The following is a 143,816-nucleotide window of genomic DNA, read 5'->3' on the forward strand; positions in this document are numbered from 1 at the left end:
GTAACTTACATGAAACGTGTCGTCTAATTTACCGTATATACGACCCCTGAGCTTCACAATCAATTCACTTTGCATTTTGAACTGACTGCACAGAAATGAACCTCCGGGCTGATGTATGTGGATCGGCTGTGTTTCCAAATAACTCGGGGCCTGATATTGAAATAAGATCTGCTGCATTTGACATGGGGAAAGCCTGGACGCTCCTGAGTCGACAAGATTACCAGAGCGCGGCCCCATCACACACACACACACACACACACACACATGCGTGCATGCACTGCATACAGGGATTTATGACAGAATAAAACCTTCATCACAGATGCAGGAATACGTAAATCCTGCTCACGTGTGCCTCATACGCTGTCATGTAGCAGCAGCAGCAGCGGCGGCAGCAGGGAGGGGCAGCGTCCACAAACAAGCAGAAGAAGAAACAAAAATAAGTGTATATGTAACTGCTGAGTCGTTATGTAAGTGTTCCTGTGGTCCAAGCAGCGTCCACCCTCCCCTCCTCCTCCCTCATGTTCGCCAGGCATTGTCTAACCCTGATGTGGAGTGGGAGACGCGGCGGCGGCTGCACTCAGAGCAGAGGGGATGAGGAGTCTGTCTACCAGCTCCACACAGCAAGCACACACCAAAACATGACCTCAGGAGAGGGCGCCCAACAATCTGGACTCGCTCCTTTTTTTTTTTATTCCTCTAAAAGACTGCATTTCCCTTTATAATCCCGACTCCACCGCTCCTCTCCGCTCTGCTCTGACCTGCTGAGGGGATTACTGATTGATTCTCAGGAAGTGGACACAGATAAACAAGGTGTTATATGAGAATACCCAAAAAATGAAACTCTCCGGGAGGATGTTAAATTTGACTCCTGTCATTCGAGCAGCGTTCTGTTATGAGGCACCAAATACTTTGTACTCTGCACCGCTGTGAGGTGAATACTAAAGAGAGGCACATCTGCAGCAGAGGATCTGATGGAGCGGCAGAATGTGCTCGATTGTTGCTGTAACAAAGCGTTTCTTCTTCCTAGAAGAGGAGGGCAGAGAGGACTTCCAGGTGTTTGGGACAATAACAACGACGCCTTTCTGTGTGACAGGTGTGTTTTATGAAAGCAGAGGCTGAAGAAGTCAGGACTGACAGGCTCCATCGTAGCGTTACGGCTCTACACGTCCTGTCACACCTCATACCGAGATCTGCCAACACATCAAAATATTGATTCATGTCACTTTCAGGGACGTTACAAAGGCTTACATTCATTTCCTGGAGACTTATCCTAACCTAACCCTCACCTTAAAGGTCCTACTTGTAAGAAAAGTAGATTTTTGAGTCTCTTTTCAGACACAGATTCTGCAATATCGCCTCTACACCGCCTCTGTTTGTTCACACTGAAGTAAGCAGCCAAAAGAGGCGGCGCTGTTCACATCATAACGTTGAGTTCCACCTGTAAATCTCTGTAAATGTCTCCGCCGGCTGTTTATTATCATACGGAGCTCGTTATAAAGTGTTGTGATTGAGATCCTGACCCATCATGCATCCTGGAAAGTGACAAAGAAGTTTTCTGCTCTAAATGTCATCACATAATCACCATCAGTGAATAGCGGACGCTGTCTGGCTCTCACTCACGGAGTGGGATGCTGTTTTCCAGGGGAGGTCTGACCATTAAGGTGATTTTTCCTCATTAAATTTGGTGATTTTTGTTCTATATAAGCTGCCAGAGACGGTAACTACAACAACATTATAGTGAAAGGTGACAAAGACATTGTGAGTTAAAGATTTTTGCTCAAAATCGGCGCCAGATTCCCGCCTTGAAAGGCAGTTTGGGGTGGCGACCGTCCCGACCGACCATCCAAAGCGTTTTTTCTGACACGACTCTTTGTACTCACGCGTGCACGACGTTTCCTCTGGTTCTCAATCAGATCCAATCAGGATATCCTCCCCTCCTCTAACCTCTCGTCCAAATGTGGTCCCATCTGGCTGGAAACAAAAAACAAAGATGGCGATTGGCTGTGATGCCAAACTGGACCACAAACGGGTCAAGATGTTGATGGGAGTCACAGGTCGCAGCTGCTGTGATCCCACTGATAAATGGGTTTCCTGTATGCGTTGAGAAAATTCTCGCCCTTCTTCAGGTAAGTTAATGCTTCAAAAATCCTCTCGGATCAGCTGGAAACTGCTTCGTCACAGAGCTGAAAGTGTGCCGCTCGTTTTTAGTCTCAACCCTTTTTGTTTGTACTGTGAGATGCTGTGACGTCAGTACAGGGATTCCTCCTCCTCCTCCTCCTCCTCCTCCTCCTCCTCCTCCTCACCTTCCCTTTTCTGGCTGTGTGTGTGTGTGTGTGTGTGTGTGTCAGTGTCAGCACAGGCACCCCTTTGTGCCCCCGTGGAGGTGACTGCTGCACTTTACAGCCTGACAGAACGGGCACCTTGGGGAGCTGGCACACACACAAACACACACACACACACACACACACACACACACACACTGGCACTGAGGTCTTACTGAGCCTCACTGACACATAAAGTTAAGAACAAAAACACACAACCAGCACAAAGAAGCATTAAAACACACTCTGACAGAATCTCTGACTCAGAAGATGAAAACACTTTCTTCTTCTTCTTCTTCTTCTTCTTCTTCTTCTTCTTCACCAGCTACGTCCTCCCTGAACACCAGCAGCATTAGGAAGGCGGGTGAAGGCTGAAGATCTCCACCTGACGACGACTCACTGCAGCGTCGTGAGTCATTCAGAGAGAACGGAGGCCACAGGGCTGCAGCCACGGCGTTCCCACTTCACCAGAAAGAGTGCAGCCGCGTCTCGCTCGGGGTATTTCTCCTAACACATCGCCCTGGGTGTACATGTCTGGGATGAGTCACTGCTCGGGAGGTATCCCCCAATGACGGGCCTCGCCGAGTCCAAAATGGCATTTACGCTGTAAGACTGATTGATATCGGCCTCTCTGAGTTTAGAGCGCTGACCTTTCTATAAACGGCAGTGCGGGCTGTGTATGGATTCATAAAAGGCATAAAAACTGTACACTGACACGAACTAAAGCGTACGGACGGACTCTTCTTTCTCCTCAGTCGTATCTGGAGCAGTGACTGAGCGGTCAGTCATTATAAATTTAGATTGTGCAGCGAGCACACGTCGTACAAACCCACACTCTGGTATATTAAGCTCAAGCGGAGACCGCAAAGTTTCCAAAAATAGCAAATGAAGATGAATTTGGGGGAAATGAAAATCAAATGATGGATTAAAACATCGACAGCTGCGCCTGAACTTTCTCCAAAGACTGAAACTTAACAGCGGGGGTCTGGGACTCTGCCCGCCGTTATTGGATAGTGAAAATAAAAAACTAATTAGGGATCCTACACGTTTTAAATAAAAAAAATGCATAAACTGAGATCTATATCATATTTATTTAAAGGTGTAATATGTAAGAATTTGCAACCTGTGTAATTAGAACAAATAGCGGGCAGCATCTCACCAGAGTTAGCACTAAACGCTGCTAACAGTAGCTACCATTAGCTAGTTAGCTCAGTGAAGATGCCACTAGCACGGGTTTGTTTTGGACCAGGACAAACCAGGGTTAGCTGGTTAGTATGCTAACATTAATTTTTTAATGTTTCGGACTTAAATTCTTTCATATTGCACCTTTAAATATATATTTTTTTATCTAGAAACAGCTCTCCTCTAGAATATTCACATTTGATGGGACGGTGCAGCCACAAAAACAAAATATTTCACTCATCATTAAAGGAACAGTTCACCCAATATCGAAAATTCAGTCACTGTCTCCTCACCCTCATGCTGATGCAAAGTCAGGTGAAGTTTCGTAGTCCACAAAACATTTCTGGAGCTTCGCAGCAAAACAGCGTCGCAGCGTTCTCCTAAACAACTGAAGTAGATGGAGACTTGTTTTAAAACGCTAACACACCTTTTCATCGCTACGTCTGCCGTGCGTGATGTGCACTGATGACGCCAAATTAAAATAATCCATAATTTCCCTCAAATGCATCAAACTAAAGTAACGAGCCCGTTTTGAAAGTGTGAGGAGGAGAAAGTTCAGATATTTGTGTTCAGATGTAGAGAGCTAAAGACGAAAGTTGTGTTTAGTTGAAAGTTTTTTTATCTGCTCCATCTCTGCTTTCCATAATGAGGATGAGTGGATAATGACTGAATTTTCATTTTTGGGGTGAACTGCTCCTGAAAGAATCATCGGTCATATCTGGAGCAACGACCGAGCGGTCAGTCATTATAAATTTAGATTGTGCAGCGAGCACACGTCGAACAAACCCACACTGAAGAGGAGACCACAAAGTTTCTAAAAATAGGCTGAAATTGGGGAAATGTAAATCAAATAAAGCCAGAAAATATCTAGAATGAAACACCCAGCTACACAGCAGACAGTCAGACAGTCAGTCAGTCAGTCAGACAGTCAGCAGTCAGTCAGTCAGTCAGTGTGGAATAAAACGATTCTACCAACCTTAAAACGACCTGAGGGGACGCCGGGGTGATAACGGGTTAATGATGGATTAATAATAATGACCTCTGCACGGAGCAGACGGTGACATCACTGCTCCCTCTGTCCCGTTTTAACTCCTGACTCATTGGCTGATTCAGTTTCTAATAAACGCTTCGCAGCCTGTAAAGTCGGAGGGACCTCTCAAAGTCACCTGAGTCAATCAGGCCTCTGAGCTGATAATTAGACTCTTTCTCACATCATTACAGTAAAATTACAGTCTAGTAACACACTCCACGACTCCCTTTAAAGCAGAGTGAGTGCTGATGAATGAAGGGTGAATTAAGTGACGTTTTATAATACTACAATGTGGATATCATTTCTTAATTTCAGTACTGATAGCAAATAATAATTTTGATATATTACTTTAAGGAATATAAATGTTTTCTTTAAAAATCTAACAAAAGAGGTTTTTAAAGGAGACATTCAGCTCTTTTTCAGGTTCATCATTTATATCTGGGTTATAATAAAACAGGTTTACATGATTTAATGCTCAAAAAATATTTTTTTTCTCGCTCTGTTTTAGCTCCTGTCTCTTTAAGGCCCCTCCCTCCTGAATACCCAGTCTTCTCTGATTGGTCAGCTCACACACGCCTGAGCCAGCACCGCTAACAACAACCGAGCAGCTGCGCTAAATCAACTCTTACCTGCCAGACTAGCTGTAGGCATAAATTATGCAAATGTGTGCCATGGTGACGCAGTGTGATGTCACAAAGTCACAGAATTAAAGCCCCACCTCCAGTCAGTTTGTCATCCAGTCTAACGGTTGTTTCTCTATCAGAACGGAGGTGTAGTTAACAGTCGTATGTAGTTATTACCATCGCAACCAGACTATCAACAACACGAGCGTGGATTAGCGATAGCATCGACATTAGCATGGAGCAGCAGCGTGAACGTTTACAGCTGTCACTCAAACAGAAGGTCTTCTTGTGTCCTGAGGAGCTGCAGAGTTTGTTCGGGGTCCAACTGTAACATGTGCCGTACATTTACAGCCAGTAGACGACTTCTCTGACGAACTCTCCTCTCTGCTCAGCTCATCTGGCGAACAGTCTGGTTCAGGAAAGGACTCAGAAAAATATGAAATATCATAAAAATACCAGAAGACACTGGAGGGGGGCTTTAAAGGCGGGACTACTGACGAGGTGTTCAGGAGCAGTGTTTTCTGTGGGAGAGAACACACTGAAGGAAAGGAAACAAATTAAAAGCATGATATGTCTCCTTTAAAGGTGCAAATAGAGAAAATATATGATATTTTTTTGGGCAGATCTTTCTGGGACTTGACTGTTAGTGTTATTAAACACACCTGCACTCATTATGACGAGTCAGACTGTCTGCTGTGGTCCAGGCTGTCACTCCTCACGTGTGTTTTCAAGTGAGTAAGTTATGATAAAGACCAGCTGCCGAGCTCTAAGAGGTGTAACTACTGTAGAGAGGGGCTGGAGAGAGTTCAGCGACGAGGTCTCATCAGGTAAACTACATGAGAACACCTGTGTGAGACGCAGGAGCTTCAGAAAGTCACAAAAGTTAATTCCTCAGCAGTCGAACACATCAAACACATCAAGTCACCGTCAGGTCGACTGGAGGACGTCTGCTCTTCATGTCAGGAGACACTGATGGATTCTCACAGTGACCCTCCACTCTGATCACTGTAGTCTGAGACGAGGTGAAGGCAGCAGTGCATATGATGGTGGAGTCAAAGAGGACTTCTTCCAACAGATTTCCTTTAAAGGTGCAATATGTAAGACTTTATTGCTGCACAGATAGCTCCTGAAGTTAGCACGCTAACCAGCTAGCCCAGGCTCTGATCCACTAGCTCCTGTGCTAGCAGTGTACACATACACACACCCAAGCACCCGGTCCAGACCGCTAGCTGCGTTTAAAACAAGTTCTGAGCTCCTCCAGAAATGTTTTGGAGACAACGAACCTCACTCGACTTTTCATCGGCATGAGGGTGAAGATAAAGTGTACATTTTTTTATTTTTGAGCAGACTGTGCCTTTAATTCAGGAGTCTAGCCAGTAGAGCTGCAACTGCGAGTCTTTAAATTGACGAGTCGATCGAACTTTCTTTATAATCGATTAATCGTCAAACTTTTTCGCAGGTTCCAGCTTCTTAAATGTGAAGATGTGTTGTTTTTCTTCGTCGTGTCTGACAGTAAATGAGGGGTTTTTCTGTTTTTGACTGTCGGCCGGACAAAAGCAGCAGCTTGCTTCGGACTCTGGGAGGATTTTTCCCAATTTTCTTGCATTTTGTATCGCGAAGATCAATCGTAAGCGAGACCGCTGAGCACAGGAGGAGAATATTTTGGATTCCCTGATTTCTCTCTCACCCTCCAAACCTACAAAAACTCTGACACCTCAATCATATTTGGGTGAACGTCTCCTTTAGTTGAGGGGTCTAGCAAGTAGAGCTGCAGCTACTAGTCTTTAAACTGATGAGCTGATCGAACAATCTTTATAATCGATTAATCGTTTCAGTCATTTTTCGACCAAAGTATCAATCTTTCTGCAGGTCCCAGCTTCTTAAATGTGAAGATCTGTGACAGTTAATAAAGATTATTTGGGTTTCTGACTGTTGGTTTGACAAAAGGAGCCACCTGAAGACGTCGCTTTGGGCTCTGGGAGCATTTTTCACAATTTTCTTGCATTTCATATCCTGAACATCACTCTCTGAGCCCAGGAGGAGGAGGATACTTTGGATTCCCTGATTTTCTCTCTCACCCTCCAATCCTTTTAAAAGCTCCTCCACCTGCACTCATCATCAGATATCCGGTCACAGCTGCAGAACCAGGCTGTCAGAACCAAACAGTCTCAGGTTGTGTCGAATTCTGTCAAGTGAGGAAATCTGTTTTATTTGTGATGATCTGCACGAACAAGAATCCAACTAAACTCTCTTTCTGCTGGTCCCAGTCGGGCTCGGGTGACACGTTTTCTGTTCATGGCTCATATTTTGGAGAAAGCTCTGCACGCTTGCACAAAAAAAAAAAAGCAAAGAAGTAGCAGATCTCAGAGACACTGCAGGATCTTCTGATTGCATTAGAGCAGCAGCCACATATGACTGATGAGCGCAGCAGGGTGACGCTGAGTGTAAACACAGAGGCCGTGCACGCTCCGCGCGGCGGGGACGTGAAGGTAACCCCCTGCTCATGGCTCAAATCACGTCAGCGAAATCACGTTACATAACAGTTTGTCTCCAACTTTAATCATTCCGAGTCGACCTGCCGAGGCCGCGCACGTGAGCGAGCAGGCCACAGGGACCCGCACAGGCGGATTGTGCAGGTGTCGTCGCGCGCTATTGGATTACTGTGGGAATTCCCTACGTCATTTTATTTCTATGCGTCCCTTTTTTTTTCTCTCTCTCCACAAGACGCGCGCATGAAAATCGATCAATCGCAACACGGTGCAGAAAACAGCACCAGAGGCTCAACACGACCCGCAGGACCCGCATGACACGCTGCTGCTGCCGCTGCCGCTGCTGCTGCGGTGCTTTAATGACAGATTCTTCCAGCAGCATCATCATCATCTTCATCATCATGAGCGCACCTACGCTGCGCTCCCCCGGCAGGTCCGGGCGCTGCGCTCGGCTTACCTTTGGCGCAGAGGTGGAGACGGTGACAGCGCTGCCTCCTGCTCCCGATCCCGCTCCTGATCCTGGTCCGGGGGTATATCACCGCTTTAGGTCGTTATCCCTGCAGTCCAAATGAGGAGAGACGGGCGGGGTGCCTCGCTGCTTCTCTCCCCCCTCCCCTCCCCTCTCAGATCCACAGCCAGGGCAGATTTGGGCTCGGAGTCACGTATCGAGACGGTATCCCTCTGCAGAGAGGCACCTCGGCCCTCTTTCGGCAGCAGCGTCCAGAGGTGTGTGCGCAGAGACTCCTCCACCAGCACCAGCAGCACCTCCTTCCTCTCTTCTTTCCTTCCTTCCCTCCTGTCTTCCTTCCTTCCCTGCACTGCTGCTGCTGCTGCTGCTGCTTCAGGCGTGCAGCTCACACAGACATCCTTATTTCTGCCTCTCCTGCATCGCAATGCGCTGCAGTCAGAGCCGACGTCCTCCCACCAGCAGCAGATGCACAAAATGTGAGTGAGTGTGCAGAGCGCTGCAAAAAAAGAGAAAAGAAACAGAAGAAGAGGAGGAGAGGAGAAGAGAAGAAGAAGAAGAAGAAGAAGAAGAAGAAGAAGAAGAAGCCCCGCCGGAGGATGGCGTAATGTTTGGTGATGTGCAGAGGAGAGACTCTCCTGTGCTGCTGGAGGGGTTTAATCAGCGGACTGAGGAGGCTGAGATGATCACATATAACACACACACACACACACACACACACACACACACACACACACACACACACACTGCTGCATATTAATGTGGGAAACAGAGTGGGCGGTGACACAAGAGAGACAGAGAGAGAGAGAGAGAGAGAGAGAGAGTCAACCTGTAGCACCACTGCACAGATACTCTATAATGTAATCTATTACATTTCAGGTGTAAATTCTGAACTCTGTACTCGAGCTGCAACGATGAGTCGACTAATCGATCAGTCGATTGGAAGAAAATGAATCGTTCAGGTGTTTCTCAAGCAAAAGTGTCAAGACTTCTTAAAGGAACAGTTCACACAAAAATATAAACTCATTATTCAGTCAGAAGTTGCAGCGTTCTGCGAAACAACCGACTTGTTTTAAAAACAACATAAAACTGTTGATTACTGACTAAATGAATTGATAATAAAAGTAATCATTAGTCGCAGCTCACCTTCATGCAAAGACTCTTCGTTTACTGTCAGTTGTTGAGCAGAACGCTGCGACGCTGTTTTAATGTGAAGCTCCAGAAATGTTTTGTGGAAACTTCACCTGACTTTCCGTCAACATGGAGGGAGGAGATAATGACGGGATTTTCAGTTTTGGGTGAACTGTTCCTTTAAATATGGGGATTTCCTGCTTTTCTATATAATTAATGACAATAAATGAAGAAATGAAGTCTTTGTGTTTTGTCACTTTAGGCTCTGTGAAGCAGAACATTTAACTAGTCTCCAAAAAAATGTAGTGGAAGTATAAAGTAGCAGAAAATGCAAATACTCAAGTAAAGTACCTCAAAACTGTACTTCAGTACAGTAACTGAGTAAATCTACTCAGTTACATTCCATCATTGATTACGGCCGATTAGTAAATATGTTTCTGGGGATGAACGATGAATCTGCATTAAAGCAAACATGAGGAAAGTGTAGAAACACGTTCATTCAGCTGTGTTGACTCCTCACTGTGTCTGTGTGTGTCACTGTGTGTGTCTTTGTGTGTCACTGTGTGTGTCTGTGTGTGTCACTGTGTGTCACTGTGTATGTGTGTGTGTCTGTGTGTGTCTGTGTGTGTCACTGTGTGTGCTGCAGCCTGAACACAGGCAGCTGTCAGCAGGGAAACACTGCCCTCTGCTGGACACTCGGGGGAGGTGCAGCTGCCTCAGAGTTAACAGACTGTTAATGTTTGACAAGTTAATAAGGAAAAAGTCAGTAGAGGCAACTTTAACCTGCAGTTTGTAATTATACTCAAACACATTTATAATGAAGAGAAGTACTTTGTAATAAACTGTTAGTTTGCTTTCTTAAAGTACGCGTGATTACGAGTAAAAGTATTTGCAATTTTGTGTAATTTTTAAAAGTATACTCGTCTACAATTTACAGTACACTTACAGAAAAGAAGTTCACTTTAAGACTTGCAGAATTAGTATATTTACTTTTAGTAGCGTACGCTGAAGTTGAACTTACTGACATCTATTGTGAAGTACATTTTAAATATACTTTAAATTAAGCACAATACGTACACACATACTTGTAATAACTTTTAAGAGCTTGTAAAATTATACAACATACCAACTATTTTTCTCATTAACTAACTTAAACCTGAGCTCATTAGTTTTATTTCCACAGCCTCGACTAACACCGGCCGTCCAAACGTCTAAACTGGCCTTTAGTGACGTCTTAAAGCTGCAGGGAGCGTTTTATGACCAGCAGGAGGCAGAAAGACGACAAACAAGAGAAAAACAGCACTGATGTCGTTCCTGTGGAGGTTTCTGTCTGCTCACCTGTTGAACATACGACCAGTCACCACCGAAACTCTGAGCCGTGGTTCGGTTTGATGAAAAGCTCTTCCTGCAAACTAAACATCAGACTTTCCCTCCAGTTATCGGTCACTTTTAGCTCTCGGAGTAGCTGTATTCGTTTAAATCGTTTGATCAGCACGAGACATTTGGTTTAGAGGGTTCGCCTGTTCTCTAGTCCTCCTTTATATTATTTCAAGATGGTGTTTCAACAGTTGTGTGCACAAAAACACTGGATACGGGACATTTTTCAGCTGAGTTAGTGGCAACAAAAACAAATACTAATGATTATACATCAGGATAATTTCCAGCCACGTCTTTGGCAACTAAACTGGACACTTCTGATGAGATGTCGGGACATTTTCAAGTTGTTTGTGGCAACAAAACTGGACACTTTTGACTTCAAGATGTTACCCAGACGTCCGAATGTTCCTGCTGAGATGTCAGGACATTTTCCAGCTGTGATAGCGGAAATGAATCTGATATTTTTAATTAGACATCAGGACACTTCCAGCTGTATTTGGGGCACAAAACCAGATATTATTGACGATATATTGAGACATTTTCCAGACGTGTTTGTGCAAATAAAACTGGATATTTTTGACATTCATTTCATACTCATAACAACTTTAAAATAATAAAAGAAAAACCAACAACGTTTATTTTTCTCGGTTTTATTGCAACAACAATGGTGCCAAAAAATTGCACAGTTTGCCCATTTACAATGACATCAGATAATAAAAATGTGAGAAATATAAAAACATCAAAGCAATCCATTTTGACACGAGAACGCTGAAAACCTGAGGAGAAAACACTCTTCCACACTCGAGCCTCACCACACAATAGAAATAAAAGAAAACTAGCGTCAGACGTGGTTCTTGTTTTCTTTCACCTGCCCGGTTCTGTTCATTAACAAGAGTTCTAACTAGTTCTGCACGACACGGACCAGCTAGCAGGAGGTTACAGGTTTTAAAGTCACTCTAGGCAGAAGCAGAATAAAGAAACTGATACGGTTACCAGACTTTGAAGCACTTATAGACAGTTGAGACATTTAATGTGATTTTTACTTCCCTACCACCAGATCGACACTGGAACAGATCACCGACCACCGACATTAAAAAAACACTCAGGTTGTGATAACTTTTCAACGATGACCGGCTTTGTTTATGAATTTTAATAATTTCACTGAGGTCAATGTTGGTTTTCATTTCTGTCGAGTCCCTCTGTGGTATTTTGTAGGACAGTTAATGCCAGACATCTGCGCTCCGAACATCAGAACCAGAGGTTGATCAATCAGAAAAGCAGCTGAAGTGTTTTGGCAGCTGCACCTCATTTAAAAACATGTTTTTCCATTTTAAAGTGATCAATTCAAGCAGCGCAGCAGATGATCAGTTTCTCTGAGTGTGCTTTCATTTGAATGTTAAACAGCTCGTAAAACAGGAAAAGTGATAAAAAGAAGAGAAATCTGTGATGAACTGTGGGTTTGATCATCATATATGCTGCACGTGCACATTTGATTGACAAGATAATTAAAAAACATGATGCCAGAAACAGTCAGAGACGTAATCAGCAGAGAGAAAATCCCTTTGATGACATGCAGGATGTTACAAAACGGTCATTTAAAGGGAAACTCCACCAATTTTACACATTAAAGTGTGTTTACAGATCAGACAGTAGTATCAGGTCTTCTGTGGCTCACATGTAATCTGATAAATCCCCTCCAGTGATGTCACTCATTGGTTAAATTGCATTGTGGGTAATGTAGGCGCCAGGTATTGAAAAGGAAGAAGAACGTGTGGAATAAAAAAGGTGACATCTCTTATTCTGCTGTATCCATTTTGATCTTTTGTTTTTGAACTCTACATAACGAATGAAGTGCAATGCGCCTACGTTACCCACAATGCAACTTAGCCGCTAAGTGACATCACCGGACGGATTTTTGATCAGATTACATGCAGCTTCCTCTGGAGCAACAAAAGACTTTACACGACTTTTACTACGCAGTCAAACTCCCCAAGACCTGTAAACACTTTACCGAGTTACCTTCAGCTGTCTGAATCATTTCTGACACATAATGTAAAGATGCCCTCGTCTGAATTCAAACTTTGTAGTCAGATATAAAATAAATGAATACTGTCGATGACATTTTTCACTGCTGCACATCAACAAGCGAGCAGCAGGACCACAGTCTGTTACACCGGTTTTAAAATGGCAGTGTTCAAAGATCAAGGTTTTATTAAATATAGAACTTAAACTGGACGTTTTCAAGGAACGTCTCAGACAAAGAAATAAGTTTAAGCTGATTTTATGTCTTCCTGTAAAATATTCCAATTTAGACGAAACACAAAACGTCGCCTCGTTCCAAAAAACGTCATCTCGTCTGAGAAAACGTCACATTTTTCCCCTCAAAGTGTGAAAGAAAAACCATCGTGTGCAACTACGACATGATCACAGTGAACACCGATATAAACCACGTTTACATTTATATAAAAAACAAAACTCTCCTTCTTCTAATTTGTTCTACAAAGTCGAGTGAACGCCACCACTTCACGACGAGGCAGACGATGTGCATCTCAAAGCGCTAGAAAACTGCACCAGACGGAAAGCTGATCACTTACAACACACACGCACACGCACACACACACGCACACACACACAAGGAACAACAGCGGGCGTCTTTGCAGAAGATGTTAACGTGTGTTTGTGGAGTGATTTGGTCCCTAATGATCTTTAGTATCTCGTTATTATAAAGTCACGCAAACTAAAAAACAAACTACGGTGTTGAATAAATATTCTCGTGAGTAAAGAACCAGTGAAGCACTCTCACATTCACCGCAGGCCCTTCGTCATTTAGCCGACACCCTGCTGCTGAGGACCGAATGGTTTCGAACTGACAGGCAGAGGAAGCAGAAAGGCACAGCAGCTGCTTCTCTGACGTGAGGATGTGACAGAGCGATAAGACACAGCTTTAAACACAAAGAGGCAGAAAATGTACAAAACATGTCAAATTTTAAATGGATCTCTGGTTCAGCTGGAGAAGATTTTAGCAACAGAAAATATAAATCTCTCGTCTCTAGTTGATTTTTTCATTATTACAGTGATTCATAAAAGACATTTGTGAAACTAACCAGCTTAAAAAAATTATAATAATAATAATTGGCAACAAAATCTGAGGTGAAAACAACTCAGCACACTCGAACACACACACACCACCACACAGGAAACAGGTTTCATCAGAAATAATCATCATCATGACGGTTTGAAGCAATCGTGGCAGAGTTTTCCATCCGGTTTCTCCCATTTATATCCAACAGCTTCATGATATCAAATATTACATTGTGTTTTATAAATAAAGTCTGATCGTATTTTATATTTCTCTTTCTGCCAACAGCGTACGAGTCTACAAAGTATTATGTGTTTATCAAAGTCTGATTTATTTACCTTACATTGGAAAATAATCTGTACAGTCGTCATCAGTGAGGGACAAATAATCTTTTGTCTTTCTGTCTGAGTTGTGTCATGAATCACACGTAGTAAAGTACCATCTAGTTTTGTGTGAAACTGCTCAGTGAACTACATCGTCTCGCCCAACACACGTCACCAACACACAACATGGCACAAAAAAGGTATCAACAAAAGTGAAAATCTCAATAATTGACAGCTGCAGTTGTGTGAAGAGTTGGTCAGTTCTGTGAGCTGCTGATATACAGGAGCAGCTCTACAGTGTTTAAGTTACAGGTTTTGGTGAGCGTTCAACAAGACGACGTCACTAACGAGACTGTTGGCTGCGAAGTCTTTATAATGACGTATTTTCACGGTCTGATATTTCATTAGTTTGATGACAAACTGAGACTTTATTGACTTTAAATGATCTTTTAAATAGATAAACATCACATGTGTGATTCATGACACAATTCAAACAGGATCAATACATTATTTGTCTCTCTCCATCAACGATCATACATATTTTTTCTGAAGTGAGGTCCCATGAGGTCCACCAGAAGGGATGTGACTTCACCTCTCGTACCAAATTTGGATTCATCTGCATCTGAAAATATTCCCAACAAATGTCCTGCTTTGTCAACTTTGAGTGACATCTGTTAAAAACTACAGTGCCCAGATGTTTCAGGAAATTGTTTCACCTCGATTCTTTCACATCGTTGGCTTTTGTTGACAGAAAGAAAAAATATAGAAGATGAACTCCAGTCTCGTCCTCAAGTCATTTTAAAAAGGTTCAAATGTGGAAACACAAGACGTGTTCTTATATATTAAGAAAAAATAAACAATCAAAAGGTCACAAGATTTTTTTGTTGTTCTAACTTCAATACTTGCTGCTCTGCTCCATGTGTGGCTGACTTTAATCAGATTAAGGACACGTGATCAGTTTTAAATTAAAATGTATTTAAAACAAACTAAGTTAAGACAAAAGGTGACGAGCTGCTCGGTCGTAAATATTTACCTGTACACCCGCCGTCAGCATAGCTAACCGTGCTTTCCCCCCCGAAACAGCAGCAGTGCAAAGAAAGAAAATTATAATCACAATACGGGGTTTAAAATATCCGTTAAGAGCTTAAAGCTTGAATCTTTAATCATACTGTAAATGTGTATCAGCTGTAATACTGAACAGACGTCCCGTAATCCTTCACTGAACATAAATCCGAGGCTTACAGAAAGTAAATAATCTGCTTTTAAACATCACCAAGAACAACGTACAGCGTCTGTGTCAAAGTACCAACAACAACAAGTGATTATAGTCGTTATGAGTCCAGAACATAAAGAACTGAGTGATTATTAATGATTCAGCTCATCATCGCATGCTAATTTTGTCAGTTTAGCATATTTATCCCAATCACCTCATTAACCTCTGCTGTAATCCTCTTTAACCAGTTTACACCTGAACATGAGTCTCATGGTAAATTCTGCATAATGTTCACTTAAACAGCATCAATTCTGTTAGTATGAACAAGTTTCTTCTTCTTTCCTTTTATAAATCATAAATCCGGTTTAAGTCACTAATAAATCTGCTTCTACTTTGCTGTTCTCGCAGTCAAACTCAAGCTACAGTCACTGAAACCAAATTTCAAATTAAAAGCCGAGAAGGAAAAGGGAGGATTACGCTCTCTAACCCACTGGGAGGCTTTTAATTTGAAACATCTGTGCAGGAAGTTTCATGAACAGTTTCACACAGAACAGCAAAGTAGGAAAAAAATCAGAAATGAGTGAGCGTAGTATTTCTGTAAAAAAGAGAAACTCAGCAGATCGTTGATGATAACATGACGTGTTAGTACTGATGGAAGTGGTAACATGTGGCGTGTTGAGTCAGACGAGTTTTGATTAGAGGAAAGTGTCGACATGTTTCCTTTGCCGCTTTTCTCTTTGACTTCTTGGCTCGTTTAATTCAAGTATGAGAATATTTAAACTGTTATTTCCGACCACGCGACTATTAGATGCTTATTTTAGACAAGCCCCTCGGCCTGCTGCTCATTTAACAGTCACTGTTGCCTTAGCGAGCGAGTGAGAGAGTGAGTATATGTCACGAGGCGATGCAGGAAAGAGAAAGACGAAAAGAGATTCATGTGTCACCTTTAAACGAACACTGCTCTCAGCCTGAACACACTTAAGGAAGTTGTTTGGCTACATGACTATGATGGACTGGATCAGAATTTTCTCATTCCTTCATTTGCCGGTCTTTCATCGTTCTGTATCGAACAACCCGTTTACACCTGGTGTTAAAATGTTATCTGTATCTGGAGACGTTATCCGGCTTGTGAATGAACCCCTGGTGTTTTTAGTGCGTTCTCATTATTCTCAATGAGATCTGATTTCTGTCCTCCAGAACAAAAACCTGTGCGTGAGTTATTTGAGCTGGTGGTAAATCAGCTCCAGACTCCCTTAAAAAAATCACAGTTTTGAGAGTTGAGAGAAAATGTATAAACTTTTTGAAATGCTCTCCAAACAAATTCTTATCTATTCGTCCCATTTTGTAAATTCGGCAAATGTAATGCATCAAGTTATTTCCTTTCTTTGTATAAAAATAGTGTCAGTTTGTGAGACTAAACTAAATAACATGTATGAAATGCTTTTAATCTAGATTTAGTAGTGTTTTCTTTCAGTGATTGACAATACAAAGGGTATTATCTGCCTACTGGGACTATATTTTGATAAAAATCTGTTTAACAGAACTGTTCACGTGTGAATTATATTATAATTTTAAACAAAACAATGAAGAATATAACCTTTGGTCTACAGGAATGAACAGGTGTAAAATGTGCAAGAGAAATCTGGTTAAAAGTCCGGTTATCTATTTTAGTTGGAAAATATATTTCAGTATTTAACAGTTGTTCCAGACTTTTTGCGTCTCCTCTTCTGTCTGCCATTTTGAATTTATGATGCCATGTCATACAAGATACAAGGATGATAATCAACTGGAGTTGTGGATAAGGCTTCGGTGGTGGGGACATAAAAATGGCTTCCAAGTATCTGACAACTGTAGAGGACACCGTGAATAAAAGAGCAAATCATGAACATGTGGTTTTCCTTAATTCCTTATCTGGATAACGTGTCCGATCGCATTTTAACACCAGGTGTAGACGGGTGTTTGAGTGATTAAGGGGAGGATGTAAACATGATTCCTTTGGGTTTCTCTGATGGAATGAAAGCCACTGGTTGTGTGGCTGCGACAGTCAACAGTAAAGACGACACACAGCTTTACGTCATCGCTAAGCAGTAGGCAGTGTAGGAGTTTACAGCGCAGTGACCGCAGTGAACAATGCCACTGAAGACACTGGAAAACAACAGAAATAAGAACAGTAACACCCTGTTGTGAACCTCTAGTATCAGTAGCTTCACTGGTTGCGGAGTTGTCGCTCCTTGAAGGCAGAGCTATAGATATACAGAGTAAGGCAAACTTGGTTTCAGGTCGATCCTTCGGAGCCATATTTGCACCAAATGTTCCAAGGCCGTTACATCCTCTCTCTTTTAAAACGTAGTGTAACTACCATGGAGCTTTTAGTGCTAACATCGAGCAGACAGTTCCCCAAAGCTATGTATGTCTATGGCTCTGCTCCATGGCAGCTGGACCCGAGGACGTCTCCTCGAGACGGATCAACCAGCTTCAGAGAGTAAAGCTTCGTCTAGAGAAAAGGCTTGTTATGGTGGAGATGTGGACTCAGGTACCGTCAGAGCAGACAACACAAGGCCAGGGGGACGAGCGCCGCCAACAGGAAGTAGGTGACTCTGTAGAGGTGGAGTGGAGAGAAGGTCACCATGGCGACGGCCAAGGGGAGAGGGAGGCAGGTAGTCAGATGCAGGAGTTTACTGGAGGAGATGAAGAGGAAGTTAAAGCAGAATTCCCAGAAAATATAGTTATTATATGAGTCGGTCTCTGTGTTGGTGACGATGTGTTCTCACCTGTTGCTGAGTATTAAAGTGTTGCAGTTAATAAGCAGCGTGTACACAACAATTACAGGCACAATGTGTGGCCAACAAGGGTCTGGATCCAACTGGGTGGAGTACCTGCAGACGACCAAAACACAAGTTAAACAGACGTGTTCAAAATGTTTACCACTGCACTAATGTATTTTAATAGGGGTGGGCAAAGCTTCGATCACGGTATATATAATTTCTTATCATGGTAACATTATATATTTGACCTCATAATGTCAAAACTACAATTTTTTCACATTCTGTTTATAATTTTAGTTAATTTTTTTTTACGTTTTCAGCTAAACTTCTTACATTTTGCCCCTTTAATCTTCCACACAAACAAAATCAACTGCCTCACATGACATAAAACCTGAATTGAAATCAGAAGACTCAAAAGTGAAACCAACATCTTTCAAAAATGTAAACTTCAGTCAGTGAAATATACAAAATCACACACAATGTTGGTGCTTTACAGCCACAAACTGTCATCACCTGAGGATGTGCTAAGCAGTCCTGCTGCCTGTATCACGTTGCCCGGCACTGAGGCAGCTGGACCATCGAGATCACGTGAGAATCCAGCTCAGATTTGCCACATTATAAATAGCAGAGACACGTTTCTACTGTCATGTCACCCAACCCTGTATTTCAGCATTTGACATTCTGGGATCAAACCATCCTGGAAACATAATCTTCTTGATATGATATTGATTTCAGACAGACATATTATGCAGATGACCATGAATTAAATTTAAAATTAAGGAATTAGTCTGTTTTCAGTTCTGTTTCATAAACAGATCAGAGGTCGAGATCAGACAGAGCAACACTGGAGCTGGTAAAGATTTAACAGCTGTATTCATGAACAGTTTAAGGATCCATTAATGGAGCTGTCTGTATTAAATGTGCCAACTTGTATCTGGAGGACTTTGAGAAGACTTTGGTACGTTATATTTGATATTTGACAACTTATATACACTTTAAAATTGAGGCTGTTGTAAGGATGTAAGGACGCCATAGATACCTGTAGGTTTATTCATAGCCACAGCTAGTTAGAGAAGGTGCTGCTCTGTTTTTATGATAGATGACATAAAAATAAATTATAGATTAAAAAGTCAGTCATTGTTCCTTCATCTCCACAGCCTCTGCGCTGCACCGTGGGGATCACAGCGTGCTCTCTTAGCTGATTAGAGCTGCAGCCTGTCGGGATGAAAACATCTCAGGTCTAACTGGAAAATTGACCCAGACTCCATTTGCATAATTGGTCTGAACAAATCAGGTACTTAACTGTCGCTGTGGCCGCTCTGTTTATGTACATGTAGACATTTTTCTTAACAGACGCATGGCACTAATTAGCATTCTTAATAAACACAGCCGTGCAGGTGCTTTCACTCTCACACGCTCTTTGCTTTAATACTGTACCTCAGGTTGCGCATCCAGTGGATGAGTGACGGTGCGATGAGCATGAGAGGAAGCGTGAGGAGCGCTGACAGGCAGAGGTGCAGCTGTAAGTCGTCCCTCACCTCTTGCAGAGCGCACTCAGACAGCAGGGGGGCGCCGTTACATTCTTTAGGCTTGCTTAAGGATTCAGCGTCGACTTTGCCGTTCTCAGTGTCTTTGTGCTTCCCCGGTGCCTGAAAGGATGACGGATAACTTGAAGTGATTTCAGCTTGAATTTGAGAAGAATTAAACTGTAATGTTGTAAAAGATGCTGATTGGAGAAGACTAAAACTGAAAATCTTACCAGATTCAGCATGTGACTCAAAGATCTTTCTGTCATTTGAAGCCTTAGTACCTGAACATGCAAACAAACACAGTGTGAAGGGATTCAACAGACTCAGTTACTTAATTAGTGATGCTACTCTGTAAAAAGACTGGAAAGGGCTTCATTCATTCATTCATTCATTCAAAAAAGTCACATTTTTTATGATACCAGCTCTTTAAACACAAATATTTTCTGGTTTCTTTCTTCCACTATGACAGTAAACTGAATATCTTTGGTCTCGTCTTCAAAACAAGACATTTGAAGACGTCATCTTGGCCTTTGCGCAACACTGATTGCCATTTTCTAGACCAAACATCTAATCAAATAATCGAGAAAATAATTGTTAAGCTCTATCTATCTGTATTAGTACGTCCTTAAACTCACCCTGTAAAGGTGAAGCAGGAAGGCTACAAACATTGACAGCGCTCCACACGACGTCCCGCCGATAACAGTCAGACACAGAGTGATGAGGAGCTGCGTCCGCGGTCGCAGAGTGCCACAGTCTCTAGAGACGGACGGTCTGAAGACAAAACAGAAAATAAGAGTCAGAAAATTATATTTAAAGGAAGCTTCACATCACATACCTCGATGTTTATCTGTTCAGCCTTACCTGTGCAGTGGAGCTAAAATGAGTGAGACCAGTCGCATCATGAGACGTAGGAGTGCGCTGCCCCAGTATGCAACAGCGGCCCCGAAGATGTAAAGCAGAGGGGACAGGAAGTGGGGCCACTCTTCAGCTGGGACCAAGTCCTCGTTAAATGTTGCATCAGGGGTGGTCGGAGGGAGGGAATCCATGAGGGGGAGGCAAAGAACCGACCAGACCTCCTGAAACCAGCTACAGCTGAGGGAGGGAGGAGGAAGTGGGGGAAGAAAATTTGAAAGAAAATCATGTGGTGTTTCAGGATATTCAGATTCTTTTATCAACTGTAAAAACAGGTGGAATATTTTTCATGCAATTGTCAATTTTGAGATTTTGGGCTGTTTTTTCTTCTTCTTTCAGACTAGTGGAAAGAAAACAGACAAAACACAGATTCAGGTGTAATAACTTGATGAAGGCTTTGAGATGCAACTAAAAGCTCTTAATAGTCAAAAAGAGTTGACATAGTTACAATTATTTCTTATCAAACTGCTGTTTCCAAGGTCAAGAATGAATTTCCACGTTTTTGAAGCGTACCTTAGTAAGATGTGCAGAATATAAACGGGCAGATTGACTTTATGCGGCTGCAGGCCTTTGCCCACCACCTGGCTCATGTCTGCAGCTCGCCTCGTCTTCAAGATGGTGGACAGCTGCCCCCCGCAGGCCAGGAGGAGGGTTACAGCTGTGTACACCGGCACCATGGGACCGCAGAACCTCAGGATCTGTCAGAGATGATAACATAAGATAAGACGGATCTTTATTTATCCTGAAGGAAAATCTTGTGCCAGAGTTTGCTCAAAATAAAGGTAACATAAGAATACATTTTAAAAATAAATACGACACAGTATTAATAAAGTGTAAAGGAGTTAATAAATGCTGACATCAGAACAGAACAGAATATTAATAGATACATTTAAGAAAGTAAACTGGAATAACATTTTTCTGTTAAGTTTCCTTTTGAGGGAATGTTGGGAGGAAAAAACAGGATAAGAAAGTCGTACCTGTCCGAGCACTCTGGGTAATGAAGTCCTTACTGACACCTGAAGTTAAAAATCAGAAGACATCAGAGCATATCATCTATTTAACGTCACATTTTAACCTCCTTATTGATGATTAAAAAAAACACATTTGTCATTATGAAGTTATACCTTATACTGGCAGTTGGGGGCAGTGTGGAGCTGAAGGAGGACACCTGAGCTGTTGTCTGGACGACTTGTGTGGAGCATCCCTGAGATCTCAGTCACTGACGGCACACTGTGGACGGAGGACAGAAACAGTGAGTGTGACACGTAAATGTGCCAGAATAAGAAACAACGGACCAGAACTCACCTGACTGTGGTTAAAGAATCCTCTCGAAACCACGGCACATTTATTCTGTACACGTTGGGAAGTCTATCTGCAGACAGAAAGAGATTATTATACTTTAAACATGTGCACACGAGCCTGACTGTGTATCACAAGACAAACTTACCTTTATGAACTTTACACTGGCTTGCAACAGTAATCCTGAAAGCCTGATAGACCTGAAGACACAGAGCAGCTCAGATGTTAGAGACAGAGCAGGAACAGAGATACTGAGTGAAACAAGCACCTGGTGAAGTCATGAGAGCTACCTGGTGAAAGTGCTGCAACTTGATGGTGTGAAGAAGCCCAGACGAGTTGACTGTAACATCGCTGACAGTAAAACCTGAAAAACAACAGTCACTGTGAAGGAATCTGTTTTTACTTCTTCTAGATTTTAAAGATAAAAGTGTCAACAGGAAGACAACTCACCGAAGGACAAGACATGCGGCACCGGGACAGACAGAGTCTGAGATTCTTGTCTCTGCCACTCGCACTCCACCGTGAACTGTTGACCAGATTAACATTTTAATGCCAACTATATAATTAACATGATTGATAAACTGAGATTAATCTTTTCCTCGGCTTCTTTGTCCGTCTGCTCCTTGCTGGGTTGTCTCAAAGACTTTTTTAAGCAGTTTCATTTCTGATAACACGAGCACTGGTCGGGCTTTAATTGCCATCAAATCTGGATAAGACGCTCATGTTCCTCTTTGAATTTGTTATTACATTAGTTTATAACCAAATACACACAAAACTAATGACATTCCCGTCATCCTCAGCTGTACTTTGCAAATTAAAAAGATACATAGTGAAGTTATAAAGTACATTTTTGACATAACCTCCTTCACATCAGCATATCAGCCAGAAAAATCAATATTGCAGCGTACACCAGGATGCCGGGATAGACACTACTTCATTAAAAAATACAATAAACAATGCATGTAGCTGCATCTGATTCACTCACTGACGCAACATGTGAAATGTGTGGTTTGCTCCTTGTTGTTGTTAATGTAATTTGTAAATCAAGTTATGTCAATCCAAGGATCCTGCTGTATGTTGGAATATTGATTGTTCTGGTCTACTGTGCACCCAGGAGAGCAGCACTGCTGTGCAGAGGTAAGACCAGCAAAACAGACAGAGACAGAAAACAGAAAGAGGAGGAAAGAAGAGTCTCATTATCAGAGAGTCTCAGCTACCTGTTTGCCGTTGAGGTTGGAGGCCAAAACAACCAGATGAGTCACTGAGGACAAATCACTGAGACTGAGAATCAGGACCTGAGGAGGAGAACAGACAGTTGTGATCAGCCTGCAGCAGCTCGGACTGGACCGGACCGCGTCTCTTTATAGGATAATTACCTTGTACGGAGGCAGAAGCTCGGTTCCCATGGACAGATCCACCGCATGCACACTGGGAAATTCAAGGAGCATGAATGAAGAGTAAAAAACAGTTTTATCATCTAAAATGATCACGGGAAAACCAGGAAAACTTAACTGAGTAAACAGGAGGTGGTCTTACCATGAAGAACCGTTCCTGTGCGTGCAGCCGTAGACCCAGCTGGTCATCTCCTGTTGGACATAACAATAAATCAGTATCACCTTTTTCTTCAAGTCAAGAATACTCTGGTTTCTGCTTTACTGAATATGTGGCTTTTCATACTTACGTGTTTCATTCTACTACATTCACAAATATAAATCTATATGAATCACTCATAAATTAGAGATATGGGTGGTGATTCAGAAGTCTGGAAACTCACCAGGTTGTTGCTCCGGCAGTAGAAATGGCTGTAAGCTTTCCTGCGACTCGACAGGGCAAACAGGAAGTATTTGACCTGTCCTTCCTGTGGACGGAGAGCAACACTGAGGATAACTGGTACATTTATATTTCTGTCTGTATCAGGGTTGTTTTTCTTCATAAATCATTGATGCATTTATTGACTGTATGTAAGGAGCTCCTTTATTATATCAGGACAAAGTTTGGTACCTTTGGTGTGCTGTAGGCCAGACGCAGCGTGTTCACTTCACTCCATGCTTCAGGAAAATCTGGAGAACAAAAGGAACAAGAGAAAAAACAAGAAGCATGTGAGTGATTTGAGAATATCAATTTGGGCTTCAGGTGAACAGTTTTCACCATTTTCTGACATTTTATAGACCAAAAAACTAATGAATTAATTAAGAAAACAACTGAGAATATCATTAACTGTTGCAGCCCTAAATCTCTCTGTATATTTCAGCCTCTCTGTGGTGAGCTGTTTCTCTCTCACCTAAGATGGAGATGGAGGTGTCTTGCGTGTCTCCCACCATCCTGACAGGGTGTCTGATGAAGTGATGGTTCAGTACTGACAGTTTCTTCTCTGGGTTTTCTGTGAACTAATAAAAACACACTGCTCAGCTTGAAAACAGATGACATGTGTTTGCAGATGTAATATTTCATGAGGTAGTCCCCCGAGGCTCTAGTGCAATAACATCTTTCTTCTACCTTCATATTTCTTCACAGAAAAGATTAATTTTAAAACACGTTTGTTGTTCTGACCTGTCTGGTTTCAGGATTAATGAGGTCGAAGAACGCCCTGACAGTCGCAAGAACAAGCTCTTTGCACCTGGAACACAAACACACTTCATCTTAGTAACCTGCATGATATTTATTCTGAATAAATTAATTGTCGACCGAAACATAAAGCCGTGTTCTTACCAAACGATGGACAGATGGTCAGTCGACACCCAGGTCCTGGGAACTGCAGTTGCCTTGAACATTGAAACATAATGTGAAGAGCAGTGCAGGATCAAACACACTTTACAGATTCCTTCAGCACTAAATATCTAAGAACTTAAAGTACCGTCTACCAAGAAACCAACAGAGCAAAAAATAAAATTTTAAGAAACTTTAGACTGAGTCCTGTGAGTAGAAATGAAGGTAAAGTTCCTCAGTTCTTAAAAAACCTTCCTGGAGAAGTTCCTGCAGTGGTGGAGGGGCTCAATAACTCGGTCAAGTGCCTCTTAACCAGTTCACAAACAACACTTACCACCAGTGACAACTTATTGGGGTCTCCTGGAGGACAAGACAGGGACGTCAGGCCGGAGCGGACCTGGTAGTCACGGTAACCACCTCCAACAGACAGCACTGTGACGTTCCTGAACTTGTTGGCCTGGTTCTGCCACTTCTGTCTCACTGCAGAGTAGAAATCTACACAGAGCAAAGATTTCACATCTATATTATATCTATATTTTACATTACAGATATGACATTATATGATATTATATGATATTACTTAAAAATGTGCAGAAAAATACCACACGGCTAATATTTCATGTCAATGTACCAATTAATACGAGTTCTCCTTACCCAGCAGGTACGGGTCCAGGGCCAGCACTGGAGCCAGGTGAGGGGAGGCCTGGGTGATGATGAGGCTGACCAGGTTGGTGTTGAAGCGGGGCAGAGTGTAGAGCGCCCGGGCCACCACTCCACCCATGGAGTGACCGACAACCACCACACTCTGAGGAGGCGTCTTCAGGTGCTGGAGGGAGGAGAGACAGAAGAAAAGAGAGTGTTAAACCTCTCAAAGCATTATACGTATATCCATGTCTCCATGTCTCTGTTTTTGAGTCTGTTGTGTTTGATCCTTCAATGAATTAGTCTGCAGGGTTTTTGTGACTGATGCAACAGCTCCTGCAAATTATTTGACAAAATTGGAGCTTTGTTAGTCGTCTCATGCTGCTTTTACTGCTAAAAAAAGCTGGCATTCATCCTAAACCACCTCTGTAGCTGTGTTTGCAACTGCATATTTAACAGGTTTAATCCATGTTGTGTATTGACAATTATCCCTGCAGGTTGACAGACATATAAATATTTAATAGACACTACAATATTTACTGTGTATTATCTGAGCATTATAGGAATTTTAGTTTATTCTGCTGTCGCTGTGTCAACTTCTTTTACGACAGCATACTGTACAAGCCAGAGGGATTACTTAAATGTAGAGGTGATGAAATGTGTTTGATGTGCATCCCCCCACACTGTAACACAACTCCACCAGCAACATCCGTCATCTGGTATAAGTAACCCTGTCTGGCGAGCGGATGATATTTGAGGCCTGACCTTGTAGAGCCTCAGGATGGCCTTAATGCTCTCGTGCAGGAAGTGCGTCTGCCGGAACAAACTGCCGCCGTACAGGGCCACCAGCTCCTCGTTGAAGTCCACGGTGAACACGTTGAAGTGGAGACCTCCCTCCATGTTTTCAGCCTTCCTCAAGGCCACGGAGCCCAGAGAGCGAGCTGCGAGAAGAGGGTGAAATCATACAGACGTGGAGTCAATGCTAGTCCTAATCTAATCACCAACATATGCTCAGTTTTAATATTTATTAATGCACAGCTCGTGTGTGCAAATCATGTTTTTATATTTTGAATTATTGATCAGAGCCATCTAATGAATCTGATCCTCGGGCAGCTCCTCACGACCCACAAAGAAAACTCTCACTTTGCTGCTAAAAAATCATTACATTTACATCGACTGTAACATTTTCCTGTATGAGAGAAACACGGCAGCAACAGCCTGATCTGATCCGACGCCAGCGCTTCATCAAGCTGATAAAAATGCATCGGCTCCAAGAGTCTAAATGTAGGACAAGAAATGTTGAGGAATAGTGAACACGGACCATCATCGCAAACATCACAGCGTTACTGTAAATGTGTTTGTATTCAGAAGAGTAAAAGTGTGGGTGTTTCCTCCTACACACAACTGATAACAAGAACAGACAGCTAGAAGGATCTGATGAAGGATCTGTGTCATTCAGAGCATCACTGAGTTAAAAGTGAGAGAGAATATCAGGTCAGCAGAAGGTTCCAGGTGTTAGGACATCTTTTTCTTAGTGTCAACAAAATATAGCTTACATTTTTTTTAAAAGAGGCGATGCCATTTCCTGAAACATTTGGGTATGAGGAATGTACGGCAATTAAGATGACAATCACAGACGGCAGTGGCCAATGTTTGTTTGTTGTGTCACTGGCTCGTGACATCCCTGCCTTTACTTTGTAATGTAGGAAAAGATGCTTTAATCCTTTATTAGTCCCACTGTGGGGAAATTTACAGCAAAGGTGATTAAAGTACTCAGAATATTTCATTTTCTGGCCAAAATAATCGTGATTTATGATATTATCATTATAATCATCAAAATATGCTTAAGACACTTACATTTTTTTTATTTAAATCTTAGGATTGTTCATTATCGAGCTGCACAGCTTTTTCAAGTCACTCGTGAGGATATTCACGATTATCCCGATAATGAAAATTCACCCTGATACACTTACACTAAGTGATTTTGTTGTAATTTGTCTTACATTGTCCCTAGTAAGTACTGAAACACAGTTATCATTGAGACAGGAGGTTTTATTAAGAGTTGTTTTATAAATTTGTATGATTGATCGATTTGTTTCTTTCAAAGATAGTGTAATGAAAAGATAAATCATTTATAAAGCAGTACTTTTTTAGAAAGATTTCTTTGTTTCCTGAGCACAAAAGAGGAAATAAATAACAACAAAAAGAAAATAAACAACAACAAAAAGAAAAACCAACAGTATTGGATAATCAGGGCATCCCTACTGGACAATGCAGCTCTTAGCTAATGTTACTTAATCAGGTGGAAATGGTGATTTGTTGGGGACTATTTTCAGCTGAGGATTAACACAAATGTGGTGCTTTAGTGAGTATTTATAGCAGCAGGATGGTGTACGTGGGATTGAGTCAAGATAAACAAGAGAGTGTGTTCATGATAATGAAGGAACATGTTCTTTAGCACAGAAGAAGATGATATATCAAGCTGTGGATACGCACACAGTTCTGGTTGTGGTTTTGGTCTTTTAATGGGATTTGTTGACAATAAGAGATAAAAGACTTTTCTCATAAATAGATAGTGGATAACTCTGGGTATACGTGTGAAGAACCTTATCACAACAAGCAAAAATACACAACAAAAAACAAACAAACTGTTAAAACATGGTTGCAAAAGCCAGTTTTCAAGATTAATAACTCTTCTACTGTTTACATGTGAATTATAGCAAAAACAAACTGTGGAAACTTGATTCTCCTCCAACATACTCTGTCTTAAAATAACCAAAGCTTGTCAGCAATACTGTGAAGGACGATCCAGTCTGCCTGCAGCTCAGGTAGAGACTAATCAACAAAAAGCATGAAGCCACACATTAACGTCCTCAAACAACCTCAGTACATCCACTTAATGGAAAAAGCCAGTTCCTCCTGCTCGTGCAGCTGAGTGACTTTAACGCTCACTTGCCTCGTTTTCTCTCGTTTGCTGGTTGCTGAGTTAAATGCCAACACTGAAACCCGTCTTTGAACAATCTCCGTTAATGTTGCGCTCTTACCTTGTTTATAACTGCCTGCATTCCCAGGCAGGAAGAGCACAGGGGCACCGGTGAGTTTGAGCGCTCTGGTCTCCTGAGCGTACAGACCTTCTCCGTACAGGTAGAGGCCGTACGCTGGGTAGAGTCTGGCCACGCGACGAGGAAGAGCCACACGCTGTCAACACAACGCAAACAACACAAGACATTAATCCACGTCAGAGGAGGTCAAGTCCCAAAATCGTGTAAACAGTCTCACTAGAAAGCAAAATAAAGAAACTGCAGCAGTGAGAAAGTTACTGTACAGCCGGCAGACAACACCTCCACCTCACCTGTATTATTATTTATATGCACGAAGTAATAAGAAGTTAAATGTCCGGTATAGCTGACGGTTAATGTATCTCCTAAAGTTTATAAAAGAAAAGGCAGCTGAACATGTTCTGTAAGTTTAAGATTACATAGTATTGGTTGAGTGGGAGAAATGTATCTGAAACAATTTTCTTAAATCGATCAATAATTTCTAGTAAAGAACGCCGCCGTTTCCTCAAATGTGAAGATTTTCTGCTTTTATCTGGACATTTTTTTATTCACATTAAACGATTAACAAAGAAAACACTTGGAAGATAAAAAATATTTATTAGTTATTCCATTATGTGTCATCAACATTTCACTGTTGGCCACTATAATTTATTTTTTTCTATTTCATTGTATTAACATTTGATTTTTTTTATTGTAATATTACCTATTATGAGTAGCATTTCATAATTGCCTTTGTCATGGAGGTTATGTGTTCTCCTGAGTCTGTTTGCTTGTTTTTTTTTTTGACTGTTGATTTGTTGATTTGTTTGTTTGTTTGTCAGCAGAATAACACAAAAAACTGACTACATTTCCATGAAACAGGAGGATGGAGGATGGGTCTCTGTCTCTTTGGCTTGGATTGGAATAAAGGGACGGATCCAGGACGTTTTTTTCCTCACTTCCACAGCTGTGATACGACTTTTTCCCTCGTGTCGTGCTCTGCTTGTAAAAAAACGTCCACACCAGAGACAACGTGTGTGGCTCACCTCTACATTGCGTGGCTCTACACAGGAGCAGCAGTTCGACGTCATGAGCGAGACAACAGTGTGTTTGTTGTTGTTGTTCTTCTCTGCTTTTATTGGCTGCTCATAAAACAACTTTAAAAGGTGCACCTACTGTGTGTAGCTGCTGCACGCGTGAAGTCAACAAAAGCGATTTGGCTTTCGTATCATCAGCTGTAATTTCTTTATCTGCCGATGACCGATAATGTAAATGTTAGATTATCGGGCCATTTTGCTAAAACCTTTTCTATTAAAAGGACAGAAAATTGAGCTGCATCACAGCATAATAACTATTGATTACCATGATTTCACATTATGATTTGACCTTTTCTCCCCTTGCTCTAACTATTTAACCCTTTAAAGACCATATGTTTTCTCTCATCCGCCCTGTATACATCACAAGCCCTCCAGCTGTGGCTCAATAGATGCTGTCCATTAACAACACAAACAAAGCAGATGTTTCCTTCAGATCCATGGGGCTCTTTCTATCCTTCCTCTTATATACCACAACATAAAAAGGCTGTCTGCTGTATGGTCGATGCCCATACATCATGTTGCCTCCAGCTGTGCTCCACTTCTGGACAGATGAGCACATTAAAGCAGAGGAGGACGACCTACATTACATTACATCACAATACTAACATTTTTTTTAAGTTTTCCCCTGACCTGTAGCCTCTGAACAACACATGAAGCTGATCTGCTGAGAGGATTCAAGGATTCATAAGCTGATTTATGGTTTTACAACCTGGCTAATCTGATCCCTCAACGTGTAGTAGGCACACCTGCCCCCAAACACACAGGTGAGTCTGTGTTAGCATGAATCTGACGTTAGCTGTCAGGAAATAGCTTTAAAAAAAGGAGGATAATTAATATTTCCTGGTCAGGTTTAAACAAAATGTGCTTCGCGGTGTTGGAAAATGATTTAGCAGGGTACAGTAACGTTAGCATGTGCTAACCAACACGGTATGCTACAAGCTAGTTTGCGGTGATAGTAAGCGGTGTTGGGTGAAATAATTAGCCGCGCTACTCACCCGATACTCCGGGTACTCGAACATGTAGGTCATACTGCATCGGTTCTCCTCGAAGCCAGTCAGCAACTCCCGCAGGCCGACCGCCAGCAGCCCCACAGCGAACACGTAAAAGGCCACAGCGGCGACTCTCATGGTTCGGTTCGGACTCTGTTGTTCGGACATCACGGCAGTCTCAGGTCCATGTTGTGTTGTTCATCTCCCGTGTGACCGACACACAGGTTGTGTCTCACTCTCACCGGCTGCCGGAGCCTCCTCACAACAGGAACCACTCGCTCTACAAACACCGCTGATTGGCAGAGCTCTCGGCCAATGGGAGCAGGGACCGTTAGGAAACGGACCAATAGGAGAGCAGGGATAGAGTGACGTAGCAATATATCAGGAAATGCTAATTTTAGCTGCTTTTGCTAACTTTGATTTGTTTATTTTATTTTCTCCTCTTTTTACTTTTATTATTATTATCAGTATTAAATCTTTTATTTTGTGTATTATATTATTATCATATATAAACAAGTCAGTGACAAAAAAAGATTTAAAAAAAAAAGAAAAGATAAAACATATATAGAAGATGTTATATATATATTTTATTATATATATATGGGTCAGTGACAAATAAGGGTTTGCATTATGAGCAATTCAAAAATGTTTTAAAAAGTTGTTTTGAAAGCTTGCATCAGGTTTGCTAAAATGTATATTTTGTATTTATGTTGGTTTCATGTAATTTGAAATAGCATTTGAACTATTTTTTACGAAAGGTAAGACTGATTGCCCCTGAAAATGTCAAGTGGTGTAACCACAACAAAAGGAGAAATATTAAATATTTCTTTCCACCTAGAGTGTATGCAAGTGTACTTATGAAAACAGTTACTTAATTTTAAAATATCACACGAAAATAGATTTTATTAGGATTATTTTAAATTAAAATTGTATGCGTTTTTGTAATATAGAGCATTATCTAAATAATATTTGACAAATTATGTATAAACTGTTTAAAAAAATATGTTAATACATTGCAATAGAGAATTACATCTTATTCAGATGAATTTTCCTGTATATTATAATATTTTTATGAAAAATACTGGTTACACCAATTGACACAAACCAGTTACACCACCTGACTATGTTGCTTCTACAGTCAAAGGCCACTGTTTGTTGAAGAAACTGGCACTAAAAATCAAGCATGACAGTGAACAAGGTCAATTGAACTTTTTTAAAATTATTTTCAATGAAGAAGAAACTGGTCTCAGGGCAGAAGATGTGTTTTTCTGTTTTAAGGCAACGTAGTTGGACAAAAGGGAGTCAACTGTCTCATCTGGTCTCAGGGCAGAGACCATTGTTTCCCACAATTTTGTCTGAGGGCAGGTGAATCCCTCCTGGTCTCAGGGCAGAAGTTGTCTGAGGGCAGGTGAATCCTTCCTGGTCTCAGGGCAGAAGTTGTCTGAGGGCAGGTGAATCCCTCCTGGTCTCAGGGCAGAAGTTGTCTGAGGGCAGGTGAATCTCTCCTGGTCTCAGGGCAGAAGTTGTCTGAGGGCAGGTGAATCTCTCCTGGTCTCAGGGCAGAAGTCGTATTTTTCTGTTTTAAGGCAACGTAGTTGGACAAAAGGGAGTCAAATGTCTCCTCTGGTCTCAGGGCAGAAGTTGTCTGAGGGCAGGTGAATCCTTCCTGGTCTCAGGGCAGAAGTTGTCTGAGGGCAGGTGAATCTCTCCTGGTCTCAGAGCAGAAGTTGTCTGAGGGCAGGTGAATCCTTTCTGGTCTCAGGGCAGAAGTTGTCTGAGGGCAGGTGAATCTCTCCTGGTCTCAGGGCAGAAGTTGTCTGAGGGCAGGTGAATCTCTCCTGGTCTCAGGGCAGAAGTTGTCCGAGGGCAGGTGAATCTCTCCTGGTCTCAGGGCAGAAGTTGTCTGAGGGCAGGTGAATCTCTCCTGGTCTCAGGGCAGAAGTCGTCTGAGGGCAGGTGAATCTCTCCTGGTCTCAGGGCAGAAGTTGTCCGAGGGCAGGTGAATCTCTCCTGGTCTCAGGACAGAAGTTGTCTGAGGGCAGGTGAATCTCTCCTGGTCTCAGGGCAGAAGTTGTCCGAGGGCAGGTGAATCCCTCCTGGTCTGAGGGCAGAAGTTGTCTGAGGGCAGGTGAATCTCTCCTGGTCTCAGGGCAGAAGTTGTCTGAGGGCAGGTGAATCTCTCCTGGTCTCAGGGCAGAAGTTGTCTGAGGGCAGGTGAATCTCTCCTGGTCTCAGGGCAGAAGTTGTCTGAGGGCAGGTGAATCCCTCCTGGTCTGAGGGCAGAAGTTGTCTGAGGGCAGAAGTTGTCTGAGGGCAGGTGAATCTCTCCTGGTCTCAGGGCAGAAGTTGTCCGAGGGCAGGTGAATCTCTCCTGGTCTCAGGGCAGAAGTTGTCTGAGGGCAGGTGAATCTCTCCTGGTCTCAGGGCAGAAGTCGTCTGAGGGCAGGTGAATCTCTCCTGGTCTCAGGGCAGAAGTTGTCCGAGGGCAGGTGAATCTCTCCTGGTCTCAGGGCAGAAGTTGTCTGAGGGCAGGTGAATCTCTCCTGGTCTCAGGGCAGAAGTCGTATTTTTCTGTTTTAAGGCAACGTAGTTGGACAAAAGGGAGTCAAATGTCTCCTCTGGTCTCAGGGCAGAAGTTGTCTGAGGGCAGGTGAATCCTTCCTGGTCTCAGGGCAGAAGTTGTCTGAGGGCAGGTGAATCTCTCCTGGTCTCAGAGCAGAAGTTGTCTGAGGGCAGGTGAATCCTTTCTGGTCTCAGGGCAGAAGTTGTCTGAGGGCAGGTGAATCTCTCCTGGTCTCAGGGCAGAAGTTGTCTGAGGGCAGGTGAATCTCTCCTGGTCTCAGGGCAGAAGTTGTCCGAGGGCAGGTGAATCTCTCCTGGTCTCAGGGCAGAAGTTGTCTGAGGGCAGGTGAATCTCTCCTGGTCTCAGGGCAGAAGTCGTCTGAGGGCAGGTGAATCTCTCCTGGTCTCAGGGCAGAAGTTGTCCGAGGGCAGGTGAATCTCTCCTGGTCTCAGGGCAGAAGTTGTCTGAGGGCAGGTGAATCTCTCCTGGTCTCAGGGCAGAAGTCGTATTTTTCTGTTTTAAGGCAACGTAGTTGGACAAAAGGGAGTCAAATGTCTCCTCTGGTCTCAGGGCAGAAGTTGTCTGAGGGCAGGTGAATCCTTCCTGGTCTCAGGGCAGAAGTTGTCTGAGGGCAGGTGAATCTCTCCTGGTCTCAGAGCAGAAGTTGTCTGAGGGCAGGTGAATCCTTTCTGGTCTCAGGGCAGAAGTTGTCTGAGGGCAGGTGAATCTCTCCTGGTCTCAGGGCAGAAGTTGTCTGAGGGCAGGTGAATCTCTCCTGGTCTCAGGGCAGAAGTTGTCCGAGGGCAGGTGAATCTCTCCTGGTCTCAGGGCAGAAGTTGTCTGAGGGCAGGTGAATCTCTCCTGGTCTCAGGGCAGAAGTCGTCTGAGGGCAGGTGAATCTCTCCTGGTCTCAGGGCAGAAGTTGTCCGAGGGCAGGTGAATCTCTCCTGGTCTCAGGACAGAAGTTGTCTGAGGGCAGGTGAATCTCTCCTGGTCTCAGGGCAGAAGTTGTCCGAGGGCAGGTGAATCCCTCCTGGTCTGAGGGCAGAAGTTGTCTGAGGGCAGGTGAATCTCTCCTGGTCTCAGGGCAGAAGTTGTCTGAGGGCAGGTGAATCTCTCCTGGTCTCAGGGCAGAAGTTGTCTGAGGGCAGGTGAATCTCTCCTGGTCTCAGGGCAGAAGTTGTCTGAGGGCAGGTGAATCCCTCCTGGTCTGAGGGCAGAAGTTGTCTGAGGGCAGAAGTTGTCTGAGGGCAGGTGAATCTCTCCTGGTCTCAGAGCAGAAGTTGTCTGAGGGCAGGTGAATCCTTTCTGGTCTCAGGGCAGAAGTTGTCTGAGGGCAGGTGAATCTCTCCTGGTCTCAGGGCAGAAGTTGTCTGAGGGCAGGTGAATCTCTCCTGGTCTCAGGGCAGAAGTTGTCCGAGGGCAGGTGAATCTCTCCTGGTCTCAGGGCAGAAGTTGTCTGAGGGCAGGTGAATCTCTCCTGGTCTCAGGGCAGAAGTTGTCTGAGGGCAGGTGAATCTCTCCTGGTCTCAGGGCAGAAGTTGTCTGAGGGCAGGTGAATCCCTCCTGGTCTGAGGGCAGAAGTTGTCTGAGGGCAGAAGTTGTCTGAGGGCAGGTGAATCTCTCCTGGTCTCAGAGCAGAAGTTGTCTGAGGGCAGGTGAATCCTTTCTGGTCTCAGGGCAGAAGTTGTCTGAGGGCAGGTGAATCTCTCCTGGTCTCAGGGCAGAAGTTGTCTGAGGGCAGGTGAATCTCTCCTGGTCTCAGGGCAGAAGTTGTCCGAGGGCAGGTGAATCTCTCCTGGTCTCAGGGCAGAAGTTGTCTGAGGGCAGGTGAATCTCTCCTGGTCTCAGGGCAGAAGTCGTCTGAGGGCAGGTGAATCTCTCCTGGTCTCAGGGCAGAAGTTGTCCGAGGGCAGGTGAATCTCTCCTGGTCTCAGGACAGAAGTTGTCTGAGGGCAGGTGAATCTCTCCTGGTCTCAGGGCAGAAGTTGTCCGAGGGCAGGTGAATCCCTCCTGGTCTGAGGGCAGAAGTTGTCTGAGGGCAGGTGAATCTCTCCTGGTCTCAGGGCAGAAGTTGTCTGAGGGCAGGTGAATCTCTCCTGGTCTCAGGGCAGAAGTTGTCTGAGGGCAGGTGAATCTCTCCTGGTCTCAGGGCAGAAGTTGTCTGAGGGCAGGTGAATCCCTCCTGGTCTGAGGGCAGAAGTTGTCTGAGGGCAGAAGTTGTCTGAGGGCAGGTGAATCCCTCCTGGTCTGAGGGCAGAAGTTGTCTGAGGGCAGGTGAATCCCTCCTGGTCTCAGGGCAGAAGTCGTATTTTTCTGTTTTAAGGCAACGTGGTTGGACAAAAGGGAGTCAAATGTCTCCTCTGGTCTCAGGGCAGAAGTTGTCTGAGGGCAGGTGAATCCTTCCTGGTCTCAGGGCAGAAGTTGTCTGAGGGCAGGTGAATCCTTCCTGGTCTCAGGGAAGAAGTTGTCTGAGGGCAGGTGAATCCTTCCTGGTCTCAGGGCAGAAGTTGTCTGAGGGCAGGTGAATCCCTCCTGGTCTCAGGGCAGAAGTTGTCTGAGGGCAGGTGAATCTCTCCTGGTCTCAGGGCAGAAGTTGTCTGAGGGCAGGTGAATCTCTCCTGGTCTCAGGGCAGAAGTTGTCTGAGGGCAGGTGAATCTCTCCTGGTCTCAGGGCAGAAGTCGTATTTTTCTGTTTTAAGGCAACGTAGTTGGACAAAAGGGAGTCAAATGTCTCCTCTGGTCTCAGGGCAGAAGTTGTCTGAGGGCAGGTGAATCTCTCCTGGTCTCAGGGCAGAAGTTGTCTGAGGGCAGGTGAATCCCTCCTGGTCTGAGGGCAGAAGTTGTCTGAGGGCAGGTGAATCCCTCCTGGTCTGAGGGCAGAAGTTGTCTGAGGGCAGGTGAATCTCTCCTGGTCTCAGGGCAGAAGTTGTCTGAGGGCAGGTGAATCCTTCCTGGTCTCAGGGCAGAAGTCGTATTTTTCTGTTTTAAGGCAACGTAGTTGGACAAAAGGGAGTCAAATGTCTCCTCTGGTCTCAGGGCAGAAGTTGTCTGAGGGCAGGTGAATCCTTCCTGGTCTCAGGGCAGAAGTTGTCTGAGGGCAGGTGAATCCTTCCTGGTCTCAGAGCAGAAGTTGTCTGAGGGCAGGTGAATCTCTCCTGGTCTCAGGGCAGGTGAATCTCTCCTGGTCTCAGGGCAGAAGTTGTCTGAGGGCAGGTGAATCTCTCCTGGTCTCAGAGCAGAAGTTGTCTGAGGGCAGGTGAATCCTTCCTGGTCTCAGGTCAGAAGTCATATTTTTCTGTTTTAAGGCAACGTAGTTGGACAAAAGGGAGTCAACTGTCTCCTCTGGTCTCAGGGCAGAAGTTGTCTGAGGGCAGGTGAATCTCTCCTGGTCTCAGGGCAGAAGTTGTCTGAGGGCAGGTGAATCTCTCCTGGTCTCAGGACAGAAGTTGTCTGAGGGCAGGTGAATCTCTCCTGGTCTCAGGGCAGGTGAATCTCTCCTGGTCTCAGGGCAGGTGAATCTCTCCTGGTCTCAGGGCAGAAGTTGTCTGAGGGCAGGTGAATCTCTCCTGGTCTCAGGGCAGAAGTTGTCTGAGGGCAGGTGAATCCCTCCTGGTCTGAGGGCAGAAGTTGTCTGAGGGCAGGTGAATCTCTCCTGGTCTCAGGGCAGAAGTTGTCTGAGGGCAGGTGAATCTCTCCTGGTCTCAGGGCAGAAGTTGTCTGAGGGCAGGTGAATCCCTCCTGGTCTGAGGGCAGAAGTTGTCTGAGGGCAGGTGAATCCCTCCTGGTCTGAGGGCAGAAGTTGTCTGAGGGCAGGTGAATCCTTCCTGGTCTCAGGGCAGAAGTCGTATTTTTCTGTTTTAAGGCAACGTAGTTGGACAAAAGGGAGTCAAATGTCTCCTCTGATCTCAGGGCAGAAGTTGTCTGAGGGCAGGTGAATCCTTCCTGGTCTCAGGGCAGAAGTCGTATTTTTCTGTTTTAAGGCAACGTAGTTGGACAAAAGGGAGTCAAATGTCTCCTCTGGTCTCAGGGCAGAAGTTGTCTGAGGGCAGGTGAATCCTTCCTGGTCTCAGGGCAGAAGTTGTCTGAGGGCAGGTGAATCTCTCCTGGTCTCAGAGCAGAAGTTGTCTGAGGGCAGGTGAATCCCTCCTGGTCTGAGGGCAGAAGTTGTCTGAGGGCAGGTGAATCTCTCCTGGTCTCAGAGCAGAAGTTGTCTGAGGGCAGGTGAATCCTTCCTGGTCTCAGGGCAGAAGTCGTATTTTTCTGTTTTAAGGCAACGTAGTTGGACAAAAGGGAGTCAACTGTCTCCTCTGGTCTCAGGGCAGAAGTTGTCTGAGGGCAGGTGAATCTCTCCTGGTCTCAGGGCAGAAGTTGTCCGAGGGCAGGTGAATCTCTCCTGGTCTCAAGGCAGAAGTTGTCCGAGGGCAGGTGAATCTCTCCTGGTCTCAGGGCAGAAGTTGTCCGAGGGCAGGTGAATCTCTCCTGGTCTCAGGGCAGAAGTTGTCCGAGGGCAGGTGAATCTCTCCTGGTCTCAGGGCAGAAGTTGTCTGAGGGCAGGTGAATCTCTCCTGGTCTCAGGACAGAAGTTGTCTGAGGGCAGGTGAATCTCTCCTGGTCTCAGGGCAGGTGAATCTCTCCTGGTCTCAGGGCAGGTGAATCTCTCCTGGTCTCAGGGCAGAAGTTGTCTGAGGGCAGGTGAATCTCTCCTGGTCTCAGGGCAGAAGTTGTCTGAGGGCAGGTGAATCCCTCCTGGTCTGAGGGCAGAAGTTGTCTGAGGGCAGGTGAATCTCTCCTGGTCTCAGGGCAGAAGTTGTCTGAGGGCAGGTGAATCTCTCCTGGTCTCAGGGCAGAAGTTGTCCGAGGGCAGGTGAATCTCTCGTGGTCTCAGGGCAGAAGTTGTCTGAGGGCAGGTGAATCTCTCCTGGTCTCAGGGCAGAAGTCGTATTTTTCTGTTTTAAGGCAACGTAGTTGGACAAAAGGGAGTCAACTGTCTCCTCTGGTCTCAGGGCAGAAGTTGTCTGAGGGCAGGTGAATCCCTCCTGGTCTCAGGGCAGTTTTTATGGTTACACCTCATTGACATTTTTGCCATTATCCTCTGAATATTCTCTGAGAATTGATTAAATCCAGAAATTTTCGATGAGGTCTTCAAAAAGAGAATGTATGCAAGTAATTTGTATGTTTATTTTCAAATTTTAACCTTTTTAAATTCAACTGAACCATAAGAACACAAAAAAATTGCGTCACGTCATTGACCCATATATACTGTATATTACAACTATATATAATTTACATATAAGATATATGTATATATTATATCTTAGGAAATGCTAATTATAGCTGCTTCTGCTATTGTTATGTTTTTAAATGGCCCGAGCCTAATCTGAATTAATGTTTCTATGTTTTTAGTACGCCTTTGTAAAATAGGGCTGCTTGATATGAAAACAAAAACCACTAATGGGAATGATAAATTTAGCATCACAAATTTTATTTTGTGTATTATATTATTTACCTTTTACCAAAAATCGCAGCATTTGCGATTCGCACTTGGCCATATTGCATATATATTTAGAATAATTGTGCTGCCAAAGAGTAAAATAAAGTCCCATTGTCTGTGCAATCCTCCTGTCTAGGTGTACATGAAAAAAAATATACCCATGTCACCAGGGGTTGAAGCCAATCCAGTGGTCTGTCTACTAGAAAATATTCCAGGAAATCAATGGCACATGATTTTTCAGTTCTTTAATAAACATTCACAGGTCTGCTGCAGCTGCATCAAGCTGCCTAGCCTTTGCAAACACATGTTCACACAAACAGTACATATACAACATGTACTTCCCGGTCAGATACCTGCAACAGATTTTGTGTTAAAAACGTTTGTCTGGAAACAAATCTGTCACATTGAATTGCAGCATCGTCTTACCACACAGTCAGTGTCAGACAATAATCAGTCCTTTCAAACGTAGAAAACAAGATGGGAGAATTTGAAAGAACAGGTGGCAAATAAAATCACATGTAGGAAACCATATGATGTTACTATCATTGAAATAAGGCTATAAATTAATATAAATGTTTTGATTGTTGAGGCCCCATTCCTGAATGTACAAAACTGCAAGAGTTCACAAACCTGGTCAACTTTGATCACTGAATTATGGGGGAATATCAGCAATGATTAGCAAAATAAAAGCAAACAAAGACATACTGCAGACAGTTCTGTGAGAATGTGTGTTTCGGCTCATGTGTCTTTTCTACAGTGACTAGTAGATGAATCCAAGTGTGTCTTGGTATTTTTCTCTGACTTCCCAGTGAGGAGATGCATCTTGGTTTCCCTCTGTGGATCATCTTGAGACAATTTTCTTCATTTTAATCAAAGAAAATACGGAGGAGAATTTTGAGTCTTGACTAGTTTCCACGGGAACAACTGCCTCAAATCAACGGCACCTTAATCCAAAAGCCTGGAGTGCTCTATCCTCGTAATGGTCCAGTCTGGAGCCACTCCCTGAGTAAACTCCCTTTGGAATCTGGAAGAAAAGCCAAAAAGAAAGATCAGAAAAAAAGATGTGAAATATTTTATACGCACAAGTTATTACACTTTAAGAATTATGTACTCACTCATAGTTTGCAGCTAGCAGCGTCTTAGTTTCTGGTTTTTGCTCTGAACCGAAGGACACCTGGAAGACGCGGGTTCCCTTCAAGCCACCTTCAGGAAGACGTGCGCTCGTCAGATACCAGAAACGCATCAGAATACTGACAAACTTTCTCCCTGGAAAAATGATACACAATGAGACACTTATTAAAGCTGCAGATACACACGCTCGCTCTATTCTGTAACATATTACATGTCTGTCTTGGAAAAGGGTTCTTTAACAAACTGCTCAATAATATGTGCTTTCACTTTTATCCAGACACCCAAAACAGCAAGGCATTGTAACACTCAGCAAATGCTTATAAAAAAGGAGTAAATACAGTATTTGTTGGGGACTATTTTCAGCAGCGGATCAATCCACGTTTGGTGCTCTAGTGTGTATTTACAGCAGTTGGACAGTGTACAGCATGTGGGATTAACTCAAATAGACTAGAGTGTGTGTTCATGGACAACAATAGAGCTCGACACAGAGGACGAAGATTTATCAGGCTTAAAATAGACATAATACTTAGTAGGATCAACCCATTGTTGATAAAAATAGAACAATAAGGACAAACAGGATGAAATCAGCAGGCTTAATCTTAAATATCTTGGGAGGTGAACAGGTGATGCTGACCGTTATCGTCATAGTAGATTCCCACGTCTCCTGTTGTTGTGTACATGATCTCGTCTACGTCTGCAGAGAGAGCTTCCTTGTGGCTCGACGGCATCAGGTTGCACTTTTCCTCCAGCTTTGCAATCAACTGCAAGGAGGTGAACATTAGATAAATGTTGAGGTTACACCTGTTAAACACACATTTTTTTTAAAATACCACAAGTTTATCCTTTGATTCAAAAACGTCCCGGTGATGCTATTTTAAGTTTACTATCAATATGGTTAATCGATTTCTTAATTAGTTGATGTACAAATGTATTAGATTCTGATGTGTATGATCAATTAATCTTTTCAGTTATTGGTTTGTTCCACAAAAAGACTTTTGGGACAACCTAGAAATGGATATTGTATAGAATCAGTATGTTGTGTGGAGTAATGGACATTCTGGGTTCCCGTACTCACGTCTTCAGCCACGAGTCCTTCCAAAGCTTCAAACTTACACTGTGACAACAGTCCGGACACATGAGAGAAGGCCTGCAAGAGGGAACAAAGCATCCTCAGCAACCAGTGGTGGGATGTAACTAAGTACATTTACTCAAGTACAAATCTGAGTTTCTTGGACTTTATTTGAGTTTTAGTTTTAGTCTTTTTTATTTCAATTTTAAGAGGGAAAATATTGTACTTTCTACTCCACTACAAATATTTTGACACATGGAGTTACTTGTTGCTTTCAAATTAAGATTTTTACATATAAAACATCTGAAGTGTTTATAAAATATGATGTTAAATTATATATAAACTACGCAGCAGTTTATACAAGTACAGTTGAAATGATTAGTCAATCAATAAAAATTAAAAAAAACTAATTAGCAACTGTTTCATCAATAATTTCAGTCATTCTTATCTAAAACATTTCATGGTTCCAGCTTCACAGATGTGAGGATTTTCTGCTTTTGCTTATAATCATTTGATTGATTTATTTCTTTAAAGTATTTTTTCTTCTTTTTGTCTTGTTTGGTTTGTTGGTTGGACACAACAAGTGTTATGAAGGTTCTGAGTAACTGTGACAGCATTCATCTCTATTTTTAGAACTTTTATTACAGTAAAGAAATTTAGCAGATTAATCTGTAATAAGTGTAGACTGATTATCGGGGCTGATATTCAGCTTATTCTGCGATTTTTCTGTCAGATTGCAGATAGAATAAACTAATATAAAAATGTGCTCCTTTGGCTCTGATGCAACATCCTCACACACAACGTCCGTCCACAACAATATCTGATTGGTAACACGTCACCATTAATAGCCTATAAACGCTGAATAATCTGAGTCTGCCAAGTAACTAGTAACTAAATGTATGAAAGTTTAAAGTAGCAGAAAATGGAAATACTCAAGTAAAGTACTTCAAAATCGTACTTAGGTTTATTTCATCACTGGTTGTTTGAAATTTTGACACAAAGATTTTTATTTTTTACTGCAAATGAATATTTTTAGGCCAAATATCGTTATCATCGTCATCATCTCCTCGATTTCTAATAATCGGTATCGGCCCTGAAAAAGCCACATCGGTCCACCCCTAATCCATAATGAAAACAATCATTAGTCATCATACATGAGCTCCACCCACACAAACTACAACAGTAAAATCCTACTTTTACATTAAAGCATATGTAATAATAATGACACACACACAGTGTAAAGTAGTGCCACATTTTTTTCTGATTATAATTACTTACTTGTGTAACATTTTAAAGGCTGGGCGTTTACTGGTAACGGAGTACAACATATATACATATATACATATACATAAGTACTCTTCCATCACTGTCAACAACCAAACAGAAACAACACAGTATAAATAAATAAATGACGTCTGCATTTGTAGCTGAAGTCATAGCTAGCTAACAACACCCCCTACGTGTTTCTCAGGTATGTACACACCTGCTTCGCTCCCTCCGTGAACTCTTCAATGCTGAACTCCTTGTCGAAGTAGGCTCTGATCAGAAAGAAGTATATTTTGGTGCGGAACACCATGAACGGGTTCGGGATGCCGAGTACCCTCGTTTTGATGTGCTGCTTCTGCCCGCCCGGGTCGGAGCTGTACGGGCGGACCGCTGCTGCCACAGCGGCACGACATGAAGACGGTAGCCGCGCTTTATTGGACCGGTTCAGGACGATACCGTCACTTAAAAACAAGCGAGTGAAGCTAAATGTTGATGGCACTCGACAACAACCTCTTAACATGGGCAGCGCCATCTTTGCTCCCTCGGAAGTCCTCTTGTCCGTGTGCTTGTATCGTCCGGTGAGGAACAAATAGCGAATATTAAAAATACAGGTAATAATTCAACAAAAATAGTAAATATATGATATTTCTTTTAGTATTAAACTTTATGATAGTTTTAATGAATTTATCATCCGCATTGTTTTTTTTTTTACAGTCGACTTTCACTTCGTGATTTTTCGTTTCTACACGGAGCACTTACAATGTGACACCCGGAACAGTCCGAGCTGTTTACTTCTGTTGCAGGTGAATATCTGAAGTAAATCATGTTAAATGGAGCTTCAGGAAAAAGCAGCTGTGCCGATATTCACAGGAGTGGACAAGGAAGTGTTTCTGCGCGACATTTATCCACAGGTAAGATTACCTGGTTACCTGGCAACACGTGTTGGTCTCCATGTTTGCAGGTACAGGTCACCACAGCACCAACAGCACCAGACTGCTGCCTGTAATTTGACATTTTAAGCAGCTGATGTTAATGTGAGGATTTCCTGCTTCTCTCTGTTTAAGATCTCTGTAAACTTAATATCTTAAAGCGTTAACCTGTTAGTTTGATTAAACTGTCCGTTTTAAGGACTAAACTGAACATTAAATACAATTTGCTGCTTAATGCTGACTGCTGCTCTCCTCTGTGTTGCATTAACTGTTAGGCAGAACAACCATTCAATTTGATGTGCTGTTAAATTGATTTCCATGCTGAATTCACCAACTTAGTTTAGTGTCTTGAAGGTGTACTCCACTATTTTAGTATTTCAGGTTGAAGTTTGGGGACCTGGAGGATCAAAGTCAAAGCAACTAACTGTTTTTATCTGGTTTGTGGAAGGCTTAGATGCACAAATCTGGAAATTTTTATGTTTTTCAGTTAAAAAATGTGCACATTTCACATCACTTTAGACCATTATTATTACTACTATATCTGTGAAGTAAAGGTTGGAAAAGCTAGAGCAGATTATACACAATCAACACCCAAAAATCTTGCTAAAGAAGTCCGCTGGGGACGAACCACAACCATCAGATCTGTCATCCATGCTCTCAGTGCTCTCCACATTGATTTTACACTAATTTGGCTTTGGTGATGCCCGAAACAGTTTGGGTGCTGCGTCTAAACCTTAAAATGGTAAAGAAAACCCTCGAGATACGCTGACTTCAAGTCTCCATGAGTCATTAGACTATCCCCACTAAATTGCCACATCTTTTAAACTGTATGTCCTCAGTTTGCAGCTGACATTGTACAGCTGTTCTGACAGTCTGAGCACTGCTCTTCAGATGTGTAAACTGAATCTAATGATCTTCCTTTAAGTGATGTAAATGTGAATTATGATATAGTATCATGGTTTCCTTTATTAAAAAGTCTCTCCAACTGAATCCTGCTGATTATTTTGCAGCGCAGACCGGCCGTGCTCAGAGGCGTCTCTCTCGGTCCCTGCCTGCAGAAGTGGACGGTTGAATATCTTGGACAGAAAGGTGGCGACAAGGAGGTGAAGATCCACGTATCCACTGTGCCGCAGATGGACTTTCTACATAAAAACTTTGTGTACAAGTGAGCTCTCTCTTTCACAAACACACAAACACACACACTAAACAATACTCTGTCTCTGCAGAGTTGTCAGCCTCACCTCTTTATCCACAGGACTCTGCCTTTCAATGAATTTGTGAAAAGGGCATCTGAAAAGAAACACTCTGACTTCTTCCTCTGTGAGGTAAAGATCTTAAAACAAGGACATGGTATGTACTTTTTTACCAGTGTTTATCTCTTAATGACACATAGTCCTTGTCTTATTTTAGGATGAGAGTTATTATCTTCGATCACTTGGCGAGGACGTGAGAAAGGTAAAAAGATAAAAATGTGAAGGAAAAGGTCTCCAGTCTGACTCTGCAGAGGCTCTTCACCAGCCTATTTGTCTCTCTGACAGGAACCTGCTGATCTGAGCAAACAGTTCCCAGACCTGGCCGAGGAGTTTCACATCCCACAGTTCTTCACAGCGGATCAGTTTTTCTCCAGTGTGTTTCGCATCAGCTCCTGTGGTCTGCAGCTGTGGACGCACTATGACGTCAGTGTTCTGCATTTAGTTTCTCTGTTTACTGCTTAAGATTTTCTTTGTATTTGTCACCTGTCCCAGGTCCCCACACTGACCTCACACCTGCACCAGCACTGCTGTAGTTTCTCCTTCATTATGAACTAACATGAGTCTCAAGTAGATTTTGTTTGGAGGATAATTTGCTAAAGTTTTTAATCTTTTAATTTGAAATCTTTACAGTTTGTGTGAGGAGCAGCTTTAGAGTCATGAAGATAAAAGATAGTGTCATTTTCTTTTTCAGAAGTGATAAATAAATGTTTTATAGATTCTCTTGTAGAAACAATTTCTATTGAATTTGTTGTATCGGTTTACTGTTTTATTTCATTTTCACTTTGACTTGATTTATTTGTTTTGTTTGTTTTTACATCATCAAAATAAAATACATTAAAGTTAAATTAATCAATTAAAATTAAAGGAACGGTTCACCAAAATATGAAAAATCAGTCATTATCTACTCTCATGCTGATGGAAAGTCAGGTGAAGTTTCGTTGTCCACAAAACGTTTCTGGAACTTCACAGCAAAACAGAGTTGCAGAATTCTGCTAAACAACTGAAGTAGATGGGGACTGAATTTTCATTTTTGGGTGAACTGTTCCTTTAAGTTTTTGTTCCTGTTCCTTTAAGTTGTTTGCAGTTGGATTTATAAGCTCTCCCTCGTCTTCATTCCTTCAGGTGATGGATAACCTGCTGGCTCAGGTGACGGGGACGAAGAGAGTTGTTCTCTACAGCCCCCAGGATGCATTGCACCTCTACCTGTCAGGTGAGTGGCTGCTTGTTTGTTTGAATCCTCAAAAAAGTACTCGATCAGCCACGTTCACTTTCATATCAAACTCTGTTATTGACTGATTTGTTTTTTATTTGCATGCAATAATATTCTCTGTGAATGTAAATTCAACCCATCAGGTGATAAATCAGAGGTCGTGGACATCGACTCCCCGGACCTGAAACGGTTTCCTGACTTTGTGAAGGCAAAGAGATACGAGTGTGTGCTGGAGCCTGGAGATCTGCTTTTTATCCCCGGTGAGACGAAAACATGTAGATTAACCACATCTTCCTGTGATCCACCTACAGATATTTCATCATACTGTCATGTTGTTTCTTCTCAAACCACCTCTGGACACTGTAGCACACAAATCCTAATGGAAGCTTAATATGATCACTGATGAAACACAATAATCTTAACTGAGTCTTTCCATACTTGTGTGTCCGTGTCCTCCTCAGCTCTGTGGTTCCACAACACCGTGGCTCTGCAGTTTGGTGTGGGTGTGAATGTGTTCTGGAGGCATCTACCTGCAGACAGCTACGACAAAAAAGACCCGTACGGTAACAAAGACCCTGTGGCTGCGACTCGAGCTCTTCAGGCGCTGGAGAGAGCGCTACACACTCTGGACGAACTCCCAGCAGACTATCGGGACTTTTATGGACGACGTATGATACAGCGCATCCAGAAGAGGACAAGCTCAAATACACAGGAGGACTCTGACAGTACGTTACCCACAAGTCAGTTCACCAAACCTGGATGAGTGTCCAGAGAAGTGACTGATTAAACACCTGTATGCCCTTCTGCTTTGTTTTGTTCATCTGAATCTCAGCTTGGAAGTTGAATGTGATACTAACAGAGTGTCTTTGGATAAACTCGTCTTAAACTTAAAAAAATAATAATAAAACACCAACATTGGGTTGATTTCCAGATGAGAGATGAACCTTAATGTCTCAGAAAATGGCAAATACACAGTAGTTTGCAGTTTTCCTTTAAAACACTTGACTACAGTCGTGTAAATATTTTTGTCATGTGGCAGCTTTATACTGCAGACTGACTGAAAGATTAAAGAAATGTGAAAAACACTTCAGATATTGACACAACAATCTAACCAACCTATCCAACTGTTTTAAAAGTCCATTATAATCTGCCTCCATCACAGCCCTGATGATTGAAACAGACAAACATCTAGAGACTAAATAAATAAAGCATGTTATGTGGAGAAACAATTAAAACATCTGGAGGCCACAGACTGATGAGTCCAGGACTAAACTGCACGTGTGCAGATACCAATATGGTTTGAACTTTTATTGCACAAAGATGACAGTTCTTTATGTTTCCTTACAAACATGTTAAAGCTTTGTAAACAGTGAAGCAGCAGCATCTCCCCAGTGTGTTCAGTATCTCCTGCTAACACCGCTTTGAGTCCCCGTCGTCACATTTCTTCAGTTAAGTCTCAGCAAATAAAAGTGTGTGTGTGCACCAGAGCCGACCAGTGAAGCAGAGAGAAGCTCGGAGTGGTGACGGGGTCTTAGTAGAAGGACGGTTACAGGCTGCGGATCGAGCTGAAGGAACTACGACTGAAAGCTGACGACTTCTTTTTTGACTGTGATGATGATGTTTTGTTGGGGGCGCTCCGTAAAAACTTCAGGTTTACCACAAGTGACAAACACACCCAAACATTTACATTTCTAAAAATAGTTTGGCTTTGGATGCAAATGAGGAAAAAAGGTCAGAAAATACACTTCATTTTGCTCTTTCATTCACGACACACACACAAAGCACTCCTGTCATCTCAGCGATGAGGGTTAACAGTCTTGGGCCGTGGACACTGGGACCGTTTCTTTAGTTTCTCTGTCCTCCGTGTGAGCAAGGCGGGTGAATATCTGGAGTCTGGATGAGAGGCAGCAGTGCAACATTTACTTCAGTCCCCTCCATGTGGCCCATTCCCTCCTTCAGCAGTGCAGAGGTTCAACCAAAGTTACGAGGTGCACGAACATCCCCTCACTTCATGAACTGTCTGGGTGTGTGCACGACGCTACGAAGATTTCTCATCATACAGAAAATAAACAGAAATGGCACGTTGCTTCAGTGGATATCATAACTAAGCTTCTTCTTTTTTTGTTCTTTTTCTTACGGTTGCTATCAGGCAGATGGAAGAGAAACCCATAAATGCAGGAAGACTCTTTTCCAAGTGATCAGCCAGTTCTGGATAAAGAGGGTGGGAGTTGATATGTGGTGGAGTTCCTATGGAGTCTGTGCCATGCCACGACTTGACTTCATCTTCTCCAGTCTCTTAGAAAGGTGGCTGTTGTTTGACTCGAGTTCGTCGACCTTGTCCAGTGCTGATCGCAACTATCGAATCAAAAGAAGAGAGAATATGTTGCTGTAAAAAACCTGTTAAAATGTTGAAATTGTTATTTTTGCTGTGTGAGAAACTTTACCTCTCTCTGCATTTTCCGTTTCTCCGCCTTCAGCTCGTCCTCCACCTTCTCTGCGTTCTCTGATGCAGACTTGTATCGCGCCACCTGACCTTCAAGTCTGGTCACCTGGAAACCAAAAATAAAAGAAATAGACCTCTTAAGTGAGGATATTGTCATATTTTTAGCTACTTTATGAAATAATTACTCTTGTCAGCTTACGTTTTGTTCCAGAGCAGTGACTTCTTGTTCCGCCTTCACAAGTTTGAACTTCAAGTCACTTATTTGTCTGTTCGAGTCTCCTGGAAAGATTTAGAAAAGGCAAACATTAGTTGAAAAAAGTAGAAAAAAGCAGCTTCTTGTCTGTTTTCATGCACATGGAAACCCACTCTGCAGTTCTATGATGTTTGGATCGGTGCCGTTTTCAAGGATTTCACCATCTGGGCTCAAGTTGTTCTCAGTGCCATTCTTCTGAGTCTTCTGTTCCAGCTGAGCCTTTAGCTTCTTCACCTGTAGATGGAGCCAAAACACACCACATGATAAAAGTCAACACTCAATATGACGGCTGACATTTACAAGGTCTCCACTAAGGATTTGGCCACTTAAATTCTATAATAAACTTTCAAGTCAGAACATTTTGTAATTGTCTTTAAAGGAAAATACATTACGTTATATTTCTCTTATTGCCAACAAATCCAACGATGTGTTTTTCCATCTCTTGACACTGTCTGAGACACACTGGTCCCTACTGAAGACTTAAGTCATTTTCTCAAACAGCTGCTTTGTTTAATAGTTTTTATTTAGTCTGGCTGACAATAATTTCACTGTTTTGATTGAGAAGAATACTCTTTATAAAGACCGGACACTATAAGTAAAAATCCAGTATCTTAGGGGGGATAAGTGACATGACGTGGGACTTGACTTGCCCAAACTAAGGACTCAACTTGGCCAGGAAAAACGACTTGGGAGTTGCTTGAGACTTGGACCAAATGACCCGAGTCACACATCTGCTGTTAAAAGGATCAATAAATTGTTGGTTTTGGTCTTTTTATGGGATTTGCTGACAGTAATTAAAATATAGGATATCGTTTTTTCCCTTTACTGCTTTTAAAGACAATTACAGCAGTCAGACTAAACATTTAGACCACATAAAGTTAATAATTACTCTGTAGGTACAAACGTTTTCTGAAATGGGACAAATAAATGTCCACAAATGGAAAAGTGCCTTGCGACAGTCTGCCTTTGCTGTAATATGCTGTAGTCTGTCTGTGAGAAGTAAAATTTATACTCTCTCTTAACTTGCCACTTTGCTTCTTATTTACCTTTAAATATTCACTGTGAGACTACCAACAACAACATCACTGACTCACCTGCTCGATCATCTTCTCACGCTCATCCACCAGTTTCCTCAGGCGGATCTCTGAGAAGATAAAGCACACGATTGAGAAGACAACAATAACGTCTCCAATGACTAATTCAAATGGAACGTCATGCACCACGAGGCCACAGTTCATCAACATTTCCCACAACAATAATCGAAAACTCCATCTTTTAAAGAGAAAAATGAAGTTGACATACCAGGGGTGGGAGGAGCCAAGGAGATGGTGGGAGGGGGGCTGGGTCAGGGTGGGAGGTTGGTGCATGCAACAGAGCAGGCATCCGTGGGAGAGTGATGGAGCGTGAGGGGGGAGGTTAGCATGCAAAACTGTGGAGGAGAGGGTCAACGCAGGAGCACACAGCTGGTAGGAACACACTCGCACTGACCACACATTACTCTAGTATAAGATATGATAATAAGGATGAAGATGATATGTTGCTTTTCATTATATCAATAAAAATGCATTTAGATCAACATTTCAAACTGGTAACAGCAGGGTATTTATTTGCATTTCAGTGTGGACGCTCCACATTCATCTTTTCCATCAAGTGCCACAAAATGCAAACATACATTTATCATTCGTTTCATTCAAATCTTTGTTTTAAGTCCATCAAAAGTCTTAATTAATCCCAGAGAACCGAACAGGGTCTTCACACATTTTTCATTTTTAACCGTCAGCTTTACAGCTGGAACATATCAAAGCTAGTTCGCTGGATTCTTAATGAGAATTAGCAAATGACATTTTTCTTTTTTTATTCTACAAACATGAACTTAATACATGAATGAGTTCCTTTAACTGTCACAAGAAAAAAATCTTGTATGATACCAGAGCGATATCACCCATGAGTCATCACAAGCAGCGTAATTAATGTGCATCAATAACAAAATATAGCAAGTGCAGTATTGTCCAATAGTAAAAAAATCCACTGTTACCAAACAGTTTACATTCTCATCTCTCCACAAATTACTTTTTCACACACATAACCTCAGTGACAACTGGACTTGGACTGTTCATATGGATTAATTAGAGGAATATACATACATACAATATTAATTGGACTCAAAGTGCTGTAAAGGTCTGCACATACTTGTTTTACCACTTTGTAAACATGAGGGGTGTCACGACTACGATTCTACATAAAAAATCGAAATGAGCAATTTCACTTGTCAGAATCAAAAGAACGATCTGTGATTCTCCGTTTCTTTTTTCTTCTTCCTCTATGTGGCTACTTGCGCGCAAACAAACGAACAACGGCAAAGCTAGCTTACCAATAGCTTGCAGCTGCACTTTCACGAAGACAGTGAACCAACTTTTACCACTGCTAAGTCTGACAGCGCTGGAGATGTTGGGTTCATTTTCTTTTTCGGAGATTCCATATTGATTTTCTTGGGAAGAAGGTTTACTTAGGAGTCATTTGAGAAACCGAACTTTGTTTTGTTGCTTCTTGTTGAATCACTGAAGGGTGTTATTTTCGGTGAAGTCTGGAATCTTAATTATTTGAACTTGTCCGACCCTAAACTAATAGCCAACAGGATAAAGTCACGCTGTTGTAAAATACCCCTAGCTTTAGAAGATTGTCAAAATGTAAATGACAGTTCTCAGTGCATAAAACCATTGATCAGTTGATCTTTACAAATCCACATGTGATAGTGTAACACAGCCGTCAGTGCTTCAACAAATGTTTAGCCATTGAGTCGGATCGTGGCCTTAGGATTGAAAATCAAATCCAGTCTGTGATTGGAGAATTGTGACACCCCTCGTAAACAGCTAAGCAAATGCTAGTAAAGGGCAGATCACATGATATGTATCTATACTATCTACCTTCTATAAGCTAAGACATTTTACACTCCTCTTTGCCCTTGGCTTTGCCTTTCTTGCCGTTCTTCTTCGCATCTTTCTTCGTCTGTGGTGTCTCTTTATCGTTGGCCACTGCACTCTTTGGTAAAGCCACATCTTCACCCTGTAACTCCTGATTAATGGCATCTAATCCTTCCTCTACAGGCAAAGACGATGCCTGGTTAATGTTCTCTGCACCATCACCCAACTCTACAACCTTTCCTACCTCTATTACAGGCTCATCTGCTACAACTACTTCTTCCTCAGGCGTGCTTTTCTGCTTTTCACATACATTTTCCCCCTTCTCAGACATGGCTTCCTCATCAGGCACAGCATCTGTCTTTTTATCTAGTGTATCACCCTGGTTACCCCCATCGACCGTACACTTCTCTTCATTGTTTGCAACTGGCTCATCTTGTGTATTTTCATTTGACTCAGTTTTACTCTGGCACAGTCCTGAACTATCTGACATGACTTCAACTCCCTCCTCAATATCTTCCTGTTTTGGACTTTTAGGGGGATTGGTTGCTGTAGGCGCATCAATATCCATGTCATCAAAATCAAAAGACTGCCCCTCCTCGTCTTCACCATCCTCTTCATCACTGTCCTGCAGGATGGGTTGAGAAGAACCATTATCCTCAGACTTGTCTTTGCTGGGTTCATGCAGCTCAACAAGTGTCTCACTCTGATCATTTTGACTGTTTTGATGTTCTGGATCTTCTGCCACAGCTGATTCTTCAGCGCAGTGGTCCTGCTCGATAGCAGACTCTTCTTTTGGAGAGTTTGGTGTATTCAACATATCAACGGTTTTGATCTCTTCCGTCTCTGAAGACACTTCAGCTTGTGGTTCATCAATCTGATCGTCACACTGTAATGTCTGGCTTTCTGCATCATCCAGTTGTTCGGCCTGAGCTACAGTCTCCAGACTCTTTTCAGTCTCAAATGCATCAGTGTTTTCCGTTGGTGGTTCACTGTCACAACTTTTTTCTTGACGTGAGGAGATGTCAGGCTCCTCTCCATCACTGTCCTGCAGGATGGGTTGAGAAGAACCATTATCCTCAGACTTGTCTTTGCTGGGTCCGTGCAGCTCAATCAGCGTCTCACTCGGATCATTTTGACTGTTTTGATGTTCTGGATCTTCTGCCACAGCTGATTCTTCAGCGCAGTGGTCCTGCTCGATAGCAGACTCTTCATCAGTGTTTTCTGTTGGTGATTCACTGTCACAACTTTTTTCTTTACGTGAGGAGCTGTCGGGCTCAGCTAAGCCTTCAGAATCCATCAAGTCTCTGTTAAGTTCCTCTTTTTGTATTTGATTTAGTTTTGGCTCTGAATTATCCTCGTCATGACTGAGAGGAACTGATTCTTGTTCAGTCTCTGCTTCTGCCTCCTCATCATTCTTGGCTGTGTCAGTTGCCTCCTCGGGATCGTCATCATTGATTGGAACATGTGATTCAGCTTCAGTGTTTACCTTACCGCTTATTGTGCATTCAGATTTCATCTCATCAATAGACCCAACTTCATCCTCTGCCCTATCAACGATTTCTGACTCAGTATGGACGACGTCGCCATTAGTTGAGATGTCGGTTTCCATTTGAGAGTTATCTACACTGGACGCACACACTTTGTAAAGACCATCAGAGCTCTCTGCACCTTTGGAGTCGCCATTAAGATCAGGACTACTGAGGTTGGCCTCTGAAACCAAACTTGTTTTAGATTCCACTTCTTCTACTTCCTCCGTTTCCAAATTTTGCGCCTCATCTTGCTCATCCTTTTGAGGATCTGTTCTGGGTTCCTTAATAGTGTCAAGGTTAGAAAAGACTTCATTGGCTGCTACTGCCTCTGTTGGTTCTACTGTTTCCGTTTCCAAAGTTTGTTCCTGGTCTTGCTCATCCTTTTGGGGATCTGTTCTGGATTCATTGAGAGTTTTAAGGTCAGAAAAGTTTTCATCGTGCGTCACTGCCTGTACTGCTTCTGCTGTTTCAGTTTCTGAACTTTGTTCTTTTTCTTGCACGTCTGTTTTGAGATCCGTTTTGGATTCCTCAACACAAGAAAAGGTTTCAGTGGGTGCCACCGCCTCTACTGCTTCTGTTTCCAAACTTTGTTCCTCGTCTTGCTCATCTGTAACATGATCCACTCTTATTTCAATGTGAGAAAAGCTTTCAGGAGTTGTCACAGGTTCGACTTCTACATTGCCCAAAGTTTGTTCCTTGTCGTGGTCATCTGTGACATGATCCGATCTTGATTCTTTGAGAGTTTCACTGTGGGAAAAGGTTTCGGTGGGTTTCACTGCTTCTACTCCATCTAGCTCCTGAATTTCTTGCCTGTCCTGCTCATTTTTAACTTGATTCACCTTTGATTCCTCAAGGGTTTCATTTACAGCACCATCAATGTCAGGTTTTGCAGGTTCTGTTGTTTGCCCATTGTCTCTTGTAGCCACTTCAATGTCTTTTTCTGTTTTGACTTTTCCTTTATCCGTTTCATCTTTGTGTTGGTTCTTGTCCTCTTGTGCTCCTCCTTTCTTTTTGCCTCTCCTCTTCTTTCTTTTCTTTTTCCCTGAAGCAGCAGCACCCTGAGGCTGAGATTTACTTGATATCTCCTCCGCCTCATCGTTCTCTGCCTCTTCTGTGTTCTCAGGCTCTTGCTCAGGTTCTGTGTTTGACACCGCTGGGACGGACTCAATAGGTTCTTTCTTAACATCTTGTGCGACATTTTGCTGATGACATGATTCTGCATCCCTCAAATTACTTTCCTCAACAGCTTCCTTTTTGTTTTCTTGCTCTTCTAAAATGTTGTTACATGACTCTTTAAAGTCATCACTGTGAGTGTCAACACTACTGCTTCTGGTTCCTGTCTCCTTTAACTCTGGGTTACTTGTCTCTTCTAAATCTCGCCCCTCAGGCGTTTCTGTTTCTGGAGCATTTTCCTCAGAACTCGTTATTGCTTCAAGCCCAGCGCTACAAACAATTACATCTTTGGCTTCTGTGATTGAACTGTCCTTAATGTCCACGTTTAAGTCCTTGCTGAGGCCACTTCCATCAACATTGTCTTCTTCTGTGTTTAAGCATGTCTGTTGTTCTTCTGTTGGCTGTTCTTCGTTAGGGGTTTCCAGTGTGGGCACACCAGCAACATCACAGACTGTATCAGAGCTCAAGAGATTCTCTTTGGCTTCCTCAAACATTTCTTGATGTTGCTCTGGATCCACCTCTTCCTCTCCGCTACTTCTCAACTGAGTTTCCTCTGTGTTGCCTGAGAGATCATGAAGAGCAGACGGTGATAGAGGGCCAAATAATGTCGACTTAAGATATGATTTTCAAAAACTGTAATCTTGATAAGGAGATGCATCAGCAGAAGTCAAGGTAAGGCAGAACACCTGATTGATTCAGTAGCCAGAAAGGGAAGCACAGAGCCAAGATGACCAAGAGAAGCACAAGAAGAGTGAAGATGAAGATGAAGAAAGGCAGGAGGAACATCGAAGTGAAGATCTTGATCCCCAGAACATCAATGTGACAAGAGAAGAAGCCTGAAGCCGGCCGACCAAAGGTATTACAGAACATAATAATCCGAACTGTTCCTTGCAAAATAACTAGGTGCTTTATACCATCGACCCTGTAGAGACCTGACAGCATTTACACAACAGCATCATCTGCACTAACACAGCTAGCAGAGATTCAGAACTAACAGCCAGTAGCTGAAATGATGAAAAAGGTGCAAGGGAAACATAATACAAGCCATAACATGAGTAGTGAAGACAAAGCGAGGTGTGTGCCGAGTTTGTAAGTAGAATCACAGTTTTTACAGGTAAGCAAGATGTTTAAAGGATAAGGCTGGTGTTTCTCTACATTTTTCTTCAGAGAAATCAGAGAATATTTGTGCAGCATACATTTTCATTTAGATTTTTTTAGTTAAAGGAGAAATCTACTAAGCCTACCTGCATGGCTCTAATGTAATCATAATGTAGTTATTTCCTTCTCAGCCATGACTGCTTTTTGTTGCAAGTTTCCAGCAGCGCAGACGCATGACTTTGACGTTCACTGATTTGCAATGTGCAACTGTCAGAAAAACATGCTAGCATTGATGACAGTATTTGATAAGCTCAGAGGCAAATGATTGAAACATACAATGTCGAACCAGTTCTCTACAGACAGCTACAGGAACAGCTACCAAATTGACGTTGCTGTGACATTTTTGTGCCACTGTTTGTTTCAAGGTTAAAGGATGAACTCTCAGTCTCATAAAAAATGTAGAATATCACCAGACTTATCCTTTCAGGTCAGTGCAAATCAGTTATGGGAGCACAACCCAGGGAACTGAACACTTCACTCCAAAATTAGACATTAAAAATCTAAATATTCAGATGTCAGTGCATTCTTGTAATCTCAAAGCTCAGCATTAATTTTCCTATTTTTATTGATTAATTTTGTGTCCCATCACGACCCTGAAGCATTTTGGAGTGAAGGTCTTCAGACAGTTCTTAGCCATGCAGTAAGCAGTTTTTATTGTATAATGTGTTTTACCGAGCATGCCGTTCCCCTCCGTTGGGGTTGTTTGTGACTCCGGAGCCGGTTGGGAAGCAGGGTCTGCGCTGGGGGACCCGTCAACTTCCGCCACACCAATGTCTCCATTGATGTTTAGATCAGGTCCCAGTACTATTCCATGTTTCTAGACAAAGGAAAAGTCAAACATTTACAAATTGAAGACATTTCTACCTTCAATAAACCAGGATCCAGAGTTTCAATTTTGCTTCCCAAAACTTCCCACAACAGGTTAAAATAAGAATCCACACCCTGACTGAGTACCTTCAGAATGTCTTTGAGGGTCACCACCTCTTCTCTGAGCTCATCTCGCTCAATTCGGATTGCATCTGTGTATTCTTTCTGTCGCTCTAAGGCCTGAGCGGAGCCCCGAAGTGGCAGAGTGTGAAAGAAACGTGTACAAGAGGTAAAATGAAGTGAAAGTTGGCATTCAATTGCATGCAAAGAAGATACTGAATTCATGTCAGTAAAAGCTGAATGTGATAATGAAACACAGAAGTGCTGGGGCTCATCGGCCGTACCGCGATTTTTTTATCCTTCCACTCCACCGTCTCCTGCAGGTCAGATATTTCTCTAATAAAACCGTCCTGTTTCAAACGCAGCTGACGGATGTCCTGAACAGCAGGAAAAGAAAATAAAGTTTGAGATGAAGAGAGAGAAAGAACAAAGAGAAACATGATGCATGCATGTCTACAGTGTGTGAACAGAATAGAAAGCTGTGAAATGAAACATGCAACCGTTCTTACTGGCAAACTGAGTCTCTTTTCTTAATATCTGTCTTTGTAATCCATCAGAGGCTCCATTTAGACACCTTGTTCCACACAGTCCACACAGATACTCACATTTAGCAGCTCTTCACTTTGTTTTAGCGTCTCTTTCATTTCGTTGAACTGGAACTGAAGCACACTGTGGGCATGTTTCTCTCTTTCGAATTCCTGTGAGGAACAAGAGACAGTTAGATAACATACAACTTGACTTTAAGGTCACACAAATAACATGTAGCTTAGCTTATAATATTCTCAGTTTTAAAGACTATCACTCTGTCTGCCTGCCGTACCTTGACCTTCTCCTCGTATCCCCGCTGAGACTCAGACAGCAGCTCCTCCAGCTCCATGAGGGAGTCCTTGAGTGTGTCCACCTGGTACATCAGGTTGTTCTTCTCATTGTCCAGCTGGGCGTTGGACACCATGGCCTTACGATACTTCTCCTCCACTTCTGCTAATGCATCCTGATGTCATCACATATACAGAATGTAAGAATATAACAGGTGCTGGGGCTCAGCAGCTGAGGCTGCAGAGTCATACTTTCATCTCAAATAGTTTAGATAAACTTTATGTTTGGAGTGACAGGTGAACAGCTGGCAGAGAATTCAGACAATGCAAGAACACAACCGTAAACCCTGCCGAGTTGACATTCAAGTAAAGAAGTACAGGCTAAGGAAGAACACGCACACATTGAAATGAAGAACAGCAACATGCAGATGCAACTTTGACAGTTAGATCGCTAGTTTGCAAGTTTACAAACAAGTGAGAAAACATCTGCCCAGCTGAAAATGAAAGAAAAACAATCCCTTAAACAGACACAAAATTATATTTGTGTTGAGTCTAGAGTGTCATTACTGTCAGTTGTCAGATTATCAGTTGGTTTATTGATCTGTCAAGCAAAAGGAATCCCAACTATTTGGATAATATAATAGTGAACAGGTTGCACCTATTATTGCACACTTCACCCACTTTGAGTAGCAAGTGGAAAATAACCAGTAAGTAAGAAACGCCAAACATATTAGTAAATAGTGAGTCTGGAGTCGGGGGTTCTGTCTGTGAGGGTCTCAGGCTGATACCTTGGCTTCTTTTAGGTTCTGCGTGTACTTGAGCTCCACATCTTGAATCTGATCCTTCAGTTCGTGAATCTCCTGGTGAAGAGTGAAGCAGCAGCAGCAGTGAGCAGAGTAGCGCAGCGTGACATCAGCATCAGAAAAGCAGAAAGTTTGGTGAGCGAGCAACGAGAAGTGTTTGCAGAAAGAATGAAAATGGCATGACAGCACGGAACTTCACAGAAACATTTGTGCTGTCCGTTGCATTTTCTCTTTTTCCTTATAAAACGGTACGATCTAGTTTTTTCTAGACACCGAGACTTGTGCCCCCTGATGTCTTGTGGTTTAATGAAGCATGTCTGGGTACATAAATGACTGAGTAATGAATACTGCCTGAAGACAAAAGTTTCTGCTGTCATATAAAACAGCAGAAAACTTTTCTGTGATCCAAACGTGTCAAACATTAATAATGTTGTGAATTCTCAAGGGGCCACATGATGATTTGGTGATTTCTGAGTAATGTGCAACATAAATTCTTGTTTTCATGATGATTTTATCAAAATGACCGCTCAACCTTGTATGATACCTCAAAACGACAAGGAAAATGTCCTCTCTTTCAGCATTACCTTGATTTCTCGTATAGACGTCTCTGCATCTACAGTTATAGCCGTCTCGCCACTTCCTCTCCGCGAGGACGACCCGCCTAAAGACGTGAGGGTTCCTGCTGTTAAGGCCGAAGCTGCTCGAGACCCCTGAGGAAGAAATGTTTATTAGTACTCTTTGGCATCAACTGGTACTTAATGCAAAGTAGATATAAGCATGTGTTGATCTGACTAACTCACCTTCTCAAGATAATCTCTGTCCTCCACCTGTTGAGACAAATAAAAGACAGTCAGAACAAACGGAGGACGATGTAGCGGCCAAGAGGACCAACTGACGGAGGAAGGAAGGAAGTCAGCTCAGCACTTATAAGAAGATTTATCCTGACATAACCCCGTGACAAAGCAAAAGACCAAACAATACTTCCAAGCACTTCAACCAGCTTTCAACTCATGAACAAACTCACAAAATGCAGAAGTTTATTTTGATATGAAACACCATGCAGATAATAAGTATGGGAGGAATCGAAACTCCTTCAGAAAATAAAATCTCCAACCAAAATTTAGTCTGACACAGCCGTCCATTCAACCACAGATCATGTATCAATAAAACAGCACACACATGAAAAACAATCTCGTCACAAGACAAACTGGTTGTCTCCATAGTCAACACACAAATTAACCTCTGACACAAACACAGTGTAATCAGTGATCCTTGTGGGATGACGTGCACGAAAAGGAAGGCACCAAACAAAACCGAGCAGGAACTCAGCTCACATCACAGCCTCGGCCTCCTGTATGTGCAGAGCGACTCACATCAGAAAAGTCAGGAATAGTAACATCGTCCAGGTCCCGCGGGAGGCCACTGCTGCTGGCCGCACTCCTCAAAAAACTGGCAACAGAGCCGCAGTTGTCCTACATCGACCACCAGGGGGCGAAACAGAACAGCAAAAAGGCCAAACACTCAAGATCAGGTTAAAACTAAGAAACACCAGCCAGTTAGAAACTCAGTCAAGTTGAGACAGCGGAGAATTATTAACAGGTATCAAAGATCAGTCAAGTTTACTCTTAAATCTAATTATGTAACCTTAAATCAGTGCTAAAAACAATACAGTTTTACGACAGATAAATTAATGGATGTCTAAATCCAAAAGAGAATATCTTACAACAGCTTTTTGTATACATGACGAGCTAAACCTCACTTTGGTGCTTCAGGCTTGTAACAGATGGCTCCAATCAGTGACTGTACTGTGGCTCAATGAACTGGACTGATGACCGCACACTCAGAGGACTTTCATCGTTACATTTCAAGCGTAAATGTGACTTTCATAACCTGAGTGACTTTCAGGGAGTGGGCTCCAATTCATGGCTCACTTATAACAAAACAGTACAGTGACATCCTGTAACGACTGTGTTGTACAGGTCCACCAGGAAATACCTGCTTATATTAACAATGTTTGCTCACTTCCAAATTCCTCTAATGTCAAACAGTGATTCATAAACCAAACACTGTAGTGTAAGTGCATGATGGCGGTTAAGTTAGAGAGCACCATATACAAGAGGTCGAATGTGATTTAAACCCTGGGATTAGTAGCAGGAAGTCTGGGGAGTGAAGGCTCACCACTGGGCTGGCGCGGGCTGAACTGGCCCTGGAGGAGGCTCTGGAACCGGAGCTGCGATAACTAGTGTACTCTAAAGGCTGCGGAGAAAACACACCGTCATGTTTCTGTCTGCACGTGGAGGCAAACACTGACTAACGTGCACATACTCACACTTAGAGTAGCAAACACATGCTGGAGATAACAAAATCACAATCCAGGCTTGGGCCGATATCCGATATTATCGACGAATATCACGATATCTTCCATCATACGCAGTATTTTTCACAATATCGACTATCAAACAGCTGTGTGATTCTTCTCCTGAGGAGAGTCTGACTATATTCTTTATTTTTATATACATTTAAATTTTAAATGATTACAGTGCTATTTAAAGATAATTTTATCCAAATTCGGGACTGATTCTGAGACAAATCATCTTTTTTTTATTCAAGCACTGAAGTATAATAAAAGTATATGACATAATTATATATAATATATGTGGTGTCAGGATGGTATACATGTATTTTTGTTCAGCTGATGCTTATAATCAATAATTACCTGCTTCTAATGGCTGGTACTGAAGAGATAACCGATAATTTCAGATTCTCCTCTAAATAAAGACATTTTAAGATTTTTTTAAGTACTTGCAGACACCCTGCTGAATCCAAAACTTACACTTTGTTTTGAATTAGACTTAAATTGAATTAAATCAAGTTAAAATCCAAATACATCCCATGCAGCAGCATCGTTTATGTACGAAGAAAACAAAAACAAACTTCACACAGTCCACTCAGTCTTCTCAGTCACTGTTAGTGTGATCAGTCCACAGTTAACAATCCAGGAGCAGAAAACACTTTCCACACATGACCAGGTCACATCTCAGGTGAGTCAAACCAACAAAACCACAGGTCACAGAAAATCTTACTTGAGAAGCCGAACTAACGACTCGCCGTGACGCACTGTGGAGACTGTCTTCATATAAGGAGCTCTGCACACACACAGACACACACACACAGTGTAAATAGTAGCAGTATGCTCACACTTCAGAAGTAGGAACAGATAATGTTTTTACTCCATGCTTTTCTACTGAAAGGTGAAAGGTGTTCAGAACTGTACAGTGACTTTAAACGGTGAGAAAGCATTTAACTGGAAGCCCTTGATGTAATAATCACATATTTTTGCTCTTAAAAGGAACAGTTCACCCAAAAATAAGAATTCAGCCATTATCTGCTCGGCCCAGCAGCTCGAGGGTAAGTCGTTAATGACAGAAGTTTTATTTTTGATCAAACTTTGCCTCTAAGACAAACAAGGTCAGTATCAGGTGCTCTTTAGAAAGCTGTTGTGACAGAATAATAGGTGTCATTTATCACTGCGTGGAGATTAGAGTGGATAAAAGATAAGCTGGAAATGACTGGAACCAACCCTACGATACATCTGCTTGGTGATCTGACTGAGTGACCCGTAGAACTGCAACACAGGATGAAGTCGGGGGTAAGAATGAGGTTTACAAGGCTGCAGATGGAACAGGTTGTGAAAGCATGAGCAATTCTCTTTTCAATTGTCTCTCTCCACAGAGAGCTGTAGGGTCAGGTAACATTTGTCTGTATACAGACCTGGTAACCATTGAAAGCTGAACCAGTGTTTCTGGAAGAGGACAGACCGTTGAGGTTGTACAGGTCAGAGGAAGCATAAGAGGCCTGAAATGAGGAAAGGGAAGAAGGAAGCGAGAGTATCGAGAAGGAGTGTGGGAATGAGGGAAAGGGACAGGAAGTTCAGAAACATAACTTTTAATCTGTGTGTAACTTGCACCTGTTAGCAATGTATTCATACTACACAAGTAAACAGCAGCGAGTGAGGATCACACACACATGCACAAACCAATTCATCTGGTACTTGGTGACAGTGTTTTGTCTCTTTTGTACCTTGTATTTGAAACTAAAGCCAAGCCTTCATAATTCTGGTTTTGGACCCATGCTGTCCAACAGCTGCTTCGCAGGAAAACCCCAATCATGCACATCCATCTCTTGACTGCAACTTGTTTTGAATACACATAACAACAAGGCAAAATAGCCAAAATGCCATGTCACATGTCACACACTGGCTCCACTGTGACTCGTCCATGCACCTTGTTGTGTTCTTTCAGCTTGATTAGATAAACATTTTCATGCCTCAGTAAAAAAGGTTATTTCAATAAAAACATCCCAGACTTTCACAGGTCCCAAGCAGCTGGAGTTACAACTCATTTTGTTAATTAACACAGCTTTAGACAGAAGTGACACCACAGGCTGTTAGCGGTATGAGAAATCAAACAAGTGTGCAGAGCAGAGCCACCCACCGGCTGCAGGTCTGATCTGGAGGCACGAGACAGCCGGCTGTCATCACTTAATCTGGAGCTCTGAGAGTCAAACACCAACACCACAGAAACTACATGTCATCCTCAACACATCTGTCTGACAGCACACAGCTTTGATACAACATCACAGAGAACTTGTTGACATGTCACACACACATCACTGTTTCAGATACATAACTACTGGTTTGGAAATGTTGTGTCTGGATATGTAGTTAAACAAATATGTCAGAAGTAGAAGTAATTACAGTATGACCGGTACTTGATTTGGGGCTGATGCTGTGGCAACATTAGGGAGTAAAAAGGTCAAGAAAGAATTTAGATTGTACTTTTAGATTATCAAACTGATGGGAACATTTTCCTCCTTTCACATGAGCAGTCCGTGATATCCTGTTTCAACCTGACCACAATCACGCAGCCAATCAAAGTTGCCTGGTAACCAAATTTTATTCCAAAACACTGAAGTTTGCCTCAAAACAATCCAGATAAGATTATTTCTGCCGCCAAAATATGTTTGCATAGATTTGTTTGTTAACAGAACAATTCCCCTCAACACAATGCAGATGTATCTTGCTCATCAAACTGCATGTTAATCTATATAATGCTTTGGACAATCAGTGTACAGCTTTACAGCGATAAGGATGAGACGCAGTTAAACGCACCGTCAGGTCTAGTCTGGAGGAGCGAGACGCTCGGCTTTCATCACTGATTCTGGAGCTCTGACAGCAGGAGAAAGAGGAAGGTCATGAGTGAAAGGTTGCAGATCGTCTAGAAATGTGCAAGCATTCCCTCACTCTTATACAAATCAGTTCAGCACACAGCTACTGACCCTGCTGGATATCACACTGTAATCATCATCGTAGCCGTTCCTCTGTGAGTAAAGAACGTGTAGAGTGAGAAACACCAACTCTATTTCTGCACAGGCTTTTTGTGTGTTTACAGTTCGAGCTTTTACATACGTCTTTGTCTTTGTGCTTATGCTTCTTCTTTTTCTTTGACTTCTTAAGTGACAGAGAAGAGGAGGAGCCCTTAGAGAGGAAGAGTGGAAGAACAGTGAAGGGTGAAAACACGCAAAACCTCATCCAAAAATCAGATCGCACAGCACACATAAGTGAGAATAAACACCTCGTGTAAACATCCCAATTTGGCCTGATTTGAATTAACTTTCTATCAGATAAGGGGTGGTGGTGTAAACCTTTGATAATCCGTTAAACAGGAAAATATAAGCGCCTAATTACAATGTAAATGCTAAATCCCATCATTTCTCATGGTTGGAATAAATGGGGCAACGTTACTTCCGGCAGGGTCTGTGGCCGACGGACATCTTAATAGACTTAAGGATTTGTTGAACTCCTCCTCGAACATCAAGGCACTCAAAAATTTAATTACAATGAATAGTTTAGACTATAAAATATAAGGATATGGTGAAAGATGTCCACCCCAGTCTTTAAATGTTCTTCTTATCTGCCCAAAACCCAAAGTTATTCAGTTTAATATGACATAAAACAAGGTAAAGCTGGAAATCTCCATGTTTGACAGGCTGAAAACAAAATTGTCTGCCATTTTGCATGAAAAATTATTTTTTAGTTGTTCAATCAAGTTTTGAAAAGATGAACGAAGCAGAAATCCACCGAACCAGAGTGCAGATATTCCTCCCAAGACACGATGTGCGTCAATCTTGTAAATTGTATGAAAGGGCAGTTTTCAAGGGAAATTGATTAATTGAATGTTCTTAATAAAGTTGGAGATAAACTTCTTCCTCTTCTGTTATGTTTCTGGCAGTTGAGATGCTTCACAGCGGGTGGAACGCTGCTTTAGGGCATGTGAACGCACATCTTATTTATTTAGCGTTCATGTCAACAGTTAAGTTGGAATCTCTAATTACAAGTATTTCAGTCAGATATAAGAAATACAGCCCATGTAACCACAGCCACTGTTACTAATAATAGGAAAACCAAACCAACACACAGCACATGCACCATGGTCTCTTAATACATGGGTGAAATGCATACTAAAGACCACAATCTTTAAACATGAAATTATATGCCAAAACTAACTGATTTATCTAAAAAACAAAAACAAAAAATAACTGAGTGAAGCCAGATTTCCAGGATCTCGTGTGCCCACGAGAATGATTAGTATGAAGAGTTTTTCCACATTACACAGCACAGAAGAAACAGCACTCAACATTTTGAGACATAACACAGCCTAAAATAGTGTCGAGTGTGTTTTGGTTGGAGCCTGATAGCTCCATAACACACCCAGTTCTTTCAGTCAAAATCAAAGTCCAGGGTAGTCGATGTTCCTTCACAACAGCAAAAACAAGCACACGACCGAATACGATCACACATAAAAATGTTCCTCTGCAATCACAAACTATAAAATCATTGACTCACTTTCATCCTGTGCGAAATAAAAAGAATATAAACTCAAACTAAATCCATTTAAATCACAGCACACAAACATGCTTTGTATTATAAATAATGATGTTCTTATTTCTTCTGTGTAAACCCCACGAGGATAAAACAGATTAACTCCATGCTTTGAGTTCTTTAAACTAACTGTTAGTCAAACAACGACTCATTCACACTACAAATCTTCAGGTAGCGGGGTTAAAAATTCATAATATCAAACCCTTACCCCTCCACCGTAAGCCCCGACTGCGTCAAGATCCGACTGCACAAAGACACAACATCATCACCAACAACCCACACTGACTGCACTTTATTGAGTTACCAAGGACAGACACACCGCCTCCACATAGCCAGAGGTTCAAGGGAATAAGGTCCGTCTTTGTGGATCCAAAATGTATTTGAGACTCGTAAAAAGGAAAATAAAGTGTTATAAAGAAAGTCTCTGGAGATTTAATGCGTGTGCTGTTTGAGTGATACTGACCCTGACACTGCCCCGGCTTCCCACTGACATCCGTTCATCGTCGTCTGAGAGCTGTGTGAGAGGGCGAGAGAGTGAAATGGATGGTTAGGGTTGTGGAAAATGGTCAAAATGTGTGATTTACGTCAACAATGACCGCGGACGGCAGATAATGATAGGAGGCACCCTGCTGCAGTGACACATGGTTCAGTTCAGTGTTTCTCTCCTCAGATCTGATGATGATTTATGTGACCTTGAGAAAACATCACATTTCTAGATATTCTCTTGTGCAAAGCAAAAGCAAATACAAAGAATCAAATCTTATCTCGAAATGACTTCAGGGCTTTGTCACGCCACCTTCTCAAACAGAAGTTGGTATTTAAAGAATGTTCAAGACTGTTAAGCTAAGGCTAGTAGCTAACAGTGTAATGTACCTGTGCATACAGTAGTAAATCCAACATAGTGATCACTTTTACTTTAATCCAGCATTGCTTCACTATTTTAACAAACATAGTATTTTCACTCACTTTTTTTTAAATCACTGTTAAGCTCAATGAAATTCAACACACTGTCAACAATTTTACATTATTTATTTTTGCTGTATTGATGGAATAAGTATTATGAAAATGTACATCATTTTCAATTTATCGAGGCAATAGGGCTGCAACTAACGATTATTTTTATTATAGAGTAATCTGTCAATTAATCTTTAGATTCATCGATTAATTGTTTGTTCTTTAAAATGTCTGAAAATAGTGAAAAATGTCTTTAAAAGTCTTAGTCTCAGTCCAAAACCCCATAATATTCAGTTTAATACAATATATAGCAGAGAAAAGCAGGAAATCTTCACATTTAATAGGATGTAAACCATTTTTGCATGAAAAATTAGTTTAACAAATCATCGATTATCAAAATAGTTACCTATGTATTTACTTATTTATTTATATCGACTAGTCAATAAGTTGTCTAATTACTGCAGTTCTCTAAGACAAAGGGTAAATCAGGAGTGTTGAGTTAGTACTGACAGCTAATGTCATCAAGAGCAAATTAAAACAGGAACAGATCAGAAAACAGAGAGACATCTTATAATAAAGAGATTATTAACAATAAGTGATCTGTGATCTGATCTTTTCTGCACACGGTCTGCTAAATCTAGTCCTGAAGCCAAGGTCAAACACTGAGTTGCTCCCTGTGGTTCTCCAAGATGGAGGACAAGATTACAGAGGAAAGGCATGAAGAGATGGAAACAGATGGAGGGCTACAAACCGTCTGTATCCGTGAAGAACGTGAGTACCTCTCACTGTCCTCCTGGATGAGGAAGGAGGGAGGGGAGGGGTGAGGATGGAGAAGAGAGGAGATAAAGGAGAAGGAGGAGGAGAGAGATGTCAAAGATCAATGAGACAGATGGAGGGGGAAGGTAAAAAATGACATTTAGTGGTCAGTCTTTCCACCGATCCAATAATGTCCAGTTCAAGAAGAAGTTGCATGTTTTCATTACAGCCTAAACATTGTTTGAAACAGGGTTTGTACAGTTTTTTAAGTGTAAAATTCAATCCCTAGACTCCAACATCTAAATTGTTACTGGAAATGTAATTCTCAATGTACATTTGTCACTTTGTTTATTTTACATGCTGTTCATATTAACCTGGGTGGATGTTTTGATTATTTAATTCTTGCTAATTTCAATGCCAGAAGGCAAACAAATATGACAATGGGATTGTTTCATTTCTCATTCTTTATGAGCGGATGAAACACCAACTTAACTAACTAACTATTATTTTCATCACGATTAATCTGTCAATTATTTCCTTGATTGATTGATTAGTTGTTTGGTCTATAAAATAAAAGTAAATGGTGAAAAATGAAGTCCAAGATGACGTCCTCAAATGTTTTGTTTTGTCCACAACCCAAACATACTCAGTTTACTGTGACAGATGAGTAAATAAACCGAAAATATTCACATTTAAGAAGATGGAATCAGAGAATTTTGACTTTTCTCCCTTAAAAATTACTCAAGCTGATTAATTAATAATCAAAATAATTGATAACTGTTGCAGCTCTACCCCAGATTATGCTGAAAATCTATTTTTTTTATGAGTATATTCAAAGTCGAGCATTTTTCTAACCATGATAATGTAGCCAATGTTGAGACTTTGTACAAACCCTGTTTAAAATCCCTAAATAACTTAATTTTGATTTCACTTTAGGATTATGATGTTGTGATATACTTCAATTAATCAAACATATTTGATATTTGGTAGCAATGAAAACATGTAAATAAATCTGGACACCACATAAACTGAATGGCATGAAAGCAAAGACCAGGATACATCACGTGCTTTTGTCTCAATGCCTCCATTAAACAAATCTACAAGTTTATTCGACAGTGAAGTCGAACTCGTTCACAGAATCAGTCATGCAAGTTCCTAAAACCATCACACTGAAACAGTAAATCCATCCAACAAAACCAGTGAGACACCCATGTTGCACAAACACTGTCACCTCAAATTGCAACACACAGTAAGTGAAATACTTTAGTACAAAAACACACTGTGGTTAGTGAAACTACGAGTCACACACACTGTTTCTTCATCGCTGTGTTTGAAACTTTCTGATGGTCTGAAGCAAATCAAAGTAACTGAAGTGGTAAATTCAACAGTAAATCCCATGCAGTCTCACACCAACGGGGCAGATGGCCATGCTGATTCAAATCCAAACGGGCACCCGGCTCCTTTGAATAAGTGGATTATCATTAATGGCCAAGCTTTGATTCTTCATAATCCGTTATTTTCTAAAAAGGCTTAACAGGAATTATCTAGAACTCAAAAGCAGACTCGGTCTGCACAGCACACTGCAAAAGCTTCCAAACAGACACAAATAAAAGCCCCCAAACATGTACAGAGGCAAGTAAACACATGCGTTAGTGTTTTAGTGTCACCACAGCACAGAAACTGTACCATCCATTGTTCAATATCTCCCCATTTGCTGTCCGATCGGTCGTCTACTTTGGTGTCCAAGCCATAATATTTCTAAGACGAGACAGGAAATGAAGGCAAGAAAAAAGTTCAGGTAACAGAGCACAGGTAAAAGATTTCACAGTTTGAAACACACACCGATGATAATTTAAATGCAAGGTAGAAATGAGGAAGAGGAGGCCTACCTTCTGCACCTGAAAGATCTACACACCAACACCGAGGAGAAGAGAAAGATTGGAGGATATCAAACATGAAAAGGGGAAAATAAAATTAAAAAAAAGGTTTGATGAAGACAGACATGAAGTTGAAACTTTCAAAAACATAAAGTGAGCTGCAGTAAGTGACAGATGAGGACAGACAGCATGCAGAGGGGAAGGTTTCTGCTAATGAGAGCAGCTCAGGAATGTGCAGTCCCCCGCTGCACTGCAGGACCAACAGTAACTGACCCAAGAACACAAGTTCACTGGAGATTTGCAGAAGACCTGGGTTACCAGGTATTTTCCCATGGTTCCTTTAGGTTGGTATCAGTGGCAGAAAATGTGCAAGTGCTACAGAGTCACTTTAAAGTCTGTGTTCCCATGACTACACAGCTGAGTCTTGTGACAAACTGGCCTCTCACACATCCTGGTACAGAGCCTGCGAGCTGAGATCATGTTCAAATAAAGTGAATCCAAATACTCCTGTTAAATTGCCTGTTAACACATAAATCCACATTTTGCATATTCTTTTTCTGTTAGTTAGATGAGATGATTGTTACTATTGTCAAGTTTGTCCATTATGAAATTACAATCTGTAGCTAGTTAGCTTATTCTGAGGTGACACTACAGCACTTTAGCAGGGATTGTCATAGATTGCCGACAAAAGCCTCAGATCAGAGGCAAATCAGCGCTCGCTCCAGTGAGCGACAAATGCTATCTGTGAACTGTTCAAAGATGCAATCCAAGATCTCTTCGTATCCCCAAGAGCAGACACTCCTCAGCTGCAGTAGCTCTCTGAACCCAATCGTATCATGTATATACACCAATCAGCCACAACTTTAAAACCAGTGACAGCTGATGACCTCTGGTGCCCTGGCACAACACAAAAACTGCTCAGGAACAGCAGGAGGGACGTGACAAAGAGCCCAAGGCGTTGACCAGGCCTTCAAATTTCCCAGGTCCCAATCTGACTGAGCATCTGTGGGACGTGCTGGAACAAGTCCGATCCATGGAGGCCCCAGCCCCCAACATACAGGACCCAAAGGATCCACTACAAACTTCCCGGTGCCAGACACCACGGGACTCTCCCAGAGGTCCTATGACCATGGCTTAATAGGTCAGAGCTTTTTTAGCTGCACAAGGGGAACCTGCACAATATTAACACACTTCACTATGATTCAACAAATTTAAAGAAACATCTGGATCTTCATAGTTTTCTTCATCAGTAATGGGAGTAATCTTGAGCAGGGATACTTCACATCAATGAACTCTGACTGCTGCTTAATATGTCAACTCATTTCCATTAACCTTCCCAGTTCAGTCTGAAGTTGTGGGAACAAGGACTGAAGCCAGGCAGGCCTGTTCTCTTGCTGTCTAAAATGTGGAATGTTTGCGGAAGTACATCCATTATAGCCCATTACAAGTGTTTTCTTTTTTGATAAACAGTGAAACCAATTACCCGAGTGTATATCTATTTCATATGGAATAATATTTTCTTTGGTCTTTTCATTCATTTGCCCTTCAACTGTAATATCACAACTAATGACAAGTTTTTCCTCACTCGAATTGAGGGTCTAAGGACAGAGGATGTCGTTTTGGCTATATAAATAAAATTGATTTGATTTGACAACTACTTGAACTTAAATTAAATCACAGTATTGTCCGACTGAGCTGTTCTCATACACACTTTGCTGCTTTTACCAACAAGACAAACACATTTGCTGTTAACTTTAATATAAGAGCACTGCGGCTTTGAGCTCACCACCTCTGATCCAAGCCAACACACTGAAAACACACCCCACCCTGTCTGCTGCACTTTCCATCCCAACGGTCCAGCACTTTAATCCAGATTTACTACCACTGTCTCCCTTGTGTGCTTGCCCAATATACGGATTGGCTGCTTTGTAATTCTGGCTTTCAGAAAATGGATTCGCAGCTGACCTCTGCATCCCTTTAGGAACGACAACACTCCTGAAAAATCAATGGAGCACAGCCTTTTGGCCTCACTAGTCCAATGCTCTTAATCTATAGGTTCAGTCACGATGAGAGGTCACGTCCTCACGCTGGATGACCTCTTACTGCAGCAGACTGGACCTCATCTAGTCATGAAGTCATCCTCTACTCCAGTTGTAGAGGCCGCATTAACTTCTAAAATAGCCTACAATGAACAGCACAACATTTTTTTTTATAAATGATAGAGTAATATAACATAACAGGAAATTAAAATAATCCTTCATGGAGACATCTACAGTCAAAATAACCCCAAAAGTGTGTTATTTAAGTTCTGAAACTACATTAATTCTACACAGAACCAAAATTTGGTTGCAAGAAAGTGAAATCTAGTGGAAATATACATTTTTGAAAATTACAGATTTTGTTCTGGTAAAAAAAAAGTAGTGTCTCTTGGATGTTCAGGACAAATGTCAACTCAATCTAGTGAAAAATAAGCAACTGCTGAGGTTCAAATGCACATACGAATAATACAAAAAATGCTGAAATTTAGCTCAAAGGGCTAAACTTCAGAAAATTATAACTTAAAAAGTTTTTAGGGTATAGCTTCAGGATTTTTCAAGGTCCGATGAATTAAATAGAAGTTTCAAAATGATTTTTTCCAAAGAAAATCCATGACATGAACCGGGACAACTTCTAGATTCTGAAAGACTTTCGTGGAATGACCCATAAATAAATCTTCATGTACCTGTGCTACACGAGCTCTGACCTTTCATCTCTCTCTGTTTTCACTTCCACCATCTCCTACAGGATGATTCTAAAGTACAATATGTCTTTTACACTCATACCGACAATTAGTACTGATTTGTTATGACATAATCTTACAGAAACTCATAATTAAAAAACACAAACTGACCAGAGGGATCCTGTCTGCGTACTTATCTCATATTATGTGTCTGGACACCCAATTAGCAAGTGAGCCAAACGCCGTCATAAGCCCATTCATGAAATGAGTTGCACAATCAGCTTACGTATGTTTGAACCAGTTCTGTTCAACTCACCAAGCTCCCCTTCTTGATCGGAGGGGTTTGTGGGCGCCCGGTGAGGGCAGCCCTCAGCCCCCTCCCTGCCAGCCGACGCCCGGCCGTCCTGCTGCCCTCAGGGTGCCAGGACAGGTTGCATCTTTCGCCAGTCAGCAGGTAAGACCACGGGCGGTCATGTAGGCAGGATCACGGCAGAACGGAGCGCAGAGATATGAGCTCAGAACAACAGAGGCAACCGCACGGTTCTCGTTCACTGGTACACAGCTAATAATCCAGCTTTAAGTCCTGTCTTCAGTGTGTGAGGAAACATCCAAAAGTCCCGGAGGTGGCTGTGAGCGCAGAGACCCATCGCTCATGTCAACAACACCGCAACAACGAGAACTGCTCCACTGTAGGCTGGACCAAGGAGCGCAACCTGCTAAGCTACTTTAGATCTCGGCTAAAGGGTTTAAGGGACACACACACACACACACACATGCAGAAACACAGACACACAGACACACGCAGACACACACACACCGACCAGACTCGGCTTAACAATGACCATTAATCCGGTGAGTGGTGACTGGTGTATGTGTGTGTTCACGTGCAGACTGTTGTTGTTTGGGATCAGCACCTGTGTTTTGATTGCAGAATAATTGAGCTGAAATGCTGATTATCCCACTATAACTTAATGGGAGAAGGGTTGGCTATAATGACAAGCACCAGTTCTCTCCTGTAAATTGGATCAGACGGATGCCAAGTGGTTATTTTTAAATGTGTGACCAAATATGTTGTCAGATTAAATGCAGTCAGAGATTTATGGTCAGTACCTGAGGCATAGTAGCTAATACTTTTATTATCCCTCGTTGTAATAGTGTGATTAATGTTGTAGATACAGTTGATTATCCATGAGAAGGATTTCTTTATGTCAGTATTTAATGTTATTTTTGCAAAAACATACTGAAGTACTTTGAATTTTCCTGATATTTAATTCACATGATTAGCCCAAAAAAGTCAGAATTTTACCTGCAAACTGTTTCTCAATTTTATTTCAAGCAATATATATATATCAATATTAGGGGTGCCACGATTTCAATACTAAATTTAAAAATCGATCGAAATGTGCTTTCAATTTGGATAATTACAATTCAGTGGCCTATCCTCTGTGCACAAAGATGATCAACTGACTGGTATTGGAGGTAACTCTGACAGCGTCTGAGACATGTTTATTTTCTTTATTGATTTGTTTGGTAAAAGGGTTTACTCAAAACATATTAAAGAAACCAAACTTTATAACAAACTGAATTTCTATCTTTAGTTAATTATTGGTACTCTTTGTTTGCATTTTTTTTCTCCCAACCACACAACAAGAAACATCTTTAGGTTACAAAGAGGGGTCAACATGAGAAAGTTGAGAAAGAGAATTAGGTCGAAGGTCCCCAGGGTTTAATTTCAAATCCTCTCTGGACTCAGAAATTAGTCAACCTTTACAAGTTCAGTTTCGACAGGTGAGAGGCAGAAATCTGTTTGTGTGTATGGGATTACTCCAGGCTAAGAATAGTGATCATGGGAAAGTGTGACCCCCCATGGTTCAGATTAGAGGTGCTAAACTAGAGAAAGAAAAACACCAGTAACACACAGACTGTTGAGCTGTGCACCTGCTTCAACACAAATCAGAGTGAAGTGCTGGAGCCAACACTGACACTGGATGTACCAGCCAGAGTTTCAGGGTCTCTGTGGTCTCTATATCTAACTTTTGAGAGGTACACAATCTTTTATTAATGTTAAATAAAAAATACCACACATTTAATACCTCTAGTTCAGGTCTGGACATTTCTGGAGGGTTCCAGGTATCAGCCACAGTGGCCAAGCAGATGAGTAAGCAAGTACTGTTGTACTACATACTGAATGTAGTTATCCAAAGAGGCAGGACTACACAAAGAGAACCATGATGCACCCAAATCATTGACGTCTTAAAACACGTGTATTTCACAGGTCACAGAATGTAAATAACTGTTGTATTTTGGTTTGGAAGAACTGAGAAACCGAGTGCCTTGGGTTTTCATCTTCAGAGTCTCTTGTCTCTTTCAGAGAAGGGTTTTAATCAAATGTGTGAATTGAAAAGTTTCCATTCAGTCTCAAAAGTCTTGGAACATTTTTTCAGTTTGGCCTGAGATTAACTGGAAAAGGTTCAAACCCTCTTTGAGGACTTTCATCTCATTGCTTTGGCAAACTATGTGCTAAACAGTGGGAGGCTACACTGTCAAACAAAATATCTGTGTTCTCTCATCTTTTTACCTCATGTACTCATCACGTACCTTGTACTTGCTAAATGTTTCCTAAACAATGGAAGGCTATGTCTAAAATATAAGAATACTTCACTTACTCTAATATACTGTTGTGTAGTTGGAACAATAACTAACACAAATCCACTTCGGACCAGACAAACAAGATGAGCTGCACATGTGATATTTCATCACCTTTAATCCAGATATTTTCACATTATTTTAAAGATATAATATGTAACATATCTGCATTAAAATGTCTAAATAAGACTCGACCTTTGATATATATTTTAAGTTGTGACAAACATTATTCCAAATGTTTCCAATAATGTTCAAACTAGAGAAATCTATACTGTTATTCAAAGGGACATTGTGTTTTATTTGGTTGCCTTTCATTGGATAATGGATAATGAATTATGTTAAAAGTAAACAGTCCTGTAGACAACAACTCCCATGATCCCACAGTAATTAACTACATCTTTTGTTTTTATTGTTTTGATTGTGAGACCCCTAGTGGCAGATAGTCCATGTTCAGATGCCTCTTAGACTAAACCAGTCATTCAAAATGAAATGCCTCTGTAGATATTAGGTTTTTCAAATGAAGTTCTGCAGTTGTAGTTATTTAAATGAAATCCACATGGTCCAGGGTTGGTTGGTAATGATATTTTACTGCAGAACTGGTTGATAAGGAGGAGTGTGTTTTATCCCCTCATCCTGAATCAACTTGTGTATGTTTTTCAAGCTTTTTTCTGAACTTTCTGTGAACAACAGACTCTGAGGAAATCAACAGCAGTGCTCCTCAGTGCTACACCCTGTTTACACCTCTGACCTATGACCTACAGGATTTAAGAGTCACAGCTTAGGAGCGTAAAGCAATGTTGACAGGAAATGCTTTAGGTCCAAAGTGCCAACAGAGGACCAACAAGACTGCGGAAATCCTCTTCTTACGTAGGGTCATACATAAACAAGCCATGTGTCATACAATAGCACCTGGTGTTACAAACATTAATGCAATAAATCCCAATATCAAGATGTTTGGGTTTCGGCTTATTTAAAGTACCGAAGAAATCTTAAACACTATGTGATACCTGAATAAAACAATGTGTCACAAGGCCATACAACAAGTGTTGATGTCCTTAACAGTTATCCATACGGTGTATTTTGTATTCATAGTTTTAAATGTACGAGTGCATCCTGACTTGTACCTCTTTCTGTTGTCTCTCCAGCTCCTTCATGCGGATCTCTCTGGCCTCTGCCCTGGCTGCCCTCTTGGCTGCCAGCCTGGCCTCGGCCTGAGAAACAGATAAAGAAAGAAACGGAAAAAGAGAAGTGAGAACAGCAGACAATGTAGCTGGGATACAGTGACACACATCTACACATCTATAAATGAACAGGCGTGTGAACTGAGGTCCAGTTCCTCGACAGAGACATGTGAAATCTGCCAGACATGTTTGGGAAGTGAATGCACCAAAGGTTTCAGCAACATGAACTTTTATTCTAAAGACCTAGGGATTTATTGTTACAGACAAAAAATAATTGATTTAGCAGTTTGAGTAATGTTTTTTAAGAATAAAATCAAAATTCTTTGATTCCAGCTTCTTTAAAGAGCAACTTTTAATCAATTAATAAATTGCCTCTAGTGATACTGTTTGTTCCAGCCTTACGTTATATCAATATATGCTTTTGACTCTTCAGTCGAAGTACCTAAAACATTTTCAGTCCTCACAGATCATGTTCCTTGTCACAGTAGACTGGATTAGCAGTGTTGTAGCAGTGTCTATAAACACAGGATATCAGGTGTCCTTTAAACTCTGAATAGCTGTAGTGGACCGTATTAATAAATATACAATCTTGTGAGAAATCTTTAGACCCGTGCAGACATGCAATCACAACAGTGTGTAAATGTGTGTATGTATTTATATTTCTGTATTTGAAGGCATTGCCTTTGCTCCACTCAGCACTCAGAGGAGAGCAGGGCCTTTTCCTTAAAAGGACCTCTCTGTGAGCGTGTACTGTATGAGTGTGTGTAAGCATTTCCTTCCTCTAACTTTGTGGTAGGCACTGTGTGGTTGCAGTCTGTGCGCCTCTAGGCGGGGTAACTGCAAGCCCTCCCATCATCGCGCTAATGCATTTCCCCACTGTCAGTCACCATGACCAAGTAACAGGAAAACAGACAAAGAAAAGAGTCGGCTTCAAAGAAAACATGTTCACACACTGAAACTTTCAGCCATGACTCAGTTAAACGTTTTCACATACTTTTAAAATCTTTATCACCGTGTCTGGCAAGTGGAATATAATGAATAAGTAGAACATGTTCCTGTAACTTAAGGAATTTCCTCCGTATAAAGGACAAAAACCAGATGAATGAAAAGGCTGACCTCTGTATACATCTCTCTCTCTCTCTGCCATTTGTACTTCCCCAAACTTAAAACATGAACTTTCGGGGAATTTGGTAGCGTGTCCTCTACTCGAGTTCACTCAGACAAACAGATCTGGTTTTACATTTTCATCTTGCACTTAATAAGTAACTAAACCCGGGCTAAAAATCCCTAGGAACTATTAATATGGTTACGATGCTTGTGTGTTTTCACACTAAAGACATGTTTGTATCAAGGACCCCACTGTGCCTGTTAGTGTCACGATTTCGATTCAAAATCAAAAATCGATCGAAATGAGCCTTCAATTTTGATCATCAAATTGAAAGGCAGTATCACCGATGGCCCTGGATGAGCCGACTTGAGCACATCCAGCATGCATACAAAAGAGAAAAAAAACTTCTGAACAACACTTCAGACGAGGCAGCTATCTTACTGGTAGCCTGCAGCCACAGTTGCAGACACAAAGGATATGTATCCTTTGTGAACGAAGACAAAAACTGACCAGTACAATCCTTCTCTGAGCTCTTTAAGAAAGAGGGTTTACTCGTGGGAGATGAACTGAACTGAACTGGTAACACTGCCAGCGATCCTTTATTGATTTGCTTGGAAAGACTGGTTTACCCAGGACAGATTTGAGAGACCAAACTTTATAACAAACTGAATTTCTATCCTTTTTTGGTTATTGCTGAATCACTGAAGGGCTGGTATTTTTTGTTGAACTCTTTTCAGTCAATATTATTTGCAATATGCCTAACCTTAACCTGCCAAAAAAGCCACCAGAAAAAAAGTCAACCTTTAGGTTTAAAATACTCCTATCTTTTTAAAGAATAATTTATAAATGTAAATGATGATCTTTACAAATCCAGATGGGAGTCTAACAATAGCACAGCCTTCAGCGCTGGAAAATGTTTTTAAATCGAAAGTCAAATTGATTTGTGGACTTGGAGAATTGTGACCCCCCTTGTGCCCGTTCAAACATCTGAAGTCCACAAGCCAGGACAACATCCCCCACCGGCTTCCCACCCATTAACATTACCAGCTGTGTTGGTTACATGATATTACCAGACTGGAGACCCTGCTGTCAGGAACTGAACCAGAGCCCCTGCAGGTCTCAGATGTTTGATCTTCCTGCACACACAGTTCTTATCAAACTCAATTTATCCATGAAACTCTTTAAATGTACTTAATAAGTTCAGTATAATACAACAGGTGAAGTTACTGCACTTTTCATTGCAAATTCCCACTAATATCATAAAGTTACAAACACATAATATATATGAAATTATATCATCCACATGTTCCATGTTATGTGATCAATATTATATTAAATATTTATGTGTGTTATGTTGGGCTGGCAGCCCTCTTTGCTCTCCTGTGTGGTGAGTTTGTCCTCACAACCTGATTGTGGCTGACTGGCACACTTTGTCCCGTTCACATCCTGTGCAGTTCAGCCCTTCACATCACAATAACGTGCTAGGGCCGCAACTAAGGATAATTTCAATATCGATTCATCTACAGATTATTTTCATGATTAATCGATTAGTTGTCTGTGACTGTATCATGTCTTCAAAATGTCAAGAAATCGTGAAAAAATGCTCATCACAATTTCCCAGAGCCCAAAGTGACGTCTTCACATTGCTTTGTTTGGTCAACTAACAGTCCAAAAGCAAAACGTTCATGAATGACAAAAAGGAGCAGCATATCCTCGTTCTTTTAAGAGGCCTGAACAAGCAAATGATTCATATTTTTCTAAAAAGTGAGTGAAAAGATTAATTGCTTATCAAAATAGTTGGCAGTAACTTTCTTTCGATCAACTAATCGATTATTCGACAAATCATTGCAGCTCTATATTGTGCAAAGCTGTACCAAAGTGGGCTGTGATCACAATTACACAGCACGTGACTACACACAAGAGTGATGATGGTTGTGGTCGACAACCTACGTGAACACGTGTAGATGCTCTTTAAGTTACAAAGGCACGATTCAAGTTGCGAGCTCCGAAGTCTGCAGGATGATTTACGTAACGGCCATCTGCCTCGATCTGCTTTTAAAGTGTTTCAGTGTTAGACAAATGGCCGACAGAGGCCTGAAATGTTAGAACAGCAGGTTTGTTGCTGCATCAGTAGAGATGCTTTTTACCCTGCAGTGAGATGTGTGTGTACTAAGTACATCCTGCGTGTGGATTTGTGTGAATGAGAACCAGGACGTTCATAAAAAGAGAACGCTCTCCTCAGTAAACACTCAAAAAACTAATCAAGCAAGTCACAAAAAGCTCTTCATAACAGTCGTCTGAGCGATGAAGGAGACGTTCCAGAAATAGTCCTCACTGATTGCTGTTCTCCCTGCGGCTCACTCACTGACTGCTTCAATGGCATTTCCTCTCAGTCAGTGATTGGTCATTGTCCTTGGGATTCTTCAAATTTGTGCCTGTGGCTTTCAAACACACATAAAATAAGCTCTTAAAATCTAATGCTGTACCTGTGTTGAAGCCAATGTGTACAGAATCCCTCTTATAAAACTAACATTATCTTCCATGAACTTTGGATGAGGTGACAAAGTTGCAGCATCAGAGGAGTAATATGACATCAGTATATTCAAGATGTTTTATTGACTTAATTTAAAAGGAAGGCGAGAGAAAAGACAGACATTTCAATCAGCCAGGGGTGGAAACAACTGGCAAATATTTTTTTTACAGCCGTTTATAAATTGTAGTGTCAGATGGGTGGGTACCACAGTGCCACATACAATGCAACACAACACAATACAATAAGTGCCAGGACATGCACACAATGATATCGTACTGAATTAGACCTTCCTTGAATGACAACTTACTTGACACCTTCTGAATTGTCCGGATGCAGTTAACCACACCTAACAACAGCAAGCTGATTCAAACAAATCCAACAGTTATTTTCAAGTCCGCTGTTAGAACAAACTTTGACATGACTTATATTATGGCCAAGAAAGTTTGTCCAAACACACAGAGAATTGTTTTAGAGGCACTATGTGTAGAAATGTAGGCTGTACAACTATACAGCACAATATTTGGTCTTAACTGCAGTCAACTTATTTGGACCAGGTCAAGTTATATTAAATATCTTTATGCACTGACACCGAGGGTGGAAATGTCTCGATTATAAGATTTCTGGCCTTGGTTGAACAATTAAGTCAAAAACTTATGTTGCTCCTTTGCAAAAATATCACTCTCTTGCACTGAATTATGGACAAAAATTAGGCTAACATTACTTATATGTTGGGAGATGTGTTGGAGGGAGGCAGTGAGTGATAAAATAAACACACCCAGTATTTTACTGGACAGCAAAAACTGGACAAGTTGCATTGTGTGTTAAATCTACCCCACAAGAAATTAAATAGGTGTTACAAAAATAATTTGAGGAACCGAAATTGTCTTTTTAATCCAGAGCTGCTGTCTGCAAAAATAAAGAATACAGTGAGCATGTCTAATCAGCCAAGAATTGAGGAAGCACTGTCAAGTTTGTTGTCCAACTCTGAGAGAGGTGTGTGCAGCTGAGTCATGACTGTGATGTTTGCCACATTTATGAAGTGTTTTTTCTTAGAGCTGCTATGTGAAAAATGTTTTTTTTTATATATATTACAGCACATGTACAAAACTCTGCAGACAGATTAATGTTTTGTGTTTCTAATGTTTATGGACCGAGGTGGGTCACACCGATACTGGTGTTGAAAAGATGCAATTCCTGTATTGTAGACTGTTGTGGTATGATATTTAAAGGACTTTCTAAATAAAAAGAAAGTTCAGATTTACATGACTGCTTTTATTAATTAATGAAAAAGTAGCTATGTGCGGTAATATAGAAAATTAAGGAATGCCTGATACATGGAGATGCATGGAGAGCAAGTCAATTCAAGAGAGGTATTAAATGAGATTGAGTTATCAATCCTTCATAAGTCTAAACAAATGCCAACACATATAGTATGATTTGGAACAACACATTAGAAGTATATTACATACAGTATATTATATTTGAAGTATTTGCCAGGCACATGTAACAGGAAGCAGTCATGGTCACTGGTGCATGACTGCAGCCAAGCATGAAAATATGATATACAGCCAGCTGAGACTGAATCAGTTTACTTTAATTTGAAAAGACGTTTCTGCCTCTTAAACATTTTATACAACTCTTGCCATTTTGTAAACTGTCAGCATCCTTACTGGTAATTTCAGTACTAAATGTCTGAGCGTAGCAGCTCCTCAAAACCTCCTGACACAGAGAGGTGTGAATTATTTCATCATTTACACATTACTGCCTTCCTTTTTATGGGGTGGGAGTGCTGTGCTGGCTAAAAAACACACTTTAGGGTAATTAAAAACAGGCTGACTTGTACAAACAGTCAGGAAACTGTATTCAAAGCAGACAAAAACAGTAATCTGCACACCTGACAACCAATGCTAATATTCAATCATCTAAAAAAGTATATTTAACAGTAATATTGAGTTGTTTATCTTGTATATTTTTTTCTTTCTTACTCAAACTGATTCATCAATTATCGAAATAGTTAGTGATTAATTTAATAGTTGAAAACTGATTGATTAATTGTTGCAGCTCTGGTCTACATTCTTGTCTTAATTATCTGACATCACCGAGTTGCATCAATGTGTCAAACTTCCCCCACATTATGTAACTTTAAAAACTTTTAGCTTCGGGTTTATGATGCAATTCTTTAACAAAAGTCCCTTCTTACGGTTATCAAAATACACCCTTATGTCCATGCATGTTTTACCTGTAAGTGTATACTGTAGCCTGTAGTCAGAAAGATGCATCTAAATAGGCCAAAAGACAAAATCACACATCTTTCTTTCCTCCTCCTTTACAGCTATTTATAACGACCTACATGGTCCCGGGTTCTATCAAAAACTGCTCTAATTCAGCACAATTTCAATGAGGTGACTGTCCTCCTGAGAGAGAATGAGCTAGATCATTACAAAAACGGATCCTGTAACATGATGTGTCACTTAGACATAACTTCTGAAATGGTTTAAATGCTGAGAAAAAGGGGAAAAAAAGAGTTTAACGTATTGTGTAAAGCTTGATTATGTAACATAGTTAATGTTCTCCTTCCTCCGAGTCCTGACTTTGCAGTTTTATCATCAAGAGCTATGAGGCAAAAACGTAAAGACAATGCTTTAGCTTCCTTAAATTAACTGCAAACAAAATTTTATCTTGTCACAATTATTTAAAACACATACAAAAATCTACACATAGTTGTTTTAAATTGAACTTTTCAGGCCTAAATATTGTGTGCAACACACTGAGGTGACCACAAAGGACAGAGCTGGCTTCTGTCACTCTGATCCCTTGAGTCTGACAATCTCTAAGGGCAGTGTGGCTTCAAAAAGACACCAGAACTAAATGCCAGCCTGGTCTGACTCTGTTACCAGCGAGCTGAATTCCCACGCCCTGAATGCCAGTCGTCAGCAACCAAAATGAACGGGTATTTTAATGACGCCGAGTGCTGACAGGCTGGACAAAGAGAGCATACAGAAATAGCTCTGATTTCTGTGTTTAAAATGAGGTGGGACCACAGTATTCAGTATTAAGTTAAGGGTTATGATGACTAGCTGTAAAGGAAAAAAAAAAAAGTTTCCTTCCTCTTTTCAAAACCTTATAAACCTCCCAGATGTTGCCTAAAAGGGAGTGGCTGCTAAAACACTCTGCTAACACTGTAGCCACAGACATGAGTCAACTGAACGGAAGTCTTACTCGCACAAGGAGCAGAAACGATAAATTGAGCCTTTGTTTCCAATTCCTTATAAAATGTCGCAAAAAATGATTCAATGTATGCTCACAAAGAAAGCTACAGACCATAGAAACTACTGTGTAGGAGCTTAAATGCAAAATGTCTATTTGATGTTTCAGTTATTTACATTTAATAATTTAAGTTCATTTGTGTAACAGAAATTTACAGGCATTAAGAAGCAAGTGGAAATAATATATATATAATTTTGCACGTTGATATTCTATAGATAGTTCATAAAAATGTGTAAAATCTCACTTATATTGCATTTGTAATATTTTGGAAGTAGGTATCTATGATTATCAGTTCCTAGTAACTGCGCTGTTTTATTTTGAAAGTCTGGTGAGAGTAGTTTCGTTTCCCAGGTGGTTCCCCCCCGTGCAGTCAGGCAAAGAGTGGAGCCAGACAGTTTTTGACCTCTAGCGGTGGAACGATTCTTGCTTTAGTCATTAATAACTTTTGGATTTGACAATTTTCTGTACCACGTTTTCTTTTGTTGAAGTAAACTGCTGAACTTTATCGAGTGGTCCTGTGGATTGATTTTGAATTAATGAAGACAAAGGGAACTGTGGAGGGAATGACTTAAAAAATATTAGTAGTACAGCTTTAGGATTTTGCCAGGTCCCATGAATTTAATAAAAGTGTGAGCATGATTTTCTTTTGAGAAAATCCATGACATGAACTGTGAAAAGTTCTGGATTTTGTGTAAGGACAGTGTGGTATATACATATATCTTTTTATATAATAGTTTGAAAATGTAAATGACAGTTTTAAGGGCATAAAATGAATGATCTGCTGATCTTTACAAATACAGATGATGCAAAAAGTTGAACAATGGCATAGACGTCAGTACTACAAAACCTAATATTTGAACACCCACCACATTTTCCTGACGTATTATATGAAGTTTAAGATATACTGTACAAGTACTGAGGCCGCAGTGATCATAGAGATCCACACAGATCAACACAGACTCATCCTCCTCCTCACATTTATGAAACACCTTCAACTGCCGGTTACTCAAAGAAACACTCCTTCCTGCCTCCTTCACTCAGCCATGCAACTAAACCTCAGGCTGCACCACAAACACACCGAACAGCTGTAGAGCTCTCAGCACTGCAAACAAACTGGTTAGCAGCTCAGCTAAGTATGTGAGTCTACGTCAGGCCAGGAGTATAAACAAACATTTCTACATTTCTAAAAATAAAACAATGGAGGCAGCTGGGTTTGAACAGTGAAGAAATGTAATGTAACCAGCAAAACTAGATTACGGTCGGTTGATTACAGTCAACAAACATGATACTGGACTGTTCTTCTCAAGAAGCTGTGGGTCCCACCACAACAACACTGTCTGGTACTGTATACGACCATCACTTGAGATATTTTGGTTGAGGTTACCCACATGTTTCCAATTGGTTGTCCAGTGTGGGGCCCTGCTTGTTTTTCCTCATGGAAGTAATAGAAAGCTTCTTGTGGCTTGAACATCATGCTTCAGGCACCAAGAGTTTATGTTGCAACTCTCACTGTGACTGAAGCATGATGGGAGTAAGCAATACCTCACGGGAAGTTACACAATGTAGCTCTGTGAGCACGGCAGTGAATAACAGGAGATCAGTTGCAGAGAGGAATTTCTTTGACATGTTTATTTCCAAAAGATTTATTTCTTCATGAATTACATTCAAACAAATGCTGTTTACTTCTTGCCTCTGGGTGCTGACACCCGAGTAAGGGAGGGGTTGCATGCCTTGCTCACGGGCACACTAAACAGGTTTAGTAAAGGAGACGGTGACAGGTTGTGACTTCAGGGGGAATGCCACAGATTTTTATTATTTACTTGTCACGGCAGTGCTCCAGTCATCTTTCCCCACAGGTTCACTACGCTGGCTCCATGTAGTAGCTCACATCCAGTTCAGGACTACAGGGCAGTGCCAAGAATTGCTCCCTCCTACCTCAGAGTTGTAGTCAAACCCTAACCCCACCTTCTGCCCAACACCGTCACTCTGAAGACCTTGTGGATGCTCATCTTGGTCATGGCTCTATTTTTTCCTGGCCTCACAGTGATGGAATAAACTCCCAACTTTTCAGACGACTCCTCAACACCCCATGCTCACACTTCTAGCTCATTTCTTATTAAATGAAAGCTTGCACTGCAGCTCACGCTGTGAACATGCTTTCAGCTGTTAATTGGGAAGGTCTCACTTCCAACTTTAGATCGCATATAGCTCTTCTAATTATTGGGAGCACTTTGGATGAAAGTAACCAGACTAATGTTGTGTAATGTTACGGACCTTGGTATGATAGGGAGAATTGTTATATTCACTAACAGAGGACCGTCGGCCTGGTGCGTCAGTGCCCTAAGAGACCTGAATATCATCCTCTAACATGTCCATATTGTTGGTATATAGCCTGTTGTGTGGTATCACTGTGCCTGAACTGCATTTTAATTGTTGCTTCGCAAATGGGCTGCATCTCTCAGGCTGAGAGAACAGAGACCTAAGTGTAAGTGAAATGAAGGGTCACTATTGTAACATTAGCCCACAGAAAAGAAAAAATTCAACTAGCTATGAAGCATTAAAGGACGTTTACACCAGCATTTTATTTGAGGGTGTCCAGTCCTAAGAATATTGTAGAGAGAAAGGCTGTTCAAAAACTCAGCAGCGTTGGTTCATCGCTGCTTTGATCACACGGGAACATATTTCTGTCAGGAAGCGGTTAAAAGTGTTTGACCATCTGTCTTATTTTGGTCCTATCTGCTTGTAGCATCATCGCTGCTTGGTTTATCAGCGCAGCACCGCTCTCAGCGTACCTGATCTGATCGACTGTAACACCTGCAGTCAGTTCCAGCCGTGCCCCACCCCCCACTGTTCCCTAAGCTTTGGAAGAAACTCGGCCATGGTGAATAAACAGGAAGGAGTTTGTGATAACAATCTGCATGGGCTGTGCGTGTGATGATGTCATCAAGAGGAAGCCAACACACACAGAGCCACTTCCTTTTAAGGAGACACGAGTCGGGCAAGCCAAGCTGAACTGAAGCCAGTCGCTTGTGTATATACACATATCAGGAAATGCACGAGTGATTGTTTGGGCCATTAATGTTTGTTTAAGTGCTTCATGGCATAATGGGTGTTCACTGGAAAATGTCAATCTGTTCCGGACACATGCTGGGTGGCACAGCGGGTTGACTCACCTAAATGTCGTGTTTAGAAGTGAGAACATTCAAACATCTTAATGAATATGAGTTACAAAACGTCACTGTTTATTCAGTTGGAATTTTTGGCTGTCATTCTGTAAATGTGTGCTGCGTGTCCCCATCATTAAAGATTAACTCAGCTATGTCTTCACGAGGGGCTGTGGCTTTCTGGCTCCTTCCCTAGATGACTTTTAGAATGAAAAGGGGATTGTGTGGTGGGCTTCCCCTTCCTCGCCGTCAAGCTCCAGACTAATCCACTCTAAATACTCAATTCTCTTCAACGCCTCACTGAGCTTCTGACAGTCACCCAGTGCAAACCCGGCGACTTAATCCCCAGTTTAGATCGTCTCCTCAAACTAGCGTGACAAAACAGACTATCAGCAGAACCCGGAGGAGCTGTTGCTGACTGAGCAACACCAACGGAGGATTAATGCAAAAAAACTGGGGCTACACACACCAGCAATCTTATAATTTAGCTGATTTTGCAGGGGCAATATTTCAGCAAACAATTTTTCTTCTGGTATATAATAAATGTTACCCTCTTACAAGCTTCTACTGTCTGTGGAGCAAATTCTGAGAAATTCAGATACCATATGTGTGAAAGGCCAGTTCTGGCTCATAATATCAACACTGTCTAACAGGTTTCAACGTAGACACCGCAGCCCTATTAAAAAGAAACCATTTGCAGAGGTGTGAATGCACTGCAACCTAAAAAATACTCAAGCCTCAATTAGTATTATGAAACCCTGCTAACAGTGGGGCCTATCAGGATGGTGATATCGGCTGGTCTGTCAGTCGATTTTAATGCTTTGGTCCTGGACAAAATCTCAACAACTGGCAGAGCTGCACACATCGAGATCTAAACTTGAGTCAGATTTAAGTCACACCAGGACTAAGTGTCGACTCGCAGCTCTGGGAGGCTGTACTATGCTAACATCAGCATGCTAACATGCTCCCAATGACAATACTAATGTGCTGATCTTTAGCAGACATGTCCACCATGTTCACCATTTTAGTTTGGCATGCTAACATTTGTTAAATAAACATGCACTAAACACAAAGGGGGGGAAAGGGGAGGTACTTTCTTTGGCAGGTGTATTTGGTCATAAACCAAAATTTCTAGATTAACTGAGATTTTGATCATATTTAATCCCATTACATTTTAATATTTCAGGTGATCAACACAAATTTCTACTTGTACCAAAAAACATGTAAATATAACTGCTGAGCACATTCATGCTCCAAAGGCCCCTCTGGCCTCATGGCCTTTCCTCTAGAGCCACGATAGAACAAACACAACATTTTTAACTACACTACTGGCAAGGATCCAGGAATGGCATAACATCAGTATGTATATATTGTGAAAGTCAGCAGCCAGCACACAAAATGTCTAGTACAAACAAAGTCAGAGCTTCTACTACCTTTTTTTCCCACATTAAACCAAGTACAATGATTATTAAATTGTATTTAAGAGCAAATAACGGCAGGGTTATACATAGACCAGTTTAAATATCTACCTTCAATGTTGTTCACCTCAACAAAACACCTTAATGATGACATTGGCTGCTCCAGAATAACCCCGTACACCTCTGTACACATCAGACTGATCAGTTATAACTTGTTATTCTGTTGTTTATGCAGGAGATGCCAAATAAGGCAGTTCAACACTCCTGTGTGCCACTGCCTCCTTTCAAAATGTATTTTTCTCAAAAGTGGAGTTGCATGTTTTACTCTTGAAATGTATGACGATGCTAACCCTGCTGCATTTCTTAAAATCATTTTTTAGGATTCATTATCATTGCAAATATGGATTAAAAACCCACACCACATCCATCCTGTGTGTTCACATCAAGCCCCATCTGCACCATCCAGACAACTACATGATTTCCTGGAGATTCATCTTTCCGTTTGTGTCGCTGTTGTCGCCATGTGTCACTCTGACTGGCTCAGCTGTTTCATAGCGATGACACTAGTGCACTGGAGCACACAAAAACTGTTTATAGACAATAAAATCAATCAAAAATGACTGGATCAGATCTATAATCTAATCCAAGACTATGTGTCTGTGTAATGACCATAATGTGATGTTACTATAAACAGTCTGACGCTGCTCCATATCTACTTTTGTGCAGTGTGACTGGCTGTACTCTACGTGAAGAGGAGTGTGTGTGAGTGGTAAATAACCTCGACTGTAATCTTGTGCTTTTGAGAATATTATCACTTGTTATGACTTTCCGACACATGGGAGGCATTTAGGAACATAACTCCTCAGCTACACGTCAATATTTATCAAGGGTGCTGTCAAGTTAAATTCAACAACATTCACAAGCCGAGCATCTGCTCGTGAACAAACTGTGCTAGATTTACACTTTGACTCATTACTCAGGATGTGATCGTTGGGTGTGATTCAAACTGGGACACAATCATTACCAGAAGCTTCAAGAAATTGAGAGTTTGCCTCAGGCCAGATTCCAGGACTGTTATCGTTACTGTGACTTTGTTGAGTCAATGTCAGCTGGCTCCAAGCAACAATCACTTCAACTGATATGACTGTTTGGTTGTAAATATACCTTGCACACTAGACATAAGCTGGCAGATATGCTAAAGGTGGTTTAAGGTTGCAAGCAGTGTTAGTTTTAAACTGCGAGATTATTTGCTGGTTGGTGGGCTTACCATCAAATCCCAGTTGTTTGTTTAGGTTTAATGCGCTCTCTCATTACTTGCAGCTACATAATTGTGGTTTACAGAAGCCGTCACACCCAGAAATGTAGACATGAAGACATCTACTGAGCATTTAGTAAAGAAATGTGATGTGTTTCCACTATTTCATTTTACTTTTATACTATATAAATCATCTCCACTCAAACAGAAACAATCTTTTTCATTATTTCACACCGCCTGAAGATTTCATTCATTATAAAAACACATGCAGCCATATGAGTGTAAAACCAAAGATGTAGAAAATAGGAAATACTTGTGGGTCTATGAAATAAACTGTATTATAGACACTTCTAATAAAAAGGCACAAATGCACACATGTATCTGTGATGGACTGATGTACAGAGGAACAAAATCATAATGAAATAAATCCCCCAAAAATTGAGATCTAGCATGTGGGGATTTGATGAATCCTTTTTACCAAATTGTCCTCTTGTCCTCTGAGATTTATGATTAACTGGTTGGTAAATAACCAAACCAAAAGCTGAAGTTGGCCTCCTGCTCATCGGGGTAATTGCCTCAGCTGACTGGTTCAACAAACATGAACAGACAAAAAGAGAAGCAAACAAGCAATGAAAGTGACTGGCTGTTAGAAAAGCATGCAGAGTATGCACTTGAACAATGTAAACAGCCCACAGGAGCTTTACTTACTTTATGTTAAATATTCAAGCTGTCAAAAGCACCTGACCATTTATTTAGAAGTACTGGCAAACGCTACTTGTTGAGGCTTTTTTCCAGTTTTTGGACGATACGGCTAGCTTTAACCTGCTGCTGGTTCCCTGCAGATGCATCCTGTTGATATTGGTAACATGACTCAAAGACTAAAGCCACATAACTGTACTGTGTTTAAGCACAGACTGAGAGACTGTACCTACGCACTCTCATGCTCACAATGCGAGTGCTAATATATTTATATACAAATTATTACAAATTACAAATTATTTAGTCATTTATCACGTAATTACAGTTCAACCTGAGGGGAAAATGAATTTCTGTACCAAAATCCAAGGAAATCTGTCCAATAGTTGAGGCATTACACTAAAAACCACAAATGTCAACCTCATGGTGGCACTAAAGGAAGAGTCGGGGCCTCACCAGGCAAGTATTATATATCCTCTGGTTACCATGGGCACATTTCACTAAAATCCATCCATTAATTGTTGAGATATTTCAGTATGGATCAAAGTGGTGGAATGAACCAACCAACCACAGATGGGCATTGCCATCCTTTTAGTGACACTGCTAAGATGGCTAACAGCTACAATAAGCTACAAGTCTCTAATGTATTTCACTGAATCACTGAATTAATTTGCATTTCAGAACAGTGTAACAGAGGCAGCCATTCACTGAAAATCACAACTGATGGTGGTTTTGTTTTATCAGTGGTGTAGGCTGAGGCTGCTGCTGATAGGCAGTTACTACACAAGTTTAAAGACCCTGCACACCCATGCAGTTTAGACATTTGTCATACAGGCCTGTTGACATTTTGTCATGTTATAGTAGGAAGCAGCTAGATGGAACTTAGCTATCATTTAATTTATCATTCAAATCTGTGATGTTTCTACTGTGACATGTCAAAACATCTTATTTGAAAAAGATCCTATCATACTTTTGGTATTCGTATTAGCTTAGTTCATGAAGTGTGGTGACCTCATGTGTTTCCTAGCTTAGTTTACTCAGACAGGATAACTCAAACACTCATGAGGATGTGCAGGGGCCTTAAATAATATTCAAATCACACACCATACGACGCTGCTACTACTTTATCTCTGAATTACATCATTCGGCTAAAAGCTCTTAAGAGCTCATGTCCTTGCTTGATATATTACTCCTCTACTCATTGTTTTGTTCTGCAGTGTAACTTAATATGTACAGTATGATTCATTCTTTCTAAGATCAGACTGTAAATGATATCCCTAACTACCTAAAGCCTGCCTTCATTAAAAGAAAAGTTAAAAAATGTTTGTGTAAATTATTTCTGAGACATATATTCATAAATATTTTCCAGCCTAAAGATACCTGCCCAGGTCAGCTATAGTGAGCTGAAAGCATGCTACAAATTCACGTTTACAACTGGATTTAAATTGTTTGACATCAGCAGGGAAGAAACTCCATAAAGTACAGAATTACGAACACTCTGGTAGTCCATGCTGACATTTCTTCCTGATAACTCTGGCTGTGTGGTCTTCTCCCATTTGGTCCAAGATAAGTCAGGTTTATTGGCAGTTTATCTGAGACCTGTGATACTAAGAGGAGAGGAGAAATGTACAGCGGCTAAAAACAGCAGCTTAAACTCCCTGACTCCCCAGACAAACTCTGTGCCAAAGTAAATTACTGTTTCCATGTTTCCATGCTGGTGGGATGGCCATTTGGTCCGCCACACCCCTCCTCCCTTCCCCATCCCCCACCCCCAGACTCAATCTAAAACTGGGGTGCAGCAACAGCTGATCTTTCAGGAGCGTCTATTTTTAAAACTCTTTTGCAGAACAGGCCAACTCATCAGGGCTGACATACCGTCCTGTCAGAGGACTGCCAGTGAGGTACGTGACCCCCTCCTCTACTTAAAGGCCCAGACTCTCTCATCGCTGCACAGATGTGACAGAAAACAGGCCACAATTACTGCGTTACTGCTGGAGTTGTTGCTCACTACCACAAGTGACAGATCAGTCAGTCATCAGAGAACCTCCGGCTTAGATACGGTGTATCTGCTGCTGCGAACTTAAGCTCTGACAAACTGCAGGAACATTGCTGCCACCGCAAATAGACTACAACAAGACTTCCAGCTACAGGAATGTGCAACCTCAGATACATTACTGCAGAGTCAATAGTCAGCTAAGCAGTTAAGAGAAGATAACATTCAAACAGTCAAACCTCTGCAGGCCTGACATTGGTACCAAGGCTATTCACAGCTAGAGAGTGATGACAATGGGGTGTGTGTTTGTCAGTTAACGGTGACATGCAAATTTGCTGAAACATCCGGGTTGGGTTAGCACAGACCCGACTTCCTCCCGACTGCAAGGGTGTCAGAGCTGCCTCAAATCACCATCATACTATGGGGACGACGTTCAGGTTTTGATGCTCAACGCCTCACTGAGGGAAAGACTCAGACTAAGATCCACATTGATTAACTTGGAAATGTATTTCAGGCAACACTTAACGTTCATTGTTGAGTATTTCCACAAATAACACAGATAACATCCTCGAAGAAACATCCCAAACGCTGCTTCAGAACAATAAATATCTGGCTTTTCTTTGTTTTTCCTCCACTGTTGGCATTTTCCTTTGATGTTACACTCAAATATTGATTTTCAGCCTGTTTCACACCTCAAAGGCACCAGTTCAGACCCGGAGCATGCAGGGAATCACACTTCAAACAGGGAGACTTAAGTCCTGAAGACACACTGGGCATTATTCCTGCCATAAAACATTCATTTATCCCACACTAGACTCATCATCATAAAGAGATTAGGAGCCTTTAAACAGTGTAAACCTGTCACAACACGACTTCAGCACCTGTAAGAAACAACTGCTGCCAGCTCCACTCTTGCATTATTGAGGGGGAGCCCAACAATCCCTGCAGGTCAGTACATGAAGGCTTATTCTTTGGTACTGTGAGCCATTTTAATAAGCTGGCGGTTACAGAAAGCAGAGCTGCCACAGGACTGTATTAGATACAGTTAGGCCTGTTACAATGACTACTTTGGTTGGACAATATATTGTACCATAAATAATTTAGGTTATGAAATTGTAGTCATTTCAAGACCATTTTATGCCACTAATAAAATTATAATGTAACAGCCCAATAATACAATTACACTCTTCCAAGGAGCAAATTTTTAATTCTTAATAATATTTGCACAATGGATTCGGACTGTGAAAGAAATGTTTCTATTAAATCAAAATTAAATTAAATCCCACAACCAAAACAATATATTAAATGGATTCTTGAGCTTTGTTAACAAAAATGTCACTTAAATAAATATTAAACACTGTTACAGAGGAATAGTTTCACTCCTCAACATGTAATATACTGCCAACCTATTTTTTGCCACTGTTCGTTGGGTCATGTCCACATATCGATAATTATACAGTGGATACAGTACCGCTAAACATATACTTCGATAACGTAATTATCGCAACAGGCCTACATGCAGATTATAATTACAAGACTTTAAAAAGTGCAAACGTTACAACTTTGTCATACTGTTTGGTTAGACTGACCAGTTTAACAAGAGGAGCACATGGTGGCCCTGTCTTGGACGCCTTGGATACAGGATATTGTCCAGCTGAGTCATCACACCGAGATGACAAACATCCCTGCAGCTATCAAACCTGCAGTTCAAGTTATTGTCTTTGCACCTTGTGAATTTAATGCTTTCCTACATGCCACCTCTCAGGTCTTGGACTGAATGGACCAACCTTAGACACAGCCTACCTGCAACTATGTCACCAGGAAGTAATTACTCATTTTACCAACGGTTTATTAGGGCTGGGCGATATATCAGTAATCTATTGTTATCATGATATGAGACTATACATCGTGATATCGTTATATGTGACGTCTTTTTCTGGTTTTAAAGGCTGCATCACATTAAAGTGATGCTCATACCAGCGTGTTACATCCACGCTACTAAAGATTACTGATCAAGAATTAGCACTGTGTTAATATTTTGTTACAATCACATCACAGACAAATCGGTATCGGCGTTTATGTTATCGATAGCGGCCGATATGAAATCTTTTTGGTTTTGAAGAACACAGTGCAGAAAACGATGCTCAGGGTGATTCATAAATATTGAATTTCGAGGTGAAGTTTACCGTTTCAGCGTCATTTTAGACGATAAAGTTTATTGTTAAACTGTTAAATATTCTGCCTCCGTAACATATTTTGGTGTTTTTGGTCACATTTGAGGGATCACTGCAAAAGATTTGAGTATATCGGCCCATATATCGACATCAGATAAATAATATCTGTACTGACCCCAAATCTGTATATCAGTCGTAACATTTCAACATGTATAACATCATTTTCATACTGAATTGACATAAAAGGAAGGTATAAATCAATTTAAAAGTGTTGGGTATACTCTGGAAAAAGGACAGCAATGCCCATAATGTGATTTCTTGCCTTGGAGAGTCTCAAAAAGTGTGTATATTTAAAAAGGAAGTGATAAAATGTAGTTTATTAGGGTACAGTGTCTTATTTTTCCATTAGAAAAGTGAAATTCTGGATGAATTATAAATTTTGGACGTGAATTTTGACTCATCTGGTGAACGTGTTAGCTTCTTTAGCAACACATCTGTCAGTATGTAGGTTTTTTTTGGGGGGGGGTCACAGCGGCTTAAAAAAAAAGAAGTTTTCGGGGGGTAAATAAATGATTTTATTCAACATTTAACAGACTCTCCACTCACCTCTCTCGCTATGAGGTTGAGGGCATCGTCCTCCGCCGTCGACTTCTCCTTCTTGGTGGATCTTTTCCGCCCGGTGCCCTGAGTCCCCATGTTCCCTCGGATAAAGTCACTAATAATAATCCAGACGTGTCGGTGGGAAAAAGGTTGTTTTTAAAGTGAAAGACGAGGGGACGACACGAAGCGGCGGCTCATTGTTTCCTCTGTCCCCGCGGCTCCGGCTCCTTCCTGGCGGTTGGTGGCTGTCGGCTCCTGCCCCCCCCACGTGCTGCGCTTCTGATGCGTTTACTGTCCAACTCCCGACTACAGCTCCACTCCACAGTCCGTCCGCTTAAAATGACACAAACGCACGACAATTAAAGAGTTAACGTGAGTTAAACCGAGAGGGTCGTTGTTAAAGTGTGTTTTGTGTTTAGCTAGCGGCGGTGAAACTACTCGCAGCAGCAGCAGCAGCAGACCCGCTGTCACTGACGCTCGGCAACTTCAAAGGCTGTGCTCGTTCAGGACGCGTTCACGGGGTGTCGGACATGTGGGTTACGCCAGAAACTCTGGGCATTAAAGGTGCATTATGTAGTTTTGGGGAGGAAAACTCACTTTGTTTTCACGACTGAATAAACTGAATACACAAACTGGCCTTAAAGGACGACGCAGTTTTATTTTGTTTTACTGCTGATTATATGTGGCGGACCCTGCCACCTTTCTAGCTTCAAACAGTGTTCTCGGGATTTTCCTCTGAAAAACAGTTTGTTTATTCACTTATGGAATTTTTTTTTCTTTCGTATGAGTTTGTATTATTACCTCATTAATATTGTAAATATAAAAATTCTGAGTTTGAATTTCTTCTCCAAAACTACATAGTGCACCTTAAAGGTTGGTTCTCAACCTATTTCACATCAAGGACCTCTAAACTGACATATATTAGACCACAGGCCTGCTTTTAATAAGATTAAACTAGAAGTCAACCAAAATAAAACATGACAAATAACTCTGAGGTTAAAATAAAGTGTAAGTTTACCTATATTTCTGTCTGTTGGACGCTTGGACCCCCTGACACCCCTGGGTGTCACCTGACCGCATTTTGAGAACTCAGATCAGTAGAGGAAGTATTTAGAGCCATTAAAAAAAGTACAAATACAACAATGTGGAAATACTACTACTACTACTACTACTACTACTACTACTACTACTATAAGCACTTCTATATTTTTGTTTGAAAAAATCTTAATGTGTAAGTAGCTGGTAACTCAAGCTGTCAAATAACTGTAGAGAAGTAAAAAGCGGTATAGTACAGTAGAGTATTTTTCTGAAATGAAGTGGAGTAGAGGTGTAAAGTTGCACGAGAAGAAAATATTCAAGTGAAGTAGCCTGCAAGTATTTCAAATTTAGTGCAGCACTTGAGTAAATGAATCAAAATGAATTAAAGTATGCCAATTTCTTAAACTTCACTACGTCTACCTTCTAAGAAAGTCAAAGTTTTCCTATGACACTATTTGAGAGTCTGGAGTTTCCGCAGAGCCCCTGAACGCAGCACCAACCTCTGGCTGAGGACTCCATACATGTTCAGTGTTCAGTGTCAGTCGGAAAGCACAGCTCCTGCTCAGGCTATCGCACTCTCTCACACCCCTCTGCTATTTTTAATGATGACCAGCCAGCTCCAAAAACAGTCTGGACTTTCTTAAAGAGAAAGACAAGAGCTCAGTCTGAATGAGCACGATGTAGATCACAGACTCTCGGTGTAATGGTCCAGTATAATGTGTCTGGATAATTGACGGTGACCTCACTTGATCCTTTTTATAACTTGTGGCATCACCGATGAATCATTTGTAACGACAATACTGTATGCAACCTTTCCCTGTGCTAACTGTAGATCCTCCATCTGAAATCTAATGTCAGGAACCTTACTGACATATTTAACGTGTTTGCTTATTAGCTGTTTGTTGAAAAAAGGGGAGGAAATGTGCATTTATTTATATTTGAAGTATGTTTTGAGTTTGAATTAGACAGGTGGACAATTCTTACATATAGTACCTTTAAAGTTTATTGTGTTTTATTGTCTTATTTAGGCTATTAATTATTTTTAGTCCCTTAATCCTTACTTTGCAGGAGTAAAGGGCTGATGGTGCAGTGGTGTTACACTCGCAAACTGAGGCATAAGATGAATCAAGAAAAATAAATAAGCCTTAAACTGTGACTTTAAGTATTTTTTAAATTACATGTAATTTCCATATAACTCTTCTACATGAATTCAATGTAAAGTGTCACTTTCAATGCAAAGTTTTTCTACCATGTCGAGTCAAAGTGTATAAATGAGATAACTGGACAGAATAATTTGAAATGCATTACTTTTATGTAAAACACATGTATAATAAACACCTGAAAAACACATTATGTTCATGTTTCCCCTTTTCTTTACACGTAATAACTGAATATATTCATGAGGTTTTTGTAATTAAGTCTGCGTTGATATAGTTTTATCAGACATGATGCCACAAAAGTATCCCACAATGCATTTCTAACACATTTTTTCTCTTTTTTATATATCTATTAATTTCAATGTGGTTTGTGATTAAAATGGTTTGGATTATATTTGGTGAACAAACACAGTTATATTCTGATTATGTGTATAAAATGATATAGTTTTTATTATTTAATGATGATTTCATTTTGTGTTTGTGGTGCTTATGGGGCTGGATGTAGTTTTATAGCTATTAAACATTCAAATGTGGCGAAAGTTCACAGAAAACTCACGACCACATGTGAGACTTTATTATTACCACGAGGTGTTAATAAATGCAATGCTGCCCTCCTGTGTTGATGCAGCGTCATGTAAGGAGACACACAGGAAGTAAACATCATGCAGAATCACTGTGTGGCTTCTGATATAAAGAAAGAGGATGTCTCTGTTTCTCATTTCTAACGACGTACACGACTTTTCTTATCAGACAGCATATGTGTTGATACAGGAAATTCGTATTAAAAGTCTGAAGTAACTGTGGTTTAAAAATAGCTTGCTTTTTTTTTTTTTTTTTAACTGACTGTATGAGTAGAAAAGTGCCAGTAAAAGAAACTGAACACACGTTCTGTTTGTTTCTGACATGTAGCTGTTGGATTTAAACAGCTGAGCAGACGGGAAATAGAAAAACCCCACAACACTTTTGGTTTCTGTTTTCACACTTTAAAAACTTCCCAAATGTAATTTACTATTAATGTGACCATCAGTTTACCGCTCATCCTGTCTGAGGTGTGATGAGCGCAGAGTTGAGAGTGCATCTGTTGCTCTCTTTCAATTGGCTGAAGAGCTTTATGGCTCATTTATAGCTGTTAATACAAGGAAGTGAAATTCAGTCGTTGGCCTTTTACAAGTCTAGACTGGACTTTGCTTTTACTTTTATTTTTCTTTAACGCGAGGTGAAGCTGCACATTCACAGACTCTGACAACAAAGAGACGTGTTCACTCTTCTGCACAGTTTGGACTAGCTGCTGCTTCTTCACAGGACAAAGATTCAGAACTTCAGGACCTTCTTGGGCTTTTTTTTCTGTCCAGTCCATCTGTATTCTCTCACTCTTTTTGGAGTTAAGTGAACTGTTGATGGGGGAAAATCACCAACAGGTGCCAGGAGGAGCCAAGCTCCACAGAGACACTTTGAGCAGACCAGTTCGGACCTTCAGGGCTAAGATGGTGCTCCTGGGAAGCTCTGGAGTGGGAAAGTCCAGTCTGGCACTGCGATTTGTCAAGGATGAGTTCAGGAACACATCACCGACTGTAGGCTGTGAGTTCATGACACGCTGGGCGTTGGATAGCAGGAGTTAGCCTACATTATAATGTTTATTTTGCAGAATAGTTTGACATGTTGAAACTAGCTGATTTGCTTTCTTGCTGAGAGTTAAATTAGAAGATCTGCACCACTCTCATGTCTGTCTAGTTTATATAAAGATTCAGTCAAGAGATGCTTAGCTTTCTGTAGCTTAGCATAAAGATTAGAAGCATAACACAACTACTGTGGCTCCATCCAAAGGAGGAAAACTGCCTACGAGTACTGACAACTTGTTAACAACATCTTTCTCTTTAAACCACACAAAAATCAAAGCGTAAGCCGAATAACAACAAGCTGTGGTTTTACAGCGAGTTACGTGCAGGACCATTTCTTAGCCGGGAGCAGTGACCTCCTGGAGAAACCATAACTTGTCTTATCTTTATGTAAAATGAAAATACAATAAACAAGATAAAACATGTTAATACGCTTTGTTTTGTGCTGGTAGGCATATGTTTTAACCTTTGGAAAGAGCCAGGCAAGCTGTTTCCCTCGTTTCCCTCGTCTCTTATGCTAAACTATGTCTCCTGGCTGAAGCTTCATAGGATTAAATAACGCACAATCATGAAACTGTACTGAATAAACCCAAATATGTCAAACTTTAAAGGTCCCATGTTGTAGAAAGTGTGATTTCCATGTCTTTTTGATTGTAAATATCATCTTGGTGCATAATAATACTGTGAACGTTTCAAAACAGTTACTTCACAGAGAAATGCACAGCCTGTGATCAGAACCTGTGCCTTCAAATGAGCTGTCAGGACTTCTGTGACGTTGTGATGTCACAACTATACAGTCAACATCATCAGTACAGCTGTGGCTGCAAAAAACACCTGCAGAGCTGATACAGAAACACTGTGGGTGGTACCTGCTCAGGCCTGTGAGAGCTGACCAATCAGAGCAGGTTGTGCTTTTCAGGATTGGGCCTTAAAGAGCCAATATACAACATTCAGCCTAGATGTCAGGAAACAACTATCTGCTATGTAAAGATATGGTGGCGTAGAGACGTCCTGGGCAGAGAGGGACGTCACTTGGGCTGTGTTGGTATTGAACTTCTTGTTTTTGTACTTTGGACCGCCCCGTTTATAGACAGGCCGGCCAGGGTTTCCCAAGTGGGCTACTCGTGAATCATTGAAGGTTATGTGGACCTATTTTTTAAACATTTTCCAGTAGACAACCAAAATAAAATAGCGAACATAATATGGGACATTTAATATATTTTGTCATTTATCATAGATTGATAAAAGTATAATTTATTAGTTTAACATCAGCAACTTAATTTACATGTTCTGACCTATTGATTCTCAAATTTAGTAAAGTTTAGTAAAATCCCTCTCTGGTGTCTCTGTACCGTCTGCTCCCTCAGGTGCCTACCTGGCCCGGACGGTGCACCTGAACCACGTCACCCTTCGCTTTGAGATCTGGGACACGGCCGGGCAGGAGAAATACCACAGTGTGACCCCACTTTACTACAGAGGAGCTCACGCTGCACTGCTGGTCTACGATATCAGCAAAAGGGTAAAAGAAACAGACACCTGAACGTGGAAGCTACTTCTCTTATCTTGTATCATTATACTTATCTTGTGTGTATCTTTGTGTATGCTCGTAGGCAACATTTATCAGAGCTCAGGTGTGGCTTAAAGAGCTCGAGAAACATTACGTCCCAGGATCTACTGTCATATGGCTGGTGGGCAACAAGGGAGATCTGGCGGAGGATCGACAAGTCCCACTACAGGTACAACAGACAAAATCAGCCTCCATAACTTCAGTAAATATAGTGTATGTTTTAATCTATGATATGCAATCTCTGGTTTCTTTCTGTCATCATACAGGAAGGACAGAATCTGGCTGATGAGAAGGGCTTATTCTTTACAGAGACATCAGCACTGTCAGGGGAACAAATCAGTGAGCTGCTTCTGGCTGTAGGTAAGTGAAGGTGTTGGAGCTGTTTTGTTGCCTGAGTTGAGTCTCCCAGGTTTTCTCAAAGACTGTGTTTGTCCCACCAACAGAGGATTTGAGATATAGACCATGAAGTTGCTGTTAGGATCTCATGAGGGGAAGTTGGATTCATATAGTCTGAAAAAAAGGCGTGGGAAATGCACCACTAGAGAGCAGTAGATAGTCAATTTAAACACAGCTGGCAGCCTGTCAGAGTGTAAACTCATATCAGTGTGATGTGTTTGGTAACTGAGCTCTGATTCAGCCCACAGAGTGTACGAGTGTGTCGGAGGGCAGCAGGGAGGTCTGTCAGAGTGGCAGGAGACACCGTTTGTGCATCTGCATCATCGAAACACATCCAATCGTCTCGCATCCTGCTGCAAAGTTGGACCCTGACCTCAGTGACTGTCAAAAAGCATTTCTGACCGTCTTTATCGCTGTAGAGCTGCACGAGGTAACACGTGGGATCAAAACATCAAATCAAAGGTTTGTATATCCTGAATCTGGGCGTAGACGTCATGTGACGAGGTGAAACAAGGATCTGATCTTTCCTCTGTGGGTTTACGATGAACTCCCTCAGTCTCTGTGTGTGCCAGATGTTGAACTGATACCAATTACTTCCATGCACTGTCTCCTGCCTTGCTTTTATATATCAGTGATCAAACTGAGCGTGGATCCCCCAGGCAGAGTCCCGCTGAGTTTACACAACACACAGAGCCCGTGTCAATGTTAATAAAGACGATGAGCCTAATGAGAAAAGCATTTTGACGGTCTAACTGTTGAGAGTATTTTCTACTTTGCACACTGTGGAGAAATGATTTCATTTGGGTGAGCAGAGTCACAGAAGTGCTGGAGTGAAACAAAAATGTGTTAAACAGAGAAGAAAGAAATGCTAACATTACATTAATGTCTGTGCATTAAGTATGGAGCTGGAATGAGGATACGTTAAGCTGTCAAACAGAATGAATGAATCAAAGGAGACACATTCTGCTCATTATCAGGTTGATTATTTTATTCTGGTTTACTACAAGAACAGGTTTACATGCTCTAATGCTCAAAAAACACATCAGTTTTCTCATTCTGTCCAGTTTTACAGTTTCCGTCTGAAATGCTCTGTTTTAGCTCCTGTCTCTTTAAGACGCCTCCTCCTGAATACCCAGTCTCCTCTGATTGGTCCGCTCACACATGCCTGAGCCAGCACCCCTAACAACACCAGAGCAGCTGTATTAAATCAATTCTTACGAGCAAAACTAGTTACTAGGCATAAATTACGCAGATGTGTGACATGGTGATGTAGTGTGACGTCACAAAGTCACAGAATTAAAGGCGGGACTACTGAAGAGGCGTTTCAGGAGCAGTGTTTTCTGTGGGAGAAAGTAGCTTCTGTTGGTGCAGACTTGGAGCTTTATAACTTACAAGACCTTTTACGTGCACAAGAACATATAACACACACAGAGGGACAGGGAAAACAACAATTCAGGCTAATGTGTAGCCTAGCTTCCTGGTTTTTGAACAGTGAGAACTTTTTTTTTACTACAACTGTAAATGTTCAGTCTTTATGCTAAGCTAGGCTAACATATCCCCATCACAGCTCTGTATTGTAACCCAAAATATGAAACTATTTTTTTTATTGTTGATGAAGGTTCTCAGTCATCCAGGTCCTGGTAAATCTAAAGGCAGAAGACGTTTCACCCCCGAGGCTTCTTCAGTTTTAACTAACTGGAGGGGAGTTGCAGGCATTTAAGCCCTCTGTGGGAGCGTCCTTACAGAGTCGTTAAGGAGCTCATGGTTTCAGAGCTGTTAGGGCCACTTCTGGGTCGTTGACCCAACCAGCCTTCACCTAGCCCTAGCAACCCTAGCAAAGTGGACGACCCAGACTCCCCTCCAGTTAGTTAGAAGTGAAGAAGCCTCTTGGATGAGAGATGAAACGTCTTCAACAAACTGAAACAAGTCCAGTTGCCTACGATATAGCACTTAGTATTTTTTCATTCAGTAAAAGACTCCATGAACATCGTTTACAGCTGCATGAATCCTTCTGTATTTGCTCCACAGGACTGTTGCCGTTGCCTTTTTCTTTTGTGGTATAATTATTTGTAAATATGTGATGCAAAGGAATGTGCTGTACTTTGGATTACACTCACAACACGACCATAAATTACCCGAATATTGTCCCAATGCTGCAGTATTGAAACGGTTCCACTCGTAACATACTATTGTTTTTTTTGCATTTGGCCGGTTGAAGCCTCCATATTAAACTGACTTCTCTCCCCTGCAGTCAATCACTCGCTCTTTGCACAACAGCCTCTCATGTGTTCTCCATGCACACACACAGTTTTTCTCTGCAGGACGGCTCCAAGCGTGGACTCTTTAGTGCTCACTGATTTAAAACATTGCAGAGATCTTGGATGATAATCGTCAGTGAAACAAGGCTTTTTCTTGCGCTGATTGAAACCAAGCTTCTGTGGGGCCTGAGGGCCTGCTGGGCCTCGTTGGACTTGGAGCGCCTCGCAGAAACAAAAGAGTCACCTCACGCTGAGTGGATGAAATGGAGTCAGACTATAACAGAGAATCATTCTGTTGTCATTTGAGTTTATAAATCTTACAACCAGCCATCAGTGTGGCTTTTTCAGATTTTGCAGATGTTGTGCAAACCCGCTGAGTGATTCCATTTATACTGCATTTATTCAAGTTTTTCTTTCTTGGAGTTATCCAAAGCATCATTCTTGATTTAATTAAATGATAAGAAGTAAGTCATGTATTGAAGGGCTCCTTTAAAGGGTAACCCCACCAATTTTTCCACATTAAAGTGTGTTTACAGGTCTTGTGGATTTCTACTGTGCATGTGAAGTATAAAGCCTTTTGTCGTCCAGAGGAAGCTAAATGTAATCTGATAACCTGCCTTCACTGATGTCAGCGGCTGAGTTGCATTGTGGCTTTTCTGCCTAAATCAAACAAGAGCATGAGCCCAGCTCTGTGACAATTCAACCTAAACAAACATAATGTTGCAACATAAAGAAACGTTCAGTTTAAGATTATCTGAGGTTTTGCAGAAATGTACTGAGCTAACATTTATTCTGGCGATTGGGTTGTTTATGCCTTTTTTTTAACCTCCTTATCAACTTGGCAATGCTACGTCACAGCCACAAAGGTTGCTGCAGCAATGCTTTTCCTCCCATTACATCTAAAGTTTCTTTTCAAACTAGCGGATTCAGGTAGATCCAGGCTGCCCAACGTGGGATCTGTGGACCAAAGTCGGCCCGCAATAAGGTTTAATTTAGCGTGCCAGATGTGTCGAGTGAAATAAAAACTACATTAATAAAAAATGAAAAAAATGTTTGGTAGATCAGCAGTGCCGGCATGCATACGTGGCATCTTGACAAGTGTAGCAACTATTTTAAGCTGAAATTGTGCCCATTAATTTCAATGCATCAATATGCACATCAAACTTACTCATTTTTTATATATACTTTATTATCCTACACCATTCAATCACCCAACAATGTGGTTATTTCTTTTCCCCATGACAGCGAGAGGTCGTAGCTCACTGGGCTCATGTAGATCTTTTGCATATGAAGCCTTTTCCTTTTCTCAATTTGTTATGAGCAATAATATTAGCATTTAAAACAAACCATGATTTCATATTTGAGAAAACAACCAAATCATTTACATAATATTTACAGAAGATAAGTCGTGCAATAAGTCAGACAACTCAGAGTCTAAACTCCCCCGAACCAATATGAACATTGTGAAATGAGAATACAGCAGATCTTCAGTCATCCACAGCGTTTTTCTACTGTGTGATCCAAACAGCGCTTTTACTGTCAGCTGTTGGTCTGTAAACTCTGGCTGTGATGAAAGCCAGATGTTCGTTTCTCCTCGCAACCCTTCGGCCAAATCTCCCCACCGGTCTGATCCCCCTGCCCGTGTACCAGGAGGCATCGATCCCTGGATCTGGACGACGCAGATGATGAATGGATGAGAGAAGAAGACAAGACAAATCCCACATGTGAGTCTCATAAATAAACTTCAGCGTGACGACAAACTGGGGGAGTCTGAGTGAGGACCAAAACGATTACATAACACCTAGAACAGGACATAACAATACTTCTTCTACTTCTTTGTGATGGATGCTGATATTAATGAGATTAAAGGGGCATTTCATCCAATTTAGAAATGACAAACATTTTCTTACTTAAAGGGACAGTTCACCCCTCTAGCTGTAGCACTATTTATCCATCTAGATGGTTTTGGTAGAACATAGTTCCTACATGAAGCTTCTCACACGAGCTCTGTGGACTATCTTGATTAACCGGGTCATGATTTTCTGGAAAGAGACAAGTTTTTCCAATGTTTTTTTTGGAGCTTTGAGCACCACAAGCCATGCAGTTCCAGTATACTGGAGAGAAGGCAGACGTCTCTGTGACCGCTATCTCCAAAAATACTGCAACTCACAACAAAACAACCTCGATGGATAAAAAGAAAGCTGAAGGAACAAAGTCCAAGGTATACCGGAGCACACAGATCCAGAGACGGACTCTGACGAAGATGCACATGTTGTCGAACGTGAGTCTTTTAATAAAAGTTTGAGGTCTCATTAAAAACATGTTGGTATAAATGTTCCTGTTAGAGAAGAAAAGGTTTCACAATACATTCACAATCATTTGTTTATTGCAGCTCATGTTTATGTAACTCCAGCTACTTTAATCATTAAAAATGCACTTTTCTTCATAAATAAGACTAATTATAAATCAACCCTCAATCACATAAGTTGCTCAGACCAGATGAAAAGTGGCTTTTTAAAGTAAACACAAATTAAAAAATGTTGGAAAAAGTACAGTTTAAAATATAAAACCGCTGGAAATAAATAAAATGACGGCCAATAAACTTAAGCAGCGTATACATAATCTCAGGTGATCGCTGACCTCTGAGGATGACGGAGCCGTCTCGATGAGATCCACTGAGAGCTTGACTCAGTACCAACAGTAACCAGACACCACAGAGGACCGAACACACCCTCATGACAGCTCGACCTGCAGCGACAACACAAACAACAAGTTACATTTAACACAGAATCAGTGGAGGAGGAAGTACTTTTACTCTTTAATTAATTAAAAGTAGCAGTACCACAATACTTAAAGTAAAATATTTTATATTATTTGACTATAATTATTGATATATTAATATGTTCATTACTTAAATGTTGCAGCTGATAAACGTGGAGCCAGTTGTTTTTATTTTACAGACGGTTAGCGGGTGAATTTCAAGTAAAACACACATCATATTTCATTTTGTTGATTAGATTTGGTATCATTAAGTAACTAAACTCATCAAATAAATATAGTGAAGTCAAAAGTCAACAATATTTACTGCAGTTGTAGTGGAGTTCAGTACAGTACTTGAATAAATGTACTTAGTTACTTTCCACCACTGCCAATAATATAGTGTCACATGTCAGTTTGAAGCTGATATGATGGACCACCAGAGGAAACACATAACCACTGATGGAGTGTAACTAAGTACATTTACCCAAGTACTTAATACAAATTTTGAGTACTTCCATTTTTAGCTACTTTATACTTCCACCTCACTGCATTTTGAAGGTAAATTTTGTACTTTTTACTCCACTACATTTATTTGATACTTTTAGTTACTAGTTACTTTGCAGATTACACGCTGCATCAGAGCCAAAGTAGGACATTTAAAAAATAATAATTAAGACCAACAATCAGATTAAAAAAAATGATTTCAAAAATCAGAAAAATGCTATAAAATATCTTTATTTTTTCTCAAGTATGACTTTTGGGTACTTTTTAAACCCTGTACACAACACAGAGAGTAGTAATACAGTAATAAGTTTCCTTCACAGACATCATTGTTTCCAACAAACTGGTAGAGTTTCCTGTTTTGAAGTCAGCTTATTAAAGTGTAATCTTATTCATCACATCACAGCCTCAAAATTAATTCTGTCACACATTTGCCAAATGGCAGCAAATAAAGGTAAAGTGTGCCAGAGCAGGTGTTGGTTGAAAGACAGAAGAAGGATCAGGGTCATGTAATCTGCACTTTGGATCACTCTTTGTTTTTTTTTTCTCTTAACTTTCTGGCTCGACTTTTGCTTTAATTCTGATCCAGAAATCATTAGACGTGAGTTTGCAGCTCATTTAAAAGCATCGCAGACGTACTGAACAAATGACGACTTACTGTTTGGAAGATTTCTCGTCGGATGATTGAACTGCAGAATAATCAAACTTCACAGGCTGCTTCGCCGTCTTCCAGTAAGAATCACAGGAGCTGAACAGGTGCAGGAATTTTTCCTTTTCTTTCTCTTTCTCTCTAAAACGACAGCCGGCTGTAAATCCCAGTGACTGGACACAATCAAGTAAACTAGTGGAAGGTGTTGTCAGTGAGGGATTCTCACCTGCTCCATCACCACTTTATATCCCAGCAGGAGGGGCAGCGATGTGTTGGTCTGCTGATGTCACAGCCAAGAACAATGTTAACAATGTTTTCTTACTGAGCTGCAGTGTGTGTGTGACCTGGTGAACACTGGAACAGGACAGTCGTGCACAAATACGACCTCCAAATCCAAAAAGTTCACAATAAACTGGAGCAGCATGGAGGAGTTGTTCTTGTTGTTGTTGGATGCTGTAAGAAAGTCAAACTTCGGACACACAGAGGTCATTTGTGAGACTTTTTTATAACCATGGCAACGTCTATCTGTATTAAGATCTGTGTTTTTCTTCTGTCTGTAACAGCGGACGTCTGTTTTTGTGCCAACAACTCAGTTCTTCTTCTGTGTCGTCCAAACGACCAGCTGCTGCTGCTGAACATTAAAATGCTTCACATCCTGCCTGTATTCTAATTAATAATTAGCAAATAGAAAAATATAAGATGCAGATCTTGTGTTAAAGACCTTGAAAGCGTCTGTCGAGTGCACACTGATGCATTCTGTGTGTCTGAGGTAAAAACAACTTAAATAATATAATATATACAGTGTAAGAAGAGGACATTGAGGTGATTCCACACAAAATGACCATAACAGTCACGTATGAAAGCTATCAGCGGCTGCCAACACTGTGTCAATGTGACAATAAATGGATGATTTGTTCAGGTTATGGTGAATCAAATGTACAAACGTTCAAGGAAGCTGCTGATAAAATGACAATAAATTCTTTGGCTCTTACTTTGGTTTCTTCCATGTTTTTTCTCCTCGCTTCAAGGTTTTTTTATTGTGTCTGGGAGGTTTTTCCTCACAGGAATCGAGGATCTACAGACGGAGGATGTCGTTAACGCTACAGATTGTAAAACCAACTGAGGCGATGTGATCGTGATTTTGGCTGCATAAATGAAATAGACTAGAAAATGTGAGTCACAGTTTAGTTTGAAGACCAATGAAACAAATGTTACCGAATAATTAATGAATAATGAAATACATTTGTAATTTTAAGGATTTAAGTAATTTAAGTAATTTTGTAATTTGTAATCAAAGGAAAATCTGTGACCACAGATCAGATTTAAGTAATTTTCATACTCATCAAACTGTTCAGTGTCTTTGTGCCCAACATCTGAATGTTTCTCCACTCTTCAATGTTGTTTGTTCCTTTAGTTTGTCACCTGTCTGTATTTGCATTTAACAATTAAAATCATTAAACCATCTTCAAATAAAAAGTCAGACAATTGTGTGAAAAACTACATTCAATATGAAGTTATATTACACTCACATCACATGAGCTCACATCTGCACCTGTTTCCTTTTCAGCTTTTTATTGGCAGGAATATTTGAGACGTATAAAATTCACAAGTTTAATATAAATATCGTTTATATGTTGTGCCACGGATACAAACACACATAAGGAAAGTGCATAGATGTCTGTATTTATTTGATTTACATTCATTGTTGTACCTTTAACTAACCACAACAGACTTGCTATGATATCATTCAAATATTACAGCTGGATTTAGTTAAAGTATTAAAAAAGTTTGGACTGATTGACTAATAGTGAAGAAATATAACAATATTTAACATTTTCATGTCATGTTTTCATTTGTACCACAGAACTTTAAAGTTTATTCATGAAGTAAGAAAGAAAAAATACAAATAAAGATTTGTGATCATCATAATTAAAGCAACATTATGCAACTTTATGACCATAAAATCACAGCGTTGATGGTTCAGTGTCCTGTAACAGGCTGACAAGACATGTTTACTAAGTTTTCAACACATAACATCGTGATGACGTCATGAGTTTTGTTTGTAGTTAGCACCTACATTACATCTGACAAACTGTTACAGACCCTGGATTTGTATTTACAACAGTGGTGTTGCACAAAATGCAAATTTCCACATAATGTTGCTTTAAATAAGAATGTATATGAGACTTGTGGGTTTGAAAAATGAACCAAAAGTCCCAATTTAAGATGTATTTCCAAATGAAATTCGAGTACACGTCTGTACAGCCTTATAAATATGATTTAGACAACTGATTATGTAGAAGAAAGGACAAAAATTGAATTTCATTAAAGCTGTTGTTGGTGTCAATATATAAAGAAAATAAAAAGTTAACTACATATATCAGATATATTGTGCCACAATGCATGAACACAGGGAATGTGAATAAATGTCTGTATTTGATTTGATTTATATACATCAAGATTTCTCTAACTAAACATAATATACTATACATTTAATCTTTCTTCTAGTGAGAGGAGCTAAGCTAATTGTTAACGAAGACATAAAAAGTAAGAAAAAGTATTTTTGGATTGGCAGAATAATTCAAAATGTTTCACGTTTTCATTTGTACCATGTGAACATCAGAATAAATAACTGCAGATGTTAGATTAGCACATGTGAATGCTTCTGCACGTTAAGGTGAAGGGATTAACTTGCAGGTTAATGTACATTAGTCATGAGTATACTGTAGGATACAGGTCTAGCAAAGTTAGTGCATATCATGATGTGTAACATACAACAGCTACTGTATATATAAATATAGTTTGGATCTAGCCCAGTAAAATAACACAATAATAATCACAATAACAAGGAAACAGTTTAAAAAATAAAGGTAAGCGCTCCCGTCCTTCTAACAGCGTCTTGAATTATAAATATGAACCTCGGTCGGGTCAGTCACACGATGCTCAGCCGCCTCCTCACGAGCCCTGAGTCATTACTGGTTTCTACAGAGAGAGAGAGAGAAACGGAAACAATGATCGGCTGTTTGATCGATGATTAATCAATCACTACATGCTCTGATCGGGTTAATGAATTCATTAGTTAGTTGTGAAATCATTAATAGCAACTGAGACAAAACAGGAACTACAGCAGGTCTGTAATCTATCTGATTTGGAAACACGTGGATGATTTATGAATGGTTGTTTTTGTATTGTGAGACGTGACGGTTGTGAACGATAAAAGACACTAACAGGAAACTAAGAACAGATTTAAAGAACAGAAATAATCATTTTTTCAAACGATATGTGTTCATTGTTTTAAATAAAATAACCTCACACTGTGTGAAGAGGGTTAGGAAGCAAAAAGTGATAATCAAAGACAAAAGCACTTCTGGACCTGATCACAGCTCGGCTCCAACACAAGAATCCTGCATTTGGCTCCCACATGAATAAAAAAAGGGTCTCATTCAGTTTGAAACCGTTTCTTTTTAAACAACAAACACTTAGTATATTTCATGGCTATTTCTCAAATCTTTATCAATAACTTTAACGACTTCAATCTGAGAAATCTTGGCTGTTGAGACAAAGACGCTCCTTCAGTCCAATCTGTGTGATGCAACAGCGCATGTGTTTTAAATCCTTAAAGTTCAAAACACAGAAGGTTATTTAAGATCGCAGTAAACAGGCATATACTTTCCATTTTCATTGTTATATCCCCCTCAGATAATTCAGCCTCTAATGGGCCTTTTGGCAGCATCCATGCACTTCTTTACTTAAACAATGAAGCATGTGCACATCTTTTTAGTTTCAGTGCAGAAAAGTAATAAAAGCCCCAAAATATTTGGTCCTTATTGTTTAAAAGAGTTTAAATTAACTTCAAACACTGAATTCAGCTGGCGAACATCTTCAATAATGCAACAAGTGCACAGAATATGTTAGTTGATTGTAAAAAGAAGAAGCAAGAATCAAATAAAACGCAAATTATTTCAAACCACCACAAAGTCTGATTGGACACCTTTATGCCAGAAGAAGACAAAGCCCAGTGTAACCAGTTAATGAAGAGTTCATTTCCAACGACAGGCTCACTCAATAGTGCGACACTCTTATTTGCTTTTTTTTCAACACCACTCTTATGTCCGTCTGTTAGATATGAAGCTCAAGCCAGCAGCTAATTAGCTTAGCTTAGCATAAAGAATGTAAACAGAGGGAAACAGTTAGCCTGGCTCGGTCCAATCCACCTGCACTGTAAAGCCTGACGAAGTGACTTAGAAATCAAAGTCTAAAAACAAAGACAAAGATTTTTTTCTTTAGATGGAGCAAAGTTAGCTGTTTCCTCCTGTTTGCTAATGTCAAGCTAAGCTCATGGCCTCCTGTCTCTACTGTAGCTCTCGAGTTAGTGCACAGACTTAAGAGTGGCGTCAATCTTCATCGTTATTATTGTATTTTTATGTCAGACTATTCCTTTAAATTGAATATCCTTCAGGTGTAATTTGTAGAATATGGCCAGTATTTGAAGAGAGTTCCTGGAAAATATGGGACAGCATATCACCAGAATATCTGACAACTGCTACTCTTAGCTATCTTTGGCTATAGCTACCGTTAGCTAATTAGCTCATGGCTCAGTTAACCTAGAGTTTCCCTGGGCTGGGACTTCAAATCACTGGGGAGTCACCATGTGAGAGAGAACAAGGCGGGACACTGGACTGGGCCTGAACACAGCCTCCAAGACCAACTGAGGCAATATGGAGGCGATTTACAGCAGCTCTGACAAAGTCTATGACTGACAGAAAGCCATGGATGCCATGCTAACTTGCTACGTAGATGTATTTGACAATTTTTCAACACTGTTGTGTCTTCTTTTTTTAAAAAATAATCATTTTTGGTCCTTTTTAAACCAAAATTCTGGCCATATCTCACAAATTGCTCCGAGCAAGAACAATCTGAGATCGTACATTTGAATTTTTTCCCCCTATCATTACTTTTGATTAAGCTTTTTCAAATTTTTCTTTTTCAATTGAAGTGGATCTGAACTCTTCTTTGCACCCAGCGCCGTAGAGGGGGTCATACCGCAGAGGTAGCCCTGGGGGTGGGCTTGGCCACTGGGTTCCTCTGAGTCAGGGAGCCCCTGTAGAGGGAGTTCCTCACAAACCTGTCCACCTGATCTGGAAACATACAGCAGCTATTGTACATGCACATCATACACTCTCTTTTGTGGTTTCATATTTCATTTCGTTGTCAGGTACAGTACTACTTGAGTTAAATTTTCCACAGTAGAGCTTCTCAGTGGCACGACAAAAATAATACTCTGAAAATGTTTTGTTTAACTACTTGTCTCCTCAGATTATTCCACCATTTATAGCTCAGTATGCCTGTGGGAATACTCCGTGTTGAGAATCCAAGTATCTGATATACAGATGGGAAAAGTGAAGCTGCAGTACAATAGGACACAGTGTTTTCTAGCTCTCAAAACGGATCATCATGTTCTCTGAGTTTAACAAGGTTAAGATGTTTTTGAGTCATTGACAAGGCCCCGGGGATCACGCTCAAGGGCAGCAGTGTCGGCTCTTACTTGTGGGAAAGTTGTGGGAAAGTCTTCTTGCTTGGACCGGGATCGCAGACTGGAAGAAGACAACAAGTCATTGAGTCAACCAGTAAGATTAAATCTGCCCTCTGAGTATCTCTGCTTCCTGTGCACTCTGACTCTGAAACTCTGGCTCTAAAATTAAATGAAGTGTAATTAAATGTCTTTACCCTTCGTCTTCTGTCCACGGGCATCCCGGCAGCGTTCAGGGCAGCGATCCTGTTCTCTATGTAAGAAACCTTCAGGATAAAAAGGGAGAAAGTGACTCTGCACACTTCAAAATAAATCAAATATGTCAGCTGAGCTCGGATCAGCTGATGTCTTACCTCACTCTGGGCGCTCTGGACGTTGGCTGCAGCCTGTGCCACCTGGCCCTCCAGCTCCACCAGCAAAGCTGTCGAGCCCCTGAAGCTCTCCTTCGATGACTCCTCCAGAGGGCGCCACTTCCTCTCAGGGCTCTCCGTCGAGACGTTCGTCTACAAGACAAATGTGGACAAATTAAAAACATTTTCATTTGTTTTTCCACATGAAAAATTGATCAAGTAGTTTCTTTTTTGTGGGCCTTTTTATGGTTTTAATAGAGCATCAACAGACGAGAGAAGACAGGAAGTCTGATCAAACTCTTCATAAACAATTCAAAGTTCCCTGTTGTTTAACAAATGCGCCATTTTAAGGATTTCAACGTGGCGTTTATTCGATTTTTCTGCATAAACCACATCGATGTGCTTTAGAGGATTTTTACGTATGCCTTAAAACATGTGTGGAGGGGATCTATAAGTAAGTCTTTTTAAAGTGTAAGTTACAGAAAAAGGTGTTAATGCCCTACAACACCTCGACCACCACTCGGGAATTTGTACAGCTTCATTGGAGTATAAAATCTGAATGATTTGCTCCTGTTGAATTTCTTCTGGGCGATCAGACAAAGTTATTGGCTTCTTATCAGATCAATAATTTGTTTAGCATCCATGTAAACATGTTGGAACCGCTGATCAGAATGATTTCAACTGTAGAAAACTGAAGAAACAATGTCCGTGTAATCGCAGCTCGTAAAACATAAAAAGCTTTTTTTTAAGTCTGATTAAAAGCAGAACAGAAACACGCTGACCTTCGTCCTCTTCGGGCGTAATGGAAACAAAACAGTCAGCCTTACAAGTTTGGGCCTTATCGGGTTCTGACTTCAGAGGAGTGTGTAGTAACGTGACACTTTAAAAACTTGGGAGAGGGGAAATGCAGTTTGAACAGGACGGTGGTAGTTACGTAAGAAAACCACAGTATCTTTACTCTCCTGAGTGCCGTAGCTCTGCGACTTTAGAGGGAAAGAAACGTCAGGGAGAACAGTTCAGACTTCTCAGAAGGAGCTTTTTTCTAGTCAACTCTGCGTTTCAGAAAATCTGGGATTGATGGCTGCAGAGGAAAAATAAACGCTCGGGCTGAGTGGCCTGATTTATGACTACAGTATGTGCTTGAACTGGATTCCAGCGGAGGTGGTATGGAGTTTCATGAGCCAGGCTGTTTGTTAAAGTACAGAATGTGCAACGATCCAGATGTGCAGCAGAATGAGTGTTTCTAATGAACTCTCTGGCATTAAATGAAGTGTTAATCCAAAGAACCTTATCTCCCTCTGCTGATGTTTGCTCTTTTAATGCTACCTTCTCAGAGTGAGTCTGCTGAGGCAGCTCCTCCTCCAGCCTGGAGACGGTGATGCTGGATCTGGATGTGGGTCTGGTAGGCAGTCTGGAGGGTTTGGTATCCACCTCGGTCCTGCTGGAGCCCTCCTCATCAGAGCTCAGGCTGTGGTCGCTGATGTTGTCCGTCATCTGGTGCAGCTTCTGTCTCAGCTGCTGCTCCTCCAGGTCCACCTCCTCCCACTGGGGGAGAGGAGAGGAGCTGCTTGGAGTCGGAGGAGCCTGGTTGGGTTTGGAGGAACAGAGCAGAGAATATGTGGCTGAGAAAAAACCTCGTTGTTTGTGTGAAGGCAGGCGGTGTGTTGCCTCTGTGGATGAGCACTGATTGTGTTTCTGGGTGTTTCCAAAAAAGAGAAAGAGATCAGAGGACGCTGACTTAGCTTTAGCCTCGTTTCCACCCAAAGTACCTGGAGCTTTTTTTACATGAAACTACTTTCGAAGGAACCTAAAGCGTCATTTTGTTTTCTGTGTTTCCACCACAGTGTAAAGACAAACATAGGTTCGGCAAATTAGTCCGCTGCTGTATTGAAACAGCTGTTTTTTCAGGCTACGTCGTTAACTAACTAACGAGGAGGCCTGGACGACGCCGTCGGTCCATCTGTCATATGCTTTAATCGCTGACTCCATGTTGATGTGTCGAAGCACAATGAACAGAAGAAAAAACTGGTTTCAGCTGCAGATTTTTAAAATTGGCAGCTGAAATAAATGTGGAAAGTACTTGGATTTTTTTGAGGGGTAAAATTTTGGAAATGCACTGAGTTCCTGTACAGCTTCCTCGTCTCTTCCTGCAGAAACGTGTCTAATGATAAACTGAAAGCATTTAAACTCTCCTGTTACCACAGCGATCATATGGACATGAACACAGGCGTGTTGCATGCAGACTCTGAAGCTGTGGTCCACCACAAGAAAGAGGAAAAGCATGAGACAATCAAATATTTCTCCATTTGAAGCTGAGTAGTCATTAATCACCAGATGAGCTGAAGTTCTGTGTTTAGTTCACGGTTTGCTGTTTTTGTGGGTCGGCTCAGTATCTGATGGTATTGGTCATCAGATTGGATTTCAGAGCTCACGTTCCACTTAAAAAAAACAGACCGCAAACCCACATGAGACGTCAGTGTTGATGAGGAGGACGGACATGAAAGAGTGTTCGTCTCTCCTCATAATCAGAATCATTGAACAATGAGCTGCAAATAAAATCCCCCATATTACATTTTCAAAACAGGCTTGTTACTTTAGTTTGATGCATTTGAGGGGAAATATGTATTATTGTTATTTTGCGTTAATGCACGCCACCTTCATCTCATCACAAGACTGATTTCAGACGTAGCAGACGTAACAATGTAAAAGACGTAAGAAGACGTAAACAGACAGAGAGGGAGGCTGGAATGGGGAGAAAAGGCGTGTTAGTGTCTCGTATCTGCAGAGATTTTCTTATTTTCTCACTTTGTTGCTGCTCGGGACGCTTTACCAACCCAAAATGTGGCTATTTGACGTCCTGGGAATGAGACTCAACAATCAACTATCTTTGTGGTGCGTTCAGGAACAGCTGGGACAAATCCTACTGATTCTACCTTTAACTTCAGAGGGAGACTTTTTACTCTGATACTCTGAGTACATTTCAGAGCCTGTACTCTATTACTTTTACTGGAGTAAATCAGTAGAAGTATCTGTACTGCTACTGGAGGAAGGAATGTGGGTACGTTTGCCACCTCTTGATGGCAGTGTTGAGACTGAACCGAACAGTGAAGCATCAGGCAGTCAAACTGAAACAATCAGCTGAAAGACGCTAAAATTCTGTGGGTCAACAATCAACTATCTTTCACCAGAATTGCCTGCTGCACCTTTAAGACTTACACTACATGTTTGTTTTGTTTAATTATTAGCAGCGATGCTCTTAAAGGGACCAGAACCATTAATGATTCAATCACACGAACAGCTCCACTAATGAATATCACTGTTCGCTGTTCACCCACTTCAGCTTGCAGCACGCAACATATGTGGCCGTGCATGTAGCTGCAGCCAGAAACCACTGAATGCATATGGAAACATGGCAGTCAGTCAGGAGTCAGTCTGTGAGGATGAGGCCGAGGCCCGGTATGTATCCTGTCGTCTCAGACTTAATGAACATCAGCTGTGTGAGCAGCTCAAGTGTGGATACAGAACAGAACAGGACAGAACTTTTTCTTTTCATTTTGCTTGGTTACATGAAGTTTTGTGGCCCGTTAAGGTTCATATTTCATATGAAGATTAAGAAAACTGAATGTTTGTCACTCATTCATCCATCATTAGTGTGTTAGTGTCTGTTTCACAGTCTCTGTGCATCTGAACATCTGAACATGTTCTCGGCAGCTTTTTAAAATGTTTTCCCACAGCCTCCTGTGCAACAGCCGGGCTGAGGTTTGATGATGATGATGATGATGATGATAACTGTTTGGTAACTGTGATGTGTGATTTGATGGATTTACCTGGTCGTATGCTGGGATGACATTCTGCTCTAAGTGGTTCAGGAGGTTCTCAATGGCTGACACGCGTCTGTTCAGGTCACTGATCTGGAGAACGATGAGACAAAATAAAGAAACAAAGAGGAAAAAATTCAGAAGCACAGACACTTGAAGGTATTAAGGAAAATAAGTAGTTTCTTCAAACAACATATACAGCACAGTTGAACAGTTAAATCACCCAAATAATTTCATATGATACCGATTTCCCTCGGACGAAGCAAATCAAACAATAAATTGGCGCAGAAATAAATCTTTCAGAGACGGATGACCTTCAGTCTGTTCTCCTCGTGATGAAGTCCATGCTGCACTTTCACATGTTCCCATCAGAGTCTGAGCTCAGAGCCAAATCACCTCATCCCCAAATCTGATTTCACTGTAATTTAGAGTCTCTCTGAGATCTGAGACTTTGATCACGGTAATTCATGATGGAGAGAAAAATAAAATTAAAATCTGAGAAATTATGCTGCACATGTGAAATAAAAGAAACGTTCCCTTTGATAATCAGTCACGATGCAGGAAGGCTTTTTTTTTCAAATCAGGAAGTGAAGCAGACGGTCATCAGACACACACTATCTATTGAGTTGTGCCTCTCAGACAGTAGTTCATCCTGTCAGACTCCAAAATCCAGCTTCCCTCCTTCCTCAGATCCCCAGACGTAAAACATACTGATTTATTTTATAGACCGAAGAATAAGAACCAATCAGGTGTAAACCCACTGTGACATCACATCATTGTGATGGAGGATCCATTTTGAAGCATCAAGATTTGCTTTACGGCTTTGCCATCTTGTTTCCTGGAGCCAGAAGTGACCATATATGGATGAGAGGGTGGAGCTGGGGAGGATATCCTGATTGGATCCGACTGAGAACTCGTGCCGTGGTAGCGGCTTGTCAATCACAAGGTAGCCACGCCCTAAAGCATACCCTGCTTTATCGTCTATTTTACAGTAAATGGGATCATAATTTACAAAATGAACATCATACTGTGTTTAAAAAGACTCTAAACTAGAGTTTGAGACCATAAACACATCAGAAAACCTTATTCTGAGGTGATAAATCAAGTGAGAAGTGGGGTCTTTTTCTCATAAGCTTAGATACAATTGAACTTCTATTTGAAACCAGTGGAGTCGCCCCCTGCTGGCCACTAGAAAGAATGCAGGTTTAAGGCACTTCTGCATCGGCTTCACTCTTCAGACCTGGAAGCTCCGTCCATATTTTATACATCAGAAGTATCTTTGATGTGATGGGTATTTCTCGCCCTAAGTCGTGCCTCTCAGGCAGTAGTTCCTCTTCGGCCATGTCCAAATCCACAATGTGAATCAATGCTGCCTAGGAGGCCGAATTCAGGTCAAAAAAGTCCCTCAAATGTTTTTTTGTTGTGTTTTGGCACAACTTAGACATTCACTGGTTGCATCGTGCTAGTTTAAAACACCTGACAACTTACTTTATCATCCAGCGTCTTACTAAAAGGGAAAGAGTTTTAAATGAACACAGTTTTCTGCTAAAATTAGACCAGACCACTAGTTTTTTCCAGATGGAACGTTTCTGTATTTCTTCTTCGTCTTTTGTTATCTTCTCACTGATTTGAAGTGGGCGAGACGGCATTAAAAAAAAGGTGATGTCATATATTTCCATAAACCAAAAAGACTTGAGCCGAATTAAATAAATTGCGATTTGATGACAGTCATGAGGTTGTTTACTTCTGTTTCCAGGCCACTGTTTATCACATCTGGTCCAGCTGCATCAACACAGTCCTGATGTGGCAGATTAGTGGAGATTATGAGTCGTTTTCAAACTCGTACAGGGTTTCGGCAGCCAAATGGTTGCATGTCATACACTCCTGTCTCTTTCCATTTCCTGTCTGCCTCCTCACTGTCAAAAAAACACATCTAACTTTGATTGTTCCTGATTGAGTCGTGAATATTTCATGTTTTAGAGAAATACTAGTAAAGTTTTGAAGTTACCTTACTGTAGGATTGTTTATGATACTGTGGGCTACACATGTTTGGATTTTGTGACACGTTAGCTGTCTGACTCATGCACGCATGTTAGCAGAGCAGCTTCAGTCCTCTGTGTTGCGTTCAATCACAGTATTTAACGTAGTTCATCAGTGTTTCGGTAGCACTCAAGACAGAGATGGGGAATCAAATCTTCACACATACAGTTCAGTGACATGATACCTGAGATTTGGGACTCATGGACGGTTAGCAAACATGTTTAGCTCAGCATCAGCTATCTAACATTAGCTTGCTCCTGGCTTTTGTAGCTAAGTGAGGTTAACTTGGTTGTTATTCACATAGATTGCTGGCTGTGGTTTGCTTCTTGGTCGTCTCTCTGCTCATTCATTTTACTTTCATCTGCAGGATGTTGTTATTCTAACAGACTCGCTCTGTCCTCAGTGTTTTGTCAGGGTGATTGATATCGGTCGATTCATTTTTTTTGGGCTCTCCCTCCCGCCTGCCTGCCGATGCTGGACTGTTACATAACGTAACCTTTGTCTTAACTTTCTCACAGCAGGAGGATTTATTTGTTCCCAGCCTTCATTTCTTCGTGTCTTCGTGAGAGAATGTTAAATATTCTACCTCGCTGTGAAACCGCGGCACATGAGGGGTCCTGCAATGTGACACAGTGGCTGGAGATAATTTCATGCTGCATTTTAACAGCCTGTTTAAAGTGATCATATACCTACAACTAATCAATCAAAGAGGTCTGAGCAGACCAGATGGCGTGCAGCGGATGATACAAGTCATATTAGAACAAAAGGAGCCTCGAGTCCTGACTTGGACTTACAAAAAATGATTTGAAGGCATCTCTGCTCAGAGCCAAACACGCCAGATGAAAGAAGACTTCATTCACCTACAGCGTGAGTGAAACACGAGCCACTCTGCAGCCTGTAGTGATTCAAGCAGAAACATATCTGTTCACAGCTCCAACGCCTCCTCAGACACTTCAGTCCAAAATCTCAAAATCCTTTCCTTGTAAGGAAGCGTCCGCATGAGTTTTTATTTTAACCATCATGCAACTGATAAAATATATATATATATATATATAAAATATAAAATATATATTCAACTTTCACTGGGTTACATGTTTCATCAGTCCTGATAATAACGACCAAATATTCATTCATTTTCAGGATTTTTACACATTTAAATACCAGTTTGTTCACATGATTTTATTTTTTGAATGAAAAAAACAATATATTTAATATATATAAAGTACTTTTATGGTAGTTTTTGACATGCTAAATTTCCCTATCTAGTGATAAATAGTAAAAATTACAAAAACTCATTTAGACCACCAGTCTGTCAGTAACATACAAAAACACCTTTGCCAGAATGTATGCAATATGCATTAATACATCCAAAACAGTCCAAAAATGAAAGTTAAAAAAACATAAACTGTGTCCACAGTTGCAGGAGGTTCGTTTGTGGGTTGTCTGTGTATTAAAGATGTAAACATGCTGTATCGTTGCTCGGCACCACTGTGGTCCCACATGTCTCCGGATCTGTACAGAGTCTCTGCTTGTTCTCTCATCCTGACGTCTTCTTCCACAAACAAGATCAAATTGGACACGTCAGTCGACTTCTTAGCCTCGCTCGGCGGCACGAATGTTTGCCAAATCGGAAATCAAACGACAGGAAGCGACACCCGCATGCTCCCGATGAGTCACTGTGTGTCTGAGCGAGCAGCCAATGGGATTCATCACGGCTGGTTCTGATGTCTGACAGGCACATGTTGGGCCCGTTTGTTTCTCACAGTGTGTCGCCCAACTGTGGATTTTTGCGTGACAGAAGATATCAAAGGTGGCCAGGTGGGACTGATAACGCCACACAGCTTAATCACTTCCCTTGTTTTCATATTTCTTATCTTTAATAACCACAGAGGACATCTTTTGAATCAGATAATCCACGTTTCACCTCAATGATTAAACATTAAGTCTCAGTGTGTCAGAGCTCAAAGACACACGATGTGGATCCTGGAGGGCAGACGAGGACACGTGAAGACTTATTTCAGCCAAACTTCACAGTAAACAAAGTCTGTTTTCTATCTGCTCCCCGTGAACACTTGTTGTGATCCTTTCCAGGGACTGAGCTGTATGCAAACACATAAATAGACCCTGATGTAATGTATGTAACCGCCCTCTGATCCTGCAGCTGTCTCTATCACTCAACGTGTCAACCGGATGAACTCGTGTGTGCGCGCTGAAAAACAGTTTGTTACTGTCGCAGAAATTCAAGATCATAATTCATGAGAGAGTTTTGTTTGACTCCTCAGTTCAGAGCTGCACCACGAGGTCGAACGTTATTTTTCTAATAATTATTTCTTCCCCTGAGTGAACTATTTAAAAATCTAATTGACAGCCACGTCAACCCTGCTGTGCATTTTGAAATGAAGTGATTCTCAAAGCTTTGTGCCAAAACTGTGTCAAGGAAAACAATAAACTTTTATACTGCGTCATTAAAAAGCCAGATGGTTTGTTGTGTACAAAGCTGATTGATATCAGACAGAATATCTGTGCAGCGATGGGAACTGATTGCGTAAGAAGGTTTGAACATCGTGAACTATGACCGTCTTATCTGTTATTCCTGGTGTGCGTGTGTTAACGGGGCAGTTTTAACCAATTTGTAAAATGTAAAACCCATGATGCCGTCACTCAGCAGTCGGCAGCGGACACTGACTCACTACCACTCGCCACAGCTAGATGGCAAAATACGCTGGATTCATCTGTAAATGCTGCATCATGTCAAACCTCCAGCTGTTTATTCAGTCTCACTATCATCATTACCTGCACTCACACCTGTACTTTATATTTTACACCTGCACTGTCTGCTCTTACTGCTGCACCTATTCCTTGTCTCACTACTTGTAAACTGTGAAATTGAAATATAGTTGAATCCAACCTAATCTAATCAAACATGGTGATGGCTGTGCATTAACACACAGTGGAAGGGGGAAAAAATGATAGGAGTGGTTGTGTGTTTAGACCGTAATCCAACACGAGGTGGATCCAGTACTTTGGCACTGATCCGATTGTATTTATACTCTAAATAAAATGTAGTTATTGGAAATACTTCTACAAACCTTCTACTGCTGTTTTACAACAAGAAGAAAAATGTTTTCACGAGCGTCCCAGAGCTTCTGCCAAGCAAATATAAAGTAAGCGGATTTTATTTGATGATAAAAGATAATAATATGGATGTATTAAAGACCTGCGGTGGAGGGTTTGTTGAGTTCAGGCTCTCCTGCGAGGTGTGGGTGAAGTGGCCCAGATGAGACTGGTACAGCGGGTAGAGCTGGCTGTGGTCGTCCTCCCCCTCGGAGTCGTCGGCGCCGGGCAGGTAGCTGCTGCACCGGGGGCCCAAAAAACTCCCGCTACCACAGGAGGAGTAACTGAGGCGGGAGACGGAGCGAGAGGGGATCGTCCTGTTGTCTGTGAACACCAGGTCATCTGGAGGAAACATAAGATAAATCAGTAAATGAAAGAGACATGCTGGTGTCGTATTGCACTCATGTGTGAGTTGGACAACTTATTATTGACCCGCTATTTATTTTTTGTACATAAATTGCAGGTTAAAATTGCTGCAAATAGTAAAAACACGTTAAAAGTCTCGCTGCTGATTGGTTGACACAGTCTACAATACTTTTCTCAAATTTTAGGAACACGTCCACACTTTGAAGAGGTCATGTGACCTGACAACACTACAGACACACAGATATCAGATTTAAAAGACAATCTTTGGCACAGAGTTATGATCCGTATTATCCAGCTCTGCTACGAGCTTACTTTGTGTTGCAGAAGCTGTTTTAAGGTGAATCAAGAAGAATAAACAAGAGCATTAACATAATTTGCGTCTGATTCAGCAACATGAATTAAAACACATCTTTTCAAGCTGTTATGCAATATGATATAAATAATAATATCATTTTATTGAATTAATTTGGAATAATAAGTTAGTTCACAGTAATAAGCCCATGTTGTGGAAGACTGTGTCACAGATGAAACATGAAATATTGTATTAATAAATGTTTTGATGGGCAGCACTCAGATAACATCTGTAACGATATATAATGTTGTTAGAAACACACGATAAAACACAAACTTATTCTGGTCGGTCATGACTAAAACTAATGAATTAGTGCAGCCACACAAGTAGTGACTGATGTTTGTTTGACTGCTGTATATCAGCTCTGTCCGTCAAGCTGTACGTCATAAAACTAAACTATAAAAATGAAGCCGCAAGGTCGCAAACATCACGTCCGCCTACACAATGCAAGGAAGTTAAAAGACAAAATATGCCATTTGAACATTTCCTCGTTGCGAACATCTATTTTCTGGTAGAGTTCTGCAGGTTTTCAGCACCAGATGAAGCTCAATAGTCGACTAATGGAGACAACTTTATGATTTCATGGTCAACAATGAATGATCTTTTAAGAAAACTCAATAAAACTAAGAAAAGTTGTTAGCGAGCTGTCTAACTAGCCAACTAACCACTGAACAGCAAGAAAACTACGTTAGCTTCTACGCTACAAAATATTCTATGTGAATTATGGTAAGTGGTCAAAAATTGTGAGTAATGTTAGTTAAAGAAATACAGACATAAAATACATAGAACATGGAAACGAGGCCTTTTCATTTCCAGAGATATGTGTTGTTGCTTTCAGGACAATTTTTTAAAAGTTGCAGAGCTTTGTTAAGCTAGTTGACCCTTTAAGGTCTCTGTATTTTCTTTATTCTTCATAAGTAGGTCAACACTGTCACAAACACTACAGCATGGGCTCCTCACATGTTTGAAAGTGAAGTTGAGCTGAGATGTGTTTTCTCGTTCTTTACCTTGCTGTGAAGCCCTCCTCAGGTCCAGACCTTCGTGTTGCTCCTTCAGAATCTGGCGGAAAACAGAAGCCATGTCGGCCTCCGCCAGCATCGACTCCCTCCCGCCGACATCCATGTCCATGATGTCCTGGGAGACCTGGGCCTGAGGGCGAGGACGGAGAGTGGTGAGCGCTATTGTGACAAACGAGCTAACGACACTGTATCTACATTAAAACATTTACAGCTGAGGTGAGTGACTTCTTCATTTGATGTTTTAATGGCAGCAGTTTGGTGAAAAAACTGTCTTTTTAGGCTCATTAGATTTATTTTTCAGCTCCTGTGTCTCGGTTTCCTGCAACTTGAGTCTCTGTACGTTTGTTAAAATTCTGTCTTGTCGGAGGATTCTGTTAATGAGCTGACAGAATGTGTTAGCATCTGTGCACACAAACATCCACATTTGGATGTACACAACGAGCGTATTGTGGCCAGATACCAGAATGAATAATGACAGGGCTCAGCACTAATAACATATTGTCTGGCTGAATCAGACAATGTTTGGCAAAGACAGAAAACAGAAACAAGCAGAAACAGACAGAGGGACTGTTGTATGATTGCATGCAGATCAGTCTGGTTCTGGGGTATGAAAAGCCGGTTCTGGCGGGTTTTGGTCCGGCCTTTTACCTGATTTGACCGTCCTCTTGATTCGATGAGGTAGTCGCAGCCCGGTTCGAAATCAAAGGGATCGACAGTGAGCCGCCTTTTGGCCTTTTTCATCTTTGGAGAGCAGAAAGGGAAACGCCGTCACCAACCAAGGAAAGAAAGATGATTCAAATGAAAAAGTAGAGGTGTAGACCCGCAGAGAGGAGAGGAGAGGAGGAGGGAGAGCATTCAGAACAAAATGAAATCCCCACCACAACAAGAATTCTCACACTGATTATCAAACAGTGTCAAAGATCACTGGATATATTTTTTTTTCTCCAGAAAACCAGATGCTGAGAGCTGTGACTTCAATATAAAGTTATTACAGGAGAGTTACTAGGAGAACATCTGCTTTGCTATTTCACTGTGTGGCCTCGAAAGACAGTAATTTATTTTAAGACCTAAGATGTGAGCCGTGTTACAGAGAGAGGAGGCTCTTAAACGAGACGCTGAATCCCTTCAGGCTCTCTGAGTTTGGAGATGACCTCTCCCTGAGGTGTTTCAGAAGGCAGTGCTGCGTCTGGACCAGTAGAGGGCACTCTGTCTAAGTGAAAGTCACACAGGGGATGCAGGAAACTCCACTCTGCCTCCTCGTAGTCTTTTTTTAAAACATCCATCAGAAGCCCTGTCATATATTGTATAAATAAAACTGCAGTAGTCACGTTGGAAACGAAGCATCCAGAGACCCAGGAGAGCCCGAGAGTCCTGTCAACATTTTTTTCCTCCTGAGCAGCGGCTGCAGTGATTGAAAATAAACAAAGCTGAGCTCCCACATTACACAGAGACTGTGGTGTAAACAATAGTAGTTCAGCCTTTATGATGAATTCCAGCGGACTCCAGAGTTCCCCTTTCTTTTACAATCTCAGGACTCCGACCAGAGGCTCTTTCAACTCTGCTCGCCCTCTTTTATGTCTGCGATTATGTATGACAGCCTGGTATTTACCCACAATACACTGCTGCCACCGCCGGTCCGACCGTGCCTAACCTCAGTCGTCACGAGCTGTCAGAGCGTTCCAGTTGTTCATGAGGGCTGGTGAGATCACACAGACACCCCGCGCAGAAACACCTCTGCTTTTTCAACACAGGAAGGAGGCGAAACATCAGCAGACCCTCTCAAGATGTTTCAGGACTCGTGTCTGCAGAGTGCTGACTTGAGCTTGAATGATATGGCCTCTGATTTGTCTCTAACACATTTTTAATTAAGAAACAGGCAACATGTGAGGCGTGGGGGGGAACAAGTCAACAAACACGAGCTCTGAAAATCCTCAGAACTAGTTATGTTGTGCTGTCTGGGTACAAATTGATATCTGCTTCTTGTTTTATGATGCATATCACTCGAATGAAACTTAAGCACCTAAAAAATGAGATGCAGGATGCAGATTTAATTAATGTTCTTGACAAGAAAAGACAGATTAGACGATTAGTTACAGAGAAAGAACCACATGTACGACTTCTTCAGCCATGAGAGACAATTATTTTAAAAAATGAGTTACCTCTTTGTAGTGTTGTGAGTCTGTGGCGTCCATACTGTGCTCCTCATATCCATCTGCTGAGAAAGGAGGCACACATGTTTGTGAATATACTGAAAGATAAAGCAGCTGATGTCTGGAAAGTGATGAAGTCCACAAATAAAGTCATGTGGATTCCTCTATATGTGCATGCATTTGTCAACCAGACGTCTCTCAGACCCGCGGGATGACTCCTAACCCGATGACCTTTGTGCATCTTGCAGCAAATCAAACGCTTCTTTCTTTCTTTGCACCCGGCTGAGCTGAAGTACAGTGCGAGGAGGCATGAGACAGAACATTGTGTGTTTGTGCATTTCAGCACCTCTTTATGGGAGCGTTTATGAGCCAGTTGCATTTCTACATAATAGTTGGAACTTGGAACAAAAAAATGCTGCAGGGAGAAGCAAAAGTTCAAGAATGTGATGAAGTTGAAAGCTTGTGCAGAACAACAGCATGGCTCACACACATGACAGTAAACAACTGAGAACACTTACAGCAAAAACACCATTATACAACTATTGAAACTACCGACTATGATAATAATATAATAACAATAATAAATGCCACTAAGATATTTTGTTTTTAAAGGTGTAATTTTCAGAATATGGCCATAATTCGAAGGACAGCACATCACCAGAAGGTGTACAGTTGGATTTTTCTGCTTTGTAAAGGCACAAGTCTATTTATGCTTCCCATTCTTTGTCTATATACTAGAAAGCCATGCAATGCATTCTGGTAGTGGAGCGTGGTGTTACAAGAGATGGGGCATCGCGTCGCCAGCTCCTTTCCTGTATAAAGTTGAATTCTGTCAGTGGAGCAACGCTTGTGGAGACTTTAAAAACTAAAGTAAAAGTTAAGGAAGAAGGATTCTGCAACTTTATGACTTATTTCTTGAGTTGGCATGCAAATCTGGGAAGCACCGCGTGGCCTCATGTGTAATGCTGCCCCTGTGGACATGGAGGATAGAAATAAAAGCATTTAATTACTTCACATTTTGTGAGTTCATTTATTACACGAACAGCTGCCATATATCTGCGAGCTGAAACTACGGGGGGTTGGGGGATCGTCGCCTCTTGCGTTACAAAGTGGTATGACGAGGCAGGACGGGCCTGAGCTAACTGGTTAGCTTCAGAAGACTTCTCTGCAACACAGTTCATAGACATCTTTGATATAAACTCAACGCTGTTGTTTCTTCATATTGTTAGTTCACTTTTTCTTTTTCTTTTTAGTGTTTAAAACTAAAATACTGTCCATGTCTTACAAATTGCTTCTTTAAAGACTTGCTGACTCTCACTGACTAAAACTTCCCTGGATCTGTTCTTCTGCTCCTGATGTGCCAATGTGAATAAGAACCAGGCGAGCCCTGACTGTACCAGCTTAACCAGAACATTCTGGTCTGTTCCCAAACCCACCGTTCCCGTTGTGTGAGGCCTTCAAAACTGCAACGTCTAAATGATCTAATGATGAATATTTAACACCGAGACTGACCTTAAAATAACTGTTTCTGTTCACGATTCACTGAACGTTCTGACTAAATTCTGGTGTAAGTAAACGAGGCATCATACTAGTTATTAAACATTAATGTGGACCCACAGTGGATCTAAAGAAGACCACACACATGGCTGGATTAAGCTTCTGAGGGGCCCCGAGGGAAAAAGAAATCTGTGGGCTGAACCACTCGACCGCTGTTTGTGGTAATTTAGTGAAACACATATTTATTATGAATATGAAGGGCTCTTTATCGCGACAATAAAACAGGTTATTACATTTTTTTTAATGGCTACACCCAAACAAACACGCAATCAAATTATGGGTTGATAGTTGTAATCCGCCTGCTTTTTCTAATCCATCCTCGACCACACAGACGCGCTGGAAATGGCTTCAACATGTCTGGAAATTAGTGCACAACTGGTCTAATGTGAGCAGATTAAAGCAGCAAACTGTAACAGAAAATGTCTGACCAGGGTCTTTATCCAGGATTAGTCACATAATGAGGTCATGAGTCTTCTCATGAGTCCCATCTGAGAGTAATAACAAAACCGATCAAATGAAATAATAATATTGCGTCAAATAATCGTTAGACAGCTTGATTTAATTGTTTTTAGCCACGCTAGCACTTTGGCCAGAGAGACTGGTCAACATGCTTAACTAAGGTGGTGTAAGTGAGTAAGTAAGACAGTTATAGCAGACATGACCTGCTCCGGTTGGCGGAAGTCTCTTCAGTAATTTCGAGCACTTGTTCATGTTGGTTTTTGCAAATGGGAGACGGCATTAAAATGGTTAATCCCCGCAAAGAAAAGGTAAGAGCTGCTAGCTCGTTTAGGCTCGTACCATTAGCGACCAGGTTAGTATTAGGGCAACTTGCGATTATCGTAATAATAATTCATTCCTTGTTCTGTGATGTAGCTAAAAATGACTCAATTTCGATTTGCAACCCTCGTGTCGTAATAAATCGACCTTGTAAGTCAGACTATTAAGCGTGCTCACGTTAGCATTCAGCTCAGACCACACCCGGTCCTGTAAGTACAGTCTCAAAGAGCTGCTAGCATGATCGCAACCTCTTGTTTTAAGGCTACTTGAATTAAGATCTGGTTAAAAGCACAAAACTGTTAAAGGAGCAGTGTGTTGGATTTACTGGCATCTAGCGGTGAGGTTGCAGACTGCATCCAGCTGAATACCCCTCTCATTACCAGAGATTGGTTTGTCCTTTCTGGGCTACTGTAGAAACATGGTGGTGCAACATGGTGGACTAAGGTAATAAGAAAGTTTCAGGTGATCAAACGCTAATGAAAACATGATTATGAATATTTTATTCCACTTCTGCCAACAGAGCTTTTACACAAAAGGAAAAAGAAGAATAACTCGATTAAAATCTGACCTTACCTCAAGATTTATATCTGGCATTTAGATTTAGATGAGATGACTTATTAAATCACCTTCTCACTCTCATCTTCTATAGAAGCTAAAGAGGCGAGGTTTCCAATTTTGCCATTATATAACTTTAAGAAGTGTTTCAGCAAATTGGGATAATTCAGGTGGTCCTAACTTTCCACATAAAAACAATAATCTGAAGCAGCAGTCGCACCATTAAACCGAGGAGCTGGAGTCAGCCAAGTAATTCAGTTAAGCTCCTTTTTATACGCAACGTATGTGAACAAAGACTCTGTTGTAAGCATCAGTGCTACATCTCCCAGCTGTACGCATAGGATGACACCCTCCGAGCTTTGGGGGCCCGACGGACCACGGCAGCAGAAAACATACAGTAAAAACGACTGCAGACGAGTGTGTGTGTGTGTGTGTGTGCGTGTGTTTACAGTCGTGCATGATGAATTCAATCCAGGTGGTCACATGTATCTGATGAGTTGCTGATGGTTTTCAACATAATGCATCTGTTAACATGCATATTTATGAGTGTGTTTCATAACTACATCTTCCATCTGTGCACGCCGGATTCCACATGAATACATGACAAACAGAAGTTTTTCTCTCCCACCCTCTTTCTCTCTGTCTCTCTCTGTCTCTCTGTCTCTCTCTGCTTCTGGTTCTCAGCCGGACTCCAGGCACAGAATGGGAGACATGTGACTGGATGATCACAAGACCCGCTGGGTTAAGCCAGCCAACCAACCACCTCGCTCTGTTTCCCCTTCCCAAAAATCCTCCAGGGTGACTCAGCGTAAGCAGTACCAGGAGTTGTCTCCTCATAATTCATTGATCTCCTGATGCTATGATCTCACTTGGAGACCTGCTGTGTATAATAATGCTGAGAGCTGATGTGCTTCGAGGGCACTTGTTGGATATGCTCTGGGTGTGGCCAGAGGATATTGGCAATGTTGGGGGAGAAACTTCAAAAAGACAGCAAGATGTGCTGGAAAGGTTTTTGATGAAGCCGCATGCCCTCACTGCATCAGACTTTAAACACGCAGCTGTAAACATAAACAGGACTTTTCACCACGTTAGCATCTCTGGTTATAATGTCTCCAGAGCTGCAGTAGTGCTGCGTAAAAGTCCACTGGCCAGTTCAGGACAGAAATCCTGACATCGGAGCTGTATTCAGGCTGGTCTGTGACAGCTGTGAGGAGCCAGAGCTGGAAAAACAGGAAAGATGGAAGAGATTAAATCCCTGTGACAGATCTGGCAGCCTCCTGACGACTTCTTACTATCTGTAAAAAGAGACAGGAAACTCCGTTCCTGTGACTCAGCGTCACAAAAATGAAGGGTCTCAGAGACAGATGGGAGGCAAATTAAAGAAAGACAGAAGCGTCTTAGTGAGGAGTCGGACCGTGAGGAGCTGCCAGAACAGCTTCAATACTCCCGGTTAAAGATGGTCCTGGTGTGCTGGCCTCTGCTGCCGCTGATACAAATAACACTCCTTGATTTGGTGTTTTTTATGATGCTTCTAATCTCCCACATGGTTTCCATTCGACTGAGATTTGGTTATTAGCATTCAGCAGGATGTCCAAGCTACTTGCTTGGACTTGCAGACAAAGGATGTAGGTTTGCATATGGACAGCAACGAAATGTGGGAGGACAAGATCATCCTTAATAATGATTGAGCAAACTTGTTTTCATTTGTTTTGGATCGAAATCACCTAACTTTAACTCCAAATCAAGGAAGTCTGACTGTGTTTTCACATACCTCGAGAACTTTTCATTCGGTCGACTTCACACTTGGCAGATGTGTTGCTGAGGACTGAAGGATGTGCCGTGTCGAATCTGGTGCAATTTGGACGTGCGACACGTTCAATATTAATACGTTCTGAACACCACTTTCTGCAGCAGCAGGCTTCAGCGCTCTCACTCCCACAGATATTTCAGAGTAATGGCACGTCACACTGCAGATTAGGTTATCGGACCAAACTTGAGCAATGATCCCTCTTACTTGATCTCAAGGGGAAGCAGACATAAACAAAACGGAGATTTATGTGGTGCAACAACTGCAGTGAGGAAAAAAACAGACAAAAGCAGAAGTTTAAAAGTCTGGATGAGTGGGGAGACGTGGTCGACATGGGTTTTCTATTCCTTAGCGAGAGCTGGAGGTGAGATTTTAAGCTAGTATGCTAGCTATCGTTAGCCTCAAGGGCTAGACAAGTTTACCGTTGCTTGGCAGCACTGTCAGCTGCTCTGGGGTGTTTCTCTCATTGGTTTTCTCAATTAAAAAAGAAACATTATATATACAAGAGTACGAGAAAAAAAACAATGCACCTTTTTAAATGTAAAAGTAGGTTGTGAGTAGATTTTTCACTGTTCTCATAAATTCCCACCTACTCAAACAGCCTGGGTTCAGTCTCTTTAATGAAATGAGAGTTTTTTCGTGCTCAGCAACAGACGTAACTGTAATTAATGAGCCAATTAGCTTCCTAACAACATGATCAAAGGGGCAGAATGAGGTTGTTAAAGGGTCCGCCACTTGAAAAAGGTTTGATATAGGATGTCTTCACTTAGTCAATAAACACAGTCCAGTTCTCGAACTTGAACTTTAAGCTGACACCATTCACAGATGCTGAACTTCATGCTGATGTTTTACCAATTTCCAGTTGGCAGAGTGCGATCTGAGAGGCTGATACACATTTTCCATGCAGTTACAGTACAGTGTGCAGCTGTTGAAGCTCCTCGAAGCCTTTCATTTATTGAGGATTTCTTACGGTAAGCTCGAGCTGACTTCGAGCGGTGCTCTGTGACTCTGGCAGGCTCAGCTCCTGACCTGCAGCTCCTCCCGAGGGCTTGTACAGAAATGAGCGGAACAGATGCGTATTGGCTAAGGTTGCCCCTTCAAAGGAACCCTGACCTGAGGCCTGACATCCAGCCACATTTGTAACCTTTGATTAGCACCGCTTCACATTCATGAAGACGTTCCTGTTGGCAGCTGCACAGAATAACTACAGTTTCTGACTGTTGACCACGGAGCAGCTCCGGTCAGCTGATGCAGGGTTAATCTCTTTTACTGAAAGGCCACACTGACAGTATAAAGGCTCGTTAATCGTTTACTTCCCACATACTGATTTTCACAAGGGAATCAAAGATTCAAAACATTCCAGATGCAAGTATTAAAAATCACTTTTCACAGCTAGATTTATGTTGGGAAACGCCTTTCAAAAACCAATTTAATAAATTATGACGTACGATGTATGATGTACAGAAAACCACCCTCTGAGATATATTGCTTCCCAGTTGACAGAATAATGTTGGTAATGTATGTTTCTGCAAACCACAGACAAGTTGAAACACGATGTTTCTTTGTTTTGTAACTTCACATTTCTTTAGGGCCAGTTTTCTATGGTCTAGTTAGATTAAGGCACACAAACCAGTTGGGTAGGGTTAGAAAAAGATCATGTTGGCATAAAATCAGCAGGAAACTTCTCAAAAAATATCTGGTTTTGCTGCCCCAACACGGCTGGAAAATGTCCCGACGTCTTGTCAAGAAGTTCCAGTTTTGTTGCTACAAATGCAGCTAAAAAAAATGTCCGACGTCTCATTAAAAATATTCTTTGGTTCACGTTACAAACATTTAAACCTCCACTTCGAATAGTGGTCTTTTGCACAATAGCCTTCTCGCCCAGCTGTCATGAATGCACCATCCCCTCCTCATCCTGACATGACAGTCAGTTGAATAAATGTAATGTGGCCGTGATATGACACCTTCTGTAGAAACCTTAATATAAAACGTACGACATGCACAAATTTGGGTATATTTGTGGTTTGCAGAAACGTGAAACGCCAACACTTTATTTTGGCGACTGTATCTTGTATCTTGATTATAAAAGTCGGACTTCTCACCTTCAAGCTCACTCTGAGAGCAGCTGTGATGTCCGCTCAGCCTCTTGAAGAGCGATCGCATCACCTTGGCACTGCCGAAGCGCTTGAAGCGTGCACGAACATTTTCGTGGTACCACTCCAAAGTACCGATCTTTAGGACTCTGACAAAGGAAACAGTGGAGACAGAATAGGTACTGATGAAAGTAAAGAAATACAAAGGATGACTGAATGTGCCTCTTATGTCACACAAAGCCAAAAGTTACAGACTGCTATGGTGAACAAACAAAATTGAGTGCAGGCTTCAACATGAGATCCATAGCATGATATTTTCCAGACGTCGGCTGAGGTCAGTGAAGGGCCCTTTCAGAGCGCCGCCTCATCCGAGCAAACAATAGTATAATGGTAACATATGGAGCTGGAACGAGCTGCTTGTATCAAATTCTGTTGCTGCTAACAAAAGAAGAAAACTCGTGCAGTAAAGGAGATCTGAGCTGTGACTGTTGAAATGACAACCGCCAAAACGTCCATCAAAGCTGCGTGTGCGGCCAAAGCCTGAGAGAGACGCCGAAGATGAGGAGCAGGAGAGAAGTTTGCTGAAGGGATTCTGTAGCTGACATTTGTTTTTATAAAACTGAGCATGTTTCAAAACACATAACTGAAATACTTTAACAAATATTCAGACCTCGGTTCAGCTGCCAAACCAAATTATTTGTCCTCTAGCTGCTGAAAAAGCTCATGAATGTATTTAGCTTGATATAACCTTGACTGTACCTCGGATCATTAGTGTATAATTAATGCGGAAACACTACAAAACAGGATTGTTTCATAGTTTTATTTTAATCAACTACAACTGGAGTAAAAGGAAAAGAGGAAACCAGGCTAAATAACTAATTTTCAGTTTATTCTTCTTCCTTTATGAAGAAGAATACAGGATATGTTTGCATCACACAGTTTAACGTTCAGTATACCGAGAAAGGAAATGATTTGGGCCATTCTCTCCCAAACCTCGGGGTCACGTCCTCCACATGTGGTTGCCTGATGTGCAAATAGGGTTGCATGAAGCTGAATTATGTGGCATGACCTGACATTGAGCACAGTTGTAGTGAAGTAAGGAAGCCTTCCTGTGATGCATGGTGAGCTACTGAACTAGCAAAAGTTACTACGCCTCTGGAAACTCCTGAAACACTATGAAAACAACATTTTGGCGAGTTAAAATGAAGACAGATTCTGCAACTGCATGTCCTTTTGTAATTTAAGAGAAAGTTTCCACGACCACGAGTGCCGTTGGTCCAACAGGTGCTGCCAGTATGTTTTTGCGTGGTTGTTGGAGGTGGCCTGTTATTAGGTCAGGAGTGCAATGCTGGGAAGCTGCGTGTGGCCTCGCGTTAAATGAACCTCAACTTTATCCTTTCCTGCACTTCGAATCCTCATAAAATGTGAAATGTTTCTCAGCAAGCTTTATTTTGGAGGCCGAACTGGATGTTGCATGTTAATCAGTGCTAATTTGACTCCAAAACTGAAGCTGGAGAAAGACAAGAGACGAGAAGACTCAAAAATGCTCTTTCATGGTTCCTTAAAATCCATGTTTGGCACAACTACGATTGGGTTCCTCAGTTCAAAAAGGCTGAGGACTGTCAGGGGTTGAGGTGACCTTTATTGCCTCTTATCACCATCAACTAATGTTCTCCAGGAGAAGGAATATCGACTTTTTGTTTCCAAACAGAAGCCGACACTTTGTGAATGGATCTCAGGGAGACACAACTTTCTCAGTTTTCAGCTGTGGAGCTGGACTCACTTCAAATAACTACATTTTGTAAATGTTGTCATTTCCTACCTGGCCATGCGACAGGGATCACACACCCAGCCCAGCTCCTTCTTGTTGTAGCGGCTGCAGGATTTGCAGATGTAGAGCTGGCAGTCCAGACACTGACGCTTGGTGTTGACCAGGAACTTGAAGGGCTCCAGACATCGAATGCAGTGCGACTCAGCCAGGCTGCTCTGGTTTCCCAACAGCTCTCTCTTGGTGTCTTCTTTTTCTATCTTTGTCTTCAGCTCCCTGAAAAAGACAAGGTTGGAAACAGGAGAGTTTATTATAGAAGACAGTTTTCTCTATAAATATTCCCCATAGTCACCTGTACTCAAGGGCTGAGAGGCAGACTAACTACCAGCTCACAGAAGTGGAATAACAAAAATGAAAACGTTCATGTTTGATATCATATCATTAGCAAAAGCTATGAAAATGGTCCCTGTCATTTATCTCTTTCTCCCCAGAGAGCGTTACCAGACATACTGTATGAAGTAAAGAATCAGACGACAAAAAGTGAAAAACGTCGATGAGATGAAGATGAGACAAAACCCTGCTCGCTACAAACAGAGATTAATGAGTTTCAGGAATAGATACAAGAAGTGATGTTGGCACAATGAAGAGTGCAACAAGGTCTATTAGAAAGTCAATATAGGACACTTTGATGCTGCAAGGACGCTTAAATTAAAAAGTTTGTCTACGAGACATGAATCTGTGACTCGCCTCCATGTTGATGGAAAGTCAGGTGAAGTTTCATAGTCCACAAAACATTTCTGGAGCTTCACAGCAAAACAGTGTTGCAGCATTCTCCTAAACAACTGAAGTGGATGGGGAAACATCTGAAAAAACATTTTAATGGCTCCATAAAGCTCGTCCAACGTGATCCAAGTCTCCAGAAGTCCTGACATCCGAAAATCTGCACCCACTTCAGATGGGCTGCATGCAAACACTTTTATCTCAGCAGCTGCAGTGAAGATTTCATCTCAGAAAAAGGGTGTAAATAACCAATTTGGGATCTTTGAGCTTCTGGAGACTTAAATTACATCAGACGAGATGTATGGATCTATTTTATGAAAACAAGTCGGCAGCTTCTGCAGTTGTTTAGGAGAATGCTGAAACTCAGTTTTGCCGTGAAGCTCCAGGAATGTTTTGCTGAAACTTCACCTGACTTTCCATCAGCATGGGGGCGACTGTAGATAATGACTGAGTTTTCAATTTTGGGTGAACTTATCCTTTAATATATGCTCAAGTCACAGGTTAATGACAACTTTTACTTCAGGCGTCCTCACAGCATCACAGAAAACTGTCCTATACTGACTTTCTAACTCTGTACGTGGCTTCTTTGTGCCAACACCATCTCGTATGTGCGGCAGGTTAAACTGTTACCGAGGTCTGTATGTGAAACTGAAGCAGGGTTGATTAATGTAGGACTGCTGATGACTAAAGTCCTGTATATCACAGCAAAGTAGAAATGGCTGCAATTTAGAAACAGAGAAACACAAACAATGCGGCTCCAGCTGCAGGAATAAGTGCTTAATAACCTTTTTGAATGTACAACATGCTGCTCGCATCATCTGATAAGCAGCACTGGGCCTTAGAGTTGCTGTTTGCTGTATGTTTGGACTTTTGGACAGAGCCACGCGAGCTGTTTCCTCCTGGCTCCATGCAGTATTTATGCTAAGCTAAGCTAACCATGTCCTACACTTCTCATCTCACTCTCAAAGCAAATAAGCACATTTTTCCCCTTAATGTCAAACTATCGAGCTGTCGGTGAATACGTGTGAAGCTACATTTGTAATTTCTTACTCGCTTTATGTTTCTACAGCTAAAAAAACAAACATTTTATTATACAGAGATGTTATGAGTCAAAGCGCTGGCGGTCAGATATGAGTGACGAGATGGATGTCGGTAACGGACGGTAACACATTGCTTCATTTTGGCAACATTGCGTAAATATTATGTCAGCCTTGTTTCACGGAAAAGTCAGGAAAGGCAGAGAAAAACTGGAGAAGTTCTCCAGGAAACATTTAGTGCCACGGTTATAAATAAGGAAAAAATGCTGAGTTAAATTCAACACTTTATCGCCTCAGTGCAGACGAGAGAACACACACTTCAAGCTTACAGACAGTTGATCAATAACCTCCAGACACACATCTCTGATCTCCTCTGTGTGACATGTCGGCTCCTCACACATGTGTCACGAATGACTTCACCGCTCTGAGTCAGACCGTTTTTCTTCAACAAACTTGCGCTGATTGTTGGAAAAGTAACATCCACACTCAGCGCTGCGAGATGCTGACAGTAGCGGAAAAGGAAAAAATTCAGATAACAAATCCCAAATGTCACAAAGCGTGGGTGGAGTCTGGCACATCAGCCGGGCGAGGATGAGAGGATGCTCTTTTGTTTATTAAAGCTTTTTTCAGGTCATGCTTTTTTAAATCAGAGCCCAGATCTTCAGGATAAACGGGATACTCCCAAAGTATCCCGTAACCTTTAGCAGATAACAGCTGCTGGACATTAGCGACGTGATTTAAAAGTAATATCTGTTAAATCTGTCCTCCTCTGAAACACCAAATCCCACAAATCTGGTATACAAGATGCCCTTCTATGATTCAAATAAGATGTGTGCTGTAGGCAACTTGAAGCCTTCCAAACACTGAGACACGACTGGCAAGCTCAAATATCAAAGACAAGTGCAGCGGCTTACAAAGAGCGACGGTCTGAGTGACAGCGGTGCCTTCTGCAGGGTTATTTTAGGGTTATTGATTAAGATGAAGTACGTGGATTTTGTGTTTCTGATTTTGCTGAGACCTTTGTTGATTGGGTCGGTATTGCTTTTCTCTTTTGCAGTCAGTTGCAGATATTATACACCTTTAAAGCTAATTGTTCAGTAATTAGTGTTTAATGAGTCTACTGGGTAACTACTTAGTATTATGATTCACTTTGCCTGAAGGTACAAAAAAAACAGTAACTAATGATTAAGTAATGAGTATTTTAAAAATCTAATGGTAAACTACTCAATATGATAACTTCACAAAGAGAGTAACTAATGATTAAGGTATTAGTATTTAATGAGTCTAGTGGTAACTACTCTATGATGTCTCACTTTACTTGAGGGTTCACAAAAACAATAACTAATGATTAAGTAATGAGTATTTAATGAGTTGATTGGGTAACTTCTCAGTATTATGATTCACTTCACCTTCAGGTACAAGTCAAAGGTACAGGTAAAAGTAACTAATGATTAAGTAATCAGTATTTAATGAGTCTACTGGGTAACTACTCAGTGTGATGTCTCACTTAACGTGAAGGTACAAGCAAAGAGTAACTAATGATTAAGTAATTAGTATTTAATGAGTCTAGTGGGTAACTACTCAGTATGATCTCTCACTTTACTTAAAGGTGCACAAAATAGTAACTAATGATTAAGTAATTAGTAATTATTTAGTAGTACTCAGTATGATGTCTCACTTTACCTGAAGGTACACACAAAGTAACTAATGATTAAGTAGTGAGTATTTAATGTGTGTACTGGGGAACTACTCACTGTAATGATTCACTTTACTTGAAGGTACTCAAAAAGAGTAACTAATGATTAAGTAATTGGTGAAATGATTGTATTTACTATTACCACTGCTATTTTTGCGAGCCTATAAAGTTTTACCCTGCATTTATTGATTCACTAAAAAGAGTCACGATTGATCTTGCTTGCAGTTCGAGGTGTCCTGTCAGCAGATCTACGAACGTCTCGTTTATAATGGTGCTCTATGGGGAAAAGGCTGGAAGCGAAGGCTAAGCGGCTACATCTGGCTCTCAATAATACATTTATTCTGGTTTCACAAGATTCCACTGAAAGCTAGTACACATGGAAGTAAAAAAAAAATACCGGATTGAAACATTGAAGAAAATGTATTTTGCTAATCATTTCTATGGCAGGAAATGGATTCAATACATATAATGTAAAAATAACTTTCTTTCTCCTTCATTCTTGATGAAAAAAGCTCATAAAAATATCTTTACACTACAGATGGTCGACGTGATTAAGTACATTTTTTCTGCAGTTTCACCAACTAACACACTTACATTATGCATGACCTTAAAATCCTCCCTTTTTCCTCAGTGTCTGATTAAAAGCAGGTACTGCAGAGTATTTGCTTAACTGGCAGAGCTGAGGAATCCGGGTGCGGCAGCCAGACGTTCACTTAGACACAGACAGCAATGAGGACCAAAGTAACTGAGTGTTCCCATACATGGTGATCCTCTCGCCATGTCCGTCCACACAAATCAAACCTTCCCCGGTTTAAATTAACTTCCTCTTTCGGACGTCCTAACCCGGTTTGAGCCGTGTGTTCTTTCCTCTCCCTCTTTCATCCTCACATCATAATCTCTCTTACTCACCTCGCTCTTAAATCAATTTCAACATCTGACAAGATGTGGTTTACTCCACAGGGCTGTTGAAAGTGAGAATGAGAGAGAAACTAAAAGAGAGACTGACACACACTCTGGCACAGACACACACACAGACACACACAGACACACACTAAAACATAATGCTTTCCAGAGAGAGACTGAGAGAGAGAGAAGATAAGTTTCCATTTTACTTAAGACAGTTTTCAGAAAGCCTATTAAAATAAAACTGAGATCAATTAATGAGGAAGTGCATTGACTATAGATGGAAAGATATTTTCTTTCTCTCTTCTTCTGCTTTTCATGACTCATCTGACTGTGAACTGTCCGTATTCGGCTCTGACAAACAAACATCACTCGCAGTTATAAATCTGCTGCAGTTGAACTTAATTTAGGTTTCTGTCTCAAAATTAAAGACAAAGTTATTTTCATCTCTGTGCAGGAAGCTACACATTTATATGCTCGAGCAATGGGCATTCAAAGCAGCAATAATTCTCTCTGACTCTCTCGCTCTCTTTTTTTAACATTTGGGCCAGTAGAAATAAGTTGTGAACACAACATCGACATATTAACACACTGAAATATTTTTCTCTTTCGCCAGAATATATTGTGACCTCAAAATACCTTCTTCTAAAACTTCTTTCTGAGTTATAGGAGCATTAAACTCATTGTAGTTGTTTATTTTTCCTTACTTACATTAACTTTGTGCATATAAAATAGAAAAAAAGTGCATAAACATAAATCAAATTTCCCAGATATTAAATTTCATTGGAAACATGCCTGAATCTCCCGGTGGCTGGTGTGTAAGTGGCTCAGGAGAGAAGGGATGGAGCAAAGACTGGTTGGCTGTTGTAGGCTACAGTGCGGGCATAGGCGCTCTTAACTGGTCAAATGAGGTGTCAATCAGAGGTCTGCGGCCATCCTTCGTATCTCCGGCTTACAGTTTAATTGCATTTTGCTTTCAAATAATGGATTTTTTTGACGGATAAAAGCATAAAAAAACAACCACCATTGCAGTTTCTTGCCATTTATGCAATGAATACTGTGTTTTGCACTGAAACACCCAGACGCTTCATTGGTGAGTTGCTAAAACTTTGTACACAGTTGTGTCGGCTAGTTTGTTTGTTTGTGTGTTGATCGTATCTGCCTGATGTGGTTTTATCTCGAAGCTGTTTGCATGAGTCGAATCACAAGAATCTAAGCTTTCTAACCATATATGGCATGCGTGTTCATTATCACCTTATAAATGTAATGAGGGGACGATTACTTGTGGGTTTTCACTATGTGCGGCCCTTTTTAACATCTCATCCATTGTTAATATAAAAACATTGATTCGTGCAGCTTTAAAGCTCAAATTTTCCTTATTTTCTCTCTAATGAGGCTTCACACACAACAGGAAGTAGTTAGAAAGTCTTTTCATTTCAGGGTGACCCTTCTGCAGTGATACTCATTAAAATAAAAGTCAACCCCTTTAAGTATTGGTGGGTGGAAATTTAGACAAAAAAAGAGAAATCTCAATGACGTCTTTGTTGTTTTTGTGGAGTCGGTCAAGCAAAACAAACTCCAAATCGATGCCAAAATAAGCTATTTCATTTTATAATCCAACATATGTGGTTTTACAAGATTTAGGCGTGACAGTTTTATATGTAAACCACATGAAGATCCGTATCTATTTATAGATGGCAGAGGCCCTGGAAGAAAACAACAGTTGCCTCAGCAGCAAACAACAGCTCATTTGACTGGAAAACAAAAAGCTGAAGAAGAACGTTGGCAGGAAACGAAACCTAAGCGGCTGGAATTGAAAAAGGACAGCGGTGTCCTAATTGTTTTTGTGAAGGAAACACACAAACACAGAACAACATGTATCCCTACAGAGAAAAGACCAACTCCTCTGCCTGAAACCGGAGTGGTGAATCTTGTGTTGAAATGTATATTGAAAAATTGCTTCCTTGGAAAAAGGAGGCTGGAGAGAAGAAGGTTCCAGTGGTAATGAAAATAAATCAGTGTAAAAATGCACATGCAGATACACAAACACATTCTGTCTACAGGAAAGTATTGAAAGTATTTTTAAAGTGATGAGTCAGATGAGATTTGCAGCCCAGAAGCAACACCGAGAAGTATAATCTCATGTGTTTGATTCCCAGAAATTGTAATGCTGTATTAATAAACAGAAATCAATATGTTTGAGATAGCAATCTTAGAAGAATAATCCATATTAGTCACAGTAAAGATGTATCATATCAACATGCAGTCCTCCAGTGGAAACAACTGTCTGGGAGGACTGTGGGTGTGTTGTTTCAACGTGGATTACAATAAGTAAGAAGGATTACTAACTGCCTCCTCAGACGCCTCAGGGGCTCCAGAGGATCATTCGATCTGATCACTTACAAATGTGTCTGCTTATATTCTCTAAAGGGCTTTAAAGCAGCTCCTGCAGTATCATCAAACCTTAACATCCTGTCTTGTAGCAGCTCTGTGTCCAAATAATAATGAGAACATTAACCTTTAACCAAAAAACAAAGTCTACAAAGTGCTTTGACAGACAAAGCAACAGCAGGATACGAACAGTCAGGCCGAACACAAGCAAGACCGAGGCCAAATCCAGCTGTATGAAATGGGGCATGCTAGGGGCACTTAATCATGTTTGACTTCTGACTTGATCGAAAGTGTGAAGTCGCATGTGTCTGTGTGTTTCCATCAGACATCAGTAATGCAAAGCAAATCACCACATTGGAAATGTCGCACGAGTGTCGTGAAGGGTTGTCCCATTTCACAGGCGGAGATTTCAACCACTACCACTTGTAACTCTGTTCTGACGGCGAGGGGGCACAAAATTAGACAAGGGATTGGGCCTAAGTCGAGGTAAAGTCAAGATGAAGGTCAAAAGAGAGAGACAAAAGACACAAAAATGCAAAATGTCATTATAAATTATTACAAATAAAAAGAATAAGAATGGGAAGCAATTCAAAGAAAAGGCACAGTGTCCCAACTGAGGATCTCAGGCTGCAAACTGTCTCATTTGAGGTCAACAGTTTTGCTTTGTATATCTACTTTTACCTTCATTATTTCAGTTTACATCATGCATCATGTGGCACCTCTTCCTTAATAAGAAATGTGTCTAATCAAATTAACTCATGCACAGGAAACTTGGCCAGTTCTTCCAGGATTTCCAGCCAAAACATAATGGGTGAGTGGTGTCGCTACACTTCAATAATTGCCTCAGAGCCTCTTATTTTTTTTCTTCATGTACCAATTGCAAGTTTGTGGACTATCCCCTCTATCCTAGAGGACTGCTGCTGTTCAGAAGTAGTCCCACACCCAAGGATTGAGTGAAATTCCCTGTAAACCTCTTCCTCCCACAGCCTGATATCTAAACCATCCATCAGTCACTATTGCCAAGGAGACATGTGAGCAGTAGCTCAGTGATTTAGGAGCGAATGGCTGAATCGTCTGTTGCTGACGCACAGCATTTCATTTCTGCTCAGTTTGACTAAATTTAAACCAAACGGGATCAGTCATCTTCTCTCAATAAAGAAACCCAGCAGATATTTAATTATCCAGCATTACAGGCTTTGCAGACAGGATATGTGATTACTGGCTCGCAGCGATGTGTGATCGTTCTGCGTCGTCTGCAGACATGATAAAATGATGATACCAGAGCAGTGAACCAGCATGGGAAACAACTGTAGGACAGTGTCTTAGAGCGTACTACTGAATATGTGAAAAAAATATTATAAAGCCTCCTGCGGGTAAAGGGGAAGCTGCATGTAATCTGATAAATTGCTTCCACTGATGTCACTCAGTGGTTAAGTTGCATTGTGGGAAATGTAGGAACAAGTTTTAAGGCCACAGTGGCAGCTGTTCTGCAGAAGTTACACAGTGTTGCTTTGAAAAGTAACTTAACATCGGGCTGCAAAGCACACTGCCTTATGTAACCACACCCACCAGTGATGTCACATGGCCCTGGAGTACATTTCTACATCACAGCGAGGTGACAATATGCAGGACGGACCAGGATGGGTTTTGTGAGCGTTAAATGAGACAACATCACTGTGGCTGTTTGGTGTGTAGGCTTTCTAATTACCTATTTTTCACAGTCTGATCATCTTATATGATTTTTAATTTTTCACCTGAGGGGGAGGGACGCCGCCTCTCTACAGTTAATGTTTTTTGACTCTAAAAGGAGTAAAATTGTATAATAATGTCAGATTTATAATCCTGAATTCACAGCCAGCGAGGACAAAATCTAAATTAACAAACTCCCTAATTCATACAAAACACATTTATAAAGATACAAAGAAATCCTGCATTACACACGAGACAAAGCTTGAATATATGATGTAAAAGAGATATGACTTTAGAGAATAATATGAAGTGAATTCAATATAGTACACTATTGGATTACTATAATTTGGTTATAGTTTAAATTATTTTAAAAAATGGACAACAACATCAGTTTGATAAAACGTGTGCCGCGTGAGCGATTGCTTAGCCGCATCAGAGGGTTGTCGTTCGGTCTTTTTTTGTGAGCGAGCCAGACCTGTATCCAATGAAACATCATCTTTTTAACTTAATCAACTTTTTAACTCACCCGAGTCTGTCCTCCTCCTTCTTCCTCAGGTCAAAGTCTCGCTGGACGACTGCCCAGACGTGCTTTGCCTCGTCATCCGTGAGCTTGGAGAGATCCAGCTTCTTGCCCGTCATGGTTACAGGCATGATTGTGAATCTGATGCCTGCGATCTGGCAAGCTGCCTGGTGCTGCATGATAAAAACAAATATACAATTAGATGCTTGCAAATGAGGCACAGTTAAGTCAGCACGAACAGTGTCAAGAGTCATGAGAAGGATATTGCATGCATGCAGCTGCAGTGAAACAACTGCCAAGTTTAAAAGCAGGTCATTTTTTAAGTAATCAATTAGTGTTGCACTGCCCACAATAGTTCAAAAAGTGTTAATCAGTTGGCTACAGAAAGTCAGCGCATGTTCACAGTTCAAATTCACATGGCATTACAAAGGTTGGGTGCGTGATGTCTGCACACATCAGTGGCGATGTAAAGAAAAAAACTAAAAAAAAACCTACATGCGACCACGAGGAAGCAGGAAAAGCTGTTCAAAACGAATCTCACACTATAAAGGATTATACATTTGGAAGAGTTCCAGTTATTAATTGGCCGACTCAGGCGGCTGAAGCCTCTTATTATCTTTGGCTTTAGAGAGCATATTTGCACAGAAGGAGGGTGAAGGTTTGGCTCTGACGTTCACAGAAGAGTCATGGGGGTCATTTTGTGGCCATTAACGAGGGCTACAATGATGTATGGAATGTGAAAGTCTTGACATCTTGCATATTTCTGACCTTTCACTCTTTTTTTAAATAATAAACAGCTAGAATATAAAATTGTTTCTTACAAGCTCATTGTGTCAGACTTTGTCAAGACAGGGACAGACTGTGACAGGAATCTTTGTCTGTAAACATGAGGTTAAGTTGGACTTAAGCCTAGTTTAAACTGAAAGTCCTTTTTTAAGGTTTCAAATCTGCATTGACTGATTCTTTTGACCACTTTGGGGCAGCAGAAACACTAAATAAATCCAGTATCTGTAGCTGTCACAGTGCCTGAAATAAGCCCAACCAATTATTTCATTGAGCCCAAATCATATTATTGTATAGCCCACCTGCTTGTCCTGCCTACTCCTCCTCTAATTGGTTGGCTTTGTCAGTCGAGCTGCCACTGAGCTGCCCTGCCGCTGGTCCACCACCCAGCCTGTCAGCTCGACCTAACTAGCCCAGAGACACTACATTTGGGACAGCCGAAGAGGTCGGTGTGTTTACTTGGTAAACTACAGTTAGCTAGCTAATTCTTGTCTCATTTTTGGTCTGATTTAGAAGTAAATCCATTTCGACCCACTGACCTCCTGCCCTCCCTCTTATTGTCCAGCAGACTACAGGGGCCATGAAAAGCTCGGTTGGATTTATTTGGTTTTTACGACAGGAAGAAGGCGCCAATATGTTAAACTTCACCATTATTCACACCTTCGGCTGTTGGCAAACTTAATGGACGTAATTGGGCTTGGAGTACCAGAACCATTGAGCAGATGAGGCTTTCGTCATACAACAATGATGGACACAAGCCAATCAGAACGACGGGTCTTACAAAAGTCTGGTGGGATCCAAAAAAACATGTAATATATGTCTATATTATATATATCCGGTAGTGTACAGTTGGCTGTAAACAGCAGACCAGAATGATAGTCTTGATCAAGGGTCAGTGACCTGGAGCTAAATTTGGTGCTAAAAACATCTCCATCACATGCACCAGTCCTGTGATGTGGTGAGGTCTGGCACAGTTCAACCGTCACGTTGCTGAGGGGTCTTAATCAAGTTTATATTAAATGGAGCCTGCCCTACATTTCAGACGGTCCAGTTTTATATTAAGTGTTCTCAGAGGATGAGGTCAACACATAAATGTTCACACACACAACCAACAGCACTGAACTGCATGTAAACACTCTTATAATCGCGGAGGACTAAAGGAATGCTCAGGAACATCACATAATTGTGTTTTCCACTGACCTTGTAATCTAATTACTGTCTCTGGAAGTGGGCACTGATGCTAAAGACAAGCATGCAAGTCTAAAAAACGAGTCGCATCTAAATGGTAGAATCTGAGTAGAGCATTGTACTCGAACAGCTATATATAATAATAGTTAAAACTTTCCCGGACTTTAATTATTAGACTTAAACAGTGAAGCAGTAAACAAAAGCTCTATTTGCTTAGCGGGTGTGAGCAACTCTGTATCTCTGCGTTAGGAGAACATACTTTAACATTTAATTTAAATGTTCTTTACAATATTCAGTCTTTACTCCTTAACCAGTAAGACCTCATCATGTGACGTCTACCAGAGATTTTCTGTGTTTTATCCACAGTGGATGGACACAACTCAACAGGTGCACATTGTAAGGACTCCTGGTGTTTGCAAAAGGAAGGTTTGGCCTGATAACAGGACACACACACACGCCTTGAAAAGCTTTCCCAGGAACATAACAGTAAAGATAAAGCATTCATTTTATTCCAATTAAAACCATTTAAGATGCACTTTTATGGAGCTTTAAACGTGGAAACCTTTCAGAAGATTGAGGGACGTTGTCAAAAGCTCTTTAGGATTTGCTCTAAAAGCTTTAAAATACAAGAATTGTAATAAAACCCCAAAACCCTTTCAGACATCAGTTTGGTAAGAATCAGCCAAATTACTGATGTCTGCAGACATTTTTAGTTCGCAAAAACATCCCAACAAAGAAGCAAAAACAGGATAAAAACATCTCAGAGATACATCATACATTTCTCTTTACATCATGAGTAGATTAATGTACGTAAATGTGACTTACCTTGGTGTTGGCAGAGTCACCCTCAGGCTGTATTTCCTCTGGAGGCAGATCAGGCTGACTGCAGGGCAAACCAAAGGAGCAGACAGCAATGCTAATCACATGTCTAGTTAACCAGGAGGAAGTCAGGCAGCCTCCTCTCCGCCTTCCCTTAACTTTACTTCAAAGGGTCTGACTACATGTGCCTCGGCCCCTCGTCTCATCGACAGAGGCATTAAATATGTCGTCACCGCTATAGGTTTGTGTTTATGTCTGGACACGCCTTATTAATTGGTTTGGTAAGCAATATTTTTTGGTATTTAATTGCTTTGGACAGTATTCAACCGTGCAGTGATCATGA

General features: G+C 41.2%; 7 protein-coding genes across 12 annotated transcripts in view; 2 read left to right on the forward strand and 5 right to left on the reverse strand.

Moving 5' to 3' along the window:
• hecw2a (HECT, C2 and WW domain containing E3 ubiquitin protein ligase 2a) overlaps positions 1–8,480 on the reverse strand; it is a 41,654-nt gene extending 33,174 nt beyond the window's left edge. The window contains exon 1 of the mRNA XM_073473660.1: positions 8,103–8,480. The gene's annotated coding sequence lies outside the window, so the exon portion shown is untranslated. The remainder of the gene's footprint in view (positions 1–8,102) is intronic.
• Positions 8,481–11,253: 2,773 nt separating this feature from the next.
• Positions 11,254–30,421, reverse strand: pgap1 (post-GPI attachment to proteins inositol deacylase 1). Its single transcript, XM_073474110.1, has 26 exons — positions 30,218–30,421; positions 28,132–28,285; positions 25,853–26,028; positions 25,100–25,271; positions 24,780–24,940; positions 24,449–24,501; positions 24,290–24,356; positions 24,021–24,126; positions 23,741–23,799; positions 23,514–23,597; positions 23,276–23,325; positions 23,116–23,167; positions 22,957–23,034; positions 22,190–22,265; positions 22,030–22,103; positions 21,888–21,939; positions 21,746–21,812; positions 21,565–21,670; positions 21,418–21,456; positions 20,954–21,138; positions 20,390–20,620; positions 20,164–20,299; positions 19,759–19,809; positions 19,437–19,648; positions 18,006–18,110; positions 11,254–17,912 (listed from the first exon to the last, which is right to left on the reverse strand). Exons 1-26 carry the CDS (start codon positions 30,377–30,379, stop codon positions 17,774–17,776), a joined length of 2,847 nt encoding a protein of 948 aa, XP_073330211.1. The 5' UTR covers positions 30,380–30,421; the 3' UTR covers positions 11,254–17,773.
• Positions 30,422–38,498: 8,077 nt separating this feature from the next.
• maip1 (matrix AAA peptidase interacting protein 1) lies at positions 38,499–42,266 on the reverse strand. Its single transcript, XM_073473643.1, has 5 exons — positions 41,952–42,266; positions 40,475–40,546; positions 40,034–40,160; positions 39,384–39,534; positions 38,499–39,292 (listed from the first exon to the last, which is right to left on the reverse strand). Exons 1-5 carry the CDS (start codon positions 42,264–42,266, stop codon positions 39,214–39,216), a joined length of 744 nt encoding a protein of 247 aa, XP_073329744.1. The 3' UTR covers positions 38,499–39,213.
• A 251-nt stretch (positions 42,267–42,517) lies between these two features.
• On the forward strand, positions 42,518–46,211 carry tyw5 (tRNA-yW synthesizing protein 5). Of its 2 annotated transcripts, none has more exons than XM_073473636.1 (8): positions 42,518–42,645; positions 43,674–43,828; positions 43,919–43,988; positions 44,074–44,118; positions 44,202–44,339; positions 45,039–45,126; positions 45,270–45,386; positions 45,588–46,211. In XM_073473636.1, exons 1-8 carry the CDS (start codon positions 42,565–42,567, stop codon positions 45,887–45,889), a joined length of 996 nt encoding a protein of 331 aa, XP_073329737.1. In that variant the 5' UTR covers positions 42,518–42,564; the 3' UTR covers positions 45,890–46,211. The 2 variants fall into 2 exon arrangements, with proteins under 2 accessions (XP_073329737.1, XP_073329738.1); XM_073473637.1 differs by lacking the exon at positions 42,518–42,645 and adding an exon at positions 42,696–42,768 and having other exon boundaries at positions 43,679–43,828.
• A 208-nt stretch (positions 46,212–46,419) lies between these two features.
• On the reverse strand, positions 46,420–92,901 carry lrrfip1a (leucine rich repeat (in FLII) interacting protein 1a). 5 transcript variants are annotated; one of them, XM_073473634.1, is made up of 16 exons: positions 92,436–92,897; positions 74,165–74,251; positions 64,552–64,602; positions 57,949–57,975; positions 57,733–57,858; positions 57,134–57,205; positions 56,351–56,521; positions 56,136–56,228; positions 55,815–55,907; positions 55,558–55,650; positions 55,276–55,420; positions 48,917–48,966; positions 47,936–48,056; positions 47,769–47,848; positions 47,571–47,675; positions 46,420–47,481 (listed from the first exon to the last, which is right to left on the reverse strand). In XM_073473634.1, the coding sequence occupies exons 1-16, from the start codon at positions 92,523–92,525 to the stop codon at positions 47,374–47,376; spliced, it is 1,512 nt and encodes a 503-aa protein (XP_073329735.1). In that variant the 5' UTR covers positions 92,526–92,897; the 3' UTR covers positions 46,420–47,373. The 5 variants fall into 5 exon arrangements, with proteins under 5 accessions (XP_073329735.1, XP_073329731.1, XP_073329733.1 ...); XM_073473630.1 differs by lacking the exons at positions 46,420–47,481; positions 47,571–47,675; positions 47,769–47,848; positions 47,936–48,056; positions 48,917–48,966 and adding an exon at positions 49,401–54,007; XM_073473632.1 differs by lacking the exons at positions 46,420–47,481; positions 47,571–47,675; positions 47,769–47,848; ... (1 more) ...; positions 48,917–48,966; positions 57,134–57,205 and adding an exon at positions 49,401–54,007 and having other exon boundaries at positions 92,436–92,901.
• A 3,120-nt stretch (positions 92,902–96,021) lies between these two features.
• Positions 96,022–98,575, forward strand: LOC141002879 (ras-related protein Rab-17-like). The gene is made up of 5 exons (XM_073474288.1): positions 96,022–96,202; positions 97,608–97,759; positions 97,851–97,976; positions 98,074–98,167; positions 98,445–98,575. Exons 1-5 carry the CDS (start codon positions 96,022–96,024, stop codon positions 98,573–98,575), a joined length of 684 nt encoding a protein of 227 aa, XP_073330389.1.
• Positions 98,576–107,269: 8,694 nt separating this feature from the next.
• mlphb (melanophilin b) lies at positions 107,270–140,814 on the reverse strand. Its single transcript, XM_073474255.1, has 14 exons — positions 140,690–140,814; positions 131,722–131,943; positions 129,909–130,048; positions 123,120–123,175; positions 121,609–121,701; positions 120,949–121,090; positions 119,327–119,565; positions 114,079–114,162; positions 111,578–111,835; positions 110,255–110,404; positions 110,099–110,167; positions 109,917–109,965; positions 109,415–109,509; positions 107,270–107,353 (listed from the first exon to the last, which is right to left on the reverse strand). The coding sequence occupies exons 1-14, from the start codon at positions 140,812–140,814 to the stop codon at positions 107,327–107,329; spliced, it is 1,749 nt and encodes a 582-aa protein (XP_073330356.1). The 3' UTR covers positions 107,270–107,326.
• Positions 140,815–143,816: the final 3,002 nt, after the last annotated feature.

Source organism: Pagrus major, chromosome 9 (assembly GCF_040436345.1).
Source record: "Pagrus major chromosome 9, Pma_NU_1.0".
In the NCBI taxonomy this organism is placed as follows: Eukaryota; Metazoa; Chordata; class Actinopteri; order Spariformes; family Sparidae; genus Pagrus; species Pagrus major.

Bases quoted from the DNA above. Each gene is read 5' to 3' on its own strand.
- maip1 (XM_073473643.1), bottom strand. From the start codon at position 42,266: ATGGCGCTGCCCATGTTAAGAGGTTGTTGTCGAGTGCCATCAACATTT. The intron at 40,547-41,951 runs GTGTGTACATAC...TCCCTCTTGCAG, and splicing joins TCACGGAGGGAGCGAAGCAG to GCCTTCTCTCATGTGTCCGG. The intron at 40,161-40,474 runs GTGAGTACGGGA...ACCTCCTTGCAG, and splicing joins AAGGACTCGTGGCTGAAGAC to TTGATTGCAAAGCTGGAGGA.
- LOC141002879 (XM_073474288.1), top strand. From the start codon at position 96,022: ATGGGGGAAAATCACCAACAGGTGCCAGGAGGAGCCAAGCTCCACAGA. The intron at 96,203-97,607 runs GTGAGTTCATGA...CTGCTCCCTCAG, and splicing joins CACATCACCGACTGTAGGCT to GTGCCTACCTGGCCCGGACG. The intron at 98,168-98,444 runs GTAAGTGAAGGT...GCTCTGATTCAG, and splicing joins TGAGCTGCTTCTGGCTGTAG to CCCACAGAGTGTACGAGTGT.
- lrrfip1a (XM_073473630.1), bottom strand. From the start codon at position 92,525: ATGGGGACTCAGGGCACCGGGCGGAAAAGATCCACCAAGAAGGAGAAG. The intron at 57,859-57,948 runs GTGAGTTAGTCA...TTTCTTCCTCAG, and splicing joins ACAGAGATTATCTTGAGAAG to GGGTCTCGAGCAGCTTCGGC. The intron at 57,206-57,732 runs GTAATGCTGAAA...ACTCTTCACCAG, and splicing joins CGTCTATACGAGAAATCAAG to GAGATTCACGAACTGAAGGA.
- mlphb (XM_073474255.1), bottom strand. From the start codon at position 140,814: ATGCCTGTAACCATGACGGGCAAGAAGCTGGATCTCTCCAAGCTCACG. The intron at 130,049-131,721 runs GTAGGAAATGAC...TTCCTTTGTCAG, and splicing joins GATCCCTGTCGCATGGCCAG to AGTCCTAAAGATCGGTACTT. The intron at 123,176-129,908 runs GTGAGAAGTCCG...CTCCTTTCTCAG, and splicing joins CTCTCAGAGTGAGCTTGAAG to CAGATGGATATGAGGAGCAC.
- tyw5 (XM_073473636.1), top strand. From the start codon at position 42,565: ATGGAGCTTCAGGAAAAAGCAGCTGTGCCGATATTCACAGGAGTGGAC. The intron at 43,989-44,073 runs GTAAAGATCTTA...GTCTTATTTTAG, and splicing joins CTGACTTCTTCCTCTGTGAG to GATGAGAGTTATTATCTTCG. The intron at 45,127-45,269 runs GTGAGTGGCTGC...TCAACCCATCAG, and splicing joins ATTGCACCTCTACCTGTCAG to GTGATAAATCAGAGGTCGTG.
- pgap1 (XM_073474110.1), bottom strand. From the start codon at position 30,379: ATGTCCGAACAACAGAGTCCGAACCGAACCATGAGAGTCGCCGCTGTG. The intron at 28,286-30,217 runs GTGAGTAGCGCG...TTGTGTTGACAG, and splicing joins TCGAGTACCCGGAGTATCGG to CGTGTGGCTCTTCCTCGTCG. The intron at 24,127-24,289 runs GTCAGAACAACA...TGTTTTTATTAG, and splicing joins TTAATCCTGAAACCAGACAG to TTCACAGAAAACCCAGAGAA.